The 144,179-nt window shown below is 34.7% G+C and overlaps 2 protein-coding genes and 2 long non-coding RNA genes across 8 annotated transcripts; 2 read left to right on the forward strand and 2 right to left on the reverse strand.

Moving 5' to 3' along the window:
- Positions 1-5,362: 5,362 nt before the first annotated feature.
- On the reverse strand, positions 5,363-49,015 carry LOC125653550 (uncharacterized). The gene is made up of 7 exons (XM_056144587.1): positions 48,839-49,015; positions 21,552-21,571; positions 21,024-21,212; positions 20,736-20,882; positions 17,584-17,695; positions 17,023-17,080; positions 5,363-11,156 (listed from the first exon to the last, which is right to left on the reverse strand). The coding sequence occupies exons 1-7, from the start codon at positions 48,879-48,881 to the stop codon at positions 11,060-11,062; spliced, it is 666 nt and encodes a 221-aa protein (XP_056000562.1). The 5' UTR covers positions 48,882-49,015; the 3' UTR covers positions 5,363-11,059.
- Positions 40,340-61,436, forward strand: LOC125653562 (uncharacterized). 5 transcript variants are annotated; one of them, XR_008797045.1, is made up of 7 exons: positions 40,340-40,397; positions 51,144-51,181; positions 57,865-57,902; positions 58,269-58,438; positions 58,874-58,977; positions 60,644-60,753; positions 60,912-61,436. It is a non-coding gene; the product is annotated as an uncharacterized LOC125653562 (long non-coding RNA). The 5 variants fall into 5 exon arrangements; XR_008797043.1 differs by lacking the exon at positions 40,340-40,397 and having other exon boundaries at positions 49,882-51,181; XR_008797044.1 differs by lacking the exons at positions 40,340-40,397; positions 58,874-58,977 and having other exon boundaries at positions 49,882-51,181.
- A 2,199-nt stretch (positions 61,437-63,635) lies between these two features.
- Positions 63,636-79,600, reverse strand: LOC125653548 (uncharacterized). Its single transcript, XM_056144589.1, has 5 exons — positions 79,451-79,600; positions 77,197-77,308; positions 76,166-76,223; positions 71,679-71,720; positions 63,636-65,443 (listed from the first exon to the last, which is right to left on the reverse strand). The coding sequence occupies exons 1-5, from the start codon at positions 79,598-79,600 to the stop codon at positions 65,356-65,358; spliced, it is 450 nt and encodes a 149-aa protein (XP_056000564.1). The 3' UTR covers positions 63,636-65,355.
- Positions 79,601-98,713: 19,113 nt separating this feature from the next.
- LOC125653561 (uncharacterized) lies at positions 98,714-99,723 on the forward strand. The gene is made up of 3 exons (XR_008797048.1): positions 98,714-98,920; positions 99,100-99,209; positions 99,367-99,723. It is a non-coding gene; the product is annotated as an uncharacterized LOC125653561 (long non-coding RNA).
- Positions 99,724-144,179: the final 44,456 nt, after the last annotated feature.

Consider the following 144,179-nt stretch of genomic DNA (forward strand, 5'->3'; position numbering starts at 1 on the left):
TTGGGTTATTGTTGCAATCTATAACATGTTTGTCAAGAAACTTTTAATAAGACATCTAGAACAAAAGATGTTCAGTTTTGTAAGATTTTTCGAATAACATCATGAAAAAGGCAAACGGGCCTCATGGCTCGCCTGAACAGTTTGATTAGTTTCACAATCAATAACTTTTTTCTGGAGAAACTTTTGATAAGAAATGTAGAACAAAAGTTGTTCAGTTTTACAAGATCTTTCGAACAACATCATGAAAAAGGCGAAAGGGCCTCATGGCTCGCCTGAACAGTTTGAGGAGTGTCACAATTACTTTTTTTTTTTCGAGAATCTTTTGATAAGACATGTAGAACAAAAGTTGTTCAGTTTTGCAAGATCTTTCAACCGATATCAAGAAAAAGGCCCACGGGCCTTATGACTCGCCTTAACAGTCTGATAAATGTCGCAATCAATAACTTTTTTCTTAAGAAAATTTCCATAGGACATGTAGAACAATTTTTGTTTCAATTTTGAGAGATATATCTAGAATGATATCAAATTTAGGCCTCCGGGCGACATGACTCGCCTGATCAGTCGATTTTGTATCACAGTAAATAACATTATTAACTTTTTTCTCGAAAAAAGGCTGACCCCTTTTAATTAGTGGCCTAGAGGGGCAGAGAGTCTTTAATTTATAACTCTTATAATTAAATGATCAATATTTGTAAAACATTACCGAAGCTAAATTGTACGTCTAGACAATATATCTGTATCATTATTTATGAACGAAAATCTCAGTCAAATTCTTATCTCATCACATCTAAAATTGGATGGAAGACCCACTCGTTGCTCGCAACGAGATCGCATCTAGTTATTATTCTTTTTTTTTCTCCTTACCGATTTTTGTGCAGAAGATTTCTCGGAGATGACTGGATCGATTTGCTTCAAATTTTCAGGATTGATGCGTTGCCATTTGGAGTTTGTACCGCCGTTTCAATTTTTGAAAAATCACTTCCGGTTGGAAGTTATCCCCCTTTTATCGATTTTCAGATGACCATTTTGTCCAGACAAAAACTCAAAAACGATAAAAGCTAGAGTGCTGAAATTTTCAGTGATGTTAGACGACATGTTGTAGTTGTGCACCTGGGTTTTCAAAATTTCTGGAAGTGCCTAGTATTGAAGCTCGGTAGGGGTCGAAAATGGAGTTTTAAAAAGTGACTCATTTTTCTCCACGTTTTAAATCATAACTATTTACTCGTAAATATTTTGCTTAGACATATATAACAAAAGTTGTACAGTTTATTGAGATCTTTCGTGTCATATCAAGAAATGGGCCCATAGGCCTCATGGCTCGCCTGAACCATTGAATTTCTGTTACAATGATTAACTTTTTTCTCACGAAACTTTTGATAAGACATGTAGAATAAAAGTTGTTCAGGTTTGCAAGATCTATCTAATGATATCAAAAACTAGGCCTCAGGGCGTCATGGCTCGCCTGAACAGTCGAATTTGTATCACAATTAATAACATTAATAACTTTTTTCTCGAGAAACTTTTGACAAGACATGTAGAACAAAAGTTGTTCAGTTTCGCAAGGGTTAACTAACGATGTTAATAAATAGGCCTGCAGGTCTCATGGCTCACCTAAACAGTTGGGTTATTGTTGCAATCTATAACATTTTTGTCAAGAAACTTTTAATAAGACATCTTGAACAGAAGTTGTTCAGTTTTGCAAGATCTTTCGAACAACATCATGAAAAAGGCCAACGGGCCTCATGGCTCGCCTGAACAGTTTGATCAGTGTCACAATTACTAACTTTTTTCTCGAGAATCTTTTCATAAGACATGTAGAACAAAACTTGTTCAGTTTTGCAAGATCTTTCAAACGATATCAAGAGAAAGGCCCACGGGCCTTATGACTCGCCTTAACAGTGATAAATGTCGCATAACGTTATACTCGTAAATATTTTTTTTAGACATATATAACAAAAGTTATACAGTTTATTGAGATCTTTCGTGCCGTATCAAGAAATGGGTCCATGGGCTTCATGGCTCGCCTGAACCATTGAATTTCTGTTACAATGATTAACTTTTTCCTCACGAAACTTTGATAAAACATGTAGAATAAAAGTTGTTCAGTTTTGCAAGATCTATCTAATGATATCAAAAAATAGACCTGCGGGGGTCATGGCTCGCCTGAACAGTCGAATTTGTATCACAATTAATAACATTAATAACTTTTTTCTCGAGAAACTTTTGATAAGACATTTAGAACAAAAGTTGTTCAGATTCGCAAGCGTTACTGACGATGTTAAGAATAAGGCCTGCGGGTCTCATGGCTCACCTGAACAGTTGGGTTATTGTTGTAATCTATAACATTTTAGTCAAGAAACTTTTAATGAGACATCTAGAGCAAAAGTTCTTCAGTTTTGCAAGATGTTTCAAACAACATCATGAAAAAGGCGAACGGGCCTCATGGCTCGCCTGAAGAGTTTGATTAGTGTCACAATCAATAGCTTTTTTCTGGAGAAACTTTTGATAAAACATGTAGACCAAAAGTTGTTCAGGTTTGCAAGATCTTTCAAACGATTTCACTGTTTAGGAAACTTTTAAAACCTACAATTTATTGTGCACAGTTTGAAAGGGAGTAACAGGGTCTTAGAAAAATGCACAGTACTTTTTGCCACAATAGTACATAATCATAGGCTTCCTGTGTTGTCGGACCCCCCCCCCCCCCCCCCCTCGCGCCATTTTATCTATGATGCATGTAACACTAGGGGAATATTCAGCTTTTGAGTTGGAGGGTGGCGTAAAAATGGCTAGAGTCTGCAAAACGGCAGGTGGCCTAGGTTCCCAATGTCACTCCACCTGAGATATATTGTTAAAAGTTTGATTGACAGGCGGCCTACCGTCGATTAGGGTACAGGTAAAATTTGGGGGTGTTAACTTAAAATAGGGTCTTTATGCCCCCCCCACCCCCCCCCCCCTTCAAGTCTCAGTTTTGTCCCATTTCAGCAAAGTTTTATGACACATCAATATGCCCAGATAGTTTTTGCAATGAAGGTTTGATTTGTTTCCATTTTTGCAGCATGGGAAGGAAATACTGCTGTGTTCCAGGATGTTCAAATACATCATCAACAGTTACCCCGGAAGGCATAAAAATTGTTCTCCATCGGTTACCTATGTCAGAGAAAAACCGAAACTAAAACAAGAATGGATTCGCATGCTGAGAAATGTGCATGCAAATTTAATTGTTAATGACAGTACTAGAGATTTTTCACAACCTTGCATTTGTTAACATTCACAAAATTGTATTCATTTTATAGAATTTGTGTTTATGGTTGATGTACATTTTTTTTTATACAAGTACTATTTCTGTTGTGTTCTTCTTTATATGTCTTGATTATGTTCAACAATACATTTATTTATACAAGTGTTAAATAAAATATGAAGATCCTTTTAATAAATTGTTTACCAAACTTAAATTTTAAGAATTATGCCAATATATGAAAATTTACTACTATATTATATATAGAACATGCCAAATGTTCATGTAGTTTTCACAGAGAACTCACAAATAGCCATTCTATATTTAAGAAACAACTGGCGATATAACTTGATATCAATCACAAATGTTGGCCACTAAAGTACATGGTATTCTATGAGAATAATTCTGGCACAAAAGATAGCATGTAAAACAATTTAAGTTTAGGAAGCATTTCACTCCACATTTCATCATTAAATGATATCCGTTCAATGGATATTCCTTTTTTTGTCCATACAACAAAATCTACCCAAGGTTTTTCACTAATAGCAAGTTGTCCTTGAATCTGGAACATGTAGTTGTGGTCCGTTTTCAGATTTAATTTGCCATCTTCCAACATGCAGTAAAAATGTTTATATGTAGCACATTCTTCAGGTAGCAAATATTATATGTCTGGTTGATTTGGATAGGCAGATGTAAAGCGAGTATGTGGAAGCCATTTTCTCCTTACCAACTTGAACATGACTCCGCATCGATGGTTTGCAATTTGCTTTCAGGTAACAGATATCTGAACTATCATCAACAGGGTGGTACATTATGTTGCTTACATAATTTTCATTGCACAGTTTTTTTCCTTTCTGGAAATGGCGAATAAATTTGACATTTCTTGCAGAAAAGGGGTCTTTATGAAACATGAAGTAATTTTCAACCCCCTTTTTAGACATCTGTGGCAATATATCTTGCATTGCTGTTTCCCATGAGGAGTCAAGCTCACTGTACTTGAAACTAAATATTTGACGGTTCGAATATATAGAACTGGAATCACAATCGTCTGAGTCAGAATTACATGTAGTACGTAGTGCGCGGTAGACCCTTTTAGCCAAAATGGAATTTGGTCCACTTCTTTTTAGATCCCTTTCCTGTAGCCAATTTTTCAAGTCCTTAACACACCATTTCTCCAAATCTTCTAAACTGGGAAGGAGTTCATTTCTGTCCGTTTCATCTGAGGAATCCCTGTCACTAGACATGTCCTGTTAAAACATGCATATTTTTTTAACAACACTTAAAACAAATAATCGTACAATTTCAGCATTTGTCAACAATGATGTGCTTAAGGAAGTTATTGTTTTCATAAATCTAAGCACAAGACCCCTGATGAATAATTTTCATCCATGTAAGAAAAGTGTCGTATAACAATAATTTAACGTAAAAAGTCTACAAATGCTAGAGGACTAGCTGTTGTCATTTGAAAAAAGATTTTATACTTACAAATCGAGCTTTAGTCCCTGATTTTTTTTTTTTTTATAAAATCTCCATATTGTATGAAATTTTATCATAAGATATCTATATACAAAATATGACAGCTCTATCATAAATCAATATTAAGATCTTCTATCATACTGTCAATCATTTAATTTCCTTTAATTGTATTTTATCATTCCATTCCAAATAAATAATCTTTAATGCCATTGCACTTAAGAAATTCAATATAAACTAGGCCTAGCTTAACCAAACTAATCCAAAGCTGCAGGGGAAACATGTCACCAAGCATAGGCTTCTGAATTTCTATCAATACGCCGTGAGACCATTTGGGATTACTCGTAGTATAGTACTATCTAGAGCTATACCTACACATCTTGCGCGAAATTTAGAGGCCTATGCACCGAGGGTCTGGCATTAAGTGTACAATACGTAATAATTTACATTAATAATGGTTGTTACTTATATAAATAAGAATAAAATCTGAAAATACTTACGATTATCGATAACTGTTTGCCTTTAAAAGTTGTACCTGAGGCGTTGTTTACACTAAACACTTCAATGAACTCCCCGGAAGTGAAAAATGGGTATAAAGTAAAACCCGGAGCGGACTCTGATAACCGAGATTCCGGGGTGTTGCGGAAGAGAGGCATTAAACGCATAGGTGCTTGTGTATAGGACTTCAGGTCCCCTTCCCCTTCCTTATATTATAATAGTATTTAGGGTGTATTTTTGATGAAATGTTAAAACTACAGTGTTAGTATTTAAATGGAATGAAACGGTTTTTAAAAGTCATATCGATCATAAGAAATGAATGAGGTGTGTAATTTAGTTGGCGACATTTTTAGAAAATCTGCACTTCGCTGAGAAATCCTATCGAAAGAGCAATTACCAACCTAAAAATTAGTCATTATAAATCTACTGATCATTTTTGGATTAAATGCATCACTGTTTGCTATGTAATTTCTTCTTTCCATTCAACTGCATCGTTTTAACCCCACCACCTACAACGAACGGAAGGTGTGATGTTGATATATTTCTGCCGCCGTTCATTATTTTTAGAACGAAAAAAAAACCCCGCCGAGACGATGTTTCTTAATATCATCTGCTGAATCAAAAGGTAAGAGAATACCGATAATAGTAAAAAGACGCTAGTATTTTGTGTACAAACGTACCGGGTAAGTTTGGGCCTATAGTATGGAAAATAGGGGAAATTTCTCTTTGACATTCTGAGTGTTAGACAAAACAAGGAAAGAAAAAATGTTCATTTAAATTTGGATATAAAAGAAGAATTTAAATTTTCTAATATCTGGAATATTACTGGAAACATATCCAAATATCTTATCATTTTAGACTCTTAACTATGATTTAGAGCATGATGGTATTGACAAAATGTATATTTGAAGGTTGAATAAAAATCATAACAATGTTTGATTATGATCTAAAATGATATGGGGATTGGAAGGGGGTAGTTGTTTTTAATTATCATCATTATTATGCGAACTGTACACAATAAACATGAATATATGTTATGCATTCACAAGTGCTACTTGATGGCATGATATTTGTTTAATCTTATAGCATACAGTTTTGATTCTTTTTATCTATTACCCAAAGAAATAATACTATTTCATTTTTATGATCGAATTTGGATCTGAACATATGGAAGGGGCTTAATGAAATATTTTGTTTATATAGAGTCACACCTTTTGAAAAAGAATTGTTGATTTTATTTGCATGAAAGACGTCCTCTCGGGATCGATAGTTAACAGTGACAATATATTTTCATCTATTTAATTTGTGGAAAAAATTACATTTGTAGTTTAGGATGTGATAGATTTAAAAAACTTTACAGTAAAATGCATACAACTATAAAGCGTTATATACATGCATCATCCAACGTGATGAAGGGGGTATCGAGAAATTCGCTTTTCAATTTCATCATTCTATTGATCAATAATAAGCAATTTTAACTAAAAAAAGTAATGGGTTCAGCTTTGTGTATAAATAATGAAGATTACATGAATCAACAGAGAAAGAATGTGAGTGTTATTAAGGTACACAGCGAGTAATGTAAAAAGTCCAATTGAATATTAATTAATCAGATATTATGGAAAGTTGTGTCACCATTATTAATCTAAATGGAAATAAAATCATTTAATACATCTATTTATCAAAGGAAAGCTAAACTGACATTTTATTAACTACATGTACCGATTTACTAATTTCTATTGTTAAGCACGAGGTACACGTGCTCTATCTTTCAATCAGCTGACGCTTACTGCTTAAGAACTTGGTCACGGACCACGGAAAATGTGTGTCAAAAAGACCTGAAATTCTATGGCGTGTGGTTTGATTTTCAAACTTAAAACACATTTTCTTGAAAACAATAAAATATTTGTTTTTTTCTATCGATATTTGATTTAATTTACAAATGAAAGTTTGGAAAAGTTGAACTGTGTGACTGGTTGTTTCCATACTAAAATGATTAAAATGAATTTACATCGAACTTAGAAGTTTTATAATTAAAATGCACAATGAATGAAGTCACTCTAACATTGTGGCGATTTTCGATATTTTCGGTTCGCTTTAATTTGACTCCACTAAATGAATCATCGCCGATTGTTTGATTTCCCTATTGTGGACACGTGTGTACATGAATATGTATCTTTAAATTTGAAAGGTTCACACAAGTGCTATAGAATACGCAGAAACCGCAATTTTAAAGACACCGACTTTTTTCTAAGTCCACATCAAACCGCGTAATTACGCGGGTCCCATGATTTTGACGCGTACTGCATGTTATGATCTGTGATGTTCTGTTTGCGTGTAGAAATGTTTGAATGGTGTGAACTATTGCTGTTGACATTAGATTGTATTTCTAGCGATAATTTGGTCGTTTTTCAATTTACATACTCAATGGACCGAAGGTAGAAAAGTAAATTTTACAGAAATTATGCATCTAAACGCGTAATACGCAAACGGTTTAAGAACTATATAAAAGGGAACCCGTGATATAATGTTCAACCCTTTATTTTCCAACTCTCGAAGGAAACGCTCTATATAACCACTGCACCACGCGGACGACCTTTTTGTCGTGTATTGATGTTTTCTCTTAGGAAGTGTTATTTAGCTAAAGAGACTTGACTGAGATAATCTTCATTTTCCTTGCCTGATAAATGATTGTACAATTTCCTTTTGATCAATTTCTAATGAATGGTAAAGATGCATTAGTGCAAGCCCAGTCAATCTGCCCTCTTGCATAGTACTGCGCATGGAAGTCTTGATGCGTCTTAATCCAGAAAAGGATCTTTCGGCCTCACATGTTGTGATAGGTAAAACACAATCAATGTGAAGAAGAATTTTCACGTTCGGGAAAACGTCCCCATCTACAAAGTTGAAAATATTGAGCAGATTGCAGAGTTTGCCTTAAGTTTCTTTGCTCATGTTAACACAATAACGCCTTTAACCTCTGAGTTCTTTCCCCAAGTCCTTTACAGAAAGACAAGTCAGGTCGCTCCCCCAAAATATTAGTTCCGAGGCAAGTTTGGACAATTCCTCGTGTGAAATATTTGTCACATTGACAGGCAACAAAGAGCATATCGAATATGCCACCAGATCTTCTTTCTGAAACCTTGTGTTTAATTCACAGAGGAAAAAGTCCAGAAATGGAATGGCTACGACAGATCTATAATAATCTCTTGGATTACTTGTGGAGACATTTTCTCTGTGTTGCTGCTGGGAGCAAAGCCTTGGCGTTTTAATCACTATATCAAGGTCGTCTGCAATTGTTTTGCATCTTCAAAGCAAGACTCCAATTTGGTATCTACCGCTCTACGAATTTCTTTGATCCTATCTACGTGTTCCTCAATTAACTTAATTGCAGTGAAAATGTCAATATCTCTTTTCTGAAGTTTGAGAGTCAAAGGCTTTATTGTATCTAGGACATACCTTACAAACACAAATGTTATCAACACAGAGAAGGACGTCATCGAAGCCAAAAGACCCTGTGCGGTCACTTTAATTTGTCTATCCCAAGACCTATCTTCACTGGTACTTTCATCAAGGGTTTGATTGAAAATGTGCTGCAGACATTTGATGACGAACTGGTACATAGTGTAGAACACATCAAAGCAAATATGACACTCAACCCACCTAGTCTTACAGAATTCAACTAGTTTCTTTCTGGAAAAATCTACAGAACCATTGTTTCTATAATAGTCCCAAGAAACCCTTGTCGTTTAGGGGAACTGTCAAAGAAAATAAACACTGAATTAAGGACATCTATCATATTCCTCACAAGGGATAATTTGCAGGCTGAAGCGATACTCAGATTCAATACATGACTCCCACAGTGTGTGTACAAAGCTAATTGGTTTAGAGACTTGATTCGTCCCTGACACCCCCGTTTTCTGATGCCATTGCAGCTGCACCATCGTATTCTTGCCCTCGCATGTTCTCAATCGGAATTGCAAGCAAGCGGAGGATTTCAAGAAGTTTATCAGCAATTGCTTTCCCAGTAGTTCTGCCTATATTTGCAAAGTCAAGAAATTCCTCCTTAATTATGGCAGGGTGTTCTCTGGTATCTAGAAATCTGAGATACAAGACTAAAACTTCTTTGTTAGCATACTTGTCATTTACATCATCGGCTATGATGGAATAAAACCCCCTCCCTTGTAAACCCTTCAAAATTTTACCTGTGATGTCATTTCCAATGAGTTGGATGACCTCATTCTGAATGGTTTTGCTGGTATATAAGGCATTCTATTTTGCTTTTTGTAGATGAGACCAGAGCTGCTCATCATGCTTTGCCAACAGCTGTAATATTGCCAGGAAATTACCTTTATTTGAGGAATCACTTGTGGTATCATCTCTGTGTCCTCGGAGAGGAATATTTTGTTTCCCACAAAGAATGATCGCATCTACTATTTTCTCAACAAACTTTATGTTGTGCTGATACTGTGCCTGATTTTGCTAATGGCGTTTATATGGAAGAGATGAAGATGGCACTTCGAATATCATCTTGGTTTTGTGATAAACAGATTTGGCACTCTTGTGGTGTTCTGAAATTTGATGCTTTAAAAGGGCAGATGTTTTCCAAGGGCTTTCTTATACGCAGTAAAAGGCTGCGTAACACATGTATTTTGATGTTGGACATCTGACTGAGGGAACATGACACAGAACTTACACAGACCGCCATTTAACAGTTTGCTGAAGGTCAACCATGAAAACTGATTCATCCAAGAAGATTAAAATGATCAAGTCTTTTTGAGTTCACCCGTATTCGTTGTTTGAGCACGACCTGTTTTTAACTTGGCGACATGATCTGGTCCCGAAAACAAGAACTTAATTTCTATTCTACTACGGCTCAGAAACGTTTGCATATGCAGCTACGAATAAGATCTCCGTGACGTCATGGGAATTTCCGAAAAGGAATAGACCTAAGTGTTCTTTGCCCACGACAAAGGTGATATGGTAGGGTATACTAGATCTACTTTGAAAAATATTTCAAGTATTTAGTTTGATGTTGACGGATTATATCAGCTGCTTTGAAAACACAGTCCAAGATAACTCCACACGTGTATGTGTCTCGACATCTTTGTTTACAGGTGTGTCGATCTCGCAATGCAGACAAATGATTTATATTGAATAACAAATGTTCTTGAGCAATTTGTTATGCAACATATACTGATTAAGTTTTATGATTGCAAAATGTTGTAATAGGAAAAAACGATTCGAAACTGCATTACCAAGATACAAGGTTCTCGGCTGGTGTGACCGGTCGACAGGGGATGCTTACTCCTCCTTGGCACATTATCCCACCTGGGGAACATCCAGGGGTCCGGGTTTGCCCAAATCTCTATTTGGTATTGCTTATAGGAGTCATGAGATTGCTCACTGTTCGTTATCTTCACCTTTCATATGTAACAATTTTCTCATAACCAGTTATTTCAAATGAAGGTATATCGTAGAATAATGACCACGGCATTCCTTTGATATTTTGTAGAATTTGCGATATTTCAAGAAATGTAAAATGTTAACTATGTTATGAATTCTTATTGATTTTATGCAAATTTCTCGCTATCCATATTACATTTGAGAAATAATTACTGACTTGTATTCAACATTCGTTTTTTTTTTTTATATACTTAATTGTCATTGAACCAAAACACAATGCATTCAATTTCATAAATGCATAAATAAGACACTTATGGTCAATTATATAAGGTTAGCAGCTACACATGACTATAATGAAATATACATGTTCACGTGTTCCTCAGTGTTGTTTTAGAGCAAGGTTCATGACCTGTTTGACCATATTATTTTGGTTTGGGATACCATTCTTAACTAATAAATGGATTTTAGAACGAATAGGACTAGGAAAACAGAATAACAGATGGTTGCCCGTAATGCATCTGGATTTCCGGTGCTGCTTGTTGATGATCTGTAAAAGACAAATTGAAGAAACTCATTTTCAACCGAGGTCACAGACACTTGTTTTTGTAAATAAAGTTATGACGTCAATATACTTAAGAATGAGCACAAAGTACTTAACTTGATATTACACTGAATGATACATATTAGCCGCAATAACGTAGCCCTCTCTATTTTTTTTTGGGGGGGGGGGGGGGGGGGGCTATAACTCAGGATCTCCGTAATGGTGCAGATGCGGGAATGGCTGGCTTTTTTAAAGTAAATAAAAATGATACCATATGTTCTTAGTCGATATACAAATTTACAACCTACAACTTAGGGTCGGTGAAACTACTCATTTCGATTTATTCCAATTTCTCAATTCATAGTATGCGCCATATTTGATGGAACTTCCAGTTGCGTATGCCCATATAAGATAGTGTTTACATAAATGGTCGAATACGGAGGAAAAGGCGATTTTGTCGGTATGAAAAGGTTTAAATTTGATATCAAGTTAAACAACGAACAAAGTGTAATTTTTTTCTGCCACCATATATGACTATCCTTTCTTTGTCGGAATGACTCACATAAAGTACTTTTTACCACTGATTGTTAATGTTTAGGTTTTTCAGTAGATCCACGTACGAGATCTCGCGATAACAAGCATGGCGGAGCAGACGAAGAATTTTGCATATTGCATGATATTCTTAATGAAAAACACCCTTAAGTTTTTTAGACATGCACAATTTTAGTACTCGTTTTAGTGTAAACAACATTGGAAACAAATACACGGAGCTTATTACAAGTTATTCATAACATATTTTGCACCATTACGAAGATCATATGGCATTGTAGCCCTCTCCCGAGAACGTCAAAATAAAAAAATCGGAGGGGGCTACAGTAAATATGTACATGTCACTCCTGAAAATGTCGGTCATTTGCGATTCCATGGATTATGCAATGGAAATGAATTTAAAACCGTTCTCTTCTACGATAATTTATCCAGAAAACAATGTATGGGATGGTCACATTCAATTTATCTCCGAAATCGCAATATCCTGGACCTTCTACTTCAGCAAAGTTCGTCGTGTTTTGGTACTTTTCAAATTATACACTCATTTTCTTCTTCTGTGGTTCTGCCCTGGTCGACATATTGATTCGGCACTAAAAGATTGATTTCCCTAATAGAAAATCGGGTAATTTTTCTTCTGTCTATGACGGGTTTTTATTTTCCAAAAAGTTTTAAAATATCCTTATTATTATTTCGTGTAGATTCTTAAAATAATTTTCACATATTACGAAGTAGGAAAAACTACACTATTTACCAATATAAAGGGTACATTGTACATGTAAATCCAAATCACTAAATGAATAAAACCAATGAACATATACAAAATATTCCCAAAACCATGAGAATATGAACAGAAGTAAAACAAGAGGCTCATGAGCCACATCGCTCACCTGAGTCACCTTGGCCCCTATCTGAAAACTTTCCATATATATTTGCATGTAAAACCTTAGTCCCTATTATGGCCTAAACTACCATTTGCAAACTTGAATCTACACTACGTCAGAAACCTTTCAAGTAAAAATCAGCTTCTCTGGCTCAGTGGTTCTTGAGAAGAAGATTTTCCCGATATATTTGTAAGTAAAACTTTGATCCCCTATTGTAGCCCCATCCAACCCCCGGAGCCCATGATTTGAACAAACCTGAATCTGCATTATGTCAGGAAGCTTTCATGTAAATTTCAGCTTTTCTGGCTTATTGGTTCTTGAGAAGAAGATTTTAAAAGTTTTTCCCTACATATTTGTATGTAAAACTTTGATCCCCCCTTGTGGCCCCATCCTACCCCCGGGGGCCATGATTTGAACAAACTTGAATCTGCACTATGTCAGAAAGTTTTCATGTAAAAATCAGCTTTTCTGGCTCAGTGGTTCTTGAGAAGAAGATTTTTCCTATATATTTGTATGTAAAACTTTGATACCCCTATTGTGGCCCCATCCAACCCCCGGAGCCCATGATTTGAACAAACTTGAATCTGCATTATGTCAGGAAGCTTTCATGTAAATCTCAGCTTTTCAGGCTTAGTGGTTCTTGAGAAGAAGATTTTAAAAGTTTTTCCCTATATATTTGTATGTAAAACTTTGATCCCCCCTTGTGGCCCCATCCTACCCCCGGGCGACATGATTTGAACAAACTTGAATCTGCACTATGTCAGGAAGTTTTCATGTAAAAATCAGCTTTTCTGGCTCAATGGTTCTTGAGAAGATTTTTCCTATATATTTGTATGTAAAATTTTGATCCCCTATTGTTGTCCCATCCAACCCCCGGAGCCAATGATTTGAACAAACTTGAATCTGCATTATGTCAGGAAGCTTTCATGTAAATCTCAGCTTTTCTAGCTTAGTGGTTCTTGAGAAGAAGATTTTTAAAGTTTTTCCCTATGTATTTGTATGTAAAACTTTGATCCCCTATTGTGGCCCCATCCTACCCCCGGGCGACATGATTGAACAAACTTGAATCTGCACTATGTCAGAAAGTTTTCATGTAAAAATCAGCTTTTCTGGCTCAGTGGTTCTTGAGAAGAAGATTTTTCCTATATATTTGTATGTAAAACTTTGATACCCCTATTGTGGCCCCATCCAACCCCCGGAGCCCATGATTTGAACAAACTTGAATCTGCATTATGTCAGGAAGCTTTCATGTAAATCTCAGCTTTTCAGGCTTAGTGGTTCTTGAGAAGAAGATTTTAAAAGTTTTTCCCTATATATTTGTATGTAAAACTTTGATCCCCCCTTGTGGCCCCATCCTACCCCCGGGCGACATGATTTGAACAAACTTGAATCTGCACTATGTCAGGAAGTTTTCATGTAAAAATCAGCTTTTCAGGCTTAGTGGTTCTTGAGAAGATTTTTCCTATATATTTGTATGTAAAATTTTGATCCCCTATTGTTGTCCCATCCAACCCCCGGAGCCAATGATTTGAACAAACTTGAATCTGCATTATGTCAGGAAGCTTTCATGTAAATCTCAGCTTTTCTAGCTTAGTGGTTCTTGAGAAGAAGATTTTTAAAGTTTTTCCCTATGTATTTGTATGTAAAACTTTGATCCCCTATTGTGGCCCCATCCTACCCCCGGGCGACATGATTGAACAAACTTGAATCTGCACTATGTCAGAAAGTTTTCATGTAAAAATCAGCTTTTCTGGCTCAGTGGTTCTTGAGAAGAAGATTTTTCCTATATATTTGTATGTAAAACTTTGATACTCCTATTGTGGCCCCATCCAACCCCCGGAGCCCATGATTTGAACAAACTTGAATCTGCATTATGTCAGGAAGCTTTCATGTAAAAATCAGCTTTTCTGGCTCAGTGGTTCTTGAGAAGAAGATTTTTCCTATATATTTGTATGTAAAACTTTGATCCCCTATTGTGGTCCCATCCAACCCCCGGAGCCCATGATTTGAATAAACTTGAATCTGCATTATGTCAGAAAGCTTTCATGTAAAAATCAGCTTTTCAGGCTTAGTGGTTCTTGAGAAGAAGATTTTAAAAAGTTTGTCTCTATATATTTGTATGTAAAACTTTGATCCCCCCTTGTGGCCCCATCCTATTCCATGGGGACCATGATTTGAACAAACTTGAATCTGCACTATGTCAGAAAGTTTTCATGTAAAAATCAGCTTTTCTGACTCAGTGGTTCTTGAGAAGAAGATTTTTAAAGATTTTTCCTATATATTTGTATGTAAAACTTTGATCCCCTATTGTGGCCCTATCCAACCCCCGGGACCCATGATTTGAACAAACTTGAATCTGCAGTATGTCAAGAAGCTGTCATGTAAATCTCAGCTTTTTTGGCTTAGTGGTTCTTGAGAAGAAGATGTTTAAAGTTTGTCCCTATATATTTGTGTGTAAAACTTTGATCTCCCCTTGGGGCCCCATCTTATCCCCGGGGGCCATGATTTGAACAAACTTGAATCTGCACTATGTCAGAAAGTTTTCATGTAAAACTCAGCTTTTCTGGCTTAGTGGTTCTTGAGAAGAAGATTTTTAAAGTTTTTCCCTATATATTTGTATGTAAAATTTTGATCCCCCCTTGTGGCCCCATCCTACCACCGGGGGCCATGATTTGAACAAACTTGAATTTGTACTATGTCAGGAAGCTTTCAGGTAAATTTCAGTTCTTCTGGCCCAGTGGTTCTTGAGAAGAAGATTTTTAAATGACCCCACCCTATTTTTGCATTTTTGTGATTATCTCCCCTTTGAAAGGGACATGGCCCTTCATTTGAACAAACTTGAAAGCCCTTCACCCAAGGATGCTTTTGGCCATTTTTGGTTGAAATTGGCCCAGTGGTTCTGGAGAAGAAGTCGAAAATGTGAAAAGTTTAACAGACAGACCGACCGACAAACAGACAGACAGACAGACAGACGGACAGACAGACAGACAGACAGACGACAGACAAAAAGCGATCAGGTGAGCTAAAAAAACCCCACAAAAACAAACAAACAGAAAACAAACAACACCCCCCCCCCCCAAAAGCAACAAGCAAACAAACAAAAACCCCAAAGAAACATCAACTATCAATGGAAAAATATTGTAGTGGATTTCATTAAGAAAGGTGAAGATAACGAACAGTGATCAATCTCAATACTCCTATAAGGAATACAAAATAAAGAGTTGGGCTGGACATACCAGAGATGGGATCAAGTGCTCCGAAAGAGTAAGCATCCCCTGTCGACCGGGCACACCCACCTGTGTCTTGATCAGGTCAATGGGGTAACCCGTACTCAAAATCAGTGTGCCAAGAACGGCCTAACAATCGGTATGAAACACGTCAGACAGGTTGTGTTGGCAAACTAGATCATTATAGATCATTATAACGACCAAAGAATTAGCAAAATGCTGACTTTAAACGAGACTATTGAAACAGCTTTTTTGTTTTCAGTCAAAAACTCTCCAACCGCCAAAACACCTGTGTCAATGTTATCTGCTTTTATGGCACTACCACTCTAGTAAAGATTTGTTCCTGAGAAATTCCTTAAAATGTTGATATAAGCTATGTGACAATTCGTTATTGATAAAGGTGTGATTTATTCGTTTGAATTTTCCCTTGTCTTGACTTTCGTCGTAATTTTTGCGGATAATAGGTCATGCTAAAGTCACGTGATTCACCATCGTATTAGCTCTAAATGCTTAAGGTAGCCCACTACACTAAAGCTCATACTCTGTATGACACCGCGTCACAAGATGGCAATCTAAATGTTTTGTGAAATTATTCGTATTGATCGACTTGTTTGTCTATCATCGTAGCTCAGGGGTTAAAGCATTGGGCAGGTGAACCGCATATCTCGAGTTCAAATCCCCACAGTCTTTTGTTCACATAAGCTAAAATGATTTGATTGAAAATCATGTTTTTATCCAAATTTGTATATTACTTTGCCTTTTTGGCATATATACTTATTGTATATCATCATATCTTTTATAGTTAAATCAATTCGTATTGGTTTAAGAAAATATTTCTGGGTGTAGTGAGCCACCCTAAGCCTTAAAATTAAAGTTTTTAACAGAGAGAAGTTGTAAATGTTTGATTTTTTAAAACAATCAGTAACTATTCATAATAGCAAAGATTATTTTATTGAAAAAGTCAGCATATCAAAGTAATTCTAAATTGTAAATCAAAATACAGTGTATTTAACAATAACATCAACACTTTCACTGTATGCTTAGCAAAACAAAGTATAAGTATAAAAAGTATAAAAATTATGTTACTGTAGTGAATGAAAGCATATATAACGCGTTTCAAGAGGTAGTTTGGCGTGAAGCTTCACAGTTTATACCCTAATAGTTACAAAAATGTGAAATCATTTTTCATATATTTTTAGTAGCACATTTAAATACCTTTGCTCGTGACTTTTCCAGACATATGTTCCATTTTCATACCTTTCATAAATTGGACCTGTAAATAAGCAAAAATGCGGTGGTTTTGGGAGGAAAATTCCAAGCACAGTTTGACATGCATATCCTCATGTTGGTTTTTTAATGTCTCGTCTGAGGGAGTTATATTGATCATTTAACGCTTAATAAGATACATTGTATATCATATAGAAATTGAATAACAGACGTATACAAATTTAAAAATGAGCGAAATCGTTGATGCACCAATACATGATGTCATAATAGTCCCAATGGCAAGATACGAATAGACGCAATCAAATAATCTTAAATAACAAATTGACACCGTAGTTGATATATCTCTGATTTTACTATCAACTTCCATACAATTCTTTCTCAATAAACTATAATAATGATAAAAGCATACAGTCTTCAACTTTCAAATTGGATATCTTTGGTGAAAAGCAATTTTGATGAATAATGTTTAATTTGCTTTAGCAATATTATATTGAGTTTTCATTTCAAAAGTTGAAATCTAAGATTAAAAATGACAGGGTATAGACATACTTATTTCATTTGACAGGTACCGTTCCTTAGGACAGTTCGGTTGTCCAGTGCATTTTGTTGCTTCGGAGAAAGTGACTTTACTCTGGTTTGCGTCGATGGTCGGAAAGTAGCCCTAAAAATAGTAATGTTTTCATCTTTATGCCCTCAAACGTTCACTAACAATGGCATGCAGTGAAGACCACGGGGTTTTAGAAAAAATCTACATAACACAAAGTAATATCCATAGACGCACAGCCCAGCTTGATCTAGGACTTTTTATATCAAAGAACAGCAAGCGGTATTATTTCAATGTAAAATCAAATAACTATTTGCTGTAAATAAGTCAAATATCAGATATGACAAGATATTTGAATTCCTCTTTCCAAACTGTGTCGGAAACTTTGATTAATTCATATATCCTCATATGTGCATTTGTACGTGTGTGAAATGTTAACAACGACACTTTTGTAAATGTATGTTAAACACAAAAAATGGATATCATTGGTACAATGGATTTACTTGGTATCGTATTTTTGGAAGCACTTGTATGAGATTTCAACGAGACAAAGACTAGGGCAATCTTATTAATGTACATGTAATTTTTCTTAGATCCATGCCGTATACTCTGCGTAAGAAGATTTGACATAACCCGACTAGGGTCATATTCATGTGAACTTTATGACTTGAATATTTAGAATCTATATATTTAAACATTAGCTAATAAAATCGTCGCAAAGTTGAGTTGTTAGGATTGGGTTTTGAAAAAAGTCGGACTCGGAATGAGCAATTAATAGCAGAACACAATTGAATACAGTATATCAGGTTTTTTTCCGCGTCATGTTTTTTTCCGCGAATCAGAACCGAAAACAGTGTATTAAATTTACGCGAATCAAATTTTCACTATTTCAAAGCCATAGCGAGAAATATAATTCACTATTATTTAAACTTATGAAGGAATTGGGGAAAAGCCAGCATTTGTACGTACATGTATAACTCTAAACGTGTTATGCAAAAATCAGTCAATGAAACGATTTACGGGATTTCTGAGTTACTGTTGCAATTATAATCAAATCTCAATGTGGATGATGTTCCTGCTTCTCTGAATTCATAGAGCTTTGTCAGCGATTTTGCTCCAAGTGGCTTCATCCGGGTGAAATAATTCGAACTTCACCTCGTCAATTTCTGAAGACGCGCTCAGTTGATCACACACCTGTGCTGACCAGTTTTCAAAAAGAATTTTGCACTTTTCTTTACATTGATGTATATTGTAAATACGTATAATTTGGCAGTATAGTAACGTAAATCACTGTTCGGTGGCAAAAATGGTACTAATACAAAATAGTTATCGATATTTATTTTCTGTTTAAAACGGTAATCAATCATGAGTAGCTCATGTATAATTTGTTCCTTGATTGAATCAAAGAACGCGGCCCATTTAATTAACCCTTGTCCTTTATTAAATAAACACCGACCCTTACATACCTGTCGCCTGGGGACATACCTAATTGAAGACCTACGGGTAATTGTCGCTTGTGGGATATAGGGGGACACAAAACACACTGAACACGGAACATTCACCGTAGTATTACCTGTATGCTATACAACTCTATTACAAAACTTTGTATCATTTTTACGGGGATTCATTTCCCGCAATTCGGAAATCGTCGCGAACAAAGCGGAGGAAAAAACCTGATAGACAGTGTATTAGATACGAACAAAGAGAAATACTGAAGTGCATTATAGAGATGAAAAACTGGATTGGGATTTTGTCAACTGGCTTTGGGAAGAGGTGTCAGCTCTAGCAAGGCGGACATTGCTGGATCAGCTGGAATCCTCCCAATCGGCTCGAGTAGGAACGGTCATTGTGTGTTCGCCACTCGTAGCACTGATGGAGGACCAAGTTCAGCGTGTACACAGTCTAACAGGATGTACGGCTGGAATGTCGGGTAATTATTAACTTGTTCATTATGAAATGCATTATTTCGTTTGGAAACTGGAATCAGAGTCTGTTCATCCAGGATAACATTCGTCGAACGTCCATATTTGTGATTCTATAAGTCAGGGTTTTCACTTCCTTTTCATTGAACAGGCCTATAAAGGATTTGAGGAGGCCCAAAAAATTAAAAGATGGAAATGTCGACTTCATTTTTGGTTCCCCAGAACTTCTGTTGGAAGCAAAGAGTGGAGGTCAGCTTTACAACAACTTCAAGTTGATACTGTAGTTGTAGATGAATTTCATTCTTTAGCAATTTGGTATCTGATATTATTTGCTATAACCTACTACAGTCATTCTTGAAAGTCTTATATCCATATGTTACAGCACTCGTTCCACCTCTGTTCTGTCCAGGGGTCCGTGTTTGCCCAACTCTCTATTTTGTATTGCTTGTAGGAGTTATGAAATTGATTATCGTTATCTTCACCTTTCATGTAGAGAGAAGGACATTTAACAATGTTCCATTGTAACAAGCTTCGAACAACTCCGTTCCATACCTTATAAATAGTTTTTACAATTACCACAAACGATTCCAGCATTTAAAATTTGGGTCATTATATATACTAGTGATCTTCAAAATGTTTTATAGTGCAGTAGTAAAAATCCAGTTGATTTTGACCCTTCACTTCAGCAATTAAACCTCTACACATCTTTTTTACTACTACAGCCTATACTGTCTAAAGATACTACTACTTTGTAAGACACATAAATATCTGTATCTCTAACCTCAGTAAAAGTTTGAATTAATATTCATAATACCAAATATAAGGAGTAAACAATATTTGTAAGATAGCAATTTCAATACTTTAATTAGTTCTAATTGTAACGGACCGTTACGGATGTTCCACAAACGTCCCCCATTTAAAAAGTGGTGTCATTGTACTTCTGAACGATCAAACATCTTTCATTATAAAGTTTTGTAGTAGGTAGCTATGGTGTCAATATTAGTTATTTTTTCTCATTCAACTTCTAAGAAGTATGATTTTGATTGCATTGAGACTTGGTTTGGCACTGGTAAACAAGGTAACATATTCTTTCCTCTTTTTGTTTTCTGTATTGATTTAAAACAGGAAATATTATAAGATTGCTAAATAAATGTCTACTAAATTTGCGTCAGGTGAGACTTGAAACACCATTTTGCACACTTGATACATGCATAATTAACCAATAAATCAATCACCGCTTCTATGTATTCAGGTACGCTGCAGATATCAAGTAGACTGTCTCTCGTCCAAGTAGGGATATTATGATGAACTTTGTAATCACCATAGCACTTCAAGTTGGGACATGTACCACTTGGTTGAAAAGCAGCTATCGCTCCTCTATCCTGTCATAAAATCATAAACTACAGAGAATCATATTTCAAACAATTAGCGATTAAAAATCACAAGATTATTCATGTGTATGAATAAAATATTTCATGTGTTTAGTTTGCAAAAGAAGGAAAATATCATTAAAATGAAGCTACCGTTCGTGTGTTTTGTTTGATTTGGCATCTACATGTTGTACAAAAACCTCCACCATTCTTCATCATACAAGATTGTAAACAGGTGAATTTTGCTGGAGAAATGCACTCCGTAGTTACCCCTTTCGTGCAGTTATGCGTATTGCGGCTGCTTTCTGCCACGGTTGGATACATGTAGTCTTGGCAAGTAACCTGATGATTAACTCAACGTCATTATCAAATATGCTTCCCTTATTCGAATGGAGCGCTTTCACATAAAAAAAAAACAAACCCACTATTGATTGAAATGTTAATATATTCTGCATGCCTTAATAATTAGAATGTGGTATTTGTAAAAGAAATACTCAGCGAAATACTAAATATTTTCATACTTGTGTCATATCTACTAACAATCGTTTCAAAACTACTTACACGCTAATTACATGTGCATTCCGTACATGCAAATGGATATTTGCTTGGAATATTTTACAACGTAATGAAAACAGTTCTCAAGATCATTAAGTGAGATAAACTTAAGTCAAAATGTCTTACCAATGTAGCTGAGGCTAGCACTGTAAAGAAAACAATAGACGTAATCAGGAATACATTAAATCAAGGAAGTGAGTGAGGCTAAAAAGTGAATTCTGTAACATATGCTCTTTATCGCAGGCTAAAAAATTATTTGTTCAAGTAGTGATTTTTGTAAACGCTGCATGCATCATCTATTGTACTACGGGTATTTTATGCGGATGTCCATTTTGGGCGGAATTTTGAGGATAATAAAATCCCGCTAAATTTACATCGTCTCAAGCCAAGGCAGAAACGAACGCTCATCTCCCCTTTTACCCGTGTCTCTTCGTGACAATTTCTTTGTTTATCATAAATGGCGTAATTCGGCCGATCACTGAGCTTCCGAGCAAAAGTTAGTCGGAGACTTACACTGTTTATAGTATGCGACCAATCAGAGCGCTTGTTCTTCTATACGTCGGTAAACTAACCAACGCAAAATCCGTATACAGTGTATATGTATACACCATGTGTTTGACATTGATAGTTATGAACAAGTAAATTGTACAGCTACCTTTGGGATATAATTACATGACACTACAGGTGACCGAGGCAACCAGTGCATTCAGTGCGTATTTCTAAATCGATGCTGCAAATGGATTTACGAGATTTTCATACCTAAGTTTCTTTTAGTGACTTTATATTGTACTTATAAACTTATAACTTACAACTTAAAATGTGTCCAGTATTTTATTTCTCTGTGGGTTGGTTGATTGAATATATTGTTTAACGTCCATCTCCAAAATGTCACTCATGTGGAGACGTCACCATTGCCGGTGAAAAAATACAACATTTAGGCCAGAGCTCAGCACTTACGGACTCTGTACAGGGATATATCTTTATAGTTCCACACCTGGTGTCACGGGGCCTCGGTTTTTGCGGTCTCATTTGAGGGAGCGCCCCATTTAGTCGCCTCTTACGACATGCAATGATTACTGAGGACCTATTCTAACCCGGATCCCCATGGAACTATTTCTGCTTGTTAAAGATATGATGCTGACAACAAATCTAAGTGACCTTGGTATTATCCTAGCTTCATTGAGATTATGATGAATAAACATTGATAAAGAATAACCAAACATTGTGCTAAGTGGAACTGTCTGGTTTTGTGCTCAAATTACATTATTCACACGTTTCATGAGAGAGAGAGAGAGAGAGAGAGAGAGAGAGAGAGAGAGAGAGAGAGAGAGTTGGTATGAACACATTTTTCGTCATGTATCAGCAGTTTACCTTTCGCTGCTATTAAAGGAACGGACAGCAGGTTTTAACAAGTGACCTTGACATTGTCTTGATAACATTGGGAACTTATCCAAACAGATCAACAAAGCTTACGTAAGATCTGTATTTAGTGTGGCAGTCTTAACAATTTCTGCTCAAAGGGCAAGATCTGAACACGTATAGCGATACCACCTTTCATAATGATCTTGATATTGCCAAAACAAACTTTGGCTGGGATATGTTTCGTTGTTGCAAACATATATGTATGAGTGCTGATAGAATCTAGAGCGCAATCCTGAAATATGAATCTTTGAATAGTCATAATTGTCTCAAAATAGAATATCAATGTCCAAATGGTTATTTATGTCGATTCGATATTTCCCAGGAATCTCGAAATAAAGGCATCACGAGTCTTCCATATCTGCTTCAGCTTTTCCATCGCAACATTTCATTATCACCTGCATATGATGTTTATGTTTTTCAATTGATTCTATAAGCGAGAACATGTTCTTGTTCAGAAAACAAATCAACAACAAGAGACCCATGGGCCACAACGCTCACCTGGGTCACATTGGCTGTTGTGATCTTTAAAAACATCATATGAATCCTTATTGCCATGATAAATGTCATGAGAAATCTATGATAAAAGGTGACAATTTAATGTAAAAAAAAAAATCAAGGTATAAAATGAAATGCACTGCCATGCGGAATCTATATACACGATATGAAAGCCCTACCTTAAACAATTCAAGTGATATTGCCCAAGTTAACTTTTCTTCAAAGGAGTTCAAGGTCAAAAACTTTGGTACCAAAAGAAAGGTTTTGTCACAAAAAATGCATACACCAGTTATGAAAGATACATCAGTCACCATTCAAAAGGTATGAGCAAGAATAAGTTTCGGTTAATGTTTTGAAATTTTCTGGTCAAACTTCAAGGAAAGTTTACAAGGTCATATATGATGGCATCAATGGAAATTTCTTGCCATAAAAATCGTATTTACAAAATATGAAAGCCTACATTAATCAGTTCAGGAAATATTGTCGAGGTTAGGTTTTCCTAAAAATCTAAGGTCAAACTCCAAGGTCGGGGTCACAAGATTTATAGCTTTACATTTCTTTGCCATAAGGAATTTATATATAAAATATGAAAGTCTTGCCTAAATAATTAATGAAACAGTGCTAGGTTATGTTTTCTTAAAAGCTAAGGTGAAAATCTAAAGTCAAGATCATAAGATGAAATTTTTTACTACCAACGAAATGGTCACAAGAAATGCACATATGGAATATGAAAGATCTACACGTATCACTCACCACTCAAAAATTATGAGCAAGGTTGAAGTTTCATACAGACAGAAAGACAGGAGAACATTTTAAAAGATATTTCCTGATATATCCCCATATAAAACATTCATCCTTTGTTGTGACGCCACCCTACTCTAAGAGGGTCGTGGGGTGAACAACCTTGAATCTGCAATACCCATGAATGCATATTTGATTAATCGTGGCCCTGATGTTGTTGAAAATATTTTAAAAGATTGTTCATAGATATTCCCATGTAAAACTTTGACGCCTATTGTGGTCCCAGTGCGCCCCACCCTACCCCTAGGGACCACACTTTGAACAAACTTGAATTGGAAATGCTTGCATATCAATACGAGTAATCATGGCCCTGCTGGTATTGGAACGATTTTTAAATATTCCCCTAGATATCAATGTAAAACACTGATCATTATATTGTGGCTTAACCCTACCATTTTTTCTCCTTCTCTTAATTTTATATTCTTTATAGGAATTCTGAAATTAATTATCACTGTTATCTTCGCCCTTTCACCATCCGTAGAACATGTTTCGTGTGGAATGAAGTTGGTTGGTTGTTTGTTTTACGTGCACTCACATTAAGACGTAACCAGCTGTAACTGAAGTACTACAATCTCAAACCTATGCTTAACCCTCAGGGCCGTGACAGTTAGGCGTCTGTAACGCACCATCGTCTGCCGCGACACGAAACCTCCGTTTTAAGTTCGTATCTAAAAGAAACGTGATTCTCATTTCTAAATGTCGAGCGCTTGGCGAAGGAGTAATCCCTACATTTGTTGGCTCACAGTTACAAAGCAGAAGCTCTATAGCTGAGATAGAGAAAGACCGTTTAAAGGTGATAATGGAATATTGCAGAAACTGACCATATTTCCATGCGAGATATATATTGTCTGATTCGTCTCGACATTTTTAGAATGGCTGTTGTACTATCGATGTTATGAATCACTGGAAACGTTAACTAATGATTGATTTCACTGAGATTAGGCATATTCTTGAAATACAATCATGAGGAGATTAATATTTAATTAATACAGTGTAAATTTTAATGTCATCTTACTTTCCAATCAATATATATCCCATAATGGCTTGATATGTAAGATGCCTCATAGTTTTTCGTGATTATTTTTTTTTAAAATGGCAAGTTTAGGTTTTAAGTTCTTAGTTCATTACGAGATTAATTTGACTGATATACATGCATGAATGAATATAGTGTAGCGGTGTATTGGGGCGATCTTATCTTTCATGGTAAGGCATGTGTTACACGGCTCAACCTGAGCCTAAGGAGGACTTGTGTGGCACAGTGGTTTAAAATTTAACACCCTTAACTTCCTATTTAGCAACACTGAGTTATCTCCCATGAATCATCAACTTTTGATTACTCAACTCTGTCACTCACCACTGCCTACAACCAATACTTCCTATTATTTGCCCGCACTTTCTTAAATTATCTTCTCTATTTGTCAAGCTTATTAACACCTAGGTTGTAAGGAAGTCACAGATTTCCTAAACAATCAGTATCTTCTGATTCGATTCTTACTCTTTACTATCCCGGATTTCCAACTTGGTTGGAAAACCCTCAATTCTAGAAAACCTTGTAAATCTCTGTATTTGAAATCAGACAATATACAATTTTACACTTTATCAAAATGGTTTAAATCTCTCAAATAAACAATCAACAAATTCTAAACTCTGTTTCAGTTAGTCTCAAGTCACCTAAATATGTCTATAACCAACTTTTCCCACCACTCTTATGTTGGAAAATCAATCAACACTCCAAAGCATAAATTATTCCTGACTCCCAATCTTTCTCCCAGGCCTCCTGGATGAAAGTAAAAACCAATAACTAAAACTTAAACCCTTGAACTTAATTTCTGAAGTGAATTTCCAACACTTTTGAAATTCCTGAATAATTTCTAAATCTGAATTCCAGCAAGTCTGAATTTCAGTTATAAAACAACAGCAAAATTTGAAATACATTAGCTTCCTCAGCTAAATGTATAAATTACACAAATCTAATAATAAATGAATTTCAATAAATTCTCTAACTATAATTTGACACAAATTTACTACAACAAATAACAAATTTCAGCAAAGTCTAATTCCTCCCTAAAAGTCACTTAACTCAACCAAAACTTCTTATGAAATTCCACAAATAATAAAAAAAAAAACACCCCAAAATGTGCTGGAAATATACCTGGCTCTTCTGAAAATAAAATTAAAAAGTCATTCTCAAGCCTAAATACAAAGATTCCCAACCTATGCTGACTTCTAACTCCGTAGCCCTAAAACGCTGCTTCAATAAGCAAACGAACCTCGCAGAAGAACCAAAATTCCTTGAATCTCCCCTTTTATACAACAACATGACGTAAAAGTTGGAAAACGTTAGACACGTTGGAAAATGTCGGAGAATCTCTCGTGACATTTCCCATAAGCGGCAAAAGTCGTAGAAAAATCTACTAAGTACATACAAGGCAACTATTCTGAATTAAAATCATCACTAAATACATTCCTCAACTGAAATAAGTAAATTATTATCCATTTAATACAACAAATAACATGATTAACTCGAAAAATACCAAAGCTACATGCATCGTAACTTTTATGATCGGACTCGACCTCCTACAATTAGAACAACCAAATATGTAAACAAATTCCAGCAGTTTACAACAGGACAATAAACCATCGTAAATCAACTGAAAACAAGTTAAACTACAGGAAAACATGTCATCATCCATAAAGCTATGGTTTACTTCCTACAGGATACCCATTTAAAAGTTTCTGGCAAATTAAGTACACTAAAATTCTACAAATTTTTTACACCTTACGATCAGCTGATTTCTAGTAAAGTCAAAACCTGTGCTCAAACTATTTTAATGCATATAAATCACTTAAATTTTTCAATAATCACCTATCAACTACATGAAAAGCATGACTTATACATATTCCTGCAATGTCAAGTCAAAATACACAAATACAAGTTCCTCTAAACTTTCCAACAAATGTCATCAATAATCAGGTTCCATATCTCTGTATGAAACTAATCTGTCAAATTGTGACAGGGTGATATTTTTCTAAAGTAAATATATCATTTGATTATTTAGATTATGAAAATTAGTACATGACAAAAGTTGTCTTTACTTTTGATTTATTTTATGTACAACTTAATAGTATATGCAAATATCTCTAAAGTTATTTATAGATTATGAGATCATAATGGTCAGTAATAGCACCATGTAAATATTTATATAATATAGAACTCTCCAATTTCATTGGTTGTCTAAGTTCCCTCTCTTTGCTATTGTTCACATTTTGAATTGTCTTCTAAGAATATAGAAGTGTTTTCCAGAAGATTTTCCTAGTACAATTTGACTATTTATTACCAGCATATAGAATATTCTAGACCTGACTAGAAATTTGGCTCTGTGTCACACATAGAGTTAATTAGAAAAAAATACAAACTCTGATATAACCCTACCATTGGTGTTGTGTTGTTTATATACCTATACAACCACACTATTACATTTGGCGCCCACGTTGGGACTGACTGACTGACTGGTAAGGGACCATCGGATGGACTAGGAGACCTAGTGGACCAGGACCGGAAGGGACCAGGATCAGTGCTGGAAGACCAACCCCAGAAACAGAGTCTGAGGACCAGAACATTGATTAGTGACAGTGAAAAGTGAAATCATTGACTTTTAGTGAAGCTGAACTGTGTGTGTTTCATATTCTGTGTTTCTAGGTCAGTAATTATGTCATTTATTTATATATATATACCTCAACTAATGAAGATATAGCAAACAAATAAACTTAACTAATAGTAATTAATGATAAACCAACTATGCAATACTAATCACATTCTAAAGCAATAAGTTTGTAATGCACTGCAGAATTACCCAAGCATGAACTAATCAAGTTAACCTTAAATAAATGACATAATTACTGACCTTGATCAGAATTCTTGATGAATTCAGGTATACACTGTACTACAAGTACTTAACTAAGTAAATCTAAGGTATACAAAAATGAGCTAAACAAATTGCTAAATACACACAAAAAATAATTCAACCTTACCGTGCTGGCAACTTTAGAAACACAGAATATGAAACACACACAGTTCAGCTTCACTAAAAGTCAATGATTTCACTTTTCACTGTCACTAATCAATGGTCTCCTGGTCCTCAGATTCTACAGGGTGCTACCAATTTTTTTTTTTTGAGTATTATTCATCTAGTGTACAACTCCTGCTCAATCTTTTTTTGTCACGCCTGACTGCACACCATCATTCATTGATACTTTCCAGAGTTATTCTTCTTTAATAAATAATCAATTTCATCAGGTTCACTGAATTTATTTAGCTTTTGAAATCTTAATATCAACTTATATATATATTGCATTGTAAAGTTAAATCATTCTAGGTTAACTTTAGATTTAATCATCACTTGTGTTGCTAGTTGACTTCAATTTTTTTTTTAAAGATCCATAATTAGAGTTAATATATTTTTTGTTTGTTTAGAGTTTATTAAACACAATTACAGTTATTTGAATCTTAGTCATAAGAAATATTAGCCACTAATTAGTTGCAATTTAATTAAGTTTTTAGATAATCCATTTAATTTTTAAAAAAATAAGTTATTCAAGAAATAATTATCATTATTAAGTCTTAGGGATTAATCATAAATTTAATATATTAAAAACATTCATGCTATCCGAGTGAGCTTTGGCGAAACTTCAAAACCAACATGGCGGAGCTATCTCAGGAGGAGCTTACGCAGATTGCGAATGCATTCAAGGAAATGAACATTAAACCAAAAGCCGATTCAACTGCTGACTTCAAGAAATGGATGTCTGATTTTGTCTCAAATATGAATGAAACTGAAATTAAAAAGGAACCAGAAACTGAACATACGCTTACTACTAGACAAGGAAACTGCATTCCAAAGATTTCATGCTTTTCGGGAGATGGGAAACATGAGACTACATATGACTTATGGAGGTATGAATTGGATTGTCTGATTAAGGAGAAGTATGCAGAAGGAGTCATTGCACAAGCAATAAGGCGATCTCTCAAAGGAGAGGCTGGGAGTGTTTTGATGAGAATTGGACCTGATGCCACAATATGTCAGATTTTGGATAAGATGGAAAGTATTTTAGGAACAGTTGAGAGAGGAAAAACTATCATGGAACGATTTTATAGTGCAAAGCAAGAACCAAATGAGACAACTATGAGTTGGAGTTTCAGATTAGAGGAAATATATAGGAAGGCAGTCATCAAAGGAGTAGCTCGGAAAGAAGAATCAAATGAAAAGTTGAGATCAAAGTAGTGGAATGGACTTCATCAATGGATCAAAGATATTACTGGATACAAGTTCGACCAGATTTTAGATTTCGATGAACTTCGGAAAGAAATTAGACTGGTGGAGAAAGAACACGATACCATAAAAAAACACATTTAAAGATGGCAGTAACATCAACCAGTACTGAAAGAGAGGATGATATCAAAGAGCTCAAGGCCATGGTTCAGCAATTAACAACCAAAGTACAGGAGCTTGAAAATCCCAAAAGAAAGAGGAAAACAAATTCCAAGTATTCTCAATACATGGAGACAAGGGGCAAACAGAGACATGAAAATTATTCAGATAGAAGGAATTGGGAACCAAAACAAACATCATCAAACAAATATTCTCAGAATCCTCATCCTGAACCATATGAGACTGAGGAAGGCAAACCTGTATGCTTTAAGTGCCACCAACCTGGACACATTGCAAGAAATTGTCGCGTCATGATGGATCACAGCCAGCGTAATTTAAACTTCAGCAGACCTGCGCCGAGGGGCAGACGTTAGGTCATTTCAGGAACAGACGCCCTACATTTGAGAACACAAAGAAAACAGAAACTGTTTTAGTTGGGAGCGCGTCAGAAGTACAAATTTTTATCAATAACATGGAAGTAACAGCCCTAATTGATACAGGTTCTACTGTGTTCACCGTGAGTAAATCATACCATGAAAAATGTCTTTCAGATTTACCACTGCATCCCATGACTGAAATCCTACACATAGAGTGTGCGGATGGAGGAACATTACCATATTGTGGATATATAGAGGCCAGTATAACATCTACAGGGCTACCTCATTCTAACTTAGCAGAGTATCCTATCCTCGTTGTCCCGGACAGTAACTACAATCAGAAAGTACCTGTTCTTCTTGGAACCAACATACTTCATCATCTCCTCACTGATATACATACCAACTATGGAGACAGATATCTACAGACTGCCAAATTACACACTCCATGGTATTTAGCGTTCTGAAGTATGACGTTACAGGCTAAAGAACTTAGGAAACAACAGAACAGACTAGTGATAGTTAAATCCGCAGAAATTCAACCAATTCTCATACCACCTAACTCTAGCGTCACTATATCAGGCTACATTCATAGAGCTATTCCACACCAAACAACACCAACCCTTCTTCAAGCAACTACTGATTCCAACATTCCATCTGATCTCGATATACAGCCCACAATCATCAACTATAGTTATCCAGCCCGAAACTTAGTCAAAGTGCGCATTGACGATGTAACAACTAGGACAGTTCAAATCCAACCAAGATCTACTCAACAGGGGATGCTTACTCCTCCTAGGCACCTGATCCCACCTCTGGTGTGTCCAGGGGTCCGTGTTTGCCCACCTATCTATTTTGTATTGCTTGTAGGAGTTATGAGATTGATCACTGTTCGTTATCGTCACCTTGCATACAGCCTGTAGTCATAGAAGATCTCAACATTTGCAATGCAGCACAAGCCACAGACCATTTACTGGAGCTAATCAAGCTGGAAAGAGAGACTTTGAAGACCAACCAGATTCAATTAAGTGAGAAACTACTATTGACATACACAGATGTCTTCTCAAAGTCCGACACAGATATTGGCTGTACACAAATGGTCAGACACTAAATTGAACTACAGGATGATACGCCATTTAAACAACGTCCACGTCGCATTCCACCATCTATGTTTTCTGAAATTAAGCAACACTTGAAGCAGTTATTAGATGGAGGAATTATCCGAAAATCAAAGTCGTCATGCGCAGGACACTTAAGGTAACGAATGAACTCGGTATGATAATGAGATCATAATGAGCTGATACGTCATGACAGTTGCTCCGCCTTGATCAATCCATATTTGGATACACATACACAAACTCTAATTTTAGGATCATATAAAAATATATCGGAATATTGCCTTTATTCTACGCTTAAAATAAGTCAAATTTCCCTGATTTGACAACACATCACAAGGCATTATGATGAGAAATACCCCGGTGAAGTGTGTCGTATAATTGGAATCAGCGTCTAAAATGCGCTTACTAGGCACATGGCAAAGACGACGCGACGTTCAGAAGATGTCAGCTGTACAACTTTGAAATCGGAAAAATCAAGGTAAATTCTTGTAATTGAAATAATGATGTATGAATACCTGAAACCAAAGTTGTCAACAATGAAAGTAGACAACATTTACTGTGTTTTATACATTGACTCAATACTTTAGAGGTAGTATATACATAGTTTGATGTTCTTTGTTTACATACTGCACACGTCACACGTAGCCGATGTGTAGCAAATTAGGTGCACACACGCAAAATAGGGTTAGAGAACTGATGCTCAAATGGTACCAGTTGTTGTTTGTTTATATAAACATGATTTACATGAGTACAGGCGGGTATCTAGGCAGTAAAATCCACAGGCACCTAAAGTATGGATATTACAATCATGTACTTACCCCCCCCTCCCCCCTCTTTCTTTTGATTTTTTTTTTGCTATAATTTCTCTGAAATAAGTAAATTCCCTGTCTACCTCATCCTTCTTTCGATTCAAGTAATCCTTTCACGCTTTTTGTAAGCTTCTACCGGTATGATTTAATTTATTTATTGATCCACCAAGCATGTAGGCATACAATCATTTTACACAATATGAGATATGTATAATGATGACAAACTAAATACTAACAGTTCATATGCATATTTGTAAAGACGTTTATATATATTTGGCATGTACATATGACGTCAAACTGCATATATAATTTAGTATTGCATGTATAACATTAGCAACCTATAATTTATTACAAAATTTGTGCTCATTTTTTTTGTGTACCCGGACAAGGCCAATCTCTAAAGCTTACAAAAAGTGTGAAACGAATACAGTACTTTAAAAATCGAAAAAGAAATGAGTTAGACCGGGAATCAACACATTTCAGATTTATCGCTGCAAAAAATATTTTCAAAAATGGGGGTGGGGGTGGCGCTAGTATCAGTGCATCAGGTATCTGTGGTAATATCTTGTACAAATGCACGTGTAACTACATTAATTTTGATGCTCTATATTTATAGTCACATTTAATTTTATCAAGTGACATACCAGAAAAAAAATAAACTTGGGATATTTTCGCTTACATTACAGTTTGAATAAATGGAAGAAAAATAAAAGACCCTGAATGCATACTGATTGCCCACATTTTTTATGTGTATTTGAGACCCTTCTTTAATACATTGAATGTTTGCGGCATATGTATTTATAATATGCTATTTACAGATGTGCATGATACCAACAAGAATGTGAACTTTTCAAAGAGCATATTTCCAATTTTCCACATCTCTAGACCAGTGACCACAAATGTACATACAAGGTAATTTTTACAAACTTTAAATAATCCAATCAGGCACTGGATATACATAAATATAGGCATTATTTACATCTAGTCAATATTAATTTCTTCAAAATGATAAATAAGAGAAAATGCATATGAAGCATGTTTTGATATTGCTGTATGGTATGAAATTTGAATGTTTTTATGTTATAATGCACATATAAACTTGAACACTTAGACCTACAGTATTGTGTTTTAAATATTTTTGACTGGCAACTTTCATCTTTTTTCCATTTAGTACCCACAGATGACAGCCATATTGACTCCAGTAGATAATATTTATCTCCATCAGCTGGTTACTACGCTGTACATAGTGGTCAAACCAGGATATCCACTAATTGCATTCAGTGATGTGAATTGTCATCTACATTTGTGTTTATGAACTTTAGTAAACTGTCAAGTTTTAATATGAAGAAAATGACTGCTGAAAAAGCATCTAATCTTGTGTTCTATGAATGTTTTCAATTAAACACAAAACAAAATGAGAAATAGTGTTATTGAAACTTAATTGAAATTCACTTTGAATTACTTTGCATTGACTGAGTACTTCAAATTTTAATCTTTCTACATTTTCATGGTCAAGTGATAAAAAGTATTTGAGAGTGAAGGGGGGGGGGTGTCATATGAAGTAAAAAGATTGACACTCATTTTGGTGAACTAGATATTTTACACACTGCAGCCACTTATCTTTATTTTCAATAATGAATTAAGAATATTTCTTAAAACTGGGAAAATATACCCCCTCCCCAAGTAGTGGAGGAGTATGTGTCACTTCTGGTTTTCCAGTAGCTTGTATGATGACTATTCTAGATACATATTTTGTTGAAAGCAATTTTGATTTTCAAGTTGTCACCTTAAACTATTTCTAAAAGAAATCCAACTCGAGTCATTAAGTATTCCCACGGATTTTTTTTATATACACAGTCATATAATACAAATATTCATTGTAGAACAAGATACATATACCCCCCCCCCCCCTCATTATGTATGTTTCATTGCAAGAGCAGATGCTGCATGGGTCCAGACTCCTACCCAAACCCACTCAATTTGAAAAGTAATAACTCCAAGACATTTTAATCGTTTTTAAAACTATCAAATTAAGTTATCCCCTTCCCTAAACTGTGTTTCATTGCAAGAGCAGCATGGGTCCAGATATAGACAACCACCCTTCAACAGTGTTTCATGAAAACATACATGTAGTGTATCATATTTTTGTATATATTCTACATCTATTTAGTAGATACTGCATGTTTGTAACCTTGTTTAGACACCCCCACCCCCAATGCAGGGATTGACACCCGAGACTATATTGCTGGATCAGCGCATGCTTTGCACCGCGAATCGTCAGTTACAAATTACGTACTGAGTTCGATCTGTTATTAAGCTCAGAAATATAAGAACTTGCTGTACTAATGGCCATCACGTATGATGTGTTCGAGGTAATGCAGATAATTCAACACCGCACCGATCTCTGTGAAATTAAATGTATACTTCTTTGCATCAGATTAAATTTTCAAAAATATATATAGATACTGGTGTGTTGTATTCATACCAAAGCGAAGAAATATTTTTTGAATATATGTAATACATATATTACACACTTGTTTGTTTAACACATTCACATTGAAGGAATTATTTCGTTTTAGGCCTAGATCGAAGGTAGATAGTGCATGTATATTTATGTGTGTAGTCTGATTAAAACCAGCTCCCTTCTAATGGTCCCTGACGACGATAGGGAAAAAAAAAGGGGGGGGGGGGGTAATCAGACTGTCATTCATTCATGAGGTTTAAGATTGGAATTTAAATAATCTGATTGTAAACAGATCTTTTATCCGCTTTGTTATCATTATGTCGTTACAAACGTACAATGTTTGAATACAAACTAGAGTTTAAAATGTCTCTGAAATTAGTTGTTAAATATAACTGTCTTGGTTACTGGGAGTACAAGACCAACAATCCGGTACAATAAATTTATTACCAGACTGTTAACAGGCACTGTCCCTTGGTGCCCCCTGTAATCAAGTCAACAATTCATACTTTCTTCACTGAACACTTCATACAATTAATTGTTTTTATTTATATAATCATTCTATTCTAACCTCTCTGCATTAGCATAAAAAATTCAGAACAACTGGATCCTACATGTACATGTGTTTTATACTTGCATACTGTACTTACTAAACTATAATAATACTGATTTGATTACAATTTTATATGTATTCACACAACACACTTGGACCTATCCACTGTCTCAGAAACTGATGTGTGAGGCAGTTGGGTTATTTTATTGTATATATCATGTTGTTAATCTAAATCTTGTCTGCAATCAGTATTTCATATATAGTTATAGATATGTGCAGTGCAGAAGTGTGAACTCTGAGAGTATTAGTAATTCTGAATGATTGTTTTCTTATTTTCATTACTGTACATGCCCCCCTCCCCTTCCCAAGGAACCTTGATTGGCGAATAAACAATATATATATAGAGAGAGAGAGTTAAAAGATTAAAACTAAAGTAAATGTTTCTTGGTTAAAATATATTGGTTGTCCTGTGTACATGTATCATGTATACATTTACATAATAAATTGTAATTTTCCCGCCGTGTTACTTCCCTTTCCAGTATCTAATTTTGGATCAATATTCTACATCAGTGCTGCGTTTGAATATTAATTAGATAGCGTGTTTACATGCATATCGAAGATAAAACTGGACGGCGGTAAGAGGAAAATAAATGTATTGTGGTACCATGAGATTATTTGAAAGCTTTGAACAAGGCTTTATCTAGAAATCACTGTCCAAATCTTGAAATATTCTTGAACAATACACTGAACTCGAGAAAAAACACAAATAAACAAAGTGTAGGGGTAGGTTTTCATCTTGCGGGCCATTTTTAACTTATTTGCAAGCGGATGATCCAATTTGGACAGTGAATACTCGATTCTGTGAAGCTTATTCTTTTCTATCATGTCATGTTTTTATTGATTTATGTACAGCTGGCTGTGCGCCGTGTCGATTTATGATCATCTATTTGCGTCTTGTATAATCTGGTCAAATGACGTCATATGACCCTTGACATCTTAAGTAAACATGCGAAGTGAAAGTACAGGAGGCGTATATATGTTGTGGTACTTGAAAAGTGTCTTTATTTTTTTAATATTAATAAATGACCTACACCCAAAACAATAGGATATTAAGCTTCATTTTTTTTGCATAATTCTTAAACATGACCTTAAGTCACACGCGTGGTCAAGTAATGTTGTCTTATGCAGGAAGAAGAATAACGAGTTGAGAATGTGTGTCAACTATCGCCAACTCAACCAACGCACAAAGAAAGATTCCTATGCATTACCTAAAGTAGAGGATATCTTAGATGCACTTAATGGGAACAAGTATTTCACCATATTAGATATGAAAAGTGGCTACCATCAGATAGAGGTACACGAGGATCATAATGATCGGACAGCATTTACCGTAGGCCCACTTGGATTCTTCGAGTACAATCGAATGCCGTTTGGTTTAGTAAATGCTCCAGCCACGTACCAGCGACCCATGGAACAATGCTTTGATGGACTCCATCTTGACATTTGTTACATCTATTTGGACGATATAATAGTATTCTCCAAAACCTTTGAGGAACATCTTGAAAGAGTAGAACAACTTTTCCAGCGACTAGGAGATGTCAATTTGACATTATCTCCGAAGAAATCTGAATTCTTTAGACGACAGGTCAAATATGTAGGAAACATTGTCCCAGAGAGGGGTATTGAGCCAGACCCAGAGAAGATTAATAAGGTAAAAGAATGGCCAGCACCTATTAATCCGGATGAAGTACGGAAATTCCTTGGTTTCGTTGGATATTATCGTCGGTTTATAGAAGGATTTTCCAACATTGCTCGTCCATTGAATGACCTTCTACCAGACACCAAGAAGAAGACCCGAAATGGAGCTAAACCAAAACCACCACCAGCTGGTTGGAAATGGGGTCCAGAGCAGGAACATTCATTCAACATCCTGAAAGAGAAGATTATTACTTATCCAATCCTTGGATATGCTGATTATACCAAACCATTTGAGCTTCATACGGATGCATCTTCCAGTAGTCTTGGAGCTGTATTATACCAATTACAAACTGGCGTAAAGCGAGTTATAGCGTATGCAAGCACATTTACGATACTTGCTGACAATAACCCACTTACTAACGTTATGACATCAGTGAAGTTGGATGCTACAAGCCAAAGATGGGTTGCAGCTCTAGCCAATTATGATTTTGACCTCAAGTATAGACCTGGTAGTCAGAATGCTGATGCTGACAGCTTGTTCAGAATTCCAGCTGATTCCATCAAAACCATTTGTAATTCTCTAAATGTATTACCATACGTACAATGCCTATCCATGACAACATCTGCAGTAGGACAGTTACCAGATTTATCAGACTATACCGAGATTGATTTACAGTACTACCAAGAGAACGATCCTGTATTACGCTTTTGGATACCATATGTCAGAAATAATGACCAGCCAAGAAAACATCAGCTGCCGTTCAATTTTTTACAACAACATGCTGCAATGTTTCGAAACTTTGCCAAACTGAAAATCAAAAATGGAATTTTAGTTAGACAGATCACAGTTAATGAAAAAGTCAACCCACAGGTTATTTTACCCAAGTTAGGTATCAAGAAAGTACTTTACCTTCTTCATACCGAAATGGGACATCCTGGAAGAGAAAAGACTGTTAGTTTGATCAGAGATAGATTTTACAAGACTTCTGATGTTGAAAAGTATATTAGCAACTGCAGACGATGTCTTCTGAGAAAAACACCGACTAACGAAAGAGCTCCATTGACGAACATCAGAACTTTTCAACCTCTAGAACTGTTATGTGTGAACTACTTGAAATAAGAAACCTCCAAAGGTGGTTATGAAAATATACTCGTCATTACAGATCATTTTACGAGATATGTCCAAGCTATAGTTACAAGAAATCAGACAGCAAAGACAACAGCTGAATCATTACCTAACAACTTCATAGTTCATTATGGCATTCCATTGAAACTCCACAGTGATCAAGGAACACAGTTTGAATCACACTTTATCAGAGAATTATGCAGTATATTGGGAATTGAGAAATCAAGAACCACGCCATACCACCCTATGGGAAATGGGTTGACGGAGAGGTTTAATCGAACTTTGATCAAAATGTTAGGGACACTAGAAAATTACCAAAAGCAGGACTGGAAATCATACATATCTTCATTAGTTCATGCCTACAATTCTATGAGACAGGAAACAACTGGACAATCACCTTTCTTTTTAATGTTTGGCCGAGAACCGAAATGACCAGTTGACATCATCTTCAACACTTATGACCAAGACAAAACAGGAACTCTTCATAAATATATTGCAAATTTGAAATCGAAATTTGAAAATTCCTACAAATTAGCCAAAGATTCCATTGAAAAAAGCACAACAAAGACAGAAAAAGAATTACGATATTAAAGTTAGAGGAGCTGTAATCCGACCAGGAGACAGAGTCCTAGTGAAAATTGTCGCATTTGATGGGAAGCATAAACTATCTGATAAATGGGAGGAAGAGCCATATATAGTTTACCGCCAGCCCAATGAAGACATTTCAGTTTATGTGGTCAAGAAGGAAAGTAACGGAAAGATACAAAGAACACTGCATCGAAACTTACTTTTGCCTATTGGTCACCTTGATGAATTTGAACTTGAGATCAACAAACCTAGACCCAAACCAGCACCTAGAAGAAGCAAACCTATCACCTGAGAATCCAAGAGAGAAACTAAAAACCAGAAACAAGATGAAAGCGATTCAGAATGCAGTTATGAGTTCGAGGGAGAGACAGAGGACATTGCAAACTGCGATGAAAGTTCACCTGTTTCAGTTCCAAAGCCCTATGTAACTTCTGCAGATAGTACAGAGACACCTGATACAGTGTTAATTGAGGTGGAAGGAGCTGCAGCCGCTCCAGAGAGAGACGAAGCACGTGCACATACAGATATACTTGAAGAAGCAGCAGAAGAAGTTTATACAGTCGCTAATGCTTCTGAGGATGAAGAAGTCAGAACTCAAGATGAGGATGCAGATAGCAACATTGCTACACCATTACCAGATACTAGTACTACAGTTGGGAACATACCCTATCTTAACAGTACTGATGAGGAAAATGGTGAGGAAGATGCTGAGGGTCAGAGGAAGTCAAAAAGGACTAGAGAGAAACCGGTTTGGATGAAAAGAGACGATTACCTTATCAACCAACAGATAGCAGTATCTCAACCAGAATGGAAAGTCAAAGCAGATCATTTGCAGTCGCTTCCCACTAATCCAATTTTTAACTCGTTGAATTCCGAAGCAGTAGCTTACGCTCTCATAGATGTAGTTACTGGTAAACATTAAAATTAAAGTCATTTTTTTAATCAAAACAAACCAGTCAGTTCAGTCAGTCTAGTAAGAGTTAGATATTAGATATCAAGTATTCGAGACATTATAAGAGTTTTGATATATTTTGCTAGCTTTGATTTTTCATACTTTACAGTCAAGTTACTCAAAATAAGCCATATCTATATTTATTTGGTCATAGTAAATGACGAGGACGTCATTTTACAAAGAGGGGAAGCATGTGTCAGGGTGATATTTTTCTAAAGTAAATATATTATTTCATTATTTAGATTATGAAGATTAGTACTTGACAAAAGTTGTCTTTACTTTTGATTTATTTTATGTACAACTTAATAGTATATGCAAATATCTCTAAAGTTATTTATAGATTATGAGATCATAATGGTCAGTAATAGCACCATGTAAATATTTATAGAATATAGAACTCTCCAATTTCATTGGTTGTTTAAGTTTCCTCTCTTTGCTATTGTTCACATTTTGAATTGTCTTCTAAGAATATAGAAGTGTTTTCCAGAAGATTTTCCAAGTACAATTTGACTATTTATTACCAGCATATAGAATATTCTGGATCTGACTAGAAATTTGGCTCTGTGTCACACATAGAGTTAATTAGAAAAAAAATACAAACTCTGATAGAACCCTACCATTGGTGTTGTGTTGTTTATATACCTATACAACCACACTATTACAAAATCACTGGACTGTTGATAGATGGGCTTTAAATGTGATCGTGTCCTAAACTCGTTTTACAGAATACTATAATAGATACGAAATGTTTGAATAGAAGTTTTATCAAAACAAGCTATTCAAGGCTTTAATGGAGAGGATCATAAGGAAGAAATTTAACAAAACTATACCAGGATAAGATATACAGTGTATGGCCGTTTTACACAGTGAATTTGATTCCATTGTGAATTCAATTCTATTGCGTAATTCTTTTCATTTGTTTTGAACTAAGTATATTGAAATAGTGTAATCTGGCGTAGATTGTATTCAAATAAGCATAATAAAAGGCATGTAAATATAACACACCTGCATGCAATTTTCATGCGTCATTTCTGTAATCATATTTCATTATATCTGATTACCTCCATAAACTGTGTGCTTGATATGAGGAGCGGCTACTGTGATTAAAATCGGACATAACAGCGTTGTTTAGAAAGTTCATAGGCGGTAAGGTTTAAAATTATTTGATTTTTAACTAACTTTTGCATTTTATACTAACATTTAGTTGTAATACTATTTGAATTAGTTTGCATTCATTTCAATTTAAAACGAAGGTAAGGATTAAAACACAGTTTTAAAAGTGTATTTATTTCCATCCATTAGAGTTAAAACTAACAAATTATCAAATAAAATATATAGGTCATCACACTTTTTAAGATTAGAGACGTACATAAACAAAATCATATATCACTGTCAGAAAATTCCTATTTTCCTTAAACATTTCATAAAAACTGGTTATGACGATATAGTAGCATTCATAACAATTTCATGAAACTATATCTTCACAACAATATACAAAATGTTTGTAAAAAATAAAGCAAATATATCGCACAATAGACCGATAAAGAAATAAACAGAAACAGAGTTATTGTCCTTGGATTTATTTTTTTGAAACGTATCATTGATTATTCATCTGTAACTTAGATTTTTGAAATAGTTTATTTTTAACAAGATGTTTTACATTAAGTATCGGAAAATACTCCAACAGAATAGGAACTATCATGCATAAATCTAAATAAATCATAGAATTTGCAAAAATCTGATGACATCACAGGAGGGTGGAATTACTTTAATTGTTAGATTGAAAGCAAGTTATATTTATGAAAACTTCTAAGAGTTCAATACAACATATCCTGATGATATACAAGTATTATGCTCTAACATTTCAAGTGTTCCTGAATTACTGTCTGCTATGAAAACGAGTATCCTGTTGTTAGAAACATTTTAGGGAGTAATATTTGAGATTCCGATGGAACAGAATGCAATACAAAAACCTATGTTTACGAATAGCCACAACTGTCCCCATATCTGACTGTCATTTAGAACTACACAAGCAATTCAATGCTTTGCGAAAATATGTTGTTTGTAAAAGTTTGTTTTATGTCCCATTCGTGAATTTTTCACTCATGTAGTGATATCACCAGCTTAAGGTGGAGTGTCACAATGTCGAACATTTGCTCGGCGCTCAATGCAGTACAAGGTAGCACGTAAAATTCGTTATCGTGCCAACTTCTACCGTGACACGGGACCTCCAGAATTGATATAATATTCCAAAGACACGTAACTTTCATTTCTAATTCAGGGCGCGTGTCAAAGGAACAACCACAATCTAACTTCAACATCCAAGATTTGTCGCAGCGTCGGAATAGAGAATCGAACCCGGGTATCGAAGTACCTAACCGCAATAGGCTATCTAGCGGTATATGTTGAAACGCTCAATTTTTATCACCTGTTTGACTTCAGGAAAACATTGTACTGTGGTGTCATATTGCAGAAGAATTGTCTCTTTGGTTCAAAATATTTAAATGGTTAATTATTTTGAAAAGAAGGTCGCTTAAAGTGTTGAAAAGTCATACGTTTTGATGTTTTTGATTTGGGGACAGTTTTGTGATTTCAAATGTGCTTAAAGTTATTTAACAGTGTTTAGAATCTACATTTGATTTACACCACATCTGACATATGTTGTGACACGATACGTTTGAATAATCAATAGCACTATCCACATGTTAAATCATAAGGGATTTAATGTTTTGATATCAGATGATCGTATCTGTCACGTGATTTAATATCTATACATGTATATTATCACGTTCCCGTCTCTACAAGTGCAATATGACATGCCATCAATTGAAATTTCCAGAAAGATAAAGTGTTACATGAAAAGTGGTGGGATGTTTAAAAAATGAATGGCATATCAAACGATTAGCAAACTATAATAATTATCTGAATTTCATTTTTGATTCTGAAAATATATCTCCCTGTTGTTCTTGATAACATATAAACGAATGCTATCATTCATGAGTAAAAGGCAAAAGTTTGTATCTCTACTGTAGCCTTACTTTAACCTATCAGGTTTAATATTTACATTGTCAATGTTTTTGCCTTTGATGCCTTTACAAAATGTTATGATAGCTAGTTTCGCATAAACACGCTGTGTGATGTAAACAATACTAATTAAATTTAACAAACACCGTACGTGTATTTTAACTGCGGTGAATTGCAACAGAAAAGTGGCAGTAAAATGAGAGGTAAAGGTAACGAACAGTGATCAATCTCATAACTCCTACAAGCAATACAAAATAGATAGTTGGGCAAACATGGATTCCTGGACACACCAGAGGTGGGAGCAGGTGCTTAGGAGGAATAAGCATCCCCTGTCGACCGGTCACACCTGCCGTGATATAAAACTTATGTCATTTTAAGGTTACCTGAGTATAATCAGGTAACCTATTACAATTGATTATCGTCCATCATCGTGCGTCGTTCGTTGACAATTGAACATTTTTAACTTCTTCTTGATAACTACCATTCTAATTCCCTTCAATTTTGGCATGAAACATCTTTGGGCAAGGGGGACATAAATTGTAAATACAAGGATTCCTGCACCCCCTGGAAGGTAGCACTTAAAATTCATTATCGTTCCAACTTCTACGTCACATGTGACCTCCAAATTTGAGATAATGTCCAAAAGACCCATATATTTCACTTCTAATTCTGGGGGCCTGTTAAAGGAACAACCACTATCTATTCAAAGCGTTATGATATACTGACCTGCAAATTATGTAGACCATTTTCAATCGGAGGATTTAATCATTTTCCGGAAAAATCGTTTTTAAAATATGACTTGCGCAAATCAGAAGGTATGTTTAGTGTTTTAAAAAATATCAACGTTATCCTATTGCGTATTAATGAAAACGTCGAAACAATAGGAACTGTTTTCCTTGCATGTTTTTTATGTTATATCAAGGCTACCAAAAAGACTGCAAAGGTAGTGCAATGACACTTTAAAGATATGTTATTATGCCACCATAATCAATAGCACTGTGCAAATGTTCAATTGTTAGAAGGTACAGTATCTAAAATCCCCAGAAGGGATTTAATGTTTCGATATCACATCATCGTATCTGTCACGTGATGTAATATTTATACATGTATATTCAAACTCCCCGTCGAGGCCTCATTACGTCACAGTGCCTACGAATAGACCTCTCCTATGTGACGCACCACAATATACAGATTTGTATATTGTGAGTCCGCGATTATCACGCAGACAAATTACACTAAAGAAGTAGTTCGCAGTTAAAAGTCTGAAGATATTAATATTAAAAGCATTAATATAAAAGTATGGATTTTATTTTAAACATAAAATGATCAAAAGATCATTAAAAAGTAGGGATACTCTGTTCAAATTATTATGTAAAGTAATGAATTTGATGTTTACGTTCTTGTTTTGAAAGTTGGTTACGTTTGACGTTATGTTTTTTCGTCATTCTACAGTGATATACGCGGCCTAAGAAATCGCTATCCCATAATGCCTAAGTGGAAGAGTTTGGTTTGTGAGCAAACGAACTCTGGTGGAAGTTTGCATGTATATTCTCAAGTTCCTGTCTCTACAAGTGCAATGTTATGTCATCAATTGTTCCAGAAAGTTAAAGTATCACGTGAAAAGTGGTGGGAATGTTGCAAAAATAATGGCATATCGAATGATTCGCAAACTATAATAACTATCTGAATTTCATAATTCAGAAAATATATATCCCTGTTGTTCTTGATAAGATATTAACGAGTGCTATCATTCATGTGTAAAACGCAAAAGTTTGCATCTCTACTGTAGCCTTACTTTAACCCTATCAAGTTTGATTTAATATTCACATTGCCAATGTTTTTGTCTTTGATATCTTTACAAAATGTAATGGTAGTTATTTTCTCATAAACACGCTGTGTGATGTAAACAATTCCCATATGAAATTTTACAAACATCGTACGTGTATTTTAATTGCGGTGAATTGCAACAGAAAAATATCAGTAAAATGTAGATACAAAACTTTTGTCAATTTAAGGTCACATGGGTATACTAAGGTGACCTATTGCAATCGGTTGTCGTCCATCGTTGTGTGTCATTCGTTAACAATTAAACATTTTTAACTTCTTGATAACTACTATTCTAATTCAATTCAATTTTGGTATGAGGCATCTTTGGGATAAGGGGGATATAAATTGTTTTAAGGACTCCTGCAACCCTGAAACCTTAAGGGTGGGACAAGAAATGCCAAAAATGACCAATTTTCAAAAATCTTCTCTGCAACCACCCTTGTGTAACAAAAGCAAAGTGCATTGTGATGAAGAGCAGGTAGACCTTTACCAAAATTATAACTTCCATTATGGATGGGGTAAAACTTGGTATATAGTGTTTATGTGTAAACACTTAAATAACATATTCTTTAGAGCTATTGATACAAGATTGAAACTAAATAGATATTTAGAAAGAACAGATAGTCTTGTATCAAAATTGTAAATTTGGTGATCCCATTGATAGGGGTTTCGAAATCTGGGTGGGGACAAAACATTTTGATAACTACTATTACAATTATTTTCAAATTTGGTATAAAGAATCTTAGGGACAATGGGGACATAGCTTGTAAATTTCAGGACCCCTGCACTCTTGGGGATATAGGAGCGGGACAAAAACTGCCAGAAATTGACCAATTTACAAAAATATTCTTGTCTACAACTATACGTATGTAAAAAAAAAAACTAAATGCATAGTGATGAAGAGAAGATAAACCTCCACCAACAGAGTAACTTCCATGATCCCTGGGATATTATAACTTTCATGATGGATGGGGTAAAACTTGGTATATAGTGTTTATGTGTAAAACATTTAAATAACATCTTCTTTAGTGCTATTCATACTAGATTAAAGCTAAATGGATATTTAGAAAGACCAGGTAGTCCGTTATCGAAATTGTAAATTTGATGATACCAGAGGTAGAAGTATTGGTATCAGGGTAGGGTCAACATGCTCAGTTACCAAATGTGTTAAGAATAGAACATTTTTAACTTATTGATCACTACCATTCCAATTCCTACATTTCTTATTCCTTTCAATGTTGGTATGAAACATCTTTTGGATGAAGGGAGCATAAATTGCAAATTTTAGGATTCTTGTACCCTTGGGCCTTAGTGACGGAGCAAAAACTTTATAAAATGACGAATTTTCTAAAATGTTCTCATCTGCAACAACACTTGTGTAAGAAACACCAAATGTAAAGTGATGAAGAGCAGGAAGGCCTCAACCAAAATTGTAATTTTCATGATATCCGGGGTAGGGGTTCTGACCCCAGGATGAAAGGCATACGAAAAGCTAAATACATAGTGGTGAAGAACAGGAAGACGAAAACGATAACTTTTCTTATCTTCGGGACAGAGGTTCTGTTCCCAGGGCGGGACCAAACTTGGTATATAGTATTTATATGTAAACCACTTAAATAACATCTTCAGTGTTATAAATACTAAATTGAAACTAAATGGATATTTAGAAAAAACAGATAGTCCTTTACCAAAATTGTAAATTTGATGATCCCATTGGTAGGGGTTTGTGGTATCAGGGTGGGGCCAAAATGGTTAGTTATTTAATGTGGGAGCATTGCCCCTTTTTAACATCTTCTTGATAACTACTATTTCATTTCTTTTCATATTTAATTAACGTATATTTGGTACAAAGGGACATAACTTGTAAATTTCAGGACTCCTGCACCCCTTGGACCTTATGCGCGGTGTAATACTGCCAATAATTGACAAATCCCCTCCAAAAAAATCTTCTCTTAAAAAACTAAATGCATAGTGAAGAAGAGGAGGAAGGCTTCTACATAAAACATAACTTTCATGATCCCCGGGGTAGAGGTTTTGACCCCAGGGCGGGGCCAAACTTGCTTTACAATGTGCATGTGTAAAACTTAAATAACATCTTCTGTAGTGGTATTGACACTAAAATGAAATTAAACGGATATTTAGAAAGAGGAGGTAGTCCTTTACCAAATTTGTAGATTTGATTATTCCAGGAGTAAAGAAATCGACATCAGGGTGGGGCTAACATGTTCAGTTATCAAATGTGTTAAGAATAGAACATTTTTAACTTATTGATCACTACCATTTCAATTCCATTCATATTTTGTATTAAACATCTTTGGGACAAGGGGGACATACATTGTAAATTGCAGGACTACTGCACCTCCAGAACCTTAGGGACGGATGAAAAACTGACCAATTTTCTAAAATCTTCTTATCTACAACAACACATATGTAAGAAAAACTAAATGCATAGTAATAAAGAGTAGATGGGTCTCTACCAAAATTGTAACTTTCATGATCCCAGGGGTAGGGGTTTTGATCCCAGGGTGGGGCCAACCTTGCTATATAGTGTTTATGTGTAAAACTAAAACTACATCTTCTGTATTGATATTGATACTAAATTGAAACTAAATGGATATTTAGAAAGAGTAAATTGTAAATTTTCTAAAATCTTCTTATCTACTACAACACATATGTAAGAAAAAATAAATGCATAGTGATGAAGAGTAGAAAAGCTTATAGTAGAATGCATCACTAATCTTATTCCTGTCCAAAAGATATAAAAATCATCAATTGTGTTCTAGTTCAAAATATTAATGATGTATCCAATCTCATTTCTCCTCTAAATATGAAATACATCACTAATTTTGTTCTTCTCCAAAATATGAAAGACATCACCACTGTTGTTCTTGTTCAAAATATTAAAGAGAACGAGAGTATTATTCCTGTTTTAAATATCAAAAACATCACCAGTTTTGTTCAAAATATGAAAGATATCACTTATTTTGCTCTCGTCCAAATCATGAAAAACATTACCAATTTTGTTCTTGTCCAATATATGGAAAACGTCACCAATCTTATTTTTGTTCAAAATATAAAAAAAATCAACAATTTTGGTCTTCTCCAAAGTATCAAAGATACCACCAACTTTGTTCTTGCTCAAGATATCAAAAACATCAGCAATTTTGTTCTTGTCCAAAAATTATAAAATCACATTATGTTCTTTTTGAAAATATTGAAGACATGTATAATTATATTCCTTTTCTAAATAAGAAAGACATCACCGATTTTGTTCTTACTCAAAATATTGAAGACATCACCAATCTTATTCCTGTTCTACATATCAAAGACATCACTAATTTCATTCTTGTTTCCTAGTAGACAAAACCAATCTTATTCTTGTTCAAAATATAAAAGACATTACCCATCTTATTCTTGTGGAAAATATAAAAGTCTTCATTCATTTAGTCATTGTTTAAAATATCAAAGACATCACCAAATTTGTTTTTGCTCAAAATATTGATGGCATCACCAATCTTACTCTTGTGCAAAATATCAACAACATCACCAATCTTATTCTTGTGCAAAATATCAACGACATCACTAATCTTATTCTTGTTCAAAATATCAAAAACATCATCCATGCTATCCTTGTTTAACATATCAAAGACATCACCTAACATCTTCTGATTCAAAAGATCAAAGATGCTTTACTCTAGTAAGTTTAATCATCAAACTTTTTCTGATGGTAAGTCATAATATTGAACCAACCACACTATAAAAGTTTTGTTTTATAGTTTACATTCAGTTTTACATTTTTAAAGCTTCATAGTGATTATTCTAGCAAGTAATAGCTAAAGATAGTAAAATATGGCTTATTCTAATATTTTCTACTAAAAATAACCTTTCTGCCCTGGAATTAAAACGTAAAGACAACCAACAGTGGTCAGTCTCATAAATCCCATAAAAATATGAGTAGGGAAAACATGAACCTCTGGACACACTGACTGTTGTATAAGTTTACGTGCATCACAAATATATGTGACGTAGAAATTCATGGGGTGCCACCCGACTACTGTTTACGAGCCCATTCGTTGGGTTTTTATAATGGTTCATTGTGCGTTTATGTAGCTTGACTTCAATACATGTATATATAGAGAAACCGTTTATCTTAATCTTATTGTCATTAATTTGCATAATAACACTGTTTGTTTGCATATAAAATAATGTAATTGCTGTTCATTGAGTGGTTTGTCTTGTTACATGTATTGTTCGTCTTGCAAAAATAGCTGTTTCATCTGTTCATTACATTCCACATCATTAATTTTGCTTTTATGTATATTTGTTTTGCACAAACGCCCATTGATTAAACATTTATCATTAAGATCTTATGATCATTGAGATTATATTAAATGTTTATTTTCGTTATATGGTATTTTTGCCCTTTCTGTCCTCCATACACGTCTTGTGTAAGGAAGATCTATGACACAGAACAGGGACAAATATATTTCGAAATAGGGCCTCATTGACCATGCACATGACTAAGTATTTTCCGATGTTACTCCAGATAATAGTTTTTATGTGATTTTCCAAGAACGATAAAATAACCTTGGCAGTCAAGGTCATAATTTGTTTTCAATCTCCAAGTTTCCGCATTGTTTTAGCGAGGAAAATGTAGAGTCGTTTGATCTCATAGTCTTTTCAGTAATGTATATATCACAGGAGATATCAAGTTAAATGCAGTAATGGATACTTACCTAGACATGCATAGACGAAAACACGAAGATATAGCGGGGTCATTTTGAAATCGTAAAACGAAAGGTGTGACTAATGAGCACAAAATCTATATCTAATAGAATGTTTGGCACGAAAAATAGGATTATGAGATAAGAAAATAAAAAACAAACAACAACAAAAAAGAAACCCAAACAAACAAACAAGATAGTTACGTATTTGAGATACTATTTATCAATACTGAAATAGATAAGTGAATATCAAAAAGTGAAAAATACAACTTGTAAATGCAGAAGGAATTCACAATTCGATATAAATTGAAATTGCTGAATTTTCTTTACATCTGAAAATATATACTTCTAACACAGAATAAAGATATATATTTGAGATTGTCATCGTCCAGTGTATCGGGAGACAGTGTACACGTACGTAACGTGAATCAGATGCCCATAACGAACAGTAATCAATCTCATAAATCCTAAAAAGAATATGAAATTGTGATTAGGGCAAACACGGACCCTTTGAAACAGAAAAGGTGGGATCAGGTGCCTGGGACTAGTAAACATCTCCTGTTAACAGGTCACACCCGCTATGAACCACTTTTCTTGATGATCTGTATGTAAATAAGGCCTAATAATTGGTATGAGACAAGTTGGCCACCATTTGACCTAATGACAGACTGTATTTCAAAAAGCATTATCACAAAGATAACAGAATTTTCCAACTTTGAACGAGAATGTTGAGATTCGAACTGGTAGAACAAGTTCCCTTGCATATTGAAAATATAAAAGGTAGCATAAGAAATTGATTAGACCTATTAACGTATGATGTATCGTATTTTAAGAATACGTCAAAATGTTCAAAAGAAACACATTACATTTATAATATTCAGACTGATATATTAGAAGAAGCTTTACTTGACATATAACATCCAAAATTATTTCATATAGGAAGACAATTTTGTTGTGCGAAATTACCAAAGCAAATATAACAATTGTTAAATCACAAACATTATGAAATAATCTATCTTTATATTACATGTAAGTGTAATAGTGAAGATCTACCATCAGATTCTACATTCAACATTTAAGGCACAGTCTTGGTAAATTGTGTCACACTATATTTTATGTTAGTAAGATCTTCACAATTAATGTCAATAACAATTCTAGGATCTGCAAATGATGTCATGTATGATAAATCACAAATTGTGCACACACATTAACTTATCTAACCTAAAATATAAACCTCACACAGAATTTTTTTTTCATGCCTACTCGATATAGATGTAATTTTAAAAATTGTAAAGTTTCTTAAGATGGATTCCTTGGAATAAACATCATTCTAATGATTTGTATCAATAAGACAAAAATAAGTTTTGTCTAATACATGTACATGCTCTGCTGGTTCCTGTTTTCAGTTTAATACATGACATGCAGTTACTATTTATTCCTCGTACCCCATGTGTAAATGGTTGTTACAAAAATGAAATGAATTGCTTTATTAATAGATATACATATATGTGTATACTTCAGTGTGATAATAACAGAACGGAACAATTAAGATTTGGTTACTAACACTTAACCATATTCTGATTGTTATCTTACTATTAACAGGCAACCTAAATATATTCCAGATAATTATTTCAATAAATGATGCAAGACAGCGCCGTTTTATTCGATTTCTCTAATTTTGTTCAAGTGTTCAATACATTATTGCTTTTTTCATTTTAGTTTATTGTACTCGATTCGCAATGTAATTAGCAACACCTCAAAATACCGATCGGGCACGAAATTCATTTTGTAAAGCAAATGTTGGGAATGACTAGATATGTTCTAGATATTTTCTCATCCACAATTAGTAAGTGACGATCAACACTGCAGAAATTCAAGGCCCTCACTTTGATTGATTATGATACGTATTTGAATTGTAATAGATACTTATAGACTCATAGGCCATTGTAATAAATGCATAAAACATGTACATAAAACTCTTAAGGTATTTAATGTATAATGACCATATTTCATATCTAATAAATGGATGGTGGAATATTTGTAATCATGGTATCATTTTGAAGGGTTCATCAAATAAAAATAACCCACGGTAGGAATTTTGAAAATTTTGTTTACTGCTTGATATATTTCACCTAGAATTTAACATTGAAGTATATGGGAAAAGCATCTTTTATTACAATATTTTAAAAACAAATTAATTATTCATACTAATCTCTTGGTAGAAAGTTACATAGTTTCTTTTTATGAAAATATGAAATAAAATTAATCATTGACCACACACATTTTTAAAAAAATAATTTTCCTTATTTTTACAAAGGGCAGACAACTCTTCCAAAAAGCCTTAAGTGCAAAAACGTAAGTTTCTAATCATTTACCAGTCATGTGAATTTCATCTGCTTCACTTTCATCATTATTTAACAATAAAGTTTTATGTTGATCTAAATCCTTCAAAATTATTCATTATCCTTTCATTATACATGGAATACCTTAAGGAATATAATGTCAGATATGTGTCCGAAGGGGACACTAATTTAATATGCATTTATGAAAAAGTGAAGAAAACGAACTGAGATCAATTTCATGGAAATAAAACATTGTACAAAGTTTCAGGACTATCCGATAAGGAGGAGATGCGTTCACAATATAGTGATACGGACAGACGGATAGGTTGACAGATGGCCAAATGGACAGAAGAACAAAAACAATATGTCTTCCCCTGACAGTGGAGATATATGATACATATATGAGATTAAGGCAAACACAGACATTATTTTAAACGTAAAATATTTATCTATGAAGTTGTTTTTAGATTGTTTCCACCTTACAGCATATGTATACATCACTGTTACATTTAGCATATGATGTCATGGATAGACAAACAATCCCAGTAAATCTTTTTAGTTCACCTGAGCTTTTCTGATCAAACTTTATCCGTTGTCTGCCGTCGTCGTCGTACAGTTTTCACATTTTCCTCTTCGTATCCAGAACCACTAGGTCAATTTCAACCAAACTTGGCGCAAAGCATCCTTGGGTTAAATCATTTTCAGGTTTGTTCAAATAAAAAGTAATGTCCTCTTCAAAAGAGAGAAAATCACAAAAATGAAAACAAGAGGCCCATGGGCCATATCGCTCACCTGAGTCACCTTGGTCCATATCAGAAGACTCTTTCATATATATTTGCATGTAAAAGCGTTGTCCCTATTATGGCTCCAACTTACCCCTGGAGGTCATGGTTTTTCCAAACTTGAATTTACACTATGTCAGAAAGCTTTCATGTAAATTTCAGCTCTTCTGGCTCAGTGGTTCTTGAGAAGAAGATTTTTAAAGATTTTCCCTATATATTTGTATGTAAAACTTTGATCCCCCTTGTGGTCCCATCCTACCCCCAGGGGCCAGGATTTTAACAATTTAGAATCTGCACTATGTCAGAAAGCTTTCATGTAAATCTCATCTTTTCTGGCTCAGTGGTTCTTGAGAAGATCTTTAAAGATTTTCCCTATATATTTGTATGTAAAACTTTGATCCCCTATTGTGGCCCCATCCGACCCCCGGTGGCCAGGATTTTAACAACCTGAATCTACATTATGTCAGAAAGCTTTCATGTAAATATCAGCTTTTCTGGCTCAGTGTTTCTTGAGAAGATGATTTTTAAAGATTTTTCCTATATATTTGTATGTAAAATTTTGATCCCCTATTGTGGCCCCATCCGACCCCCGGGGGCCAGGATTTTAACAAACCTGAATCTGCACTGTATCAGGAAGCTTTCATATAAATCTCAGCTTTTCTGGCTCAGTGGTTCTTGAGAAGAAGGTTTTTAAAGATTTTTCCTATATATTTGTATCTAAAACTTTGATCCCCCCTTGTGCCCCCATCCGACCCCCGGGGGCCAGGATTTTAACAATTTAGAATCTGCACTACCTAATAAAGCTTGTCTATAATTTTCATCTTTTCTGGCCCAGTGGTTCTTCAGAAGAAGATGTTTTAATGACCCTACTTTATTTTTACCTTTTCTTGATTATCTCCCCTTGGAAGGTGGCCTGGCCCTTTATTTTAACAATGTAGAATTTCTTTTACTTAAGGATGCTTTGTGCCAACTTTGGTTGAAGTAAACCGAGTGGTTTTTGAGAAGAAGTCAAAAATGTTAAAAGTTTACAGACAGACAGACGGACGGACAGACGGACAGACGGACGGACGGACGGACAGACGGACGGACGCCGGAATACGGGTGATCAGTAAAGCTCACTTGAGGTTTTAGCTCAGGTGAGCTAAAAAATGGTGGGGTCATTCAGAAATATTTTCACGAACCACTGGGGCACAGGAGCTAAAATTGATATGAAAGCTTTCTGACATAATGGAGGTTCAAGTCTGTTCTAATCATGGCTTCCTGATATAGGACAGAAGCAGGTTAAAATCATGTCTCGGGGGGTAGGATGGAGACACAATAAGGGATCAAAGTTTTGCAAGGGAATAAATAGGGGAAATCTCTTAAAATCTTCTTCTCAAGAACCACTGAGTCAGAAGAGGTGGTATTTATATGAAAGCTTCCTAAGATAGCACAGAAACAAGTCTGTTCAAACCATGCCCCCGGCATATGATGGGGCTACAATAAGGGGTCAAAGTTTTGCATGGGAATAAATAGGGGGAATCTTTAAAAACTCTCTGAAGAACCACTGTTTCAAAAGAAGTGAAATTTACATGGCAGCTTCTTGACATCGTCCACGTTCAGGTTTATTAATATCATGACCCCCGGAGGTAGGATGGGGCCACAATAGGGGATCAAAGTTTTACATGCAAATTACAGGGAAAATTATTAAAAATCTTCTTCTAAGAACCGCTGAGCCAGAAGAGCTACTATTTATATGAAAGCTCCCTGACATAGCGCAGAAGCAAGTTTGTTAAAACCATGCCTCCTGCATAGGATGGAGCAAAAAATAGGGGATTAAAGTTTTGCATGGAAATAGATAGGGGGGATCTTTAAAAACCTTCTTCTCAAGAGTCATTGTTTCAGAAGAATGGGTTTTAAATGACAGATTCCTGACAATAGTTCAGATTCAGGTTTGTTCAAATCATGGCCCCCGGGGATAGGATGGGGCCATAATATGGGATGAAAGTTTTACATACAAATATATAGGGAAAATTATTGAAACTCTTCTTCTTAAGAACCACTGAGGCAGAAGAGTTGGTATGTATATGAAAGCTTCCTGACATAGCACAGAAGAAAGTTTGTTAAAACCATGCCCCTGGCATAGGATGAAGCTACAATAGGGGATCAAAGTTTTGCATGGGAATAAATAGGGGGAATCTTTAAAAACCTTCTGAAGACAACTGTTTCAGAAGAAGTGAAATTTATATGACAGCTTCTTGACATAGTCCAGATTCAGGTTTATTAAAATCATGACCCCTGAAGGTAGGATGGGGCCACAACAGGGGATGGAACTTTTACATACAAATATATAGGGGAAATTATTAAAAATCTTTTTTCAAAGAACCACTGAGCCAGAAGACCTGATATTTTCATGAAAGGGGGAATAGAAAGGGAAAATCTTTAAAAATCTTCTTCTTAAGAACCACTATTTCAGAAGATGTGAGATTTACATGGCAGCTTCCTGACATAGTACAGATTCAGGTTTGTTCAAATCATGGGTCCTGGTGGATAGTATGGGACCACAATAGGGGATCAAAGTTTTACATGCAAATATATGGGCAATCTTTGGAAATCTTCTCAAGAACCACTGGGCTAGGAAAGTACAAATTTACATGGAAGCTTTTTAACATAGTGCAGATTTATGTTTAATAAAATCATGCCCCCCCCCGGGGGGGGGGGGGGGGTAGGATGTATTTACATGAAAGCTTCCTGACACAGTGTACAAGCAAGTTTGTTAAACCCATGCTCCCCCTCCCCGGAATAGGATGTGAACACAATAGGGTATCAAAGTTTCGCATGGGAATTAATAGGGGGAATTTTTAAAAACCCTCTACTCAAGAACCACTGTTTCAGAGGAAGTGATATTTACATAACAACTTTTTGACAGAGCCCAGATTCAGGTTTGTTCAAATCAAGGCCCCCGGGGGTAGGATGTGGCCAGAATAGGCGATCAAAGTTTTACATGCAAATATATAGGAGTGATCTTTGAAACTCTTCATCTCAAGAACCACGGGACTAGGAAAGCTTTCTAACATAGTGCAGATTCAAGTGTATTGAAAACATGGAACTCCGGGGTAGGACAGGGCCACAATAGGGGATTAATACAGATACATAGGGAAACTTATTAAACGTCTTCTTCTCAAGAACCGCTCAGCCAGAAGAGCTCATATTTACATGAAAGCTTACTGATATACTGCAGAAGCAAGTTTGTTAAAATGATGCCCTCGAGGTAAGGATGGACCACAATAGGGGATCAAACTTTTGCATGGGAATAAATAGGAGAAATCTTTAAAAATCGTCTTCTCAAGAACTACTTTTTCAGAAGAACTGAGATTTACATGAACACTTCCTACCATAGTCAAGATTTAGCTTTGTTAAAATCATGTCCCCGGGTAAAGATGGGGCCACAAAAGGCGAGCAAAGTTTTGTATTATAATAGATAGGGGAAATCTTTTTTTTTTAAATTCTCAAGAACTACTGTTTCAGAAGAACTGAGATTTACATGAACGCTTCCTACCATAGTCAAGATTCAGGTTTGTTAAAATCATGTCCCCGGGTAAAGATGGGGCCACAAAAGGCGAGCAAAGTTTTGTATTATAATAGATAGGGGAAATCTTTTTTTTTAAATTCTCAAGAACTACTGTTTCAGAAGATGTAAGATTTACATGAAAGCTTCCTGATGTAGTCCAGATTCAGGTTTCTTAAAACATGCCCCCCGGGGTGTAAGGATGGAGCCACAATAGGGGATCAAACTTTTACATGGAATAAATAGGAGCAATCTTTAAAAATCTTCTTCTCAAGAACCACTGGATCAGGAAAGCAGAAATTTATATGAAAACTTTTTAACGTAGTGCAGATTCAGGTTTGTTAAAATCATGCCCCCCCTCCCCCCCCCGGGGGGGGGGGGGGACGATGGAACCATAAAAGGGGTTGGAAGTTTTACATACAAATATATTGGGAAAATTATTAGAAATTTTCGTCTCAAGAACTACTTGACCAGGGAAGTAGAAATTTACATGAAAGCGTCCTGACATTGCGCAGATTCAAGATTGTTGAAAACCTGGCCCAGGGGGTAGGATTGGGCCCACATTAGGGGATCAATGTTTTACATACAAGTATATAGGAACAATCTTTAGAAATCTTCTCAAGAACCACTGGACCAGGAACGTACAAATTTAAATGAAAGCTTTTTTGACATAATGCAGATTTCAGTTTGTTACAATCATGGCCCATGGGGGCAAGATGAGGCCACAATAGGGGATGAAAATTTTATATACAATTATACAGGGAAATCTTTAAAAATCTTCTTCGCAAGACTCTAGACTGGGAAAGTAGAAATTTACATGAAACTGTCCTGACAATGTGGAAATTCACGATTTTTTAAATCATGGCCCTCGGGGGTAGTCTTGGACTGGACCACAATAGGGGTGGAAAGTGTTACATACATATATAATGGGAAATTATTGAAAATCTTCTCAAGAACCACTGAGTGCAGATTCAAGTTTGTTCAAATCATGGTCCTCGGGGTAGGATGGGGCCACATTTGGGGATCAAAGTTTTACATGCAAATATATAGTGGAAATCTTTAAAAATCTTCTCAAGAACCACTGGGTCGGAAGAGCTGATATTTACATGAAAGCTTCCTGACATAGTACAGATTCAAGTTTGTTCAAATTACGTAGAATTATATAGGGAAAATCATTAAATTCTTACTCACAAGAACCACTGGACTACAATAAGAGGTCAAAGTTTTACATACAAATATATAGGGAGACCATCTTTAAAAATCTATTTCTCGAGAAACACTGGACTAGGAAAGTACAATTTTACATGGAAGCTTTCTAACATAGCAGATGTTATGATGTGACCGGTCAACAGGTGATGCTTGATTTGCCATGATTTGGACAATCTCGAATTTGTACATCTGAAAGCTGAAGTGACCTTTTCTGATCACCTGTTGTCCGTCGTCTTTCTTTCCGTTTGTAAACATTTGACATTTTTGACTTCTTCAGAACCACTGGATCAATTTCAACCAAACCTGCCAATAGCATTCTTATATGAAGAGTTTTCACGTTTATTCAAATGAAGGCCATGCCCCCTTCAAAGGGGAAATAATGACACAAATGCAGAAATAGGGTAGGGTCATCTAAATATCTTCTCAAGAACCAATGGGCCAGGAAAGTACAAATTTACACGAAAGCTTCCTGACAGTGCAGATTCAGGTTGTTAAAAGCATGGCCCCCGGGAGTAGGATGGGGCCACAATAAGGGATCAAATTGTTACATAGAAATATATAGAAAAATCGTTAAGAATCTTCTCCCCAAGAACCATTAGACCAGAGAAGTTTACATTGATATGAAGCTTTCTGATAAAGTGCAGATTCAAATTTGATAACACTACGGACCCTGGAGGTAATGTGGAACCAGTATAGGGGATCAAAGTTTTACATACAAATATGTAAGGAAAATCTTTAAAAATCTCCTCAAGAACCACTGGGCCAGGAAAGTACAATTCACATGAAAACTGTATTACTTAGTGCAGATTCCAGATGTTAAAATCATGGCCCCGGGGTTAGGATAGGACCACGATTGGGGATCAAACTTTTGCATAAAAATGCATAAGCAAAATCTTTAAAAATCTTTGTCTCAAGAACCAATGAACCATGAAAAATAGATTTACATGAAAGCTTCCTGCACATTGTGCAAATTCAAGTTTCCTAAAACCATGGCCCCTAGGGATAGGATGGAGCCACAATAGGGCATCAAAAATTTCCATGCGAAAATATAATTTGATATATATTTTGTAATTGGAAATTGAAAAACATTCCTCAACTTTGAAGGATATGTCGAAAATTTCTGGCAGTTAAATGTTATTGATGTATATGAAATTTCAGAATACGATAATAATCCACAACAATGGACATCTGCAATTGTGAGTATTTGCATGTTATTGTATAAGCTATCTATTTGACCTTAAATGCGACCTTGAACATGACTTTGACAATCATTAAGTTCTATATATTCGTGATAAACTTTTCCTTTCAACAAAATGATTCTGTGAAAAGAACTGTAATAACAATCAAAACTTTAACTTAAACATGTCAAACATACCTTTGATCATGAAATTGACTCCTATTCTGTTGCATACATGTAGATAATGATTGCATGGATCCTGTATAGTCTATGTATCATGACAAACAGTGAGGACATTGTATCATTAATGTATTTAAACTTGAACGAGGATTTAAATAGAGAATTAACTTGAACATGGCTTTCATTTTCATCCAATTTTCACTAGGTCACTGCAGTAAACTCAAGTGACCTATTGTCATCTGTCTTCATGCGTCGTAGTATGTCGTGGTGCGTCGTCCGATGAAAAATTTACAGTTGAGCTTCTTGAAAACTACAAGGCCATATCATTTATGATGTGAAGCATCTCTGGGATAAGAGGAATGTAAATTGTTAAAGGTATGTCAATATCTCCCCCCAGGGTTTCATGGGTAGGGCAAAATATTCAAAATAGTTTAATTTTCAAAAATCGTCTCTATTCCCACAGACGTGGGAGAAAAACTAAATGCAGAGCTGTAACGTCCATGAAACCCTCTACTAGAATTATGAAATTCATGGGCATTGAATGAGAGGTTCAAGTCCTAGGGTGGGGCAAATATGTGAACAATATAGTGAACTGCATCAAATCTTGGAAAATCTTCCTCTCTACGCCCATATACATTTCAGAAAATCTAAATGCATGCTTATAATGTTCATGAAGCTCTTTGCCTTAAATGTGAAATTGATGACCCTTGGGTCAGGGGTTCAAGCCCTAAGGCGGGACCAATATAGCCATATAATGAAAATGTATAAGATCCTAGGAAATGGTATCCTCTACTTTCATTTATATTTCAGAAAATCCAAATGGATGATTATAATATCCGCGAAGCTATCCACCCGAATTGTGACATTTATGGCTCCTGGGTCAGAGATTCGGGCCATAAGGCGGGGCTAATATGGTAATATGTCGAACATGCAGAAAATCTTCTCTACTGCCATATACATTGGACAAAAACCAAATGCATGATTATGATGTTCATGGCGTTTATTACCTGCATTGTGAAATTTATGGCTCTTGGGTCAGGAGTTCAGGCCTTAGGATAGGGTCAATATGGTCATATGGTGAAAATGTAGTAATTCTTAGAATATCTTCTCTACTGCCATATACATTTGACAAAACTAAAATGCATTATTGTGCTGTTCATGAAGCTATCTACATGAATTGTGAAATGCATGGCTCCTGAGTCAGGGGTTGAGGTCCTAAGGTGGGAGACAATATAGTAATATGGTGAAATTGCTTCAAAACTTAAAAAATATTTCAAAAGAAAATAAATGCATGATTATGATATACGTGAAGCTATGTACCTGAATTGTGAAATCCATGGCTCCTGGGTCAGGGGTTCGGGCCCTAGGCGGACCAATATGGCCATATGGTGAAAATGTATAAAATCTTAAAAAATCTTCTCTACTGTCATATAGATTTGAGAAAAAAGTAAATGTTGAATTATGATATCCCCAAAGCTCTCTACCTGAACTGTCAACCGTGAAACAGGAGTTCAGGCTCTAGGGGGTGGTGATAGAAAATCTTCTTCTCTACTACAATATATGACAAAAAAGATTTATTACGATGTCCATTACTCTCACTACCTGAACAGTGAAATTCATGGCTCCTGGGTCAGGGGTTCAGGACCTAGGACAGGTCCAATATGGCCTGTTGTGAAAATGCACTAAATCTTAGAATATATTCTTCTCTACTGCCATATATATTTGAGGAAAAAAAATGCATGATTATAATTTCCATGAAGCCATCTACCTGAATTGTGAAATTCATGGCTTCTGGTTCAGGGGTTCAGCCCTTAGGGCAGAGCCAATTCGGCTATATAGTGAAAATGCATTATATTATGCAAAATATTCTTCTTTACTGACATATATATTTGAAAAAAACTAAATGCATGAGTATTATGTTCATGAATCTCTCTATGTAAATTGTGAAATTAATGGCTCCTGGGTCAGGGTTCAAGCCCTTTGGCAGGGTCAATATGTATAAAAAAATAATTTTTCTTCTCTACTTTCACAGTCATGTGAGATAAATTAAATGCATGATTATGATGTCCTTGATGTATTTTCTCAACTTTTGAAATGCACTGGTCAGTGTCTTTTGGGGGATGTTGGGATGTCAAATGATTTATATGTTTCAAACTTCCATTTTTCCTTCATCTGTAAATGAATAGGAATTATGTGTATATTTTGAAATATCATAAACATGTGCACAAAGATCTTTCTATTGAGACTTAAATGCAAATATAAGACTCTTTCTATGAGTTATGATAATCAAGTGACCGTTAAGGCCCATGGGCCTCTTGGTGTAGCTTGATTAATCCTCAGGATTTGTTTTGCAGGCGACATAAAACTATGATTTGAAATAAAAGAATTACATCCAATAAGTTTTTAAGCACCTTCAACATATCACTATTTGCTCTATATATTTTACATGAAGCATTGGGAGAGAGAAATTCAGTTCTTGACAAAATCATAAAAATAATGATTGGAGATCTGCATTATTATTGTACTTTAAGCAATATTCCTTATTGTTTTCATTATTCATGACTGAATCTTAACTGACAGAGCAAACATTGAACTGGAGTACAAGACAATACGTGAAATGTTGAAAGAATTTGACCAGGTCTTCAAGAAAATAGAAGAAAATGACATCAAAGTTCAGAAACCTTTAATAGGTAAAAAACAGTTTAGTTAACCATTTGACAATCCTTTGACAAAAGATATATATTCTGCTGATTATATCTAACAAAGGGGAAATTTAAGTTGTATTTTCTTGTTTTTAATGATAAACATATATTAATGGTTTCAAAATGTAGCTTCAAAGTCTTCTAAGTTTTAGGAGCCCGAGTCGTGATGACACTCTTATCGAAATATTTGAGGCCATTTGAGAGAACTTGACTATCGTGCAAACAATTACGTGAAAGGAACCACATAGCAACCGCACTGCTCTATAACATGCTGGAATGATGATCAAGAATCTTGACTACATTTCAAAACGAGACTGTGTGATAAGACTTGCCATTTGTATAATTATTTTGGTATGGAGAAGAGCCATATTCCCCAGCCATTCATTAGGGTACTTATGATGCCAAAATGGACTTCTGACAGGAAACCGGATGGACACTGTGGGCGAAAAGTCAACATCTTTTATGCAGATATTTGGATAATTAAAAGTGCTGTAGAGATTCCATTCTTTCTCATTTCAATTGCTATTTTTTTATTGAGATTATGTGAAATGCACTATGCTCAATATAATTGTTATCAGTATAACTGCTGTAAAATGTGTTGGAAAGTTTGTCTATATACAAAGAATAAAGATGACTTGGACATACAAAATTGATGAATTAAACACATAGTAATTCTAGAATTCTCCTTTGCGATTTTGTATTATACAGTGTGTTTGCATGGGAATTTGAAAACCATTACGACTTATGTTGCTTTTATCCTTAAACAAGTCTTCAAATTCGTATTATTCAATGAATCATTTCATTATGTCTCTTGCTAAGGAAAGCAATTCTGAATAACATGTTCAAAAAATCATTAAGCCATGCCGCATCAAAACTTAAAAAAGATCAATTATTTTTTTTTAAAAAACTATGGCTAAAGGGAGGTAATCCGCATTTTTTTTGTCATTATAAAATATAGCTATATTACAATTGATATAAATAATGATTTTGTTTAAACAATAATGACATATCCATTTTTGTGGTATAAGATGTAAAAATTATTTTGATTATGGCCAAATTGCATCTGTCCATTTAAAGATTCCATTTCTTCTAAGAGAGCTATGTTACTTTAAAGAGCTAAGTTGAACATGTTAAGATCATTTTTATAAGAACAAACTTTATCTGTTTAATCAAAAATAAAGTAATGAGTAAAACGTAAGAAGGCTTTGGAAATGGTTTTGGAAATGATTTGTCACTCCTGAAATCATAGGATATTTCTTAGTACAGTCCAAACTTATTAATCAATTCGTAATATGTGAAGAAATTATCTAAATACCTATATCAAACTGAAATATGTTTTGAAAATATCATTTCTGTAGTTATTTGAAGAATTCAAGAGATATCTTGACATGTGAATTGTTGCACGAAGCGTGAAGTAAATTTACCTTCTGCACATTCATCATCTGTAATAGATAAACATGAAAAAGTGAAGATACAGAAAATTATTCCATGACCGGTTGCTGCTTTTCTTTGATCTTTAGGAAGGTATATATCGCATAGTACCAAAAGTGTGACGATATTCATAATATCACACATGCAATATCGATATATGTGATATCCAACTATCAATGTCCCACTTTTTTTCACAAAAGAGGTAGGAGGAGATATGCCAATCAGACAAAGACAAGATTCAACTTTCAATCAAGATAGAATCTGCAAAATTCTTTCACAAAACAAATAAATAGATGAAATATAATCACAATTACAATAGCATGGAGTACATCACGTGTTGTAAACTGAATTTTGCTATCTGTGGATGTAAAACAGCATACCAAATATGGGAAGGGCTCAGTGACAAGGTCAAGAGATATATTAATGATATGATTGATAGCTCGGTGATGTATTTCAAAATATCGTTTCGTCATTGCATGCTCGGGAGGATCCGCCTCCTCGTGTGCAATAACTCAACGATATTTGTATACATCATCTCGCGTCATCATGTCACAATTACGTGATTAATCTCATAATTCCTATAAATAATACAGAATCCACGAACTGCTGGACACACCCGGGGTGAGCTCTTTTTATTTTCATTAAAGGTAATTGATACTATTAACTTCTTCAGTCTTTCAACACAAAGTTGGACAAAGATTTGGTAATCTCTGTCAATTCCGTCCAAGTGGTACATAGTGGTAAAGGTACTTGTATGTCTCAAGTTTTCCACGTGCAGAGGATGTGTTGTATTGAATATTTCCAAGCTTACCTCAAAATACCTGTAGTTATATATCTTTTGCATCAGTATGGCATTGATATCTATATAATCATTTCATGAGACCCTGAGGGATTTGACAGTCCTGCCTCAGACTGAATTTAAAAATATTTTTGACATTATAGACAGTAGCTCTTTCAACAAATTCGGAAAGGCAAATATTCATATCTAGTGATCAGTCATCCAAAAAAGTACTTTGATAAACACCACTCTGCTTCAATGCACAAGTACTCTGATTTTGAAATATAAAAATATGCTGAGTTCCTCATTGATAATATCTTTGTGGTCTTTGGTGATCAGGTCTTCCAACAGTCTGTTATAATTCCCATGGGCACACATTTTACCCCATTGTTAGCTGAACTGTTTTTATATTCCCGTGAAGCAGAATTTATCCAAACACTTCTACGTGAGAAGAAAAAATCTATTGCTACGCCCTTCGATTCGACATTTAGATATATCGATGACGTTTGATCTATTAACAATAACTTTTATTCATATCTCGAATCGATATATCAATGTGAACTCAAAATAAAAGACACCACAGAACCGTCCACTTCTACTCATATTTAGATAATTTATTGAAAGAAAATACTAACGGCAAACTAACAACTCAACCCTTTGAAAGGTGAAGATAACGAACAGTGATGAATTTCATAACTCCTACAAGCAATATAAAATAAAATGTTGGGCAAACACGGGTATTTCTTTGATGGGGTCGGCACCGGGCATGGTTTTGTCTACTATGTTGCCTGCTGGGAGCGACCCGAGGTATATTTCAGCTCAACTAATATGATTGCGGTTATCAGCCCGGTCACTGTTCTGTTTAGTAGTGGTTTGCTTTGATGCTCGCTGTGATAAGCCGTTGGGTTAAGTTCCGCTGTGTCTGTGCTTTTCTTAACTTCGTATTCTGTATAGGATTTGTGAGATTGATTAGTATTCGCTGCCTCCACTTGTTCATAAAGCGAATACCGATGTGATAAAAATGTCAATTCTATTAATAAGCAAATACCCAGAAGGAAGATGTGATATGAAAACAAAAATAGAGATAGTTGTTTCGCTATACATTACAATTAAATACCAGAGTGAAATATATTTCAAGTTTATTGATGTGCAAGTACATAATATAGGAGTATGAATGGCAAAATACAATATAAATGAATTCTTAAAAAGTAAAAACGAGTTTAACGTGCCTAGCAATTTTCTTTTGAATATACTTTCTTCTCGTATATGTACTATAGTATATATAGTATTGGAAAAGAAGAACATGTAGAGGGTGATACCCACTACTAATTAATCATCATTATCTAGAGAATGTTCACTTCTTCCTATGCTATCCAATATTCTACAGTTATCTTGTGGACGTTTAGACGCTGATATCGTAAGAAGAAACATGTACTGATACAGATAATAAAGGAAATCTTGATCTATAACAGATGAGTATTTCTCGAGATAATGTATTGTATGTGTATTTTACATTTTGAATATTAAGTTAATCAAAACCATGTTTCAAGTTTTACAAATGAATTAGGGGGAAATGTGGTGATGAGATAATGCAAACTTACTCGACCAGAAAGAATCTGTTTGTGTTCATACTGTAATATGGAGAGAACATACTTATAAAAGTTTCGATGAAATTAAAAAAAATAATGTGATTGATAAAAGCCCCAATGTTTTCGAAATTTAATTTAAAGAATTGGGTCATTAATGATATTGGCTGCTAGTTGGAATTCTAAACTTGCATACTTAATTACGCATTTGAAGTTTAAAATTAAGAAAACACGTCAATCAAACGTTTCATGGAACCAAATAATTTATCAATGTTTCTTTTCTTTTAATGAAATAGATGTACGCGTGATCAGAGTTCATATCATATTTCAGCATCTAGGCACTATGATATATTCTTACAGATCGAATTGTGAATACGTAGAAATAACGAAAATAGGCTTGTCATACATGTACTTAATGTTTTATCAAAGGTTGAAGCAAAAGCTGTTTTATTTTTCCCCTCATCAACAATTTCAATAGAAACAAACAGATAGATACTAACCAGCAATACAAACAGTTGATGATACGATAATATTTAAAAAAGGAATTAACACGGTGTCACTTTATATAAGGAATATCTGCCTATTTGACTTTTAAATTAAATGATATAGTAAGCCACGGTGTATATACAGCAGTGCTAAGTAAGGAAGGCACATATCAACACATCTGATGATCTAGCGAACATACTGGATAGAAAAAAAATATCTGAGGGTTCATCCGATATAACCTAGACAGGATATCACACATGTATATACACATGCTCCTTCATATTCTCTATTGGGTCACTGCCGTTTGATTCAGACGCTTCGGACAATGATGACTATGGCAACAGAAAACAATGTTCCTTTCAATATAGATGGAATCCCTGCGCTGCTTGTTAGGTAACTGTAAAATACATACAAATCACAATACTATGGTGAATGAAAATATCAATTCAAAATCTTTGCAATTTTTGTTAGATGCAGTTAGAATCTTCATAAGTAGAATAGTTTCAAATTTTATTACATGCTCACAACGAAACAAGATACATCAAGTTTAATCGTAAAAAATAAACATATATAGTTTAAAGATAGAAACCATTGGTACGCTTATAATTAGAAAATTAGAAATTTGTAATAATAGTTAACATTCTGTTTTGCCATGGAAAGAATCACCATGTTTTCCTTTGATGGTGAGTTGTTTGGAATACATGTAACTGTATTGAAAAGTTAAAGATAACGAACAGTGATCAATTTCATAACTCCTATAAAGAATACAAATTAAGAGTTGGGCAAACACAGATACATGTATACCAGAGGTGGGATCATTTGCTTTGGAGGTGAAAGCATCCCCTGTCGACCAGTCACATCCACCGTGAGCCCAATGTCTTCAAGTACTAGCAAGTAATACAACTTTTTTATTTTATAACGTCACAATGCTGACTTCATCGAGAAATCCTGTGCCGCCAGTTAATGACATGTAGACCATCATTCCTAGGGCAAATAGTACAGAAACTAGCATACAGTATAACTGTTTTGGTGGAAATAGCCAGGTTATCATGATAATTTGAAATAGAAAAAAATCATTCATTTGTTCATTCTTTATTTCCTCATTACAAGACAATAATTTAGTTTCACTTCTAACACGCAATTTGATTGGCTGAACACACTGAGAAAGTTTACTTTATATTGTATAATGGAAGTTTGTATGGGACACGCCCCTTTGACAGCCCAAAACGGCAATAATCTTTTTAAATTTCACATTGTAGCACCATTAAGTTATAGGCCTTTTATGAAAGAGAAAATCAACAGAACAAACCGTGTAGATTTTTTAAATTCATAATTACACGAAACATTAACGGTAAAACCTCGTCGGATACCAATTCTGATACAAGGATATCATTTGCAAAATAATGGTAATTTAATTACTTGCAACTTTGCTGTTTCATCATAAAATATATTTTTACTTGGGGATGCGTCTGCAAAATGTACATATACTAAATGACGTCACACCAAATCGATAACACGTCGATCGAATTCGGTGAATTGTCTACATTTTCTGTGTTGTAAAGGGAACAATGCTGCATATGTACTGGTAATGGTAAGTTATAATTTAATTTCAAATTTATATAAAGTCGAGAAACTTCATGTAGCTTTGTCTGATGCATGACGTATTTTGTGTGATGTCGGGTTTAGATTTATAAAAGAAATAAACAACCCCCCCCCCCGGCACGTTCTGTTGGAGGGTCTCAAAGTCGATCTTGCGCTGGGCAGTTAGCATTGGGCCTACATGTGTAGCCTACACATATGTTCTATTATCAAGATTCGCTGAAAACACCACCTTGCGTTTTCAAATTTGATTAATAACGTACATCCTCCGGTTATGCATAGAATCAAGATGGCGGTTTTCTCGGTCGACGCTTCCTCAGCCTGTTGCTAAGTGAATCCTTGCGCAGTGGAAATTGATTTTTATTTCTCAGTGATTATTAACTTTTTGTATAAATGAAGATTTGCACAGTGTAGTTTTGTCTTATTTACATTAAATTATAAGGAGTGAAGCTACTTTTAACCTACGTTATACGATATTATGTAACTTTGTGCAGCTTACTATTCTTATAATCCGCTTTGCTGATTATAAAGTGTAAACTGCACCAAATTACATTACATCGTATAACAGGGGTCAAAATTAGCTTCATTCCTTAATCATTCTATGTGCACAAATTGTACAAAATTATACAGGATTAGAAATTGATACATAAAGAAAGAAAAAAGAATATATAACCAAGTAGACAGTCCATACTCTCAATAAGAAGCGCACAAGGCAATTACTTGCCCCTCACTGGCATATATTGATGCATGACGCGGTAGTAATGGGCTGAAGCATCCCGTAAAAGTTGATAGTTTCTAAATTTGAAAACTTCAACAGCATACGTATCTATGTTTGTTCTTGGAGAGCTACCTAATAGGATAACATAAAGGTCTTCGTGTGAGTACACTTTGTTCAGCAGACAGTTCGATGCAGAAAATATCGACTATGTCATCCCACCATTTGTTACGGATGTTGAAAGTGATCACACAAGAACAGGCAACATGAGGGAAAAGGTCACTGAATGTTGCGCCACATATATCGATGAAATCTTGAAGGCGTTCAGAAAGAGATTTGCATATGCACTTGTACAATCGGATATCATAACCAGTATTATGAGTTCTTCAGAAGGAGGATGGATCGCACTAACTCTAAATTGTGAGAAATCTTGAAAAATATGTGTCATTCACCATACGATATATTCCAGAGTTCACAGTCGTACATACAGAATAGAAGACGACGGATTTATAAAGATCATTGAAGTTAATTGGAGTAGGTAGTGGGATACAATATCTTTAAAAACATAAAAGTAATTTCTTCCTTTTCTGAATGCAGGATTTATCCGGTTTAATAAAGAACAAATTTGTTGACAGTAATACGTAGGTTATTACAGGAGTCCTTATAGGGAACTGGATGTCACTTAAAGACCAAATTTGGTCCTGATTAACTTTATTGCCCTTTGTTCGAAAACTAAGAGTGCAAGATTTGTACGCGTTGAACTTCAACAGCCATGTTCTCGAATATACATATGCAATATTTAACATGCTTTGTAGATATTTGGGCATTAATCGTATACAATATATGTTATGTACAAGTTAGAGAAAAGTACTTGCAACATTGAGTAATCTACACGCAGTACATGTTGACGATTGCTCTAACGCATTAATTAATTCATTAGTAAATACTAGAAATAAAAACGTAGACAATACACAATCTTGTCTTACATCTTTATGAACAGAAAACCATCTTGACTGTGTTTGGTTTAAAACAATAATACTAGAAGTTGTATCATGACAATCTTTGATAAAAGAACATATTTTACTTCTTCCACCCAAATTTTATGATTTGTATAAAAGACCGTGCCTCCAAACGGTATCGAAGGCTTTAGAACTATCTAAGTTCTAAATAATAGCATATTGTTTCTTGTAGGTTAAATAATGCAGTTACGAGTAAACAACCTAATTTTTCTTGAAACCCATGTTGTTATTTGTTTGGAAAAGAATGATGATGAAGAATACATTTCTTAATTCTATTATTCAAAGACTTTCAACAAGAGTACCACAAACGGTGCAATAGACGCCGTTCGGACAGTGAAATTCAATCTGGAGGCATATTGTGCACTCTGAATTGATACACCACACATTCTGAATAGAAAAACCTTAAAGTGGGTCAAAGTGCACCAATCTATTTGACATGTGAACTGATTATTTCTCTGAGAGTGAGATTGTGAGAAAATGTCGGTACAATACCTATCTATGATGATAAACGTTCAGGAAACAAATTGATCTACATTTAGCCCTAAAGTAGGTCATGGTGCACCAATTAAGTTGAAATGTAAACTGATTATATATTTCTCTTACAAGGAAGTTGTGACTTAATTTCAGAACAATACATGTGACCATGCATACCATATAAAAGTGAAAACTGTTTGACCTACTTCTACCCCTAAAGTACTGTAGGTCATAGTGCGCCAATCCAGCTGAAATGCTAAATGCACTTGTCTTCCTCTCAGAGGAACCCTTTCACTAAATATAATGGCGATTTCTGTATCCGTAATGAAAAAAAAAAACCCACGGAAAACTGTTTGACACATTTTTATCCCAAACGTAGGTAAAGGATAGGCCAATTCAGCTGAATTGGCAACTGAACTCGTATTCTTCTTAGAGGAAGCCTTTGACTAAATATCAGGACAATATCTGTATCCGTAATGAAAAAACCCAGATAACTGCGTGACCTCTTCAAAGCCAAAACTAGGTCAAGGATGGACCAATTCAGCTGAAATGCAACCTGAACTTATAGTCGACCAAGAGGAAGCCAGTGACTAAATTTCAACACAATATCTATATTAATGATAAAAAAGCCTGGAAAACTGTTTGACCTATTTCCCCCCAAAAGTAGGTCAACGATGGACAAATCCAACTCAAATCGTGGGCAAATCAAAGTGAAATGCAAACTGAACTTATAATCCTCCAAGACAAAGCCTGTGACTAGATTGCAGGGCAATATCTGTACTCATAATGAGAAAAAGCCATGAAAACTGTGTGACCTACTTTTAGTCCTAATGTAGGTCACGGACGGACGAACCAATCCAACGGAAATGCAAACTGAACTCGTAATCATCCAAGAGGAAGCCTATGGTTACATTTCAGGGCAATATCTGTATCCATAAGAAAAAAAAAAAGCACGGAAACCTTTGACTTTTTTTAACCCAAAAGTATGTCAATGATGGGCAAATCAAGCTGAAATGTAAACTGAACTTGTAATCTTCCAAGACAATGCCAGTGACTAGAATTCAGAGCAATATATGCACCCATAATGAGAAAAATCCATGGAAACTGTTTGACCTACATTGAGTCCTAATGTACAATGTAGGTCACGGACCGACGGACCGATCCAGCTGAAATGCAAACTGAACTTGCATTACTCTGAAAGGAAGCTGTTGTGAAAATTTCTAGGCAATATCTGAATCAGTAATGAAAAAAAGGCTGGAAAACTGTTTGACCTACTTAGAGCCATAAAATAGGTCAAGGATGGACCAATCCAGCTAAAATGCAAAATCACTTTTAAGAATTTTAAGGGAAAAATTGTGACCACATTTCAAAGTTGTACATGCATTTATTATGGAAAAAAGTCAGGAAAAGATGACCCCCGGACGGACGGTCAGTCAGCCAGCAAGCCAGCCAGCCAGCCAGCCAGACGCACGGACAGCGCCATAACATAATATGTCACGTCTAATGACGGGCGTATAAAAATCTCAAGGAAGCAAGGCAGTAAAGCAACTGGTCTGTAGCTATTGGTAGATATGTTTTGTTTATATCTTCCTTGTACAGGGGGCTTTAAGTCCTTGTGTCTTTCCATGTAGTATAACTCCATTAAGTAGCTTAGCAAGACATCGAAATACCCTTCGTCCACCAAAAATGATATGTTTGTAACTTATCTTATCCGGTTTGCAGCTTTTCTGCTTTTGAATTTGTTGACACATTGTGATGTTTCTTCGAATGTAATTGGGCCTTCAGGAAAATCCCCAGACATGTGTTAACATTCTTCCTGTATACGCTGGTAGCTGTTTTCAATATACTGATGGAATTCCTTATCTAATTCATCGTCTTCTGAAGGAATATGGATATGTTCGTAGTACCTTGCAAAAGCTTCTGCTACACCCCAAGATCGTTATGAACATTGCCGTTCTCCTTGTAGATTTCGGGATAAGCATGTGACATTTTATTTTTCTATTTTTCATGAGCTTCAAAAATAGATGAATATCACATTCAGCTGCAGAATCAAGATTATGGTAGACGTATTTCATGTGTCACTCATACTCCATATTAAGGACATCACGGAATTGTCATTTTGCTCGCTTATAACTACGCTGCGACTCGTTGATCAATCCCCTCCCTTGTTTTTACTTCTGCAATCCATATTCGGCGTTATTTGCGCTTATTGGAGTGAAGAGGTTTACTTATGTGGTCAAGCCTAGACGTTTATGAGGATTGAAGCCTGAACGTGGTATTGCATTTTTGGCAGTCTAGAAGAATACAGACTAAATCATTGGAGAATACATGCTATCAGATAAAGATTGAAGATAACGTTGCATTAAGTTTTCGGTGACTTAGTCCAGGCAAGTCTTGCAATTCGCAATAGCATCAGAAGTTGCCTTATGCGATGCTGGTAATTGTGTATTACATAAATGCAAAGAATGTTGTGAACATTTATGGTATAAATCTGCTAGCACGTCAAGTGATCTGAAGTGATGAGCGAGAAGTCCTCTTCATATATTTTGTAGAATAGAAGCATGTCTATTAAGCATTTGCTAAACAAAATATAATCTAGTACAGTGTACTTAGGAATAAACAACTTCTCACCTGTAATCCCAGACATCTCTTCCTAACTCTGGTATGTCCCACTATCCGTATTTTCACTACTCTTAGTTTCGTATTATTTATGAGATTCACGAGATCGATCACTGTATATTCACTTTGTTGGAAGATACTCATTCATAAAAGTTATAACCTGTGGTCATCTCGTATCTATCTAAATTATATGCATTAAGTCTTACCTTCCTGCGTTGCATCGAGGTGAAATATCTCGATTTTGTGCACTACAATAATTAAAGAAAATGTCACGATGTTATTCATGGGAAATACCTATATATATTATGCTATATGTATTTGAGTTAAACTTTAAAAGTAGTTTGTAACTATTACGCCTATTGAAGATTGATAATATTGTTTTGTTCTGTTATACTGACACCATTCATTCTAACATAAGTATATCATCTCCTATCCAATAGATATGATGACGCTATAACGACGCTAGCCATTGGATAGGTGTTTATCATATCACAGCAGAATAGATATTTTTATTTCATAACGTCACTATGTCGACTTATGCAGGAAATCATATACTGTCAGTTATAATTAATACCATGCAGAATATCATTCCTAGAGCATATAGCACAGAAACTATCCTACAGTAGAACTGTTTTGATGGAAATAACCAGCTTATCGTCATCTTTGCAAATAGAGAAAAATGCAATGTGGTATAATGATTGAAAACATTCAAAGATACTCCTCCTAGACACCTATTCCACCGCGGGTGTGTCCAGGGGTCTGTGTTTGTCCAGCTCTTTATTCGGTATTGCTGACAGGAGTTATAAGATTGATCACTGTTCGTTATCCTCACCCTCCATTCAAAACAAAATGAATATGCTCCGTTAAAATATTATCAATTGCTAAAGAAGAAATCCAAGGGATTTAACTGCCATCAGAGTGTCACACAACAGAAACAAAATAAGATTTGTTGCCATTACATGTTTTATCACATGTCGTGTACTTTCAACCTGACCAATGAATAATCATTCTTGGCATTGCAATTTTTTTCCGATTACAACATTATCATATTTCGGTCACTTATGTCACTCAGTCGGCTATAACGATATGTTTTACCATCATCGAACGACGTTTGTTCAATTGTTGGACATATTTAGCTTCTTGTATGAATGCAAGAACGATTTTCACCCAGATATGCTTCAAGCATCATGTTGGGTACAGCGGTGTGAATTTCGTGTTTCCTGTTCACCCTGGGATTTCAAGAACGGGCGGATGACCCCCGAAAGATATATTTTCCACAACACAATATGAATGAATAGTCATGAACAAGAATGTCTTTATGAAGTATTTGAATTTCATAATTTCTTTTTTAAACCTTCAGATACCATGACGGGGCTATACCGATCACATAGTGAAAATATGTTAATATGCTTTGCACTTGATTAAAAGCGGTGATAGTCATAATCCCCGAACACAAAGTTTGATTGCTATATAGGAATGTATATTTCTGCTAGTCTGTCAAAATGTATTGTTTGGTGCCTCTGCGAAAACGTACGAAAGTGTCTTCTTAAGGACATATTTGTAAGGAATAGTGGTCGAATATTCCAAACGTTTCTATGGTCATTCATTTTTTTTTTTGAAGAGCTACAATGTAGTAAAAGTTTATACCCAACACAAATATCAATTATATCAAGACCATTTGTCTAAATTTGGACTATTCACCATAGTAAAATAAGGCTAGAAATATTACTTTGAGACCCTAGGAGAAACAATAGAACAATTTGAACTCGAAGACTGCAAATATCCAGACAATGTGATGCCACTGAACCATGATAATTTGACAACGATCAAAGGACTTCACTAATGAATAATATATCATAATCATTGGACCGTGGAAGCATACACAGCATTGTTTATCAGTGAACTTGATCTTGATTGAATGACCTTCAGAGTCATGACTTACTCTATGATCTATAGAAATTATTTTGTCAAATGTAAGGTTCTAAAGTATAAGTATCTTCTTTAAAGTGAACTGAAGGTCTGGGTCAAACGATTTTTATAGTGATTCTTTTAACAAATTACGTTGATCATGACACAATGATCTGGTTTTTGACACACTGCCTGATAAAAAAAAATGAAGAGTTCACACTTCCTTGTGGTTGATTTTCAAACTATTGCTGTGCACTACTTGCATGAAATTGACACCTCTGACCTATATTGTTCTAGAGTTGAATGTTTACTTCTTGTAGTGTATTACTTGCATTCGACTGACATCGGCAAACTGACAACTCAATTGTATGACAAACGGGGTGACATCAGTCTCTCGATCGTCAGCTTCCCATATCTATGTAGCAATATTCCATTATCACACACATATGGTGTTTATATCTCTCAACTGATTCGATACGCAAGAGCTTGTTCTGCGTATGGTCGGTTTATGGATCGGGGTGGGCTGCTGGCAGGCAGGTTGGTGGTTCGGGGGTTTCGGCGGACTCGATTGAAGTTGACGTTTCGCAGAATATGTGATCGTTGTAGCGGTCTGGTTCGTCCATACAACCTATTTTTGGATCAGGTACTGTCTGGCGTATTTAGTGTCGATTGTTGGGCCGTTCTTGGCGCGATGGTTTTGGCTGCGGATGCCTCCGCTTGCCTAATCTCGATATAGGGCTCACGGCGGTAGTGACCGGGCGACGAGGGATGTTTGTTCCTCCTGGGCACCTGGTACCACCTCTGGTGTGTCCAGGGGTCCATGTTTTCCCAGCTATCTGTTTTGTGTTGCTTGTGGGAGTTATGAGATTGATCACTGTTCGTTATCTTCACCTTTCACCTGAGACCTAGATTGTTCTAGAGCTCATGTTTACTTCTTTAGTAGAAATATGACGTAATGTACATAATTGTCTTTGAAGATTGTACGAGGAAAATTCATTCTTATTATAAATAGACTGTGAATTTTTTTGAGAAAAAGCCCCGGTTAGGCACTTTTTAGGCATTATAGATTTTTTCATAACTGAGAACTGGGATATTGTGATTAACTGTTTTGGGCTTGTTTATTCAGCTTGGCACGGCTTTTGGTATTTATTGTTCAACTACCGTAAGTTAGTATTTTGCTATTTCTTACAATTTTCTTTCAATTATCAATTGTAAATAAATCTTATTAATTGCTTAATTGCCTTTTGTTAGTAAATTCTTCTGTGTTTTAAGGGTTTGTTCTGACCAATAACATTATAGACAGATCCTTTTTCCCTAAGTGCAGAAATAAAAGAAAGACAAAACTGTTATCTTTTGGTGTTTTCAATGTTCGTGTTTGTCCTACCCTTATTTTGTATCTTTCATAGGATTTATGAGATTGATCACTCTTCGTTATATTCAATATTGCAATCTGTTTGATCACGAAAATTCAATGATTTCTTCTGCATGTGAAAATCATTTCTAAAGCCTACAATGAACATATTTCTATTAATTGATAGAAATTGACTACAAGGTTCGTTAGATAATTCTTGATGCTACCTCTTGCGTTTCCCAGGGTCGGTGTTTGCCCTACCTTTGCTTTGGTGTTCTTTATTGAATATATGAGATTTATCATTATATATTTTGTATTGCTAATAGGAGTTATGAGATTGGTCACTGTTCGTTATTTTCACCTCCCATGTGCTGTTGTACAGTTCATGCACTGAGTATTCTAGATTTCCAGTTTTTCAAATAAGTGATATGAAAAAGCGAACATAATGAATAGTGATCGATATGTGAGACTGATCGCTATTCATTATGTTCGCTTTTTCATATCACTTATTTGAAAAACTGCAAATTTAGAATACTCAGTGCATGAACAGTACAACGGCACATGAAAGGTGAGGATAACGAACAGTGATCAATGTCATAACTCCTACAAGCAATACAAAATAGATAGTTGGGCAAACACGGACCCCTGGACACACCAGAGGTGGGATCAGGTGCCTGGGAAGAGTAAGCATCCCCTGCCGATCGATCACACCCGCCGTGAGCCCTAAATCCTGATCAGGTAAATCGAGTAATCCGTGGTCAAAATCAGTGTGCCAAGAACGGCCTGACAATCGGTATGAAACACGTCAGACAACATTTGACACAATGCTAGGTTTTATTGACGAACTATGTCGTGATAATAACCATAGGAATTTGCGAAATGCTGACTTCAATCGAAACTGTTGAAACCCCTGTAGCATCAACATGTGTTGAAGTTGTTAAATCAACGGATTAAAAATCACCCATTGCCTGTGTCTACTTTATTACATGAACATACATTTGTGATCGGGCCAGCAAACCCCCCAAAAAGGACAAGGAGCTAATGAAGTGGATATATACACAAATTATCCCAGGATTGAGATAAGTAGGGGACAAAAAAGGGCATGGTAAAAGACAGGGATCAGATTTTCCATTCCTTCAAAAACTTATTAGCTAAAGCGAAATGGTGAGAGAAGACAGGTATACTTTATATTGCTATCCACAAATAAACAGATAAGGAATTTCAAATGTTTTTGAAATGTTGTGATATACCTTAAATCAATTTTACAGAATACCTGCTAGCATACTGTTTTTTAGAAAGATTTGCATCTTTGGCGAAGGGAAGTAATTCGGGGTTTAAGGACAAATTATATGGAACTGATTTTGTAAATACACACCATTAAGCACAAGTTAACATTCTTAATACAATTTCTGTAAAAATACAACCTTTACCAACCTGAACATGTAATCTCTAAATTCATACGTTTCATTGTTATGCCGACAATACAGTGGAACTACAATAAAATGTATAAAATTAAAACAAATTTTGTTTTTCAAAAAAAAATTAAGTGAATTTAAAATGCTAAATATTTCATAACTTCATTAAGAAATAAGTTAGGTCTGAGAAATATTTTGAAGATAATCATATTCCTATGCTGGATATATATATATATATATATATATATATATATATATATATATATATATATATTCATTAAAACCAATCAATGACTGCAACGGTAACAAATATCATAGCAAAAGTTATATCAATTGTAAATCAAGCAATGTAGTTTATGGAACAAAATTGTATATGTGGGAGAAAATGGGGTAACTTTATACCAAAGGCATGTTTTGAATTTGTCATTTATTAGATGAGAAACTGATGACCCTCTTGCATTTCATTTCTATACGGATTCTCATAGTATTGACGATTATTCTATAATAGGAATTGGCATTTTTTACAAAGATGACATTGATCGTCGCTTTAGAGAAAATTTATGGAAGAAAAAATTAAATACTTATGTACCACACGGAATAAACAAAAGGGAACATTTTTGTCTTTAATAATTAATGTCTTGTAAGACTTATATGCAAAGAACGTGCTACAATAACTGATTATAACAATTGTGATGTACTTACGATTAACTACTTACTGTAATTGTTCTTGTTTGTATTCACTTAGGCCAGTGTAGTTGACTGCTTTGTGAACAAACACTTCTAAAATTCTGTTTCATTACTAATACCAACTATTTAATTGTACGCATAGTCATATTTTAGGATGTGTCCACGAGGTCGGTTGAGTATTGTTCATTTTATTATTAGACTCTTACCTTTATCAAATGTTTTTCGCGCAATATCAACTTTGACGTTTATAATACTACTGTGACGGTCGAAATATTTCTGCAAAGTTTTTAGAGTTCTCTCTCTCTCTCTCTCTCTCTCTCTCTCTCTCTCTCTTTCTCTCTCTCTCTCTCTCTGAATACATACCTATTTCATAAGAATAGTAATCCTTTGCAGGGCACCTTTGTTTTTCTCCACATTCACTTTGCTCATAAATTGTAATTCTGGTTAAATCCTCACTGAGCACTGCATAATACCCCTGGAATTATTTCCATTTTTAGTACATGATTTACATTGCTTAAAACGCATTATTTCTAATGCCACAGTTGATGACCCAAATGGCAAATTCAACACTGCATACCATTTTATATACCGTATATCAGGTTTTTTCCGCGTCATGTTTTTTCCGCGAATCAGAACCTAAAACAGTATATTAAATTTACGCGAATCAAATTTTCACTATTTCAAAGTCGTAACAAAAATATAATTCACGATTATCTAAACTTATGAACGAATTGGGGGGGGGGGGGGGGGGGGGGGTAAAAGCCGGTATCTGTACATATAACTTTTAATTTTTGATGCAAAAATTCAGTCAATGAAACGATTTACAGGATTTCTGAGTTACTGTAGCAATTATAATCAAATCTCAATAAGGATGATATTTCCGCTTATCTGAATCCATCTCTGACGATTTCGGATTTTGTTCGCATGTAATCATAGAGCTTTGTCAGCCATTTTGCTCCAAGTGGCTTCATCGAGGTTAGAGATCAATTGAACTTCACCTCGTCAATTTCGGAAGACACGCTCAGCTGATCACACACCTGTGCTGCGTACCAGTGTTCACTTTTGTTTACACTAAAGTATATTGTAAATATGTACAATTTGGAGGTATAGTAACGTATCACTGTTCGTTAGGTATAATGGTACATGTACTAGTACAAAATATTCATCGATAATCATTTTCAGTTTAAAACGGCCATGCACCATGTACCGTTACATTTGTACATGTATGAGTCGCTCACGTATAATTATACATTGATTGAAGCACAGACTGTGGCCCATTTAATTAGCTTGTCCTTTATTAAATAAAAACCGAGGCTTACATAGCTGTTACCGGGCTCTTGTCGGATATACATTGGTATAAAACAGCGAGGATGATAGTTAGTAACAAAAGTTCTTACGTTACTACCATCATTCATTTCCGTTACTATCATCCTCGCTGTTTTTTCAACGATGAATTTTCTGTTCAGATGAGCCGTATAAAAGATAAAATAACACCTGATCGTAATTGTTGCTAGTGTATGATATTTCTTACCTACATATCATTCCCAAATAAACAATACAAATAGATATAATAAGTAAACGTGGTCTTTCCGGAATTTCCTCTCGCCATCTTGGGATGATAGTAACGATCGTTACTATCATCAGTTTAATACCAGTGATATAGGGAGAAACAAAACACATTGATCACAGAACTTTCACTGCACTATTATCTGTATGCTATATAACTCTATTACAAAAACAAAACTTTGTATCAAATTTACGCGAATTTATTTTCTGCGATTCAGAGGTCGTCGTGAACAAAGCGGAAGTTAGATACACACGAAAAAAACCTGATATACTGTAATACTTAGTTTACAAACAGATGTATTTTAAACTTATTTTCAAAACTAGTGCTGTGTTTGGTTTTTAAGTAATACTATCATTCAATTATCATTACACTGTACAGAACGAAGTACGTCCCAAATTCGGATTAAAAAGGAAATTTTATATGATTCAAGTTAAATATATCATAATGAGTTATTATTGGTTCTCTGTAACTGCCTATTATGTCTATCAAAAGTATAGGAAGAATACTGCTGCTCTTAATAGACTTTATCGATTGACTCGCGAGGTGTATTTCCTGTTACTATGAAAGTTCTGAACATATATATCATTTCAAAAGTAGCATAGAATTTAAAAACAATATGTTAGAAGTTTGTAAATACTGTAAAACACACTGTACAAATAACAATCACAAATTGCATACGAATATTTTCTACAAACATACATACCCTAACACAACAGTACGTCAAACGCGTCAATCTAATACATTTCCTGAGTTAAAGAAATTTACACTTATAAGTTGTGTCCTTTTGTTCATTGCAAAGTATTTGAATCTAACTGTCCGCAATGTTCATATCACAATAGAGTTATACACGAGTTTAAATCAAGTGTAAATAGCATTGGAATAGTTACCGATGTTTCAAAATAATTACAAATAGATTTTACTTTCTCAGACTGTTTTGGAGAATTTATTGTAAACGTTTTTAAGAAAGCGTTCTACATTTGGAATGTAATTTGAAGCAGTTAATCTGATTTTGTTGTTTGAGAAGGAGACAATGTGCTAGCAGACATTTACCTTTGGGATGATAAGTCCATTGCCACATACATCAAATAACTTGGTTCTATTCCAGTTCATCACTCGTTGGTGTAGCTTTGCACCATTCTCGCATGTCATGGACGAGGCGGAACCGTCAGGACGTACTTGAGTGGCAAATATTTCCTCCATTTTCTGCTATAGTACAAAAAGCTTCGAGTTACTTCTTGCAATCCACGAGCATAACTGCTATGAACGGCTATAACTAAATAAAAAATTACAAAACATCTTTCTCCGTCGGGGTTGGACATACTTAGATCTCACCAGGGTTCTGTTCCACACCAATACAGGCTATAATCCGATCCTAAACAATTTACCTTTGTGAACTTTGATATTGATACCGTCAAATATATTCAGGTATGCACCTTTACATGGAGTGAATCGTTATATCGTCATAAGTGCTAATGAAGGAATATGCACATATAACTAGGAAAATTCTAATATTTTCATTGATTTATGACTTTTAGCAGTTCCAACAAATTAAGAACCCTATGGACCAAAATACTACTTGAGGCATCTTAATCTTGCTGCGATAAACAAAGGAAGCTTTGACACCATAAGAGAGTGTCTTCTCCAGTGAAAAAATTGCTACACTGGTATTCATATGACAATGTTTACATTTACTGAATCTTTTCTCTTCTATTGAAATTGATATTTCTTTAATTTCCAATAATGAATGTATGTTTCAAGCAAACTAGTTCGATCCGGTTTTTAGTACTTCCTGTCCGCGTAATCATTAGCAAATATGGAGCATCATCAAGGTCAAAAGGTGCATTGGCTGTTCCGTTTAACATAACAAATGGGTCAACCATGTAATATTTTAGTATTTAAATCTAGTTTATATATTAAAACGATTTATAGAAATATAAATATAAATGCATTTCTTTCTTGGTTCATCAGGCGATGAAGGTAGTAATCATTACAAGAAAAAATACTTAAACCGCTTACGCGGGTTGTGATTATTTCTGCAATGAAAGCTACCTTCATCACCCGATGAAACAACAAAGGAAATTTGTCATTGTTTAAATATCAATTGGTTTGATGAGAAGTGAAACTTTCTCTTGTTTTATTTTATGTGAAAGAATGGTCTATACCTCCGATATTGCGCTCTAAAGACCCTGCAGTACCCGAAGAATCTTGCATGTTATTTTGATAATTGCTGTCGTTGGGGAAATTATCTTTATGCATTTTTCTTGCTGTCTTGAAACTTATACATCTTAGTATATCCCCGTCCTGAGTGCAGGTAAGCTGCTAGCAGATTAGTTCAGAACTGTGATCGTCGTACTTTCAGGGGAAACCATTTTCGATTATTTTCAGCATTTCCAGAAGGGTAAGAATGATCAATTAATTTCTAGTGGGATAAATTATAGCCCATCTGGCATTACCATGACCCCAAAGAGCATCGTATAAACAATTCGTCTCTGTTCTTCAAAATTAAGAAACCATGCGTCACAGGAGAAAGATTGCGAAATAATATGAGCATTTATTTGATCAATAGACCAAAATCAAAATTGCTATACACCTCACGCGTATGACGCAGATGAGACCAATATCGTTATAATCATTAGAATTATAGAAATGGAATGTAAATGAATCAGTTACCTGCACCATTTTTTTGTCCACTCTACATGTTTCGTAAGTATCCTTTGAATTATCCATAAATTCACAGTTTCGTTTGGCAGGCTCAATGCATATCATCATGGCCTCAGTACACGACATAACTCTGCTTTTGGAAACAATTACCGTTTCATATGTGCGTGCACCCTGCAAAATGTATAGCTATCTAAATATAAAACATTACAAAATAATTACAATATTTTAATTGTATCATTTCATACAAATATACAATTTTACATGCATAGTCTTTATATATATCGTGCAAAGACATGACGTTAGCTTGATATGGAGTTATAACACTTCCTTTTGAAATATGAATGAAAATATACATATCAGCAATGCACGTATATTCCTTTTAATATAATTGCCTAGTTGGGTAGTTCAGTAGGTTAACGCGGTGCTTACACATATGCAGGTCGTGGGTTCCATTCTTGCAAGGTTTTTATTTTTTCAGATTACTGTTGACTAAAACTGCATATCTTAAATAAATAAGGTACATTTGACAGTGTTTGGATTTCCAGTATAAATTCACATAACCTCCACTTACCATCGATATAAGTTTTTTTCTGGGTTTGCTATTCCTCGATTAGACCAATTAAAAAAACCAGATCACGGTATTGTGGTTGCATACTAAATTATACTGTTTTGAATGTCATATGTCAGCAGATTCACATGAAGTATTCAAAAACAGCGTTGCATTTATTCTTAATGGAGGCTCGTTTTCAATAAAAAAAAAAGCAACATGGAGTTTCAGAACACTGCACTCCATTTAAAAAGTTACCCGTATTTGAAATGACGTTTTATATTCTTGTACACTCTAAGGCAAAGTAGCGTCGGGATTAATGAATAATTAAATTGATCTGGAAATGATTTTGCTATTGTTGGACAGCTCGTAATTTAATCTCGCCATTTGTTTATCTTCGCCTTTCATACAGTAAAGTTAGATATTCTCCGTCTTTGAAGAGGACTAAGTGACACATGTTAAAATTAGTTTCTTACCTGTGTCATACTGACCAAAACCACAACTGTAAAGAAAGGGAAAATAATTATGTATATATTATAAAATTCGAATTGGCGGCTCATTACACCAAACTTTTACCAAATGGCTCGTTAAAGCACTCCATATGAAGTATGTTTTTAACATGGAAAGAGGAGTATGGGCATTTAATTATTTTATATGAATATGTGTGTGCGTGTGGGTGGGAGCTTAACCTGAGTAACAAAAATGTATTTTGTTTGAAGAGAAGATATTTGAAAGTCCAAATGTTCCTTTGATTTCATACATGGTATGATTATCTAGTATAACTTGATCAAAAGAATCAGATAGACGTTCGTGTTGTTGTTTTTTTTTTTTTTTAAATTGAAAGCGTTATTTGTTAATACTTTTAAATCTACGGCTATAATCTTCAAAAAGCGTTGTATTTAGATAAACCATATATCAGATACATATATTTTAAAAGAAATGGAAATAGCCAAAATTCAGAAATATTGAGATTCTTTGAAATCGAAACAAGCCCAATTGGAATTATAGAAATATGACCAGAGAACATTTCACTCAGAAAATTATAGTCCCCCTGTTGTGAAATGCTTAACAAATTAAATGATCTTATAAAACAAACTTATTTCTTTAAAGTGCATACGATTAGCAACAGTTTGATTATTCCAGTAGTTTCTTAAGTACATGGAATTAGCAGCAAGTTGATTATTTCAGTAATTTCGATAAATTCTAATTTTACCAGGATCTAAACTTTTTTTTCTGTGGTTTGGTTTCAATCTATAGAATATTGATATCTGAAATTCGGTCATGTTTTATGTATTTAATTCCAAATAGCATGTTTCTTGACGATCTTAGCCTTAGATTTATAATATATTAACAAGTAAGCGTTATTTCTCTCATATCTACGTATGTAAGATACAGATATTCTATGAAAGAAAGGTATGAAAGATATTTCTATGTTTTATATCACGTGACGTTTATCTTTTATATCCCATGATGTAATAATCAATACACAACTAGCCTGCAACTTCGCAAAGCTCTTGTACAAAACATGACAGATTGTAATGTCCCTGATAATCTCCAGGTGTACAAAATGTATGTGACTGGACACAAAAATACACATTCCTTGAACAACTACCGCACACTCAACAACAGTAACAAATTCCTCATATCAAAAATGCTGTCGAGTACATCTATGTCATCCGGTACATTTTGTGCATCATTATACTCACAGAAACCCAGCCCACATGGTCTACTAGTTCTAAGCCTACTTACATATTCACTCTACCAACGTCTACTGTCCCTTTATGTTTCTCGGATAAAACGAGTGCCTTCAATGTCCATGAGACTCTAGTTCTTTCACGTGTGGAAAACGAAAGTCTATCCATGCCCATATCCACCAACAAAATCCACTTGGAATCTCTCTTCACACACTCATAATTAAATAACTGCTCAATTGCTATCAATTCTCTTTTAAGAAGAAAGCGTGCAGTTGTGGACTCAGATTCTGATTAGGTCTGTCAAAATGTTTCGCGCTGATGGACTGCCGAGTGACGTCACGCATCGCCTTGATTATTGATTTTTTGTGTACTTATTCAACTCTAATATAATTCACTTATACATTCGTCGACTGATTTTTTGGCAGCAACGTAGTTGCCAAAATAAAGGTCGTATAATTCGATTATGGTGTTATTTTTAATGTATAGCGAAAATTTGATTAATTGGGAAATTCTCAAAATGGCGTTGCTAGGCACAAGGAAAACGGAAAACTTCTAGAAATATGAGAGAAAAATACTCTCTTATGAGATGCCACGAAATATTAAGGTGATGCCACCCTCGGGTTTGCAAAAAAGCGGTAAAACCTTCGACAAAGTATCGGGCCTCACAGCTTTTTTGCAACCCTCGAGTGGAATCACTTTATATTCCATGGTTGCGCAAAAGAGAGTCTTATAATAATCTTTTCATTTAAACGTTATATGAGGCTTCTTCTATTACATATCTATTTTATGCATTACGTCAAAGCAAAATTTGAATTTGAAAAACACTCATACACTTTTCTTTGCAAACAAAGGACATATTCATTATTCTCTGAATAAATCAATTATTTGAAATAATTCTGTTCGTTCGAAATGAACTTTATTCGAAGTAAACACTGAGTCGTGCAAAACAATAGAAGCTATTAACACACTTTGATATTGTCTTTAAGTGATCCATTGTTGGTAACAGTTCACTAGCACATTTCATTGAATTTTATAGCCTTTAAAACACACTAGTAAGCTCTATTGGAGCTTTAAATAATTAGTTATCTTTTTTCGACATTAGGATTATGTCCAGTACTTTTTAACAAGGTATGTATGAGTTAACTTACATTTTTTAAACTACATTATTGAATTTTAAAACAATCCCATTTCTACATTACATGTATTTTCATAAAATTATATAAAGCCAATATAAACTGTCCAAAGTTTACAATATTAATTACACAAATGTCTGCAGTTTCTGTTCTCATATTCATTTTTTCCTGAACAACCATATATAATATACGACTGTAAAAACTACACTTCACTAAAAGTTTTTGTTCCACTCTTACAAAGGATTCATAAGGAAATCAAGTGCTGAACTTTATTTTAAAATGTGAGCCATATCACGTTTCTAGAATTGTTAGCCAAAGTTTTAAATGTCCAGATACTTTGAAATAAATGTTTTAAATTTCATATTACATCGAGCGAAAATGAATTCAAAATGATTTTTCAAATAAAAGATATTTACAATGAATTGTTTAGGGTAAAATATGATGGTAGATAAACTGAATCAGGCACTGTATTCATGTTTGGTAGGATATAAATAGATAAGCCGCATGTATGCACAAATTGTAATTCAAACTGTGTTTAGGAAGGTTATATACATTTGTTGACGAATTGTATCAAATAAGAACTTGTAAAAATGAGTAGCTTGCACTAACCTGTACTAACCACTTATACGCTAATTATTACTACTACATGTATATCATTCTAACGCGTTTGTCAATATTCGTACCAAGTGAAATATGATATCCATGATTCAGGTTAATTCTTTTAAAAACATGACACTATTGGACACTACTGAAAATATTTCAAGAGATCTTTGGATAGCTGCTATAGGCCAATTTTTGAACTGCATAGAAATCTCTATTCAAAGTGTTATGATATACTGACCTGCAAATTGTATAGGATGATTTAATCATTTTCCACAAAAATCATTTTCAAATAACTTGCCCAAATCAGAAGGTATGTTTAGTATTTAGTGTTTTTAAAACTATCAACGTTATCCGATTGCAGATTAATGAAAACGTCGAAACAATAGGAACTATTTTCCTAACATGTTTTCTATGTGATATCAAGGCTACCCAAATACTGTAAAGGTAGTAAAATGACACTTTAAATATCTGCAATTATGCCACCATAATCAATGGTACTATGCAAATGTTAAATTGTTAGAAGGTACAGTATATAATATCCCCAGAAGGGATTTATTTTTTGATATCACATGATCGTATCTGTCATATTATTTAATATTTATGCATGTATATTCTCACGTTTCCGTCTTTACAAGTGCAGTATGCCATGGCATCAATTGAAAGTTGCAGAAAGATAAAGTGTTACATGAAAATTGGTGGGCATGTTGCAAAAATAAATGGCATATCAAATGATTTGGAAAGTAAAATAATTATCTGAATCCCATTTTTGATTACGAAAATATACCTCCCTGTTGTTCTTGATAATATATTAACGAATGTTAAAATTTATGTGTAAAATGGAAACGTTTGCATCTCTACTGTAGCCTTACTTTAACCAGGTTTGATATTCACATTGCCAATGTTACAAGCAATACAACATCGGAGGATTTAATCTTTTCCACAAAAAACGTTTTTAAATAATGACTTGGGCAAATCAGAAGGTATGCTTAGTGTTTAAAAAAATATCAACGTTATCCTATTGCGAATTAATGAAAACGTGGAAACAATATGAACTATTTTCCTTTCATATTTTCTATGTTATATCAAGGCTACCAAAATACTGCAAAGGTAGTAAAATGACACTTTAAATATCTGTAATTATGCCACCATAATAAATAGCACCATGTTAAATTATGTACATGCGTTGGTTTTCTTTATTGGAAATGAATATACACATCGGGGGCGATTTCAAGGTCAAAAAGTAATATAAAGATTACTTTACAGTTTTTTTCTGTACAATATATATAAAATATGAGCCTTATATATTATCAAAGAAAACTGGGACAAAAACATCTGACAAACAGATTTAAACATATACAGCTTGAACACTAGATAACGGAAATAAATAGCGATAAAATATTATGCCATTGTCCCCACGATACAACCGTCATACCGTACTTTTATATTGTGACGTCATATAGTATGAAGTGCACCGAGGTACATTGTATGGTGTTTCTTTTAACTTTCCTTGGGGCACCTTAACCCTGCTGTGTTGTGACACAATACGTTTCTCCTTCACAGCAGTTAATATTTACTTGAGAATAAGTGATATGACCATAATGGGATATTAACTGAATCAGGTACTATATTCATGTTTGTTAGGATATAAATAGATAAGCCGGAGGTACTTACAAATGATTTGTAACTCAAATTGCGTTTTCGGGAGGTTGTATGCATTTGTTGACGAATTGTATCAAATAAGAACTTAGCTTGCACTAACCTGTACTAACCACTTATACGCTACTAATTATTACTACATGTATATCATTATCACGCGTTTGTTTATATTCGTTCCAAGTGAAATATGACATCATTGATTTAGGTTAATTTTTGTCAAACATAACACTATTGGACACTATAGGAAATGTTTCAAGATATTTTTGGATCGCTGCTGCAGGCCCAATTGGAACTGCATAGAAATCCCTATTCAAAGCGTTACGATATACTGACCTCCAAATTGTGAAGTCTATTTTCAATTGGAGGATTTAATCATTTTCCACAAAATTAGTTTTAAATGGCTTGCTCAAATCAGAAAGTATGTTTAATATTTCAAAAAAAAGATATCAACGTTATCCTATTGGAGTTGAAAGGAAATATAGTAACAGTAGGAACTGTTTTCCTAATATGCTTTCTATGTTATATGAAAGCTCCTAAAATACTGTAAAGGTAGTGAAAGGACACTTTAATAGATATATGTTATTATGCCGACATAATCAATAGCACAATGCAAATGTTAAATTGTTAGAAGGTACAGTATCTAATATCCCCAGAAGGGATTTAATGTTTTGATATCAGATGATCGTATCTGTCACGTGATTTAATATTGATACATGTATATTCTCAAGTTCCTGTCTCTACAAGCGCAATATCCATGGCATCAATTGAAAGTTCCAGAAAGATAAAGTGTTACATGGAAAGTGGTGGTAATTTTTCAAACAATGATGGACATATCAAACGATCAGCAAATTATAATAATTATCTGAATTTCATTTTGATTCTGAAAATATATCCCCCTGTTGTTCTTGATAAGATATTAACGAATGCTATTATTTATGTGTAAAATGCTAAAGTTTGCATCTCTGCGCTAGCCTTACTTTAACCTATCAGGTTTAATATTTACATTGCCAATGTTTTTGCCTTGGATGTCTTTACAAAATGTAATGATAGCTAGTTTAGTATAAATACGCTGTATGATGTAAACAATACTGATGAGATTTGACAAACATCGTACCTGTATTTTAAATGCGGTGAATTGTAACAGAAAAGTGGCAGTAAAATGAAAGGTGAAGATAACGAACAGTGATCAATATCATAACTCCTAGAAGCAATACAAATAGATAGTTGGGTAAGCACGGACCTGTGGACACACCAGAGGTGGGATCAGATGCTTAGGAAGAGTAAGTATCCCCTGTCGACCGGTCACACCCGCCGTTATATAAAACTTATGTCATTTTTAGATTACCTGGGTATAATCAAGTGACCTATTGCAATTGGTTATCGTCCCTCGTCGTGCGCCGTTCGTAGACAATTGAACGTTTTTTTACTTCTTGATAATTATCATTCTAATTCCCTTCAATTTTGCCATGAAGCATCTTTGGGGTAAGGGGGACATAAATTGTAAATTTAAGGATTCCTGCACCCCTGGAAGGTAGCACTTAAAATGCGTTATCGTTCCAACTTCTAGCGTCACATGTGACCTCCAAATTTGAGATAATGTTCAAAATACCCATATCTTTCACTTCTAATTCTTGGGGCGTGTTAAAAGAACAGCCACTATCTATTCAAAGCGTTATGGTATACTGACCTGCAAATTGTGTAGGTCATTTTCAATCGGAGGATTTAATCATTTTGCACAAAACTCGTTTTTAAATAATGACTTGCGCAAATCAGAAGGTATGTTTCGTGTTTCAAAAAATATCAACGTCATCCTATTGCGGGTTAATGAAAACGTCGAAACATTAGGAACTGTTTTCCTAGCATGTTTTCTGTTATATCAAGGCTACCAAAAATACTGCAGATGTAGTGAAATGACACTTTAAATATCTGTTATTATGCCGACATAATCAATAGTACTATGCAAATGTTAAATTGTTAGAAGGTACAGTATCTAATATCCCCAGAAGGGATTTAATTTTTTGATATCACATGATCGTATCTGTCACATGATTTAATATTTATACATGTATATTCTCAAGTTTCCGTCTCTACAAGTGAAATATGTAAAACTTATACGGTACCAATTTTGATGCACCAGATGCGTATTTCGACAAATAATGTCTCTTCAGTGATGCTCAACCGAAATGTTTGATATCCGAAATAACTATGAAGTTTTAGAGCTAAATATAGCCAAAGACAACGTGCCAAAAAGTGCAGCAAAATTCGTCCAAGTATAAGAGCTATGCATGAGGGAGATAATCCTTAATTTTGAAATGAATTTCTAAATTTTATAACAGCAATTAAATATACATTAATATGCCATGTCATCAATTGTTCCAGAAAGTTAAAGTATTACATGAAAAGTGGTGGGAATGTTGCAAAAATGATGGCATATCAAAGGATTCGCAAACTATATTAACTATTTGAATTTCATGATTCTGAAAATGGATGTCCTTGTTGTTCTTGATAAGATATTAACAAATGGTATCATTTATGTGTAAAAGACAAAAGTTTATATCTCTATTGTAATCTTACTTTAATCCTATCAGGTTTGATTTCATATTCACATTGCCAATGTTTTTGTCTTTGATATCTTCACAAAATGTAATGATAGTTATTTTCCCATAGACACACTGTATGATAGAATGAATTCCGTATGAAATTTGACAAACATCGCATGTGTATTTTAACTGCGATGAATTGCAGCAGAAAAATGGCAGTAAAATGTAGATATAAAACTTGTGTCATTTTAAGGTTACCTGGGTATACTAAGGTGACCTATCGCAATCGGTTGTCGTTCATCGTTGTGTGTCGTTAGCTAACAAATAAACATTTTTAACGTCTTGATAACTACCATTCTAACTCCCTTCAATTTTGGTATGAGGCATCTTTGGGACAAGGGGGACATAAATTGTAAATTTAAGGACTCCTGCAACCCTGGAGACTTAAGGGTGCCAAGAAATGCCAAAAATGACCAATTTTCAAAAATCGTCTCTGCAACCACCCATGTGTAAAATAAACCAAAGTGCATTGTGATAAAGAGCAGGTAGACCTTTAACAAAATCATAACTTCCATTATGGATGGGGTAAAACTTGGTATATAGTGTTTATGTGTAAATACTTCAATAACATATTCTTTAAAGCTATTGATACAAGATTGAAACTAAACAGATATTTAGAAAGAACAGGTAGTCCTGTATCAAAATTGTAAATTTGGTGATCCAATTGAAAGGAGTTTCGAAGTCAGGGTGGGGAGAAAACATTTTGATAACTACTATTACAATTATATTCAAATTTGGTATAAAGCATTTTAGGGACAAGGGGGACATAGCTTGTAAATTTCAGGATCCCTGCACTCTTGGGGCTCTAGGAGCGGGACAAAAACTGCCAGAAATTGACCAATTTACAAAAATATTATTGTCTACAACTATACGTATGTAAGAAAAACTAAATGCATAGTGATGAAGAGAAGATAGACCTCCACTAACAACAGAGTAACTTCCATGATCTCTGGGATATTATACTTTTCGTGATGGATGGGGTAAGACTTGGTATATAATGTTTATGTGTAAAACATTTAAATAGCATCTTCTTTAGTGCTATTCATACTAAATTCAAGCTAAATGGATATTTAGAAAGGCCAGGTAGTCGGTTATCGAAATTCTAAATTTGATGATCCCAGAGGTAGAGGTATTGGTATCAGGGTGGGGTCAACATGCTCAGTTACCAAAAGTGTTAAGAATATACCATTTTAAACTTATTGATCACTACCATTCTAATCACTACATTTCTTATTCCTTTCAATTTTGTTATGAAACATGTTTTGGATGAAGGGAGCATAAATTGCAAATTTCAGGATTCTTGTACCCTTGGGCCTTAGTGACGGAGTAAAAACTTTATAAAATGACGAATTCTCTAGAATGTTCTCATCTGCAACAACACTTGTGTAAGAAACACCAAATGCATAGCGATGAAGAGCAGGAAGACCTCAACCAAAATTGTAACTTTCATAATCTCCGGGGTAGGGGTTCCCACCACAGGATGACTTACATAAGAAAAACTTAATACATAGTGATGAAGAACAGGAAGACGAAAACGGTAACTTTCCTTATCTCCGGGACATAAGTTCTATTTTCAGGGCGGAACTTGGTATATAGTATTTATGTGTAAACCACTTAAATAACATCTTCTTCAGTGCTGTAAATACTAAATTAAAACTAAATGGATATTTAGAAAGAACATAAAGTCCTTTACCAAAATTGTAAATTTGATGATCCCATTGGTAGAGGTTTTTGGTATCAGGGTGGGGCCAAAATGGTTAGTTATTTAATGTGTGAGCATTGATCATTTTTAACATCTTGATAACTACTATTTCAATTCTTTTCATATTTGATTAACGTATCTTTGTCACAAAGGGGCATAACTTGTGAATTTCAGGACTCCTGCACCCCTTGGGCCTTACGCGGTGTAATACTGCCATTAATTGACAAATTTTCTAAAACAAATCTTCTCTACAACTACATATGCATAAGAAAAGCTAAATGCACAGTAAAGAAGAGGAGGAAGGCCTCTACATAAAAGTAACTTTCATGATCCCCGGGGTAGGGGTTTTAACTTCAGGGCGGGTCCAAATTTGCTATATAATGTGTATGTGTAAAACTTAAATAACATCTTCTGTAGTGGTATTGGCACTAAAATGAAACTAAATACATATTTAGAAAGAGAAGGTAGTTCTTTACCAAATTTGTAGATTTCATGATTCCAGGAGTAAAGGATTCAGTATCAGGGTGGGCTAACATGCTCAGTTATCAAATGTTTTAAGAATAGAACATTTTTAACTTATTGATCACTACCATTCTAATTCCATTCATAATTTGTATTATTAAGTTTAATCATCAAACTTTTTCCGATGGTAAGTCATAATATTGAACGTTAAGTACCACCAACCACATTATAAAAGTTTTGTTTTACAGTTTACATTCAGTTTTGCATTATTAAAGCTTCATACTGATTATTATAGGAAGTAATAGTTAAAGATAGTAAAATATGGCTTATTGTAATATTTTTCTACTAAAAATAACCTTTTCGCCCTGGAATTAAAACGTGAAAACAACCAACAGTGATCAGTCTCATAAATCCCATAAAAATTATGAGTAGGGAAAACATGAACCTCTGGACACACTGACTGTTGTATAGGTTTACGTGCATCACAAATATCTGTGACGTAGAAATTCATGGGATGGCACCCGACTACTATTTACGATCCCATTTGTTGGGTTTATATAATGGTTCATTGCGCGTTTATGTAGCTTGACTTCAATACATGTATATATAGATAAACCGTTTATCTTAATCTTATTGCCATTAATTTGCAAAATAACACCTTTTGTTTGCATATAAAATCATTTAATTGCTGTTCATTGAGTGGTTTGTCTCGTTACATGTATTGTTCGTCTTGCAAAGATAGCTGTTTTATCTGTTCGTTACATTCCACATCATTAGTTTTGCTTTTCTGTATATTTGTTTTGCCAAAAGGTCCACTGATCAGACATTTACTGTCATCCATTAAGATCTGATGATCATTGAGATTATATTAAATGTTTATTTTCGTTATATGGTATTCTTGCCCTTTCTGTCCTCCATACACGTCTTGTATAAGGATAATCTACGACACAGAACAGTGGCAAATATATTTCGAAATAGGGCCTCATTGACCATGTACATGACTAAGTATTCTCCGATGTTACTCCAAATAATAGTTATTAATGTGATTTTCCAAGAACGATAAAATAACCCTGGCAGTCAAGGTCAAAATTTGTTTTCAATCTCCATGTTTCTGCATTGTTTCAGCGAGGAAAATGTAGAGTCGTTTGATCTCATAGTCTTTTCAGAAGTGTATATATTACAGGAGATATCAAGTTAAATGTAGTAATGATTACTTACCTATAGATACATAGATAAAAACACAATGACGAAGCGGGGCCATTTTGAAACCTTACAGCTAAAGGTGCGACTAATGAGCACAAAATCTATATCTAAGATAATGTTTGGAACGAAAAATAGGATTTTTAAATAAGAAAATGAAAAAAAAAAAAAAAAACAATCTAAAAACAAGACAGTTACGTATTTGAGATACTATTTATCAATACTGAAATAGATAAGTGAATATCAAAAAGTGAGAAATACAACTTGTAAATGCAAAAGGAATTCACGATTCGATATAAATTGAAATTACTGAATTTCCTTTTACATTTGAAAAGATATATTTCTGACTCAAAATAAAGATATATGTTTGAATTTGTCATCGTCCAGTGTATGGGGAGACAGTGTGCAAGTACGCAACGTGAATAAGATTACCATAACGAACATCAATCGATCTCATAAATCCTAAAAAGAATATGAAATTGTTAGTAGAACAAACACGGACCCTTTGAAACAGAAAGGGAGGGATCAGATGCGTGGGACTAGTAAACATCTCCTGTTGACAAGTCACACCCATTATCACTTTTCTTGATGATCTGTATGTAAATAACGGCCTAATAATTGGTATGAGACAAATTAGCCACCAATTAGCCTAATGACAGACTGAATTTCAAAAAGCATTATCACAAAGATCACAGAATTTTCCAACTTTGAACGAAAATGTTGAGATTCAACTCGTAGAAAACATTCTCTTGCATATTGAAATTATAAAAGGTAGTATAGGAAAGTGATTACACTCATGATTTATCAAAGTTTAAGGATACGCTAAAATGTTCAAAAGAAACACATTACATTTATAATATTCAGACTGATATATTAGAAGAAGATTTACTTGACATATAACATCCAAAATTATTTCATATGGAAGTCAATTTTGTTGTGCGAAATTACCCAAGCAAAATATAGCAATTGTTAAATCACAAACATTATGAAATAATATATCTTACTATTACATGCATGTGAAATAGTGAAGATCTACCTTAAAATTCTACATTCAACGTTTAAGACACAGTCTTGGTAATTTGTGTCGTACTGATTTCTTATGTTAGTAAGATCTTCACAAGTAATGTCAATAGCAATTCTAGGATCTGTAAATGATGTCATGTATGATAAATCACAAATAATGCATACACATAAACTTATGTAACCTTAGAAATAAACCTCACATAGAAAAAAAACTGCACAATGTTCATGCCTACTCGATATAGATGTAATTTTAAAAATTGCAAAGTTTCTTAACATCATTCTAATGAATTGTATCAGTAACACAAAACTAAGTTTTGTCTAATACATGCACATGTTCTGCTGGCTCTTGTTTTCAGTTTAATACATGGTATGCAGTTAATATTTATTTCTCGTTCCCCATATGTAAAATGGTTGTTACAAAAATCAAATGAATTGCTGTATTGATAGATATACATGTATGGGTATACCTCGGTGTGATGATACAACTGTAACTGAACAGAACAATTAAGATTTGGTTACTAACACTTAGCTATATTCTGATTATTATCTGAATATAAACAGGCAACATTAATATATTCCAGATAATTATGTCAATAAAAGATGTAACACAGCTTCATTTTATTCGATTTCTCTAATGGTGTTCAGGTGTTCAATACATAATTACATTTTTTCATTTAGGTTTATTGTACTCCATTCGCAATGTAATTAGTAACAGCTCAAAATAGCGATCGGGCACGGAATTCATTTTGTAGACAAAATGGTGGGAATGACTAGATATTTTCTCATACAGAATTAGAAGGTGAAGGTCAAAACTGCAGAAATTCAGGGCCCCCACTTTGATTAACTATAATACATATTTGAATCGTAATAGATATTTATATATTCATATGACATTGAAATAAATGCATAAAACATGTACATAAAATAATGTCAGATATGTGTCCGAAGATGACAATAATTTAATATGCATTGATGAAAAAATGAAGAAAACGAACAGGGATCAATTTCATGGAAATAAAGCATTGTACAAAGTTTCAAGACTATTCGATAAACCGTATAGGAGGAGAAGCGTTCACAAGAAAGAGCGACGGATAGACGGATAGGTTGACAGATGGACAAATGGAGAAAAGAAACAAAAACAATATGTCTTCCCCTGAAAGTGGGGATATATGATACAAATATGAGAGTAAGGCAAAAAGAGACATGATTTAAACGTAAACTATCTATGGAGTTATTTTTAGATTGTTTCCACATTACAGCATATGTGTGCATCACTGTTACATTTAGCATATGACGTCATGAATAGACGAACAATCTCACTAAACCCTTTTAACTCAATTCAGCTTTTATTATCAAAATGTATCCCTTGTCTATCATCGTCGTATACTTTTCACATTTTCCTCTTCGTGTCCAGAACCACTATGTCAATTTCGACCAAACTTGGCACAAAGCACCCTTTGGTGAAGGGATTTTCAGGTTTGTTCAAATAAACAGTCATGTCCTCCACAAAAGAGAGAAAATCACAAAAGTGCAAAAAATGGTGGGGTCATTCAGAAATCTTCTCAAGAACCACTGGGGCAGAGGAGCTACAATTGACATGAAAGCTTTCTGACATAATGCAGGTTCAAGTCTGTTCCAATCATGGCATCCTGATATAGGACAGAAACAAGTTAAAATCATGCCCTGGGGTTAGGATGGGCCCGCAATAGGGGATCAAAGTTTTGCATAACACTATATAGGGGAAATCTATTGAAATCTTCCTCTGAGTAAGAAGAACTGAAATTTACATGAAAGCGTTTCGACACAGTCCAGACTCGGATTTGTTAAAAGCATGGCCCCCTGGGTTAGGATAGGGCCACAATAGGGGATCAAAGTTTTACATGCAAATATATAGGGACAATCTCTAAAAGTTTTCTTCTCAAGAACCACTAGACTAGGAAAGTACAAATTTACATGAAAGCTTTTTAACATAGTGCAGATTCAAGTTCATTAAAATAGTTCCCCCTCCCGGGGGTAGAATGGGGCCACAATAGGGGATGAAAGTTTCAAATACAAATATATAGAGGAAATTATTAAAACTCTTCTTCTCAAGAACCAATGAGCCAGAAGAGTTGGTATTTGCTTGAAAACGTTGTGATATAATGCAGAAGCAAGTTTCTTAAAAGCATGCCCTTCAGGAATAGTATGGGGCCACAATAGGGGATCAAAATTTTGCATGGGAAGATATGAAGGGATCTTTAAAAACCTTCATCTCAAGAGCAACTGTTTCAGAATAGGTGATATTTAAATGACAACTTCGTGACATAGTCAGGATTAAGATGTATTAAAATCATGGCCCCCGGGAGTAGGATGGAGCCACAATAGGGTATCAAAGTGTTACATAGAAATATATAGAAAGATCGTTAAGCATCTTCGCCCCAAGAGCCATTAGACCAGAGAAGTTTACATTGATATGAAGCTTTCTGATAAAGTGCAGATTCAAATTTGATAACACTACGGACCTTTGAGATAAGATGGAGTCACAATAGGGGATCAAAGTTGTACATAAAAATATGTAAGGGAAATCTTTAAAAATCTCCCCAAGAACCACTGGGCCAGGAAAGTAGAAATTTACATGAAAGCTTCATGCCATAGTGCATATTCAAGATGTTAAAATCATGGCCCTCGGGGTTAGAATGGGACCACGTTGGGGGATCAACATTTTGCATAGAAATACATAAGAAAAATCTTTAAAAATCTTTGTCTCAAGAACCAATGAACCATGAAAAAATATATTTACATGAAAGCTTCCTGCATATTGCGCAAATTCAAGTTTCGGAAAACCATGGCCCCTGGAGATAGGACACAATAGGGCATCAAAGATTTCCATGCGAATATATAATTTGATACATAATATGTAATTGGAAATTGAAAAAAAAAATCATCAGCTTTGAAGGAAAATTCGAACATTTCTGGTAGTTAAAATGTTATTGATGTCCATTAGCTTTCATAATACGATAATAATCCACAAAAATGAACATGTTCAATTATGAGTATTTGCATGTTACTGTATAAACTATATATTTGACCTTAATGCGACCTTGAACAGAACTGTTATAGCAATCAAAACTTAAACTTAAACATGTCAAACATACCATTGATCTTGAAATTACTCCCATTCTGTTGCATACATGTAGATAATGATTGTATGGATCCTGTATAGTCTATGTATCCATGACAAACAGTAAGGACATTGCATCATTAATGTATTTAAACTTGGATGAGGATTTAAATAGAGAATGAACTTGAACACGGCTTTCACTTTCATCCAATTTTCAATAGGTCACCGCAGTAAACTGAGGTGACCTATTGTCATCGGTTTTCATCCGTCGTAATGCGTCGTCCATTGAAAAAAATTAACCTTTGAACTTCTTGAAGGCTACGAGGCCATATCATTTTTGGTGTAAATCATATCTAGGATAAGAGGAATATAAATTATGAAAGTTGTAACAATACCTTCCCCGGGGTATCATGGGCGAGGCAAAATATGCAAATGTTTAATTTTCAAAAATCTTCGCTATTCTCACAGATGTGAGAGAAAAACTAAATGCATGGCTGTGATGTCCATAAAACCCTCTACTAGAATTGTGATTTCATGGCCTTTGACTTTTGGATAAGAGGTTCTAGTCCTAGGGTGGGACAAATATGAGCATATAGTGAACCTGCATCAAATCTTGGAAATTCTCTCTACTCCCATATATATTTCAGAAAATCTAAATGAATGCTTATGATGTCCAGGAAACTTTTTGCCTTAAATGTGAGATCCATGGCCCTTGGGTCAGGATTCAGGCCTTAAGGCGGAACTAATAACGCCATATAGTGAAAATGTATTAGATATTAGCAAATTTTATTCTCTATTTCCATTTATATTTGAGAAAATCCAAATGAATGATTATGATATCCACGAAGCTATCTACCTGAATTGTGACATTTATGGCTCCTGGGTCAGATATTTGGATCCTAAAGCGGTGCCAATAAAAATTATGGTTATATAGTCAAAGTGCATAACATCTTAAAGAATCTTCTGTACTGCCATATACATTAGAAACAAAACCAAATGCATGATTATGATGTTCATGACCTTCTTTATTAGCTGAATTGTGAAATTCATGGCTCTTGGGTCAGGGGTTCAGGTCCTAGGGTGAATTCAATATGGTCATATGGTGAAAATGCATCAACACTTTGAAAATATTTTCTACTGCCATACATATTTGAAAAGAAAACTAAATGCATGATTATGATGTACGTGAAGCTATGTACCTGAATTGTGAAATCCATGGCTCCTGGGTCAGGGGTTCAGGCCCTAGGACAATGCTAATATCGCCCGTTGTGAAAGTGCATTAAAGCTTAGAAGATTTTTTTCTCTACTGCCATATGCATGTATATTTGAGAAATACTGATTGCATGACCATGAAGCCATCTACCGGAATTATGAAATTCATGGCTCCTGGGTCAGGATTCCATGTTTGGGCTAATATGGCCATATGGAAAATTTGATTTAAATCTTAGACAATGTTCTTCTCTACTTCCATATATATTTGAGAAATACAAAAATTATGCATGATTATGATGGCCATGAAGCTATCTACCTGAATTGTGAAATTCATGATTCCTGGTTCAAGCCCTAGGGCAATTCGGCCACATAGTGAAAATGCATTATATCATGCAAAATCTTTTTCTTTACTGCCATATATATTTGAGAAAAACGAAATGTATGATTATTATGTTCTTGAATCTCTCTAATAGTATGTAAATTGTGAAAGGGTTCAAGGCCTTGGCAGGGTCAATATGTAGTAAAAAAAACTTATTTTTTCTTTTCTACTTTCACAATCATGTGAGATAAATTAAATGCATGATTATGATGTCAAAGATGTATTTTTCTTCAATTGTGAAATTCATTGATCAGGGTTTTTTGGGGAATGTTGGGATGTCAAATGATTTGTATGTTTCAAACTTCTTTTGTTGCTTCATCTGTAAATGAATAGGAATTATGTGTCTATTTTGAAAGATCATCAGCATGTGCACAAATGTCTCCATATTGATATTTAATTACAAATATGAGACTCCCTCTATGAGTTATAATACGCAGGTGATCGTCAAAGCCCGTGGGCCTCTGGGTGTAGCTTGATTAATCTTTAGGTTTTGTTTTGCAGGTGACATAAAACTATGATATGAAATAAAAGAATTGCATCCACTACCGGTAAGTTTTAACAACCTTCAACATATCACAATTTGCTCCACATACTTTACGTGAAGCATTGCGACAAAAAAACTCATGTCAAAATCATAAAAATAATGATTGAAGATCTGCATTATTGTTGTACTTTAAACAATATTCCTCATTGTTTTAATCATCCAAGACTAAATCTTAATTGACAGAGCAAAAATTGAACTGGAATGGAAGAGAATACGTGAAATGGTGTAAGAACTTGACCAGGTCTTCAAGGAAAGAGAAGAAAATCATATCAAAGTTCAGAAACCTTTCATAGGTAAAAACATTTTAGTTAATCCTTTGACAACCCTCTGACAAAAGATATATATTCTGCTGATTATATCTAACAAAGGGAAAATGTAAGCTGTATGTTCTAGTTTTTAATGATCAACATTTATTAATGGTCTCAAAATGTAGCTTCAAAGTCTTCTAAGTTTTAGGAGCCCGAGTCGTAGTGACACTCTTATCGAGATATCTGAAGCCATTTGAGAGAACTCGACTATCGTGCAAACAATTGCGTGAAAGGGGCCACATAACAACTGCAGTGCTCTATAATATGCTGGAATGATGATCAAGAATCTTGACTACATTTCAAAACGAGACTGTGTGATTAGACTTGCCATTTCCATAATTATTTTGGTATGGATAAGAGCCATATTCCCTTGTCATTCATCAGGGTACTTATGATGCCAAAACGGACTTCTGACAGGGAACCGGAGGGACAATGTGGGCGAAAAGTCAACATATTTTATGCAGATATTTGGATAATTAAAAATGATGTAGATATTCCATTCTCTCTCATTTCAATTGATATTCTTTTATTGAGATCAGTATGTGAAATGCACTATACACACTATATATGTTATCAGTATAACTGCTGTAAAATGTGCTGGAAAGTTTATCTATATACAAAGAATAAAGATGACTTGGACATACAAAATTGATGAATTAAACACATAATAATTCTTGAATTTTCCTTTGCGATTGTGTATTATACAGTGTGTTTGCTGGATGATGCATGGGAATTTGAAAACCATTACGACTTATGTCGCTTTTATCCTTAAACAAGTCTTCAAATTCGTATTATTCAATGAATCATTTCATTCTGTCTCTTGCTGAGGAAAGTAATCCTGAATAACATGTTCAAAAATTCATTAAGCCATGCCGCATGAAAACTTAAAAAAAAAGATCAATAATTTTTTTTTAAACTATGGTTAAAGGGAGGTAATCCGCATTTTTTCATAATAAAATATAGCTATATTACAATTGATATAGATAATGATTTTGTTTAAACAATAATAACACATCCATTTTTGCGGTATAAGATGTAAAAATTATTTTGATAAGGGCCAAATTGCATTTGTCCATTTAAAGATTCCATTTCTTCTAAGAGAGCTATGTTACTTCAAAGAGCTAAGTTGGACATGTTAAGATCATTTTTATAAGAACAAACTTTATCTGTCAAATTAAAAATAAAGTAATGAGTAAAAAGTAAGAAGGCTTTGGAAATGGTTTTGGAAATGATTTTTCACTCCTTGAATCATAGGATATTTCTTAGTACAGTCCAAACTTATTAATCAATTTGTAATATGTGAAGAAATTATCTAAATACCTATATAAAATTGAAATATATTTTGAAAATATCATTTCTGTAGTTATTTGAAGAATTCAAGAGATATCTTGACATGTGAAGTGTTGCACGTAGGCTGAAGTACATTTACCTTCTGCACATTCATCTGTAATAGATAAACATGAAAAAGTGAAGATACGGAAGATTATTCCATGACCGGCTGCTGTTTTTTCTTTGATCTTTAGGAAGGTGTATATCGCATATTACCAAAAGTATGACGATATTCATAATATCACACATGCGATATCGATATATGTGATATCCAACTATTAATATCCAACTTTCTCACAAAGGAGATAGGAGGAGATATGCCAATCAGACAAAGACAAGATTCAACATTTAGTCAAGATAGAATCTGCAAAATTATTTCACAAAACAAATAAATAGATGAAATATAATCACAATTACAATAGTATGGAGTAAATCACGTGTTGTAAACTGCATCTTGCTATCTGTAGATGTAAAAAGCATACCAAATATGGGAAGGGGTCAGTGACAAGGTCAAGAGATATATTAATTACATGATTGACAGCTCGATGATGTATTTTAAAATATCGTTTCGTCATTGCATGCTGGGGAGGATCGCCTTCTCGTGTGCAATAACTCAACGATATTTTGTATACATCATGTCCCAATTGCGTGATCAATCTCCTAATTCCTTTTAATAATACAGAGTCCACGAACTGCTGGACACACCTGAGGTGAGCTCTTTTTATTCTCACTAAAGGTCATTGATACTATTATCTTCTTCAGTTATTCAACACTAAGTTGGACAAAAATTTGGTAATCTCTGTCAATTCCGTCCAAGGGGCACATAGTGGTAAAGGTACTTGTATATCGCAAGTTTTCCACGTGCAGAGGATGGGCTGTATTGAATATTTCCAAGCTTTCCTCAAAATACCTGTAGTTATATATATTTTGCATCAGTATGGCATTGATATCTATATAATCATTTCATTAGACCCTGAGGGATTTGACAGTCCTGTCGCAGACTGAAGTTTAAAATATTTTTGACATTATAGACAGTTGCTCCTTCAACAAATGAGGAAAGGCAAATATTCATATCTAGTGATCAGTCATCCAAAAAGTACTTTGTTAAACACCACTCTGCTTCAATGCACAAGTACTCTGATTTTGAAATATAAAAAAAATATGCTGGAGTTCCTCATTGACAATATCTTCGTGGTCTTTGGTGATCAGGTCTTCCAACAGTCTGTTGTAATTCCCATGGGCACACATTTTACTCCATTGTTAGCTGAACTGTTTTCATATTCCCGTGAAGAAGAATTTATTCAAAAACTTCTACGTGAGAAGAAAAAATCTCTTGCTACGCCCTTCGATTCGACATTTAGATATATCGACGACGTTTGATCAATTAACAATAACTTCTATTCATATCTCGAATCGATATATCCATGTGAACTCAAAATAAAAGACACCACAGAATCGTCCACTTCTGCTCATATTTAGATAATTTATTGAAAGAAGATACTAAACGCAAATTAACAACTCAACCTTTTGAAAGGTGAAGATAACGAACAGTGATAAATTTCATAACTCCTACAAGCAATACAAAATAAATAGTTGGGCAAACACGGACATTTCTTTGATGGGGTCGGCCCCGGGCATGATTTTGTCTACTATGTTGCCTGCTGGGAGCGACCCGAGGTATATTTCAGCTCAACTAATATGATTGCGGTTATCAGCCCGGTCACTGTTCTGTTTAGTAGTTGTTTGCTTTGATACTCGCTGTGATAGGCCGTTGCGTTAAGTTCCGCTGTGTTTGTGCTTTTCTTAACTTCGTATTCTGTATAGGATTTGTGAGATTGATTAGTATTCGCTGCCTCCACTTGTTCATAAAGCGAATACCGATGTGATAAAAATGTAAATTCTACTAATAAGCAAATCCCCAGAAGGAAGATGTGATATGAAAACAAAAACAGAGAGAGTTGTTTCGCTATACATTACACTTAAATGCCAGAGTGAAATATATTTCAAGTTTATTCCAATTTGGTTTGACATTTTCCACATTTAAGGTTGTCTCCTATAATTGGTCTATGGTGTTAACCGTATACTTGTGTTACCATCATCTGTGTACCAATGCATCTAATTTGAATGACATCATAATATTTGAAAGTAGATTGATGGTCAAATTGAATTTTTTAAACGTTTGAACTTGTATATGTATGTTTTATGATCTTGATAGTCACACTCTCAATAGGTTTCAATCAACAAATCTGACTTCATTTGCAATAATGTTGGACTAAAATGACTAGTTTTAACTTCTAGCCATTGTATACAATAAGTTAAATCATTTGGCAGGTTGTTTGTTTCGTGAGCGGGATATCACAAGTTCGAGACCCACCAGTGTCATGGCCGCGTGAAACCTAAGCTGTAAACATAGATTCTGATTGCTCCTTCAATAATCGCTCAAAATTTAGAGGTGAAAATTACTTTTTCATGTAACAATCGAAGCAAATTTATTTGGTTTTATGCAATTTCTACTGGATACTTCTGCTATCCAAATTTTTTTTTTTAAAGAATTCAGTGAACATTTGTTAGATAAATAACATTACTCCGATCTCTCTGTAGCACCCACTTTTCAGAGCTACGGTTCCTATGATACCCAATACATTAAAACATTTCGTTCATTAATGCATTAATTACAAAAGTTTTGTCTCAAATTAGACTCAGGTGAATGAATGGTGTCTTCCCACTTAGCTAAAATTCTGAAATATGTACGGGTGACTGGTTTGAGCTATATGGGAATGGTGCACAGGTAAGGGTGTCAAAGAACAAAGGAAAATAATTACAGGTAACCTATAGTGCAAGGTGAAGATAACGAACAGTGATCAATCTCATAACTCCTACAAGCAATACAAAATAGATAGTTGGGCAAACACGGACCCCTGGACACACCAGAGGTGGGATCAGGTGCCTAGGAGGAGTAAGCATCCCCTGTTGACCGGTCACACCCGCCGTGAGCCCTATATCCTGATCAGGTAAACGGAGTTATCCGCAGTCAAAATCAGTGTGCCAAGAACGGCTTAACAATCGGTATGAAACACGTCAGACAGCATTTGACCCAATGCGAGGTTGTATTGACGAACTAGATCGTTATAACGACCATAGAATTTGCGAAATGCTGACTTCAATCGAGACTGTTGAAATCCCTGTACCATCAGTCTGTTTTGTAATAAATCACAGATAATTTTGTTTAGAATTAAAATTGGGCAGTAAAATTCCATTTCAAAAAAAAGAAAAACTTGAGATTAATTCTTTATTTTTATACATGAAACACATTTAGAAAATGTAAGGAACATATCAGTCTAATAATGAAACGCATAAAGAAATGCATGTACATGAAAAGGAACACGTCAGTCCAAATGAATGAGATGAGATGCATCTGCATAGTCCATCACTTGGATTTCACCCCAGCCGAATTCGTGTGTCTAACTGCCTGTGTTTCCTCTTTTTTGGCCGGATCACTCCTCCATCAGCAAGTTGGATGATTTTGGTTTCATTGGCTGCCTGTTCTTTCTGAATGAGTTGGATGAACACATAGATATTCGGATGAGAGTGTCGACACATTCTGTTTAATTTGTTGTGCTATCCTTCTCCTTTGTCGTTCTTTGTCCATCATTGTCAAAGTGGCTCCAGTTCGTCAGATGCCCTTCTACCCATTTCTCAGTGACATAGTCCTTGAAACGTAGGACATCCTGGCCATCATCGTCATTATCTTCCAGCGCCTGAAACCACACATCCTTCACTCGGTGTTCAGGAATCAGAGGGAGAACAGCTGCTCTTCTCAAGAGGCGATGGAAGTCCTCATCATCCCGGAATCGTACAGTTAATCGACATGATTGTACTTTTCTCCAGATACACTGAGTGAAGTGGAAAAAAAAAACCAATATATGCACCCAGGGGTGCATGAGCCGCTCGAGTTGCATGAGATACATTGTGAAGTCAGGAATGATGTGGCATATTTATAATTGTGAAGAACTAATTTCAGTTTTAAACTTTTCGAGTTACTGTCCAGAAACCATATTTGTCTGAAGTTTTCAATCTATTTTCGGTCACTGTAACCTTGACCTTTGACTTTTTTTCTCCAAAATCAATAGGGACCTTGCTTTGCTGGTATCCAAAAATATATCAAAGTTTCATTTGATTCAAATTAAAAAAAATCGACTTATTCTCCTGAAACCAGTGGAAATTCAGTGGAGTCCAAATTTTTTTTGGAATTTTAAATCTATTTTCGGTCACTGTGACCTTGACCTTTGACCTATTTTCTCCAAAACCAATAGGGGTCTTCTTTACCTGGTACATAACAATATCTGTAAGTATCATTTGATTCGGATTTAAACTTTCTGAGTTATCATCCGAAAACCAAATATTTACAATATTACCGGTGTAAACATATGTAAATAACGAGTATTTTATCTCTTGCCTAAATGCATCTTATTCATATTGTAAATTTGACACTTACTCCTATGTTTTATTTTGAGTCAACCTGCCCTTTGTTTACATGCACATGTACATTTTCATAGTGTTTAAATTTTGTAACATGTGTGATCCAAATTATTTCAATTGCATGTACAATTAGTAATCATTCCACATTCCAGTTGAATCACTTGACAACTCAACTGTATGACAAACGGGATGATTTCAGCTTCTCCATTGTTAACTTCCCATATTTATGTAGCAAAATTCCATTATCACCTGCATATGGTGTAGGAAAAGGAAATGTTCTACCAAACCTGTCGTTGCTTCCTACACAATAAAACCTGCTGTGAAAGAAAAACTTGAGACTAATTGTGCCACAACCTATGCGAAAAGTGGTTTAAATCAAATGTGGATTATCAAACATTCCAAAGAATGAAGTTACAAACCTTTACCAAACTCAAAATGGTGCCGCTTTTCAACACGTACACGACCATTCCTCACGATGTGTTAAGATCATACAGCTGTTTCTTCAATAACACTGTTATCTAAGTCTACCTTTGGGGATTTTTTAATCTTATCTGGATGCATATGGTGTTGAGTCAAATGTTTATTTGACGTGTTTCATACCAATTGTTTTGGTCCTTTGTACAAACTGATTTTAACTACGAGTTACTACGTTACTACGTTTACTTGATCAAGATATAGGGCTAATGATCAGCCAGCCAAAAGGTCAATAGGGGATGCGTATTTATCTCATCTCTGGTATGCTCAAAAGTCCTTCTGTACACTTCGCTTGATTTTGTACTCTTTCTAAGATTGATTACTGTCCGTGATCTTGACTACCTCTATATATAGTTATTGTAAAGTTTGTAATTTAAAAGCTTGGATGCAATGATGCGATCACATATATATGTGAAGGGGTGTGATGCAGTTAACACAGAACGTTTCGAAAAACCTTCGAGTGATAAATGTTGTTAATATTTGTTAACTTTGTATTTGTAAATTCTTTTGACAATATGATTACATACTGGTTTCAGAGCAACGAATGTATGGGTTGTACGTTTGGATATGAAGGTATCGTAACAAAATCAATGATGCTAAGCAAATGAAAGGTGAAGATAACGAACAGTGATCAATCTCATGACTCCTATAGGCAATACAAAATAGATTGATTGATTGAATGATTGATGCTTTCCGCCACACTCAATAATTTTTCAGTTATCTGGTGGCGCCCAGTTTTTATTGGTGGAAGAGAGAACCCAAATACAATGTAGCTGGGAAGAGACCACCGACCTTCCGAAAGTAAACTGGGAAACTTTCTTACTTACCGGCGTGAGCGGGATTCGAACCCGCGTCGACAGAGGTGAGAGGCCATGTAATTTTTAAGCGTGATGCTCTAACCACTCGACCACGGAGGCCCCCTACAAAATAGAAAGTTGGATGAAAGGCTGTAATAACAGTACAGGCATCGCTAAAAAGTCATGGGAGGGCTTTTGCTGCCCAATAAATGAAATTATGTAAAGAGCGTCCATATTTGTTTCTGTTTTATTTCGCTGCATGACCTCTTTGCAAATTGAAATCGCTTCAAATATTACATTCTAATGTGTATTTTATCTATGATCATATCCTTAGGTGGCCAAACGTTTCTACTAAATAAAGTGTATTACAAATCACTTGCATTTTTAGTATATTTTTGTAGGTAGCATATTTAGAAAAACACAGATGAAATTTACACCTAACTGTTGAAAAAAAGTTTTTTACCACACACCATAAATGTTAATTTTAATACATTTACAGGACGGCAGACATTTTACAATCATATGATAGTTATGAATGTATTTTAAAGAATGTTGTAATTCAGCGGTGGGTAGTAGAAGCATCCTTTGATGCAAACTGGCAAAAGCGTGGTAGTGGGATATCATACAACACCTTATTTGATTTGATTTCGATAATCAGAATGACTGAACGTTTTCATGAAAAAATATTGTAGATATCATCTGTTGTTTACATAATACCCATCAAAAATAATCAAAGGTAGTAAATGATTAGGGAAGATCTATTATTATAAAGACCTAGATGAAAATATTGCTATGTTTAGGTCATTTTTTGGCAGCGAAACAAGCAAGACAAAGCATGACTTCGACAAATAGCATGAATCATAAGTTTTCCGGACATTATTGTTGTGCTTGCAGATCTTCATTTGATGTTTGGTACATTGCTTTGCCACAACAAGTTACAAATCAAGTTAGAATTTCGTTTTGGTCCGTTGATTTTACACTAAGTTATGACCATTGAACTTAGAAAAATAGCATAAATGATAAGTTTTCCGGATTTGTTTTGGGGTTGTGTTTGCAGATGTGTATTTAGCAAGTTTCGTATTTCTGAAGAAAAGAGTACCACACTCATTAAAACTTCTAGCATAGTAATACAACAATGTAGCTGAATTATTCATGATCACCTACATTTCACAGTTTATTGACTTGGTTAAAGACCTAAACCTAATTACAGATTTGTCTTTTTCCTGGTCTAGACTCTACTCGAATAGTAGTTGATTTCCAACCATTCCTATCCTGGTTCCCCAATTTTCCCTTTTACCGTAACACACATAATGAACTTTGAATATTGTTGTGTTACGTTAATTTTCGCAACCTTTAGGGGACAATGTATTGCATGTAATCCTCTCAAAATGTTTCTTTTACGTGTTTTAGTTTGTGCTATATTTACTGAATAGCCTTGTAAAAAGAATTGTGAATTAAATATAATTGTAACTGATCAAACATATTGCATGTTGATAGAGGTTTAAAAATTTAATAGCTTAATCAAGTCCTCAAATAAAAAAAAAATGTTGTTAATACTGACCCTAAATTAAACTCACTACCCGTAGTTTTTTTCCATCATAATTATATTATTGAAGAAATCATTGAAGAAACACTGTTTCGGGGACTTGCCATCTATAATTCTTTTCATCGATAATAAGTAATTTTAATCAAACTAAATCTAAAAGTTGCATTGACAAGTAAAAAAATGAGCCCCTTATGTTCAATAAGACGTTATAATTTGTTTAAATGGAGATTGTAATCAGAATGTTAAAACGTTTTTTACAGTTTAAAAAAGATATGAATTATATAACCCAATTTGAATTGAAAATTAGATTGGTATATTTGACTCGTCTACGGTACACTTCAAGACAAGGATTCGTATCATAGAGAAGCGGAATATATAAGTCCCTGCAGTTTTGATTGATTCACTTTTTTATCCTTAACCAACCTACCATTATATTAACTGAGATGTTTGAAGAAACAGCAATTCATATTTTGACCTAAATTTTAAATCGCAATACCTATTTGGGCATGTGACTGTTTTCAGTGCACTTTTTGCGGAATTTGAGTGATTCACCGCTCTTTGTACAAGGGTATATTGAGATCTTCAAAGGAATCCTTAGGATTTGTCAAGGTATCACATTGAATTTATGTTTTCAAGATTTTACAGTAGATTATTATGTCACCTACAAAGCAAGATCATTTTATCTGTCGTTAAAGTTTTGATCACTATTACACTGCAGATAATTATGTTTCTTAAAAAAATGTTATAGTATTTAAACATCTTTATATGATTGTAAATGTAACAGAAGTTAATATGAAGTATGTGCCCAGTGTTTTATTATGTCAAATCTACTTAGACTATAACTACCTTTACAAATTATGTACTTGTATACAAAGGCACAAACACTATTTCTACCTCAAAACTTTTATCAGATACAAGTCAAAATATTAAGATTATAAAAATAAAGCTAATACTTGTACATGTAGCAGATCTTACAAATATTTCCATAAAGCAAGAATTCTCAGATAATCAGAGATACGTTGTTGCTTATGCTATCACTTTGCCTGTCTGACTCTTTCTGTCTAGGTTGAGTATAGTACACTTCCAGATGACACACATTGTTTCATGGAATACTGAATCTTAATTATTGAAAAATCATATGATTTGATAATATAGCATTTTTTGCTACATACTGAATAATTGAATGGTTTTCCCCCTTTTAGAAGCCATATGTTTTAATTGCATGCTGCCCAACAAATAGCACTCTGCCTTAGTGTAAATCGTAAGTATCCAGGGTATTTAAGTATAAATCGCAAGTATTTTCAAGTATGATGTTACAGTTAGTTTATTATGTCTCCCCTCTTCCAGGCCTAGGGGGAGTCAATTTTTACTCTTTGTCTGTCACAAAATATTGTGAACGCTTCTCCTCCTATATGATTTATTGGATATACTTGAAACTTTGTACAATGCTTCTTTGCAATATATAAATGTACATATTGTCGGGACGGGATAATTTAATTATTTTCTTAACAGTTATAGTGGATCTAAGTGGGATGGAAGACACCTCCTCTTAGATTCACTATAAATTGTTAATTATATTAAATATATATTTCAAAAAAAAAAAATGAAAATATATATGTAAAGTTATGATTAAAATTTATTCTTTGTGGTAAAATAGGCATAGTATACATACATTGTAGATAGAAATAAATCACATAGCATTGAGAAAATCCAAACCAATTTTACCTCACATAAGCTGAAAGATCAACAGAGCGATTATTATAACTTTGTGTCTGTCATCAGTCTATCTGTTGAACATTTTCCACATCTTTTCCAGAACCATAGTGTTAATTTCAACTACACTTGCTACCCTTCAAAGGGGAGATAATCACAAAAATGCAAAAATAAGGTGGGTGTCATTTAGAAATATTGTTCTCAATGACCACAAGGCTAGAAGAGCTTAACTTTACATGAAAGCTCTCTGGCATAGTGTAAATTGAAATTTATTAATATTATAACCCCTGGGGGTAGGATGTGGCCACAATAGGGGATCCAAATTTTACATACAAATATATAGGGAAAATCTTTAAAATAAGATATTCTTCTCAAGAACCACAGGGCTAGGAAAGTACAAGTTTACATGAAAGCTTCCTGACATAGTGCAGATTCAAGATTGTTAAAATCATGGCCCCTGGGGATAGGATGGGGCCACAATATGGGTTCAAAGTTTTACATATTAATTTATATATAGAAAAAGACATTTGTTATGATTCAACACATCTATTCAATTCTTTTAGTCATTTTTACAAGTGCCCCTACATCCCAACCTGACCAGAGGGTATGGGGAATGAATGCTATCTACACAAACACTCACTTTCATACTTATGATAGATTTTCATACAGAAGAAAGAAGTAAACTGAAAGAAGATAGAGGGAAAAATGACTCTAGCTGCTAAATAAACAAATAAAAAATACGGAAAAAATTGTCACCATAGGCTATGTTGTTTTTTCACCCTGTGCACAATCTAAAAGCCTTAAACGTTTGGTCACAAAATCAGTACATTTATATTTCCATGTACAGATTATATGCTGATGCAGCATCTATGCCTATAATTTTCTTATAGGATATCAAATCATTCATTAAGGTTTTTAAACAATTTCCATTTTTCCTCAAATTATTCTATGCAGTTCTTTCTAAGAGTTACGTTTCATTTACTATGATTTGCATTTATTGAGATATTCTTAAATCTTACTAGAAGCAGTGGAGTTTCTTTACGTCGAGAAGAATATATATACATGTATGTTTCAAATGAAAATTGATGATAGAAATCAATTCATTCTCTGAACAGCCAAGTAAAAATGCTTTCTTATCTGTGACAATATTAAATGCAATTTTTTTTAAAATATGCATAAATTATACATAAAAAATTCTTCACTTTTTCACACTAAATATGATATATGATCTATTGTTTATTTTTCTCTAACACAGAAACTACACGTGATGATTAATTATTTTGATTTTTTTTTCAAAGACGTAATTCTAGTTGATATGTTTTGGTTTATTTACTTTATATTGCAACCACTGTATTTTTCTATCATTTGTAAATTTAAAAACATATAAATAAAAAAATATATTTAAAAATCTTCATCTCAAGAACCATTGGGCCAAGAAGTTTACATTTGCATGAAAGCTTTGTAACAGTGCATATTCAAGTTTGTTAAAATCATAGCCCCCGGGGGCAGGATGGGGCAACAATAGGGGATCAAAGTTTTACAAACAAATGCATAGAAAAAATCTTTGAAAACTTTCTTCTCAAGAACCATTGGGCCAAAGAAGTTTACATTTACATAAAAACTTATTACTGACATAATGTAAATTCAACTTTGTAAAAATCATGGCCCCTGGGGTAGGTTTGGGCCACAATAGGGATCAAACGTTTACCGGTACATATTGAATATATAGGGAAAATATTCAAATATGAGTCACGGTGACTCAGGTGAGCATTATGGCCCATGGACCTCTTGTTTAATGATTACTATTCTAGTTCCTTTTCAAATTTGGTATGAAACATCATTGTGACAGGGGGACATAAATCGTAAATTTTGGATTCCTGTACCACTGGGGCTAGGAGACGAGGCTAAAACTCTCAGAAATTCACCAGTTTTCAAAAATCTCCTCTACAACTGAACATCTGTAAGGAAAACTAAATACATATATGTGGTATAGAGTAGAAAAAAACATCTTCCCAAATTGTAAATTGCTTAATCCCGTAGGGTACTGAGAGTTTGTGACTCCAGGGCGGGGTCATATTTATGGTGTATATGTGTGAAACATTTACATATTATTTTCTTTAATGCTGTTGATACTAAATTGAAATTGAATAGATATTTATAAGGAGTAATTAAGGCAGTCCTCTACCAAAATTGGAATTAATTTCATGATTCCAGGGGTAGGGACTTTAATTCCAAGGTGATTATTGTCCTTATCATTTGAAAAAACTTCTTTAAGTTAAGTTTAATGGGCCTCTTAGTTATTTAGAAGGAGTAATTAAGGCAGGCCTTTACCAAAAATTGGAATTAATTTCATGATTCCAGGGGTATGGCTTTTGGTTCCAAGGTGAATATCGTCCTTATCATTTGAAAGACTTATTTGCTTATACAATATGAAAAGTTTGTGCATAATTAGGAAAATCAGAACACGATATACCAACATTGTGAATTGCATAACCCCAGGGTTTTGACTTTAGAACGAGTCCAAATTAGTACATAATGTTGCTTTGATTTAGATATATAATACACTGTTTCATGCAAAATCTTTTATGTTGGTACCATAAAGAACCCTCACTGCTACGGCTCTGAGCGCTAGGCATATATCAAATTTCGTGGTACCTCACCTACAGCTGGTGACGTCTCAATATGAGTGAAAACTTTTCGAAAGATGTAAAAAAGCAATCAATCAGTATTAAAATGTTATACTGGAAAATAAAATTTAGATAACTTATATTGGTCATTGTGATTTTTTTTTCTTTCAGAGATTCGTTTTGAAGAAATGACTTGTGTGGAGTGCACATTCCTAAATGAATTCAAGAGTTTACATTAAGGATCTACCTTCAAGTCCTGTAATAGGGTGTCTGGGATACCCTAACGTATATGTCACAAACTAAAGTTATAAAGATAACTTCCAAGAATTTTTAAGAACTTGTTATAACTTTAGAATGTATGTATGCATACTGATATTGAATAATTTTTTGTAAAATTTCAGCATCTATTTTTTTATACATAGATATGCTGTAGGGATTTCCTATTCTAAAGGTTTAATTTCTTTAATATTTAAGACTAAAAAACCTTTTCATGGAGATACAGTGGTGTAACATTGTCTTACTTTCTGATCAATACATATAGATAAGAAAACTATGTATATTTCAATACATTTTTCAACAATTCAATTTCCATTTATGAGCAGTAACTTGTCCATGGTACTTCTTAACCAACTTACTCTATAACTAGAACTACCTGCTTGCATGCATTGCAGAGCACAGCCGTAGTAATCATTCACATTTGCTGATGAATAACTTTAGAATAAATAATATTGGTACGTTAAGTTTTAAATTTATGAAATTGCATTTCTTAGATATATAGAAAATATGTGTATATTCATATAATTTGTATAAAATCCTGCCAAGCTAGCTTCTTCCTAGGTGCGGTGTATGACACTCCATATTTATATCTATTCCTACAAGGATTTCGTATATAATTTATGATATATCTTTTATTTTTATAAGACATCTAATAAATCTAATAAGATATCTCATATAGAATTTACGGTTGATTGATTGATTGAATAGTGTTTTATGTCCCTCTTGAGAATATTTCACTCATGTGGAGACGTCACAACTTGATGAAATATCGAAGATATATTATGAATTGTGCAATATATATCATAAGCTTTATAAGATATCTTTTATATCAAACATTATATCTTATAATGTTTATGAGATATCTTATAAAGATAGAAGATATCTTAGATTTATTTTAATACGATATCTTATAAAACATAAGATATCTTAAATGTTTTATAAGACTTCTGATAAATTTTACATGTTTTCTTACATATCTTATAAGATATTTCATACACGAAGGTTTTAAAAAATATCTCAGAAACTTTATCATATATGTTATAATGCATACAAGATATCTAATATGTTTTATGAAATATCTTATATAAATAAATTCATATCATACAGCATAAACGCAAAATTTAGTAGGAGTCAAGGGAGACTACTAGGATACCATAAACCAACGGGCAAATTAGTGGCCTCGCTTAGATGCGAGTGCCATGGAACCCCATGCCTGACACGCATGGTGGCTAGGCCCACAAGCTGCACAGCTTTTACACCCTGTCTCTGGCTTGCTACCTGGTTTAGAACTTTAACACCAACCAGCCTGTAGCCTCCCCTCCTTTTATAGAGGTAGAGGGGGTCTGAGCACTGAAATGCTGCAGACCCCAAGCAGTTTCCAGTTATTCCAAACATTTGCTCAATGACATTTAACTTCCATGTTAATATACACAGCCATGAGACATCCCTCATGCTTTGATGCAGATGGGCAGAGACAACAGGTTAAGCTTGTACACGTATTAGCCTTAATGTTTCCCCGACTCCTCCCCTTAAAATTGCGACAGATATAATAAAAAGAAAATTATCAAGATATTTATTCAATAGTCCTCGTCGACTGATTTGCTGTTTAGCAAAGGTGCAACTATCGTCACATGCGCAGTCCTGTGAAAGTACATAAACAGGCTCAGCTTAACTGAATCCACGCCATGCAATTTACCTGAAAATATAACATACTTGGCGCAGATTACGTGACTAAAGTAAAACAAATTGATGGTTTACTTAACTTTTTCAAAATATGTTAAGGGTGGGTGGGTAACGTGCTGTTATTGCTTCCACTTGAGTGGGATGTAAAGAGGAAGAGGAAGTTGCAATACTAGTTAACTCCTCCTGATGCTGACTTTCTTAAAATAAGTTAGCTTGTACCAAGTTAATTCCTATTGTATAATGCTATTCACTCAATTAAATGAGATTATCTCATATCCATGTCAATAGTCTATATTAATTGAAGATTGCAGCCAATAATAATTACTTTGTCTGCCTTTTCACAATGATATTGAATTATCTTTCAGCCACTTGTGAGAATTGAAAACACCAATTTGTACTTACATTAATTTATTAAGCAATGCCATCATAAAAACATAATACACACAGTGTTGGATGATACTGGCCGCAAAATTTAGTAGGAGTCAAGGGAGACTACTAGGATACCATAAACCAACGGGCAAACTAGTGGCCTCGCTTAGATGCGAGTGCCATGGAACCCCATGCCTGACACGCATGGTGGCTAGGCCCACAAGCTGCACAACTTTTACACCCTGTCTCTGGCTTGCTACCTGGTTTAGAACTTTAACACCAACCAGCCTGTAGCCTCCCCTCCTTTTATAGAGGTAGAGGGGGTCTGAGCACTGAAATGCTGCAGACCCCAAGCAGTTTCCAGTTATTCCAAACATTTGCTCAATGGCATTTAACTTCCATGTTAATATACACAGCCATGAGACATCCCTCATGCTTTGATGCAGATGGGCAGAGCCAACAGGTTGAGCTTGTACAGGAATGATGTCTCCCTTGGCCCCGCCACAAACATCGATATGATGTTCCCCACCAAAATTGCTGAGATAATATCTATCTACTAAATTAATGACAGGTTATAGGAACCCACCAGAAATGACAAGATCCTGCAAACTATTGAGGAGGGAAAATTTTGCCCTTTCCCCCAAAATAAATTCCAAACCACCCTGTATATAATTAAGTAGGCCTAGTTTGCATTTTCAGCAATGAGATGCGTCATACCTAAATAAACTGGTTTGATGAACATTGATATTTTGTCATGAACAATGCAAGCTAATTAACTTCAGACGTAACAAATTTTGTAATAGCCTTATTAACCTTGTCTTAGCAATATTGGGTAACAGCAGATGTGCTGCTCTCACATGAAAATGTTTAATATTACGAAACGAGTTTAACTTTCGAATGAACTTTGGTCGGTCACATATAGTAGCCAAAATTCCTGACAGATAATGCCCCAGGAGGATTCAGGATTGATAGCTTTGCGGAGACGGTATTGCTCGTCGTATTTGTACCAGCCTTGGGATCTAGTGGCAGCTAATCTGATGTTTCGCATGTATTTTAAAAACTCCTGGGCCCGAGCTCTGTATATTTCCAACATAACACTCATGTAAATCATGAAGGCATTAGTCCATTTTTTAATTGTCAGGTATGAACCCACATTAGACCTGACAATACAGAGTTTTCCATCCCTGATTTTAATTTCACCTTGACCCCCCAAACTATTGTCAATCTCTTTTGCTGATTTCAACAGCAAACCTAAATCAACAAATTGCCCATCCCAAATTTTTTGGTTCAGTTTCAAAGGGATGTGTTGACCTACATTATCAAAGTAGCTAAATTCTGGTACAGGGGTGAAGTCAGCAACATTTAAATCTAAAGAAAAATCAGAGTTACCAATATTACCAAAGTTGGCAGGCCCAAACACCCCCAAATTTGGTGCAGCCTCACTCCCCGGCACGCTCTCTGAGGATTCCTGGTGCTGGAAGGGGGATGGTTATCTCTCACTTTTTCAGTTCCAGGCTTTTGCTGCCTAGTGTTATGGCGAGACTTTTTTTGTCCTCTGCCCCGGGCTGGAGAAACCATTCCCCCATCTCTTTTTCTCTTTGGCTGCATGGATTGGCCTTGATTGTGAAACGTACTCAATGTGCTGTTATTGCTTCCACTTGAGTGGGATGTAAAGAGGAAGAAGAAGTTGCAATACTAGTTAACTCCTCCTGATGCTGACTTTCTTAAAATAAGTTAGCTTGTACCAAGTTAATTCCTATTGTATAATGCTATTCACTCAATTAAATGAGAGTATCTTATATCCATGTCAATAATCTATATTGTTTTAAATCAGATATCCTATTATGAAGGATATTATTAAGATATAGCATAGATATTATAACATATCTTATAAGTTTTATAAGATATCTTGTAAGTTTTATAAGATATCTTGTAAGCTTTATAAGATATCTTATAAAATTTATGAGATACCTTTAAAGGGGCATAGACAGAATTTCATCTGAAAATTTTCAAATTTATTTTTCCATTTTCATTGTTTACAATGCTTAACTAAATTATTTCTAATGGTTAACCGAACTTTATTATCAGTTGTTGAGTTACAAGTGAGATACATCATTCAAAACTATTTGTTATGTAAACAAGACTCGTGCGATGTTTTTGTTTATATTAGACTGCTTAACAGAAAATAGCATGTTTAAAACCAAATGTGATGTGCAAAACACTAGAAAATATTTAATTGTCTTAAGAATTCACTAATAAATTGAATTAATCTGCTTTAAACGAAACTTGTACTAGTATATTTAACCTATGTGAACAAAAACATGACGCGAACCTTGTTTACATAACAAGGACTTGTGACCTCTCTATGTCCCATTTGCTTTGACTACTGACATTCAAAATTTTGCTGATCATTAGTAATACCTTAGTTAAAACTTCTAAACATAAAAAATCAACAACAACAAATTTGAAATTATTTTGCTAAAATCGTGTCCATGTCCCTTTAAAGAGGAATAAATCTAAAAACGGTATGCCATAGAAGTGTGGTAATAGTGTCTAACAATAACCTCAATATCATTTTTTCTGTGACGCTGACTATTTACTTATAATATGTTATATTATTCTGTGCAGTTTATATGAATCGCAATTATTCTGTAAATGGAGGAATCACACATATTTTCTTCCCCATTTTTTTTTTCAATGGAAAATATTCAGTTTTTGCAACCAATACTGAAAATAATTGATCCTTGACAAGAGAAAAAAATTGTTTTGTCCTGAGACTTGCCCTCTCTTCAAAAATCCTAATTATGGGAGTTTTATTTCTCTCCGTTAGTTCGGAAAACAATTTTTGATTTCTTAATTCGGGAGGGAGGGGGGTGGTGTTGAAAATTTATAACTTACCACCGAACTTCAATTTTTTCCTTACCTTCGATTTCGTAATTCAGGGAGGAAGAGAGAGGGGGGGGGGGGGTGGGTTTGATATATATACAAATTCTCCATCGATGCCTGTTTGCAGATCTATCTTCACCCTAAATACCACATAAATGAAAGTGGAAGAGAGCAGTCACCACAATATCTCTACTTGCATACGTTATAAACAGTATTTAATTGAATTTTCTACGTAGTTGTAATGCATTCATGATACATGTATATTATATAGAAAATGACTATAGATTTGGAATATTTATTTCTGGTTTCGTTCATCGCGGAAGTTGACCTTATTTTTAACCGTTTAATGGGTAAAAAAAAACCACATGGTGTAAAATTAAATAACAATAACGTTAGTGGGGGTGAATAATGATATACTTTATAATTGCTGAGGAATAAACTGTCGGGTGAGGGCAAAGATCTTCAAGCTAAACTCATCAATGTATGGATTATGACACCACAACAACAACAGATAAGAAGAGGAATATAGTGTTATTCTGGATTAAAGGAGAAAAGTACAAACCATGTCAAAAGTATTTCACCAACAAATAGTTTCAAATAGACAAAAATTACACGTGTCACAGCTAATCAGCAAAACAATGTCATATTTTAAAAAAGAATTGTTTGAACAACATCACTAGTAAGAACAATACGAACCCAGAAAAGAGCAAACTAGAAATATTTGATACTACATCTTTTGGGGGCCACATTAATGCAGCTAAAATAAGCCTCTATATAGTATCCATATTACTAAAACCCTGCCAAATAACCGAGTGACACTAAGCTTAAAATGAACCTTGAGGAAAAGTATCAACTTGCACAAGCCAAGCAGAAAAGTTGACCAATCTAAGGATTTTACAAGCTTGCGAGAGCTTTCGGAACCAAGTATCTACCAAAGCCCTAAAAAGAATATCTAAACACATTTTTAAAGGTTGCTGTTGCAGCTGCTCAAAAGAACTTAGGAAGTCAGTACATCTTGAACATCTTAAAGATGAGTTTAATAAGATTATGAATCATTTTTGGAAAATACTATTTTGATCAAATTCAATTTTAGTTTACCTTAATCGCTCAGGCGCGGTCCGTCGTAGTGTGTTATCTTTGATACTTATGACCCTGATCAGATCATTCATAAAACTGATTGACCTCTTGTATTAGATGAACAGAATACTTCAATGTTGTATCTCTTATGCATTGTTTTGGAAAGGTAAAGAAGGCTTTCATTTATAACCGCAAGAACATACAAAGAGAGCTTTGGTGTAACATGATTTGAAAGGGATATAGGGTTATGAAAAGAAGTCAAATTTATTCAAGAAGAGAAAGCCCTCATTAAAATCCAGCAATCACCCCCTATTTGAGAAGTAATTGAGAGAAGGTACTACTTATGAATCAGATGTGAGATTGAACGACTCTTCAACATTGGATGAAATCCATGTGATACCTTTTGCTTCCAACTTGTCTTAAAAAACTCTCCCAGATGAAAAACTTGTTTTCTTCACCTTTGATCTGGAGACTACTGATCTTGGTTTGTGGTATTCATCATCACATAATTCACCACATACAGTACTTGTGCAAAACAAAAAAAATATTGAGTATAGTCTCATCATGATTCTGACATTTTTCATGATTACAATAGGTTATAAAGATTGTGTAAGTATGTTTTATGCATGTTAATATATTTTCATGTGTTATGTTTTTTGCTTCTGGTGTTTTAATAAACAGTGTATCTAAACCACATCTAAATTTAATCACAGTGTTGGAGTTGTAGATACATGAATTTACCACTTTTAAAAGAATCATAACCAGGCAAAGCCAGTTACTTTTATTCATCACTGATACATAATGCTCGTATACAATGCTTTGGATGATGCAGTTGTCTTAGAAAACCTACTGTTTTTACAAAGGGAATCCACTTGATAAATACTAAATAATTTGTTGAAATTGATTCCATTTACTCATATTCATCATTCAGCAGCACTTTCATTATGATATATATCTCTCTCTCGCTTTCTCTCTCTCTCTCTCTCTCTCTCTCTCTCTCTCTCTCTCTCTCTCTCTCTCTCTCGTGTGTGTGTGTTTGTGTGTGTGTTCCAATTTCATTTTCCTTGTAAACAAGAACTTCTTGTAAAGAATTCAGAGGTATATCTAAAATAAACCTTGCGATAACAAAAATGAAGATAACGAGCAGTGATCAGGCTCATAGAAATGGTCGAGCAGTCTAGAGCGCTGGTTACATGCTGCTAGGAGATTTGGTTCCGGGGGTCGTGAGTTGAACCCCGGGTAGGGGCGGAAGTGGGTATCCAAATAAAGTGAAATTTTCTGTGCTTTATATTAAATATTTCTTGACTTAGGGCAGTTATGTTTATTTAAAAGTTCCTTGTTATTTCTCTGCTTCATATAAAATAATTCGAATGCAATGTGTATCATGTATGATCCTCTTAAATGTACCTTAAATAACTGTGTCCCATTTCTATTTTCAATGACCGTGTAGCGTGTGACAGCGTGGCGAAAATTCCATCGTCATCGAAAGCAAGTTTTTTGACTTGCCTAGATTGTCGAGCGGTCTAGCGCGCTGGTTACATGCTGCTAGGAGATTTGGTTTCGCAGTTCCTGAGTTCAACCCCACGTATTACCGGAAGTGGATATCCAAATAAAGTGAACTTTTCTGTGCTTTATATATATATATATATATATATATATATATATATATATATATATGTATGTATGTATGTATGTATGTATGTATGTGTGTGTGTGTGTGTGCGTGTGTGATTCTGCCATATTGGGGACCTGCTTCAGATACGCAAGTCTTAAAATGGGGGCCTCAAAAAGTTTGGGGACTTGACTTAGGTCCCCAATCTTTTTTATCGTTCAAAACAAATAAATAACATGTCTACTTTCTAGAAAAATTAAAAAAAAATAACGTGTCCCACTTTCGGGGTTTCATCAAACACATGATTACACAGATACTGTGTGGATTGAAGTTGCCATCTTCGTTTACGCACCTCTGACGATGCACACATGTAATATGCGCATGCGCATGTGTAAAGAGAACGGAAGTATAAATGTTTTGAGGCGGGAGTCAACAAACATGACAAAAAGAAGACGCAGAAAGGCTGGGCAGGAAATTCTGGATTCTTTCAATAACGATTCTTTCTATATCAAAGAAACGCTGGAAAAGGGTATGTTTTGTTACTTGTTTGATGAAATATGATGAGAAGAATCTTATATCTTATTTTAAAGTGCAAGTGTGAGGGGGGGGGGGGGAGGGGGGGGGAGTCATTGACGATTGCTGCATATTAGAAATTCAATTGAAATGAAAAGACAGACATATTGGTTAATATTTTCCGTTCAAATAGTACACAATGTATACTACGCGGGTAGGGGATTCCCTTATAGAATATCACAGTGCACTTTATGCCTTTACTTCTCCGAACTACCAATATATGACGTCATAATGGAAAATGACGTCAAGTCACTGCAAACTTGAGCTGTTATGACGGGGAGAGTGTAAAAAATTCTAGACCTTATTTCAAACTGCCTATAAGATGTCAGATCCACGTGTCTGAATTGTATTTTAATATCTTATATGTGTGAATATTTTAAAATGGTTTGTTTCATTACCCTTGATTGAAATTCAGCGTGTTTAAACTGCTTTCGAAAAATATACTTTTGAAATATACTCTGATTTATACAAGTGGTAAGAGGTAAATTTATGAATGACGTGTTTATAAAAGAGTCTAGCGCAGGCAATTCATTTGAGATCTTTTACGGAAATCGTAAGATGGGTTTGTTCTCTATCCGAATCTTGCTCGGGTAAATGTGTGATGGCTTTGCTTGAATACAGATTACCCTCAAATGTGTAGGTAAGTGTGTCGGTAAGTTGAACTCTTCATGAAATACGTGTATTTTGTACGCAAGTAATACTACCATTTTCCCCAAGCACATTTCGGTACACAAGGATATGGTGAGTTCATTTATCAAACAAAAAGTTAAAAATAATTGTTAAATTTGCTACCCTATTTTAAAGCGATTTATGTGAAACACTTCAAATGACCGTCAGGTGATCAACGGAGTCATGTGATATCATAATAGATATGCTAATATATAGCCCAGAGAACCTTCTATATAAATTATCTGTATTTAAGCTTATAAATTACAAGTGAAAACCAAAAACCGACCTCGCAATCCAATGTATGTTTTGAACGCATTTCAAACTCCGGGAAGCTGTATTCATTTCACAATATTTTAGAATTCAACTAATAAACGATATGAATGTGCACATATATGTGTCATAGCAATATGAGATTTTGTAAGTATTATAATAAATGAATTTGCTTCCCGTTAATTGGAGATACGGGAAAATAGCACACCTAATGTAGGTTTTTGAAGCCAAACTTGAGATCGGAGTCTATCCCCCCTTTTCTTCTTTAATTCATCTACCTATTACTATATATAGTCCTTCCTCTCACTTATTGTTACGCATGCTTAAAATAGAACATGTCATTTTGACTTGTGTCTAAAATTTGTAGACCTTATCAGGATCTTAGAAAGCAATTTCAATGGGGTAGGGGGGGGGTCTTTTTCCTGGGGGAAGGGGGGCACTACCAAACAAAAGGACAAGATAGGATCAGACCCCTCTTTGCTCTTTGTTTGTGGTGTTCCTAAGAATGATGCAATAATTCATCATTAGAAACCTGTTGCCATCCCTGTTATGAAATGAATATTGATTTTAAGTTATGGAATATCATATACAAAGGTCACATAAGGTCACAAAATATTATGCCAATATCCGATTTTTTCCCCATTTTTTCTCCTCCATTTTTTTTATGCCGCAAATTTTCATTAATTTTCAGCACATTTTGTTTCAGAAAACACAGAGCTCTAAAATAAGAAAATCCAAAAGGGATTTACTTAATAAAACATCAACGTACTTCATTGTTACACAATTGATAACGCACTTGTTTTCTATTGCTTAAGACTAAAATAATTGTAATAAATGTTTTCAGGTTGTTTATACTAGGGATGCTAGTGCTGCAGCAATGCATTCAATTATTTAAAAAGTGATCAAATCACTGATATAAATTATGAATAATATAGCTACAACCATTTGTTTTGCTTTTTTTCTTTTATTCTACACAATTCCTAAGATCTTATTGTGGTCTAACTAACCTAAAGCTGTGTGTTAATATTAATTGTCTGCCATTTCATAACATTGTATTCTTTGATTATTAACAAAACGCTAATATTTTAACAAACTCTCTCAAACCGGAAAAAATCCCAAGTTCTGACATATAGAATTCTTTTTCTCATAATTATTCTTGGAATCACACGCTCAGGATGATTATGATAAGCTGCATGATGCATATTAGATGGTAACATACATTTATTAATGTTAGATTATACTTATAATATTATATTAAAAATGCTCTAGATTAACTAAATAATACTCTAGATTAACTATTTTCAAACTAATGTTAAAAGAATACTTCATAAGTCCTAAAAATTTTAATTTTCTCTGGATTTCTTTTTGTGTGGTGGTATCTAACGTAGGTCCAAGTTCCTGTGTAAACCACTGTAAACAACTGATTGAGGTTACAAGGGATATTATGGGTGTTGAAAATGCGCATCGAGCGTTTGATTTCTTGTCATTCTGCCAGTGCTGTAATCTTGTTTATACTCTCTTACATCCGTGCAATTTCTTGTCAATCGCAATAGATGTGTTAGACCATGATAAAAAAAATTATATATTATCATCCCCGGCCGCCTCGATTCCCCCCCCCCCCTATTATTGTAAAATTTCTGATTTTCTTCGTCTTGATTCTGGTCGGGATCGGTATTCACCTCCCCATTCAACTTTCATTTTAATACCCGCGTATTATCCTTGACAGCTGACAGGCTAGGTGAAGGTATGGGTAATTTCTTGTGAAAGAATTAGATTGGTGAAGTTATGTAGTAAGAGATGTTTACATTTAAATGAACTTTTATTCGGGCATAATAGATAAATCTGCACCCATTAATGAGGTCAGCAAAAATCTGTACAATGGAGGAAATAAAAATTATAAAATAATCATTTAAGACAAAGCAGTATAAATCTTATATCATGTGAATGAAGGCATATTTTAAAATTCACAGATTAGGTCATGTCTATGTTAGTGTCCATTTTCAGCAATAAGATGCAATTAATGTTGTGCCCATAATACGCCATATTGTATGCATAAATATATTATGAATAACAAATATAAGAATATTTTTCAATGAAAACAATTAATCAGGCATATATGAAATGCCTTGTCCTGGTACAATAAGATAAGATTTATTGAGACCAAATTTAGGCCCTTGAGGGCATACAAGAAGATAGGTGGAACATTCTATCGTTAAAATGATATTGTCCTACGGACCCAGTGTTATGATTATGTATATTGAGGGTTTATAAATGACAAATTATTAATTATCAATCTATTTCCATATATTTGTTCTCTTAATTTTTGGTCTTGTTTGACATCTGTACTTGAAGTTTAATTATTTCATTTGATGTTTAGAAAGGGCATTTTTGCACATGTTAGCAATTTCTAATCCTTGACATCTCTTCCCTGTCTCAAGATATCAATGTCATTTACTTGTTATCAACTTTATGGTTAGATCTTAGGATTGTGTTCTTTGAATTTGTTATGCTTAGCTCTACCTAATTTCAGTATTGTAAATTAATGTCATACGGCTTTTCCCTGTTCTTGCAACTTTATTATCCTTAAGTTAATTGGTTGGTCAGTACGAATGTGGGCGGAGTTGTCAAAGATTAGATGTGTGTGAGTTTGTATGTGAGTCAATCTTCGAAATTTCTTTGTTAAATTCAGTTTGTTTCTAAAATGTATTTGTGAATTAATATTTTTGGACTTATAATAAATTCTGAACTTTTTAAAACCGTTTTATCATTTGCAACAATATTACATGGTGGAGAATCTAAATTATTTTTCTTTGGATTATTAATTACTTCAACATGGATAATAACAGTGAATATTTTGGTTTTTGTTCACCCAATCAGACTGTTCTTGAAATGCCCAGTGAACCAAAATCGTTTAATTCACCTTCAGCAATATCCGCCAAAATAGAACTTACGAAATTCCACGGATACACTAGTGAAAATGCACGAACATTTCTAGAGGAATTTGAATCTTTCTGTACTTTACAAAATTTAATGGAGAACGGTAGGATTATAGCTGCTTTTCATCTTCATCTAAAAGGACCGGCACTTATATGGTTTAGTGCCTTGGATATTTCAGATAAACTCTCTTGGTCGGTTTTGAAAGAAGTTTTTCAGGCCCAGTACATCAGCAAGAATATTTTTGATCCAGCAATTATTGCAGAGTCTGCCATTTTTGACGCCTTGACCCTCCAGCCTGGAGCACCGATAGAAGGGTTCCACAGTCAAGTCTTAGAAAAAGGATCGAGGCTCGACAAGCCAGAAAGGGATCTGATATCTAAATTTATCAACGGACTTCCGCAACAACTTGCATTCTTCGTCCGAGCGGCCAATCCAAAAAGTCTTCAAGCCGCATTCCAGTAGGCCAAGCTAGGGGAGGCATATGGCTACCGGCAGTCCATGGCCCCAATTTCCACCGCTGCCATTTCACCTAGGGAACCCCCTGCAACTGCTACGAAGATGGAGACGCTTCTGACGCAGCTGGTTGACCGGATGGACCGACTAGAGGCCAGAGACCAGGAGAGGAGGCCCACACACCGTCAAAGACCAACAACAACCCTCCCGGGAAAGAACACCAGTTTCGCGTGTTATATATGTAATGGTCAAAAACATCGGCAGGTAGATTGCAATTGGAATAAAAAGGGAACTCCTGAGCCGTCCGTCGTATGCCAAATTTGTACACAGTATGGACACAGTGCCGCGGCCTGTAAAAAGGTGTCCGTTTCGGGAAACTAGCCGCGCCCAGTCTACAGATGGCACCCACAGTCTGTGGCGGTGAACCACAAAGTGCCAACATTTCTGACCGTGAAAATGTGTTTTGTGAAAGTGTACATAGTGATGAAAGTGAGTGTGATGAAAATATTCCTGGGGAATTTATGTATATGCCTGTCAATATCAAAGGTATGCAAGTGACTGCACTGTTAGATACTGGTAGTAGTATTAACATCATTTCTAAATCTCTGTATGATAAATTATCACTTAATAGCAAATCCAACTTTCGAACATGCAGTGAACAGTCTGTCAAATTGGCCAATAATCAGTCTGTTTGCGTCTTTGGAACAGCCAGTATCTCAGTGCAGACACCATGTTCATCTAGAGTACATTCAATTTTTGTATATATTTTGGATTGTGCATCCCATCCTTTAATACTTGGTACTTGTTATTTTATTTCAAAACAAATTGTTTTAGACTTTGACAAATTTGTAACTTTCAGAGGTCAGAGCAAATGTACCAAAGTTAGATGTAGATCTAGTTTTTCAGTTCCACCCAACTCAGAATTGTTCGTACGTGGCAAAGTCAGTAAAAACAAAATGATAGGTTTACCAGGTGTTTGCTCTGTACATAATTTGTTTTTGCGTAGAGGGTTATTGTTAGTGAAATCAGTTGTTACTATTTCAACAAACGGCACAGTCCCCCTCAGGATATTAAACACTGGTGATGAACCTGTTTTTGTAAATAAGGGATCAATTCTGGCTCATTTCAAACCACTTGACAATTCATTCCATATTCAAACGATAGACTTGGACAAATCCCCCGTCGAGTGTGCGAACGTAACTTTATATGACAGCTCATCGGCTCCGGCAATGAATCCTCATTCAAACGAACAGTTTCTTTCAAATTTCAACTTTAACGACGACTTGTGGGCTAGCGACAAAAAGTCATTGACAGAGTGTTTAATCAAACACCAATCTCTGTTTGTTACAATGGAAAATCCTGACATAGGTCTTACCCGTGTTGTAGAACATCAGATTCACCTCATGCCCGGTGCACAGCCCAAACATCATCGACCATACCGATTACCACCAGATAAGAAACAGGTATTGAGTCATCAGCTTGATGATCTGTTAAGACAGAACATCATTGCACCAGTCCAAGAATGTGAAAATGTTCCCATAACAAGTCCAATTGTATTAGTGTCCAAACAAAACAAACCTAAGGGGAAAATAAATAACTTAACAAAACATCAGTGTTTGTCCTACTATAGGTTTTGCTGTGATTTCCGATACCTCAATTCTGTCACACAGGAGTTTCGGTACAATATTCCGGACTTACAAGAACTAACAGAATCATTTACAGACAAAACACCGAACTTCATCTCCTCCATAGACATGAGCAAAGGATTTTTCCAGATGCCTATCTCCGAAGAATCAACTAAATACACAGCCTTCAATACTTGCTATGGCACATTTAAATTCCTCCGCCTCCCCATGGGACTTAAAACTTCGCCAAATAGTTTTCAGCTACTGATGGACAAGGTCCTTAGGGGTCATACATTCAAGTCTGTATTGTGTTACTTGGACGATGTTCTTATTTGTTCCGAAACCTTTGAACAACACCTTACGGACCTTCAGGAAGTATTTAGTCGTTTTCATTCTGCAGGACTTAAACTACAACCTTCGAAATGTCACTTTGCGCAGCGCAAGTGTGTTTTTCTCGGACATGCCATATCTAGGGACGGAATTCAACCGCCAACCAACAAAGTTGAATTGATTGTGAACTATCCTCCTCCAACGAGTATTAAAGAATTACGTCGAATCATGGGATTATTTAATTGGTTTAGAAAATTCATTCCAAATTATAGTGCTATTGCGCAACCTATCCTGAAGTTAATGAAGAAAAATGCCAAATTTAATTGGACTTCAGAACAAACATCAGCATTTAATGAACTTAAACAGCTACTGAAAAATCCCCCTGTTCTCAGTTTTCCTCGTTATGACCTGGAATTTCGGCTTGCAGTGGACACACCATGCCTTGGATTGGGATACATGCTATATCAAATCCATGAGAATGGTACTTCTAAAGTTATCAGATTTGGTTCAAAAGGACTAGCCCAATGACAACGCTCCTATGGCCCTACAAAACTTGAACTTTTAGGAATGGTTACAGCAGTATTAGACTGTGCGCCGTATATACGCGGACGACACTGTGTCATTGAGTGCGATCATCAAGCACTGAAACCCTTATTCCAAAAGCAATTGAAAGGTGCAATTTACGAGAGATGGTTAGCGATCTTACAACAATTCGACATTGAAATAAAATATAAACCAGCATCAGAAATGTGCGTAGCGGATGCGTTGTCTAGGAATCCAAAATTTCCAACAATACTAGAATCTAGTCCAGAAGAAGATGGTCTCCATTTCCCGTATGTACCAGAGACACCAACATCTGTAAAATTACCTAACGGACAGGACTTGCACACACTATTTCCCCGCAATCTGGAATCAAATTTCATCAAAGCTTCCAGATGTGATTATGACGCTGATACTGAGGACGATTTTCAGTTGCCATTGCGCAAGAAACGGCTACGATCTAAGTTCGTTCATCATGACAAGGCCGACGGTAATTTACCAAGTTCAACTGAGGATACCATCTGTTCCGCTCCATTCAATAAGACTACAGAAATTGACAATTCTAGTGGTGTAGAACGAAATGCTCCTTATGAACATGCTACTGAGATAGATAACCCATGTAACCCCCAAAGTGTTCAGGATCAACCTCTTGTGTCCTCTGATAATGAACCATCTGATTATTTTCGCGACACCAGCTTTTTGATATCAGACGTCATACAGAAACAGCATAGTGACCCTGAACTCAAAGATTTGATGAATTACATTGAAAATGGCATCCTCCCAGATTCACAGAAACTAGCCAGAGACGTTCTAGTGAAACATTCAGATTACGCGTTAATCAATGGCATGCTGTTTCACTCCCGTCATGCAAAATCAAAGAGAGCGAAAACTTTTAACAAATACCAACTAGTAGTCCCACGAAGTATGGTTCAAGACATTTTATACATGCATCATGGCTCCCCGCTGGCTGCACATGGTGGAATACAGGACACGCTAGATAAAATTAAAGAACATATTTTTTCCAGAAAATGTCTCCAATTGTCAGCGACTATGTAAAATCTTGCCAACAATGTCAGAAACGTAAAATTTCCCGTATGCCTACTAAATCTGGTGTAACTTCATATCCCACACCAACAGCGCCTTTCGACGTAAGGGAGATTGATTTGTATGGGCCATTACCCATTTCTACCCAGGGCAGTTCCTACATCTTTACGGCTGCCGACATGTTCAGCAAATATTTTGTTGCATTTCCAATCAAGACAAAAAACGCTATGACAGTCGCCCATGCATTTTTCAAGCTCATTACGACATTTGGGGTATGTAGTACAATTATCAGTGACCAGGGAAGTGAGTTTATAGCCAAGGTTACGTCCGAACTCTGCAAGATGCTGCACGTCGCCCAACAATTTACTCCGGCCTTTGCACACCATTGTATTGGAGCCTGTGAACGTATGCATGCGACAATTGCTGAGAGACTAACACCTTACGTATCTACAGACAAAAGCAATTGGGAAAATTGTTTGTCATCTGTGGTGTTCTCAATTAATTGTTCTGTGAATACGAGTCTTGGATATTCTCCATATGAGATTGTATTTGGATGTAGACCTAAATTTCCTCTGGTGAATTACCACACGGAACCAGTGGAAATTAACAAGGACATTGCTACTTTTCTTGGTGACAAACTTAGAAAAATAAACATTATTCGGACGGAAATAATGGAAAACGTAAAGAAAGCCAAAGACACAATGTTAAACAATGCTAATACCAATCTCCGGCCATTAACACTACAAAAGAATGACTGTATTTGTACAAAAGGAAAATGCGCACAAGCTTCAAAACCAATTTTCCGGACCTTATGTTGTACACAACATACCAAGTGCACATACTGTGTTACTCAAGGACCCAGTCACCAACAAAGTGCAAGATAACATTGTCCACATCAATCGCGTTAAGAAAGCTTTTGTTCGGGAACCTACTCCTTCTGACTTTTTCAGTGTGGTATCGGCGCGACAAGTAACACAGAAAGAACAAAGTTGTCAGACTGACGAGGTTACGGAACAACATCCAGTTCCTGCATGTCCAAAGCGCCCTCAACGGACTATTCGACCACCAATTCGTTACCGGGATGACAATCATGTGGACCCACGGACCATTGTCACCTTCACCGCATCTTCCGACAGTGATGGGTTTCACAGAGTCAAGAAAATCTTAGGCCAGCGATACTCTCCAAACGGATTACAGTATTTAATCCAGATTTCAGGCGAACCTGCGGATAATGCGTTTTGGGTTGCGACTTCATATTTGAACGCTAAAGCCAGGGTAGCTGTTCAGCAAAGACCCCCTCCCTTTATTGATTGAGCCATGATCCCCTTATTGTATATATGTGTAAATAATTTCTTTATGCTTGTTATGCGATTTTTTTTTTCATTGTGGCGCCTTGTATAGATTTTTTTTTTTTTTGATTTTATGATTATTGGATTTTGAGATCATTACTATTGCAGTGATTTATTATTTATCATGATAGAAAGGCACAGCACTTTTGTCCGAGAATGTAAATTTGCTCAAGTTATCTAACTGCAGGAGCTCGTCTCGTGGTGCTGAGGAGATAATTTAATTAAGTTGAGTGACCGACTATGTGAGGGAGCAATGTTTACAAGCTCTGCTATTAATTACTATTTGATTGTGACTGTTTCAAAGTCGTTGTTTATCTAAGTAATTGTTTTAGCTGCTGTATATTATTGACTCCGTGCCTGCTTGTCGTTGTGAAACCATGGTACTTATATGATAGATGGTTATAAGTAATCATACGTGTCATTTAGGTTATACCGATTGTACAATTACATTTTAATATGTTTCTAATGTACAGCTTAGTACGAGAACATTGTTTTGAGTGTTTACTCATGTTGTAATATGCACATGGCAGTTTATTTTCTTTTCATTTTATTTCCCCATTGTATTCATTTTTTTTTTTAATTTGCATTTATTAACCCAATGTAAAATTGTTTTACAATTTTATTTTCTGTGGGCGGATGTTATGATTATGTATATTGAGGGTTTATAAATGACAAATTATTAATTATCAATATATTTCCATATATTTGTTCTCTTAATTTTTGGTCTTGTTTGACATCTGTAATTGAAGTTTAATTATTTCATTTGATGTTTAGAAAGGGCATTTTTGCACATGTTAGCAATTTCTAATCCTTGACATCTCTTTCCTGTCTCAAGATATCAATGTCATTTACTCATACTTGTTATCAACTTTATGGTTAGATCTTAGGATTGTGTTCTTTGAATTTGTTATGCTTAGCTCTACCTAATTTCAGTATTGTAAATTAATGTCATACGGCTTTTCCCTGTTCTTGCAACTTTATTATCCTTAAGTTAATTGGTTGGTCAGTACGAATGTGGGCGGAGTTGTCAAAGATTAGATGTGTGTGAGTTTGTATGTGAGTCAATCTTCGAAATTTCTTTGTTAAATTCAGTTTGTTTCTAAAATGTATTTGTGAATTAATATTTTTGGACTTATAATAAATTCTGAACTTTTTAAAACCGTTTTATCATTTGCAACAATATTACACCAGTTTAACAAAAGAATTCGTTTCCATGTATTGACAATGTAGCAAGATAAACACGGGCGTTACTCGAACTCAGTGAATTCACTATGAACAATCCTGAGAGTTCTTAATGTCAGCATGGTGTGTAAATTCGAAGGGAGAAAAACGTTGAGAAAATGAGCTGAATTTTCGTCTTTATCTGGATTACTTTTTAGGGTAAAATTCATTATTCAGCTATCCCATATTTACACAGTGTTTTAGTTTGTGTTTTTATACTGTTAGATATTCGAATCCATTTCAAGTGACTTTATCAATTACATTGTTTACATTAAAACCCTTGTGATGTCACAATTGTTGATATGAAAAGGATATAAATATAATATGAGTTTTATTCATTGTAAAAAGCATGAACATATGATAATAGCAAGCGTAGCAAGGCGCAACGTGCCGCTTGCAAAGCGAGCTCAATATAGACATTCGTGTAAGAACAGGAAATTCAAACTGAAATCTATACATTAATTGTCAAGCAAATTTTTGTGTGAAACCTTCCCAAAATTCCTTTGCTACTGTACCAGCAAAGTAATTTACATTTCATAAAATACAATGTAATTGTTTAACTTAATCAAGTTCAAGTAAACACAATTTAAGTCGAATTTAACTAAATTTTGGGGTAGTGTCTTATATGTGTTTGTAATCACATTATATGATAATTGCTTGCCTTCATGAATGCAATTAAAAAAAAATGTACAGGAAAACAAATATGGGAATTAGGGACCCAAACTCTTTAATGAAATTGTGCAATATAAATAATAACCAGCTAAAAATTCTTACCAAAAACCTTCTCCGTTAAATGTTAATTCGTAGATGTATTTGAGATTCATTGTCATTGGGATTTTGAAAATTGTTTAGGTATTAAATTTTGATATGCCAGACACTCAGTCATATGATATCTGGTCATATTTAGACTAAGTGATCAAATTCTGTATTAGTGGCAAACAGCAGATAATCAGTAAATTAACAAAATACTCTTTTGACTTTTTCTCAAAAGCAAAATACCCATTGATTTGAAAATCAGGGGGTAAATGCTCTTTGTGGTAAAAAATTATCTGGAGCTCTGATTTTTATATATGCATATGTAGTATGCGCTACGGTTAATTTGAACCATTAACATTATGTTGTGACCATGTAATCTCTGCGAATCTTGCTCAGTAGGGAAAGCAGGATTTAATTTGATGCTGTTATAATCGATCATTGTTTGTGAATAGTATCCTCAAAGACAAATATTTATGGTCCAAATATTATGGTTAAAGTAATTTTTTTTCTGACATAGACCTTATAAAGCTGCTCAATATACATTTTTTGTTGCCATGACAATAACCAATTTAAATTTTATTCAGGATATAAAAACTGCTATTTTTTTAGTTTTAATATAATATAACATTTTTAAAATAACATTTTTCTACCAATTAGGATAATCTTATAGATAATACTCTTTTCAAAAATTATACCAGCTTTTTACCCCATAAGTTTGCCTCGTGTAGTTTTCATACCACTAGTATTCCCTTTTGTACAAAGATCCCGAAAATGTAAAACATCACAAAAATAAGCCCATCTGGTCAAAAAAACGACACGGGCGATTTTTTTTAAAAAGTCAATTTTTAAAAGATAAATTCCTACTGAACATACTGATATGCAACATGTCTTTGTTCGCCACATATCAAAATGTCGTAAACCTGTTCAAGCAGGTCAAAAACGAGAACTTTTACATCCTAATTTATGTCTATTTGATATCAACTTCACAAGTTTCATGTCCAATAAACTAATCCTATCGGTCTTCTACTGAGGTGAAATTCATAAGGTAGTCAAGCAATATTATGTGTACAAGTAGGGTTTCCTCATAGAATTAAAGTTCTTTTAGTGAAAAAAATTGCATACAAGTTATATGTAGGTAGCTGGTGTTTGGAATGCGACACCTTGAACATCAGCTTTTGAACCATACGTACAATACAAAAGCTAATGATCCTTAGAATTATTGAAATTTATCTTTAAAAAAAAAACAAGAAAAATCTTATTTTTATTGTACAGTATTAAAAATGATTTTCAAAATTTTATATGAAATCTTCATGATTACATAGGAATGTCAGACTATGTCTAAAACTGTTGATCTCGTCACAAGTTTGCTACTTTCGGCTACTCAGGGCAAAGACAGGTTTGAAAACCATATTTTTATTTGTGCAAAATAATCTGCAAGATTTTTTCCAAGTTGCATCCTGTTTTCAAATCATTTCAAATACAAATGTATTTATAATTTACATGTAGTTCATACAACATGTACAAGTGAATTGTAGCTCCAGAAATCTTGCCTTTATGATATTATTTAGCAGCATCAACATTTTCGAGGGACAAAATCATAGTCATGCAAGCTAGTCTGAATTTTATGGTGCAATTTTTTTTTCATTAAGGGTTGATGCTTGACAGGAAGACGGTTCGTTTGGACGCCTGTTAAACGATGATCATCTTCATCCAAATTGTAAGCCAAAAGTCATTGAGATAGATGAGAAGCCAGTTATTTGCTTTTACTCTCTAAAACCAATACCTCCAGATACAGAACTGTTGTATGATTATGGGCCTGGTAACATGTATCCTTGGAGAAGAAAGGTAATGAAGCCATATTTGCATGCTTGTTTTTTTTTTTGTGTGTGTGTGTATGTGTGATTTAAGGTGGATGAATATACACATGTAAATATTCAATCTCATCGTCGGAAACCCACGGTTGATTACACTTCGTTCCTCTCTCCATCACCCGTGGGTCCATTCATTCCTACTCGCTCGTTCTAATGAATAAATATTTTAAAATATCGTCCAATCAAAGTAATCGTTATAGTAATGGAACTCTTCTGTTTTTAAAGGTAGCACTAACTTAACTTTGCTACCACAGCAATTCTATACCGAAATTGGGGTGAAAGCGTCTTTTTGATTGGACAAATCCCTTAGGGTTTTCTATGAGCGCCCAATCAAATTGCCTCATTAATTATTCATGAGAACGAGCGAGTAGGAATGAATGGACCCACGGGTGATGGAGAGAGGAACGAATTGTAATCAACTGTGGGTTTCCGACAATGATTCAATCTAATTTCAGCTCATTTGCAATGCTATATTTCATGTTAGCTGAATCAAAAATAAGATATCGATTGCATGACTCTTTTATCTGTAGACGTCCAAAAGAAGTGCAAAAAATACAAATCCATGGAAAGGTCTTATTTTTGTGCATTATGTTCTTGTTTTGTTGAAACTTATCACCAGAATTTTTTATTGAACTTAACACTCAGAGAAAAGCAAATTTATAATTTATCTATCTTCAATATGCTAACTTAAGACTATGGTTACAACCCGATTACAACAGTTTTGAAGCAATTTACTGAATTTCATCTTAGAGTTCATCTTTTTCTAACTTATATGAAACTTGAATGAATACATAAGCTCAGAAGTTGTGAAATGGTCAATGTACAGTGTTTATACATACAGCAAATTTGCTCGACCTATAACGAAAAGTGTATATATTTGTTTATGGTTACCCAAACAAACCCTAACTTAATAGCTTTCTTTAGAATATATTTTATGCTGGTATGAAATTTTCATTGTTTCACTACTGCTGCAAATCACTTCTTTTTCTTTAGAGCTTTATTTTTATGTAATGACTTGAGACTGTCTGCTTACATGTATTTTTAATGTTAAGGATTATTTTCAACAATATACAGATGTCTATAAAAATTTTGTCTTGCTAATATATACTATATGACTTTCTTGCAAAAATAAGGTGTCAAAAAAAAATTGGTGCTCTACAGTGTGTCAGAACTGTTGGTTAGATGGACAATCTATTGTTTACTACCTTGTGTTAAACAAAAAGTGGGGTTCACATAGTTTTTCTACTTTAGACTAAAATAGATTGGGAATTTCCCGTACTAAGAAAGGAGAAAATGTATGTCAGGACCAGGTATCGAACTGAGACTCCTGCATCACTAGTGCAGGTGCTCTACCAACTGACCTATCTTGGCAAATATACATGGTCCAAACCATTACATTCCAAAGTGATGTAATTGGTTCATTCTTGTCATCCAATGAAATACCTCATTTCTTGCTACGTTAGGCTATGACTTTAGCATATGTAAACAAACTTGCTGAAATGGCAAATTTTGCTAACTCAAATGGGAAAAGTACATGCAAATTAAGTTTTTAATTACTCTATCATGGACTAATATAGTGTTTAGAATGCTTGAATTAATCTTTATAAATTATGTAATAGAATGCAGATTGCAAATTATTCTATTTCATATCAAATGGTGGATCGGTCGAACTACTCAAAAGTACCCAGAAATTAGTGTTCAGTGTAGAGAGGGTCATTAAACATGTTAAAGCAAAGTGATTTTCATTCCGTTTCGTTGTAAACCATGTTGACAACTTAACAATATAAATTACGTTTATGAGAGCAAAATGGTCAGTCCTTGGTATTTTGCTATAGGGATGTTTTACTGTACATGTATTTATTCACCCTGTGGAAGTTTGATATGTATACTTTCTATACTTACAGTGTTTTAATGTAGAATTATAACCACAGCATTTCTTTTATCTTGGCAGTACTAACTGTTAAAATTAATATTATTATACCCCCCCCGCAACAAGTTTCGGGGGGATATACTGGAATCGGGTTGTCCGTCTGTCTGTCTGTCTGTCCGTCTGTCTGTAGACGCAATGGTTTCCGGGCTCTAAAGTATTATCCTTTCCACCTACCGTCACCATATCATATATATGGACTACCCATGGGATGAAGATGTTCCCTATCGATTTTGGGGTCAAAGGTCAAGCGCACTGGACATCAAAGTAGCAATATGGTTTCCGGGCTCTAAAGCGTTATCTTTTCCACCTACAGTCACCATATCATATATATGGACTACCCATGGGATGAAGATGTTCCCTATCGATTTTGGGGTCAAAAAGTCAAAGGTCAAGCGCACTGGACATCGAAGTAGCAATATGGTTTCCGGGCTCTAAAGCGTTATCCTTTCCACCTACAGTCACCATATCATACATATGGACTACCGATGGGATGAAGATGTTCCCTATCGATTTTGGGGTCAAAAGGTCAAAGGTCACGCGCACTAGACATCGAAGTAGCAATATGGTTCGGTTTGTCATGCCATTTGTTTTTTACACTCAGAAAAGAGGTAGTTTATACCTATTACCAACACCCTTTGGGAGATTGGGGTAAGCGGGGGGTATTCTTAGTGAGCATTGCTCACAGTACCTCTTGTTTTTCATTACTAATGCCATAAAATCAGGGATCCAAGGCCTATGATAATTGTTCAAACTTAAAACAAAAAGGTGGAGGCTCATACCTCACATTACAAAGGTTTTGACCTATGAATATGTGTGCCTATCATAAAATGGCACTTTCTATTCTGGTTTAAATATTTGTGTTTTTAAAATTAAGTTGCACTTTTTTCCAGAGGAAGTAAAGCATATTGATGCCAGTTCTTGTGTGGATGATGAGGATCAGAGTGAGTAGGAAATAGATGACAGTCAAGACAACCAGAATTTCCAAACTGTGACTCCAGGTACTGTATACACACTGCATGAAACAATTTTGAGCATCAAGTTTCTTTACTTGGTATTGTAAGCATAAGCCCAACATGGACTACATACATGGAAATGTGTAGTTCTCAAGACTTGAAATGGAGTTTGTGAATGGCAATCAGGATGATTATACTCAAGAATAGAGCAAGGTTTAGTTCAGGACACAAGTTATTTGCATTGAGTGAACTTTGCCAGTATGAAAGACATTGTACTTCACACAAAAGTCTTCTGAATGGAGATGGGGGAGCTGAGATTAAATTCCTAGTAGAACAAAGTATATAATTTTGTGCATAGTTAACCACTCAAGTACACAGACCATTCAATTAATGAAAGATAAATATGTAAACAATCACTCTCCTAAATCACATTCATATGATAAAAATCACTTCACTCTTCTCAAAATATTTAGCCAGTCATGATGTACCACTTTCTGAGCAATTTGCAATATCTATACACATACCATACTACCAACCAAAAGTATAGTCTGAAAACTTGATTTTAGGGAAGAGGGAGGCAGTATCTGATAGCGGATGCTCCAGAGAAATAGATGAGTCTTTATCCAACCGACAGAAGTTACAGAAAAAGCCATGGACTTCATCTGAAATGAACTCCATTCACAAACATTTTTCACACTTTATTACCATGTTGAAGGTACCTGGGGAAAATGATGTAACAAATGTTTTGAATAAAGATAAAAACTTTTCAAAAAGAACTTGGAGAAATGTAAGAGACCAAGTCTACAATCTAATTAAAAAACAGAGAAAATGTTGATTTTGATACTACTTTGATTGTTCACTAGAATTGATGGTATCTGTATGAAAAATGATATTTTTGTTTACAGTTCTTACAATTTACATAAATTGCACATAAAAGAATTTGTTGAATCATTATCAAAATAGATTTTGACAAATTTCAGCTCTTTAGCTCATATGAGCCAAAGAGTCAAGTGAGCCTTTCTGATCAAAATTTGTCTGTTGTCTGTCATTGTTGTGACCGGAAGGTCGGATGTTCGAATCCCTGCTGCGACTTAACCTGAGTCAATAAGACATAGGTAGCAACTGTTCCATGGCCAAGCGCTCAACACATTGAAATAATAGTTTCAGGTCTTTCAGATGAGACCTTAAAAACTGAGGTTCTGTGTCATGGCAGGTGTTGGCATGATAAAGATCCCTCACTGCTCGATGGCCCTAAGTTCTGAGTAAAGGTCTAAATTTGAAGCCCTTCGCTGGTATATGGTGAGGTCTCTATATGACTGAAAATCTCAAACGGGATGTAAAACAACATACAATCAATCTATCAATCAATCATTGTCAACTTTTTACAATATCATCTTCTTCTCCAGAACCACTGGGCCAGTTTCAACCAGACTTGGCACAAATTAGGAATTCAAGTTTGTGCAAATGAAGGGCCACACCGTCTTTCAAGGGAAAATAATTAAGAAAAAGTAAAATTGGGTGTTGTCATTCAAAAATCTTCTTCTCAAGAATCTTTGGGTCAGTAAAGATGAAACTTAAAGGAAAGCTTTCTGACAAAGTGTAAATTCAATTTATTCAAATCATGACCCCGGGGTATTGGTGGAGCCATTATGGGCAATCAAAGTTTTACATAGGAATACATAGGAAAAATCTTTAAAATCTTCTTCTTAAGAACAGCAGAGTCATAATCAGTCTCATTTATATGGAAGCATCGTCAGGTAGTGTAGATTCAAGTTTGTTCAAATCATGACACCTGGGAGTAGGGTGGGGCCATTATGAACAATCAATACCTAGGAATACATAGGAAAAATCCTTAAAATCTATTTCTCAAGAACAGCATAGCCATGATAATTCATTTTATATGGAGGTATCCTCAGGTAGTGTAGAATCAAGTTTGGTCCAATTGTGGCCCTGAGGTACGGTGGGACAACTATGGGCGGTCAAATTTTTTACACAGGAATACATAGCAAAATTCTTTAAAACTATTTTCCCCATGAATAAAAAAGTAATGATTAGTCACATATATATAGAAGCATCCTATGGTAAGCATAGATTCAAGTTTGCTCTAGTCATGAATCCCCCCCCCCCTCCCACTACCTCCTGGGCTACAATGAGTAATCAAATAAAAGTTTTTCATAGGAATATGTGGGGGAAAAATCTTCTGATTAAAAACAAGAATGGTCATAATTACTCAGGTGAGCATTGTGGCCCATGGGCACATTGTTTAATCAATATGCAGAGAATATGTTAATTTGCATATTACATGTACATGTAATATTGATCAGTTGGTCATGTGATATAATTTTATATCTGAAATGAAATGATGACAATTGTATGAATGATGATGAGTTTAAAGTCAGATTCTTTAACACATGTATTTTCAAGAAAAAAATTGTCTGGAGGTATTTTGGAAATTTACTTTTTATAGTATTGTAATAAATGTTTGTTTTCATGCTATGTTGAAGGTCGAGTATCTACGAACACAACTGACTTGAATGAACATCAGAAGTATTAGATAATGTATTTACAACTGAAACTGTAATAGAATTTTATCAATTGAATTTGTGAAATTAATTTGATAATAAATTTTGATTTTTTACCTAAATTTAAACATTTTGTTGCTTAGTAGATCAGACAACATTTAAATCATAAGATTTAAACATGATACTCATAGGCCATTTTACTTAAACTGTTTGTGTTGACTGAATGGTTCAGTACTTTTTTGTCAGTCAATAACTTAATACCTCAGTATGTGAGCAGGTCCGGGAGAATGGTGTCTGGTGTGAATAAGGGACATGCAGTCAATTTGTAGCTCATGGATCTAAAAGAGGAATAAATATGATATACGCTCTGTATTTGAGTCATAGTTAGCACTGTCCCAGGGTGAAGTTTTTACAGCAGATATATCACTATGTAAATACATACTTTGCATAGAAGGAACTCGCATGACTGAACAGTGCTTCACAAGCCTTGCATGACGTGTGTAGCAAACATTGAAGGTGTTGTAGGAAGTTTTACAATGATTTGATTTTACATGAAAAAATTCCAAAGTATCACATACTTTTCTTAAAGTAAAAAAGGTGCAATTAAGTTTGATTAAGTCTCCAATTTTAATTAATAACCATATCCTTGTATGAGATCCTCATTTTACTGTACTTTTATCAAGTGCATGTACTGTAATATGTCCTAAATTGAATATAAGTTTATTATTTTCAAGTACCCACATTTTTCAGTGTAAATAAGGTCCGCGGTTTCTGTTTAAACCATATTATTTAATGTAAGTCCCCAAACTTGTACCCTGTGTATAAGGTCCTCAGTTTCTATATAAACCCTTCACTTGTGTAAGTCCCCAAATTTTTACCATGTGTATAAGGTCCTCAGTTTCTAAATATACCCTTATCTTGTGTAAGTCCTCAATTTCTATTTATACCCTTATCTTGTGCAAGTCCTCAAACTTTTACCGTGTGTATAAGGTCCTCAGTTTCTCTACCCTTGTGTAGGTCTCCAAACTTTTACTTTGTGTATGAAGTCCTCAGTTTCTGTAGGCACCTCTACCATGTTTAAGTCCCCAAACTTTTACCATGTGTATAAGGTCCTCAGTTTCTACATATACCCTTATCTTGTGTAAGTCCTCAATTTCTATTTTTATCTTTATCTTATGTAAGTCCCCAAACTTTTACCGTGTGTATAAGGTCCTTAGTTTCTATACCCTTACCATATGTAAGTCCCCAAACTTTTACCGTGCGTATAAGGTCCCCCGTTTCTACCCCCCTTCTCTTGTGTAAGTTCCCAAACTTTTACCTTGTGTATAAAGTCCTCAGTTTCTGTAGGTACCCTTACCATGTGTAAGTTCCCAAACTTTTACCTTGTGTTAAAGGTCCTCAGTTTTCTATATATACCCTTGTCTTGTGTAAGTCTTCAAACTTTCATTGGTTATACATGTATATCGTCTTCAGTTTCTATATCTTTATCTTGTGTAATTCCCCTTAAACTTTAACCGCGTGTACAAGGTCCAAGTTTCTGAACCTCTTATTTTGTGTAAGTGTACAATGTGTATAAGGTCCTCAGGTTAATGTACGTTTTTCTTATTCAAGTACACAGCATTAATTACGATACCGGGTGCTACAAACATGGCCGTAGAAACCCAAGGGGCCGTGCCCCAATAAGCTTGCCGATATATAGTATACTAGAGAAAAACTTAGCTCCTTGATGCTTGTGCCCCCACAACAATAGTGTCAGATTACCTTTTTTTTCTTTTCTTTTTTCTCGTCAAGAACTTTTTGCTTGGTAGTTTCTGAAAATATTTGGTTGCTCCCCCCCAAAAAAACAACCCACTTGCTTCCTACGGGGCTGTCAAATATGTTTTGATAATATATGAAGGTTTTGTTTAATATTCACATGAAATATTTGACTTGAATACTTATTTATTTTTCAACGAGCATGCGAATACCCTATGATATATATACACTATTAAGCTACCTGCCTTGTAATACTATTTTAACATTTTTGACCCTTCAAAAATTATGGTACTCATAATGGCTGAGTGAAATCAAGGGAATTTTTTAGCTCACCTCAACGAAGTGGGGAAAAAGATTTTTAAACAGTTTATTTCCAAGTAACTCTCTGCCCTAGATGCATGGGTGATACCTCTCGGGTTTAACTGTACCAGTCAAGTGTCAAAATATTTTCTAAATGTATGAGCAGATTAAAATTCCGGGATTGTGTCTTATTCCCAATATATAATTGTATAGGCCCTACCTGAATCAAACTCAGTTGCATGGATGATGTTTCATGGGATAAAAATACCAGATCATGCTTCTGATTCTGTACGATACCCATAATTTTGTGATAGTGAAATTGTTAAATTTTTGAAACAGGTCTTATGCCGGAAAAATAGAGCCATACTTAACTATTTTTCATGAATAAGTCTGATTGAAAAAAAAAAACCGTAACAATATCACAATCTTATAATTATTTAAAGGGAATACGTCAGAAAACAGTGTGTGTATGAATTATTACTATTATAGTATCGCACAATTTGGTACATAATAGAAATTTGGTTTTACTTTTATGTAACCATTTTTTTAACTGACGACATTTCTAGGAATGCAAAGAGTATTCATTTAAAATAAAAATCGGGGTTCATTATTCTTCAAACATTCAGTTTTAACTGTCAACTGTCATTTTTTGTGTCAAAATAAAATCATCGCTGATTCTCAGGAGCTTCCCCAGGAACTTTGACATATAACAGTGCCACTTCTACCCCCCCCCCTCCCCCCTCCCACCGTTACAACGCAAATTCCTGCTGGATCCACATTTATAGTCAAATTTTCTGTATACAATCTGACCATTGGCTTGTTAATTTTTCATCATAGTACAGTTTAAACATATATTTGTAGCATAAATTTACGATTTCGTTTTGTGGACATAAAAAAGTTTTGCCTTGAATGAAATCAATCTACAATACACATAGAGAAGAAAAAGACCTATTTCGTCATGTACAGACCATGTACCTGTCTACAATGAAGTACAACTAAAGGTGTAGCTGCACTGTATCCATAGTTATGAATAAGCAAAATGACCAACTTTTTTTTGTGTTTTGTTTGGCTGCTTCTTTTTTTTTTTACTCTCAATCTGTTTTCGAATCTCAACGTCAAAACCAAATGGAAGCTTCTCGGAGTTTTAAACAGATTCGGCTTTGGCTACCATATACGTATCCAAGTCATGATCAGGATTCTCGCCATTTTTGTTTTTGATGTTAAATTCATCGGACCCCTAGCAAAATCTTTTGTCATACCTATAAAAATTATTTCTCAAATAAATCTGAACTAAAATAGTTTAACATTTCTGATGAAATCGTAATTGTTGTACAGCTCATTGAGCTATTGTACCTCAGTCGATGAGATATTGGAGATATATGACTTTTTTCCCGACACACTGTAGGCGGGATAAGTTATTATCTAATCAACGATCACAAACATGTAAACCATCACAAGATATGATAAAATAAAAAGTAAAAAGGTATGCCAACAAATTGTTTGACTATGTTCTCGGACAAAACGTGTTTTGTCCTTCGAACCAAACTGTTTGCCTTAACAACCCCAAGCAAACAGTTTGGTTCATGGGTCCGACAAACCACATGTTGCCCTAGAACCCAGTCAATAAAATTAATGACATGTATGATTCATAGGTCCATGCTACCCCAAAATTGTAATTCATGAATAGGTCCCCATTTCTCTCTGTGTATGAACGACTGAGGTTAGGTCCTCAATTCCGTTTGCTTATGAGGAATTGGGTCCCCTAATTTTACACAGAAGTCCTCAGATTGGCACTTCCGGGTCCCCATTTTCTAAATTCATGGAAATATCAGTCCAGCTCAAAGACTCACTATGTTTACTTAAATCAGGATACCTACAGAGTAAAATGAGTTGAACAATGCCAAATATGTCATGAAATCTCTCAGTCCCCATTTTAAGATGTTATGACAGAGTCCCCAGATCGGAGTCGATACACGTATATATATATATATATATATATGTGTGTGTGTGTGTGTGTGTGTGTGTGTGTGTGTGTGTGTGTGTGTGTGTGTGTGTGTGTGTGTGTGTGTGTGTGTATTTATATTTAAATAAAATATATGAAAAGAAAACAGAAATCCTCCGTAAAGCTTTAGCGCTTTCATTACATCTTCAGAAGCTTTACAAAAATGTATACATAGCAATATCATAGTAACAGTGATTATGACGTCAAACTAAGCGAAACGTTAAATGTCTATATTGTGACGTCATGGATAATGTACAACAATGATCTGGAAAAAGTACGGGAAAATCATAGGCAAATTATAAAAGACTATTACGTTTTGGCTCTAGAATACCAATGGAATGTTTTTCTTTTTCCCGTCTCTGAATAGCATTGGTACATTTGAGCTTATAAAATGAGAAAATGTTAAATCGTTTTTTACCACACGTTTCAAGGTGTGCACTTAACTGGATTTGTCTGTATTCAGGTGTACTGATGTGCTGCTTATGTACACGTACATGGGCACGGAGAGTGTTGCCAGTTTCACCAATGTAATATTCCTTGCATCCAGGACATGTGATGGTGTATATGACATCCTTTGTATCGCATGACATGTTAGCATTAACTTTAAATTCTCGTCCGTAAAAATTATAACTGGTCCCTTCTGTTATGTAGTCACATGTACCACATCGAGGGTCCGTACACTTTGACACTGTATAAGTACGGTCATCTAATTTGGAGGAATACAGTATTATGTTAAGAGTTTTGGGCTGGAGTTTACTGCTTATAAAACGACAGTTCTTGTATATGCCTTTTGTTTCTTCATCTTCTCTAAGTAGCCTGTTTAATTCATAAACAATTGAATTGATGTTTTGATTTCTTGGATTATAAGTATCTACAAATGGTATTATTTCTCCGTCATTAGCACATCGTGTGTTTCAAAGTAGCTGTATCCTATCGCACTCCTTAGCCTTCATTATTCCATCGTCTACAAGTTGTTCTGGGTATTTT

This window comes from Ostrea edulis, chromosome 7, assembly GCF_947568905.1.
Source record: "Ostrea edulis chromosome 7, xbOstEdul1.1, whole genome shotgun sequence".
NCBI classification, from domain to species: Eukaryota; Metazoa; Mollusca; class Bivalvia; order Ostreida; family Ostreidae; genus Ostrea; species Ostrea edulis.

Bases quoted from the DNA above. Each gene is read 5' to 3' on its own strand.
- LOC125653550 (XM_056144587.1), bottom strand. From the start codon at position 48,881: ATGACCCCGCTATATCTTCGTGTTTTCGTCTATGCATGTCTAG. The intron at 21,572-48,838 runs GTAAGTATCCAT...TTTTCTTTACAG, and splicing joins TTTCGTCTATGCATGTCTAG to TGCTAGCCTCAGCTACATTG. The intron at 17,081-17,583 runs GTATGTCTATAC...GCTTATTTACAG, and splicing joins GTACCTGTCAAATGAAATAA to GTCCAATTTATGAAAGGTAT.
- LOC125653548 (XM_056144589.1), bottom strand. From the start codon at position 79,600: ATGGAGGAAATATTTGCCACTCAAGTACGTCCTGACGGTTCCGCCTCG. The intron at 77,309-79,450 runs GTAAATGTCTGC...AAATAATTCCAG, and splicing joins ATGGACTTATCATCCCAAAG to GGGTATTATGCAGTGCTCAG. The intron at 71,721-76,165 runs GTTGGTAAAGGT...TAATTATTGTAG, and splicing joins TTTAGAGATTACATGTTCAG to TGCACAAAATCGAGATATTT.